Genomic DNA, 123,608 nt, shown 5'->3' with positions numbered 1-123,608 from the left:
TATCCCTTATTTATACAGAGATTTAAAAAAATATATACTCTTCAATAGGCAACTGTATCATTCATGTACATTGTCCTCTCATATTGCTTTTCATTCCTCCGACCAATGCATGGACACACTTCATATTGTATCTCTCTCTGGGTCTACTGCTGTTAAGGTGTGTGTCCCTTCTGTGGTGTCTCCTAATGTACAAAGAACCAAACCCAAACCCTCAGCGTTAGTTCATTATATCATTCCCCCCTCAGGCTTAGTGATCTGAAAATACCACACATAACTGTATTAATGTAACTGATGCGGTGGCCCTTTGAGCACCCATTCAAGCTTAAACTGGGCTGTACACTGATTGGAATTCAAGATCAAGGTGTCATATGTTTGATTTGCTGTGGAAGTCAATTAAAGCTTACAGAGTTTTACAAAGCTTAACAAACATAAGCTTTATGTTTTTTTAAATTTAATTTTTCTGTCATACCTCTATATTACCACAAGATGGAACCAAAAACAAAGATATCTATGGGTGTTTTCACACTTGGTTAATTTCAGTCGTTTTAAGTGAACAGTCCCACGTTTATGTGACAACAACTATGAACTACACACAAATTCAAAGGTCTTCCTTTGTTTTCTGTAAAACTTAAAGCTAGAGGGTTTAACCAGACCTCAATGCAGTGCCATGTGAAAGTAAATAAATTGTGACAGAAGTACAGTACTGTGCAAAAATGTTAGGCAGGTGTGAATAAATGCTGTAAAGTAAGAAGGCTTTCAAAAATAGACATGTTAATAGATTATATTTATCAATTAACTAAATGCGAAGTGAGTGAACAGAAGAAAAATCTACATCAAATCAATATTTGGTGTGACCACCCTTTGCCTTCAAAACAACATTTTTTCACACCTGCCTAAAACGTTTGCACAGTACTGTATATGACCACACTAATGCAAACATTCAAGTGGTCTGGGTTCCTAAAGAACAATAGTGTGAATGGTAAGTGGACTGAGACCCCATCACAGTTGAAGTAGACCAGAAAGAGATCTGGGACAGTGTGAATGCAAAGTGAACTGGGCTCTCTTCCTTTTGGTCCACTTTTTGAGTTTGGTTCTTTTAAAGAGGACTATATATAAAAGTCTAAAATGTTGTACAGAGCTGGACAGTCTCCCCAGTTGAACAATGGACATTTACCATGGTCCTACTTAGTGTGTAAATCATTATAATATAAAAGTATATTGTTCGTTATTGTTGTTTGTAGTTGTGTCTGATATCAAATAATGGATATTGCTTTAAAAAGAAATAGAAGGGATAGGCTTTAGGTAAGTAAATAATAAAAACCCTTTCTTTCTCATCTTCGTTAGATCACAGATAGATTCTTATTTTTGTTAAACTAATTAAAGGTGAGATCTGCCATGAATGTGTACAGACTCTGCAGTCACGTTCTTTATTTTGAGGGCAAAACACACTTAACATTTATACCAACATTTGTACTATAAGTTTGTAATATATTTACTGGGATGTTACTTGATTACTGTCACAGCCCCAGAATGAGATTATTCTTACCAACACTTTTGGAAATAAGGAAATACATTGTGTAATGTTGATTGTTTTAATCATGGAGGGAAATGTAACTGTGCCATATGATGTTACAAACATGAATGAGTAACAAATCAAGCTTTGCCATTCAGAATCCCATTCCTTCAGTACATCGCTGGGCGCGAAGAAGAGTCTCGCTTGTGGAATAGATTCTAACAGTGTTTTTGTGCAGAACCTGAATTAACTTTTCAACATGCTGTGGACTTTTTCTTGTTTCTTATCTGGGGCAAAGCATCTAGAATAATCTTGAAACTCCTGCCAAAAAGTGTATAACAATTTAGGATAAGCAAAAGGTCCAGTGAAGCACATTTCCTGGAATAAGATAAAGAGGCACATACACTCTGCCACATTCTAACAAGAAACAAAAAGTATTCCTACAAAATAATAATGGAATCAAATTTATATGACAGAATAAAAAAACAGTTGGAGAACTGGAGAATTGGAGAACAAACAAAACACACTGCAAACCTACATGCACACAAATAAATGGTTCAAGTCAGTCACCGTTGTAAACTACCACACAATAAACACAACATATACCTCTAAGTCAAATAAACATTTGGTGCTGCTTGCGCACGCCAGTCTTCTCAAAATGTATATTGCTGCCCAGGTGCTCATTCCAGAACTTGATATCTAGGGTAGTGTTTCCCAACCCTTTTCCTGAAGGACCACTGCGTCTGCTGGTTTCACTCTAGCCCTATTGTCTGATCTAAGGAACATTAGCTCCTAACCCAATCTTAAACCTAGCTCCATATAGCTTGTATAATTTAATCCTACAGATTAAGGTGAATTCACTGTCATGTTTATGGAACCATTCCTGGACAATCCTAGCCTTGTGGCATGGGGCATTATCCTGCTGAAAGAACCAATTCGCAGATGTATACACTGCTGCCATGAAGGGAAGCACCCGATCGGCAATGATGTTCAGATACACTGTGGCTTTCAAACGTTGCTGCACTTGAATCAAGTGACCCAATGTGTGCCATGGAAACACACCTCAACCATCACATAGCCACCACCAGCCTGCATTGTTGACACCCGGCAGGATGGATCCATAGACTTCTGCCATTTTCAACCTATCCTGGTCCTCCCATTAATGAGAAACAGCAGGACCTGGGATTCATCAGAGGAGGTGATGTTTTTCCAATCCTCCATTGTCCAGTGTTTGTGTTCCTTAGTCTACTGCAACCGCAGTTTTTCGCTGACAGGAGTGGAACTTGGTAAGGTTGTTGGCTGCCATAAACATCCATGACTTGTGCATACTGATACACCTCGGCCTCTTTAATCAATGAGCTGTTTTCCCACCACAGGACTGACATTTCCTGGATATTTTTTAAGTGGTGGACCATTCTCGATACACACATGACACTGTCCTGTGTGAAAACCCCATTAGGGTTGCTTTTTCTGACATACTCATACCGGCATGTCTTGTGCAAACTACCATGACCCGTTCGAAGTTGCCTAAATGTTTGTCTTGCCCATTCTTTCTGTGAATTGCACACACACTCCCTATGTACCTGCTTACCTGCTTTTAATAGCATATTCTGAACATGTGATGCTGCCACTGACTGTGCAGTCTAATTCATGGAAAGGGAGGGTAGGTGTACCTAATAAAGTGGCCACTCAGTGTACATGCATATATGATTCAATATTTCAAACATTTTTCAACACAGAGAAGAAGCCATGTGTTTGATAGCCATTTTCAGGCAACAGTTTCATCTGCTATTTGGAGATCAGTTATTTATGATTGTGAACACTTGTTTCCTTTTTTTTTATCTAGCCTATTATTTAAGTTCCTTTGAGGCTCTCTATCAAGTAAAACAATCTAATTTAATCATTTCAAAACATACACACGCCATATTCATCCCTGGATAGTACCTAATTCCCCCGAGGTGTCCAATAAACAAACAGTTTTTTCAGGCCCCAGGTCTAACACACCTGCACATCCCCTCAGAGGTTCACTCTATTCATTCTCTGGAGTTTGCTTATGTCTGTACATTATACTACTGAGGATAAATTAAACCGAAAGGAGGAAACTAATTGAAAGTCTTGCATTGGAATCACCTGGGACATGGAGAATAGAGTCACTGGAGTTTTATTAATGGAAAGCATGTCGTTTGTAGTGGGCGATGTGTATTTTAGAGCTCCTGTGTTGTTTTCATTGATTATCATCAATGTCACAACAGAGATTTATTTTCTTAATAACCATCTGTAGAAATAAAAAACGCACAGAAGAAATTGCATGCATATATATTAACTGTATATGTAAAAAAGCTTAGGTGTTAAAATCAGCAAATGCTATTAACAGCAAAAAATGTCTTCCAATGACACTGCTTAGCTGCCAAACTCTAATATCCACATACAAGTCTAAAGCCTTTCAGAAACCATGATTTTGTGTAAACTGCAGTGTATTCCATCAACCATCAGAGCACTGAGGACTGTGCCGCTGAATAGTAGGAGGGTTACTAGGACTTATCGTGTACAAAAGCCTGTGATGTCACTTCCCTAGTCTTGGATAAACATTCAAACCCAAAGGATGGGTCTCTTGAAGTGGTGGGTTTGTCATTTGTTTGGGGCTGTGCAGATCAAGTAGACACAGTGCTTCAAATGCAAAGAAGCATGACTGCACAGGCCACAATGCTGATGTGTCTTGGATCAAGGAGATTTATGCTGTTGAGCCACATAGGTTGAGAGTGTAACAACTGTCATTGTGTCAGTGATGTTACTCCCATTAATTTGCCACAGAATAGTCAAAAGATTATTTATTACCAGTAACTTTAACTGGCAGCTATTACATCTGTTTGATTTTGCTTTGAGTGAATAATGACAGGTATGGTTTAATAAAAGCTGGAGTTTAACAATATAGTAACACATATGTAGCTTTTGATTTTATAATATTTGCTAGGAATGCTGCAGAAAAAAATATACTGATAGAGTTGCAGCTAAGGTTATGGCTGAAGATAGGGTTAGGCATATTCATTGTATTATGGGTTTGGATGAAGGACTGGGAGAATATGAATGGGATTAGATGGTGGGTATTCAAAATTCCCATTGTGCTCAGCATTACATTTACATCTGAGGCATTGCCACACACAGTCTGTATTCCTCGGAATATGCTTTTTGCTCCTCTGGGCCACTGTGGATATCTAGAAGCATTAAAGAATAAAAATACATATGGCGCACATACACATACACACACATATACATACATATATGGACAGACGGGTGACAAATGAAACCAACATCAAGTGTCTCAGTAAGGTGTTGGGCCACCTTGAGATGTCAGAACAGCTTCAATGCTCTTGGCACAGATTGTACGAGTCTCTGGACTCTACTGGAGGGATGGAACACCATTCTTCCAAAAGATATTCCCTCATTTGGTGTTTTGATGATGGTGTTGGAGAGCGCTCGGTCCAGAATCTCCCATAGGTGTTCAATTGGGTTGAGATCTGGTGACTGCAAAAGTCATAGCATATGATTCACATCATTTTCATACTCATCAAACCATTCAGTGACCCCTCATGCCCTGTGGATGGGGGCACTATCATCCTGGAAGAGACCACTCCCATCAGGATAGAGAAGATTCACCATAGGAGAAAGGTGATCACTCAGAATAACTTTGTAATGATTTGCAGTGACCCTTCTCTCTAAGGGGACAAGTGGACCCAAACCATGCCAGGAAAATGCCCCCCACAGCATAACAGAGACTCCGGACCCCCTCACTGTAGGGGTCCAGCAGTCAGGCCTGTACCGTTATCTTGGTGTTGCCACACATGCACTCGGCCCCTTGTTGAGAATATGGTGAAGGATGACTTATCTGACCATATCACTTTTTTCCACATCTCTGTAGACCAGTGCCTATGGTTTTTGCACCACTGAACTCTCAGATGTGTATTTGTCTTTGTAATGAGGGGTTTATGCACTGCAGCCCTTCTATTACATCCCTCTCTGTGTCATTCTCGACGGACTGTTCTTACTGACAGAGTCTGATCACGTCCTGCATTGACATTCTCAGTCACCTGGGAAAGAGTTGCTCTTCTGTTTTTCCTTACATATCGCAGTAATGCACGAGCATCATGGTCATCGAATTTGTGCTTTCAACCACAATTTCCAACCCTATTTACCGATGTCTTTCCCATAGATCTATATGTAGATGTAACTTGAGTCACTGTTCCTATTGAAACACTAGCCAGTTGACCGTCTGTGTGACTGAAGCTCCTGCCATTCGTGCCCCAATAATGACCCCCTCTTTCAAAGTCACTTAGATCCTTTCCTCTTGCCATCTTGATCCAAAATCAAGGTCAACTGGGCCTGCTCAGCATTTGTATACATGCCACAGAGCATGATAGGATGTTAATTGCTTAATTGTATCATGTAGTACTCCTGTTTGGGGGCATCTGCATTCGTTATGTTCCTCCACTCATTTATTCAGGTTTTTCCTTTAATTTGTCACCAGCCTGTATATATGAAACCTGTAGCTGAATGTATTCACAACTTTATTTGAAACAATTTTATGTGATTACATTTGTTTAATGAATATTGTTAATTAAATTATATTTAATCATCAAGTATCTTTACAGTTTATTGAACACTGAGAAAAGACAAAAAACTGTATACATTTAGTTGATTTAATGATTAATAGAAATTACAAACATTTACAGATCTTAATCTTAATCTTAATGCAGATTGTTCAAGGTTAAAATAAATATTCAGCCAAGAAGTGATACAAAATGCTTAAATAAATACTAAACTATATTACAAATAAACACTTTGGGATCCACTGTACTTGCTAAATGCTAAATGGCAAGTCCAACTATTTTAAAATGGTCTGTGTAAAGTTTAAAACAGTAACCTCTTGTCTTGTGGAATTGTATTACTCTGAATCACCCATTATTTATTTTTTAATCTGTTGTTTATTAATTGCCCTTGACTTTTCCATTTTACAGAGCCCCAACAATGACATGAGGTGGAACATGAGATTACTTTGTGTAACATGCCTTTTTAAATTCAGGCACATGCTTTGTTTAATTTGTGTGCATACTTTTTAAATGTATGAGAGTCATTTAGTAAACTGTGTGTACACAAATAAGAAATAAGTAAGGCATAGTTTATTTAGTTGCTGGCACAGCTTACTAAACAAAGCTCACAACTAATGCTGTTATTAATATGAATGAACTTGTCTCAGCATACTCTCCATCTCCAGCATAATCCTTCAATAGGGATGTGTGCAACTATATGCAGAAAAACTCTTTCTCTCTGTGTTTTAGCTCTTTAGAAAAACAGCTTGTTTTGAATTTGTTGGGTAACAGACAGATTTGATTATACTCCCCACTGATATTATGGTTAGAAATATAAACATTTTCCTTTTTGGTTATTTGATATGTTGCTGCATTAGCAAAAGTAAATAACTTAAGTCTAAGATATTCCAAAGTTCAAGACACAATTGCAGCCCCTTTTTGTATCCTTATGATTAGAAAGAAGTCTGAAATATAGAAACACTAAAAAGGTTAGATGTAATTTCCATTTTTTTTTTTTTAATTTTGGCATTATGTTACAATATATTATTGTAAACAGTTAAGTGATTGTAAGGTATAATTTGTAGTACCACTATCAAGATTTTCTTTGTTTCAGGGAGGTACATTGGAAAATTAATAATTAAGCCACTTTTTAAATAGGGTATTTGTTGCCATGATCTAAATAATTTAATCAAACTCACAAATTAAATAAGTTATTTTCATTAAATTATGTTTATGTAAAAAAAAAAACATACAAGTAAGTTAGGGAGTGAAAAGACTGAGATTTACTTAATAAATGATTGTTTTGCTTTAGTCTCAGGAGTCTAAAATGCAACATCTTTGTTGTGGAGCCAGTTAACAAATGAAAAAGAGGGTCATTGTTTCACATTCAAGTTCTTGTCATGACTTTAATACTTCCCAAAAGACAAACCCAATCTGGAGTGATGTGTTCCCTGGAACCTCTTAAACAAGCATAATGTTATACAGTGGCCATTGTATACAGTGAAATAAAATCTGTTTTTAAAAACACACACCCTAGGCAAACAATTCTGCTTGTGATTACCAGCTGTTGCTTCATGTATACTGAAACGATTGTTTTATTGTGTCAGTAAAAGTATCTGCTAATTGCTGTCCCTGCATCATGTAAACTACATACAGTGAGGGAAAAAAGTATTTGATCCCCTGCTGATTTTATACATTTGCCCACTGACAAAGAAATGATCAGTCTATAATTTTAATGGTAGGTGTATTTTAACAGTGAGAGACAGAATAACAACCAAAAAATCCAGAAAAACGCATTTCAAAAAAGTTATACATTGATTTGCATGTTAATGAGGGAAATAAGTGTTTGATCCCCTATCAATCAGCAAGATTTCTGGCTCCCAGGTGTCTTTTATACAGGTAATGAACTGAGATTAGGAGCACTCTCTTAAAGGGAGTGCTCCTAATCTCAGCTCGTTACCTGTATAAAAGACACCTGTCCACAGAAGCAATCAATCAATCAGATTCCAAACTCTCCACCATGGCCAAGACCAAAGAGCTGTCCAAGGATGTCAGGGACAAGATTGTAGACCTACACAAGGCTGGAATGGGCTACAAGACCATCGCCAAGCAGCTTGGTGAGAAGGTGACAACAGTTGGTGCGATTATTCGCAAATGGAAGAAACACAAAATAACTGTCAGTCTCCCTCGGTCTGGGGCTCCATGCAAGATCTCGCCTCGTGGAGTTTCAATGATCATGAGAACGGTGAGGAATCAGCCCAGAACTACACGGGAAGATCTTGTTAATGATCTCAAGGCAGCTGGGACCATAGTCACCAAGAAAACAATTGGTAACACTACGCCGTGAAGGACTGAAATCCTGCAGCGCCCGCAAGGTCCCCCTGCTCAAGAAAGCACATGTACAGGCCCGTCTGAAGTTTGCCAACATCTGAATGATTCAGAGGAGAACTGGGTGAAAGTGTTGTGGTCAGATGAGACCAAAATCGAGCTCTTTGGCATCAACTCAACTCGCCGTGTTTGGAGGAGGAGGAATGACCCCAAGAACACCATCCCCACCGTCAAACATGGAGGTGGAAACATTATGCTTTGGGGGTGTTTTTCTGCTGAGGGGACAGGACAACTGCACCGCATCAAAGGGACGATGGACGGGGCCATGTACCGTCAAATCTTGGGTGAGAACCTCCTTCCCTCAGCCAGGGTATTGAAAATGGGTCGTGGATGGTATTCCAGCATGACAATGACCCAAAACACACAGCCAAGGCAACAAAGGAGTGGCTCAAGAAGAAGCACATTAAGGTCCTGGAGTGGCCTAGCCAGCCTCCAGACCTTAATCCCATAGAAAATCTGTGGAGGGAGCTGAAGGTTCGAGTTGCCAAACGCTGGCCTCGAAACCTTAATGACTTGGAGAGGATCTGCAAAGAGGAGTGGGACAAAATCCCTCCTGAGATGTGTGCAAACCTGGTGGCCAACTACAAGAAACGTCTGACCTCTGTGATTGCCAACAAGGGTTTTGCCACCAAGTACTAAGTCGAAGGGGTCAAATACTTATTTCCCTCATTAACATGCAAATCAATGTATAACTTTTTTGAAATGCGTTTTTCTGGATTTTTTGGTTGTTATTCTGTCTCTCACTGTTAAAATACATCTACCATTAAAATTATAGACTGATCATTTCTTTGTCAGTGGGCAAACGTACAAAATCAGCAGGGGATCAAATACTTTTTTCCCCCACTGTATCTATTCATTGTATTTACAGTCTCACCTATTTCTGCTCTAGGATGGTTAAATAAAATTATGTAAACCTAATGGACATTTCATTTCTTCCTAGCTGACAGCTAGGCTTTCTTTATATTCCAGTGGAATAATATAAACACAGAGAGAAAAATAATACAGTAACAAAAGTAATTATTTTTCGCCCAAAATTGTATAACATTAAAAAACACTGATAAATACAATACCCTAGATGTAGTGAAAGGCATGTAATACCCAATATTTGTCCGATTTTTATTTTTCTGACTGTGCCCCCTGCATGATACCTTTGAGTTCCCCTTAGCATTATACTGTTGAGGTAAAAATAAAACATAACTGGAACCATATAACTGGAGCCACCTATTTTAGTATTATCTGCAAATTTGACAAGTTTGCCAACTATCCCAGAGTCCAGATCATTAATATAGATTAGAAACAGCAAAGACCCTAGTACTGATCCCTGTGGAACTCCACTCCACATTGGAACCAATGACATAGGAAAAGGCAGGGCAGAGGTTCTGCAAGACAAATTTAAAGAGTTAGGAAAGAAACTAAAGAGCAGAACCTCCACGGTAGTTTTCTCCGAAATACTTCCGGTACCACGTGCCACTTTTCTGCAGTTACAACCTACTGTAACCCAGCAGTTCTGTACGCTGTCATGCTCGAAGGTCTCAACTCTCCTAGGTTTTGGCATGCACACCATCTCTCATGGGCTGAATGACTAGTTCTTCTATATCACTAATACAGTGCAGATCAACAAGCTGAGCATCAAGATCATGGACCTTGATCTCTAGGATTTCAACATGCTGACAACATTCACAAATGAAATCTTCTTGGATGAGTTAATCCAGGAAGGCAATCATTCTGCAAACCTGACACTGTAGTGGCCACATGCTTCTAAATGTTAGGTTTTTTTTTTTCAGTCTCTTGGTTCCTGTTCCCTAGCCAGCTGCTTAACTTTTTGTGACCTAGAAACAGCACAGCTCTTTTTCAACAGTTGCTTTAAGTAGCTTTAAGTCTACCTGCCACCTAACTGGCTCCACCTGGAACAGAATTCCTGCTAGTCCTTGACTGAATCAGCTTTCTACAGCCTATTTACTTTCACCAACTCAGCAGCTGATCTGAATTGACTTCAATTAAGGCAAACTACAGACAAGATTAACTTCAATTAAGGCAAAGTTAAAACAAAATGAGGAATAGTAAGACTGGTCTGAAACTAGGAAAACAAGATGGCTGCCTCTCACCTGTACTCTCCTGTGTCTGTCTGTGGCAACTTGTAAATACTTCTGTTACATGTAATCTCTTTAGTGACATACCAGTACAGTGTTTTTTGCTATGCCTTTTCATGCCTCATCAGCTTCTATTTTTGTTTGTGTTTATTTTTACATTAATATATTGCTTTTAAATTCTAAATAATAATTTAAAATATATTTTTTTGATTAATTGATAATGTCATAAATATGAATCGAAGAATATTGCATTCAAAATATGGTAGAGTCTTTATACCAGTGGTTCCCAAACCGATCCTGGGGGACCCCCTACCCTGCTGTTTTTTGTTCCAACCGAGCTCTCAATTACTTAATTGAACCCTTAATTGAACTAATAATTTCCTAAATCAGAGACTTTTAATAATTTTAAACAGTAGGGGTTTTAAGTTAAATATAGAATTATATTAAAAAACGTATTGAAGAAACAACTATTTTCTTACACAATTTAAAAAGTAAAATCTAAGCAGATTGTTACTTCAATTAAGGTTCAATTAAGTAATTGAGAGCTCGGATGGAACAAAAGCCAGCAGGGTAGGGGGTCCCCCCGAACCGGTTTGGGAACCACTGCTTTATACTTTTGTCTGAATATATAGTGCTATCTATATTGAATGTTTTCTTAATGTATTTAAAGAAAAGTCTGCATTTCCAACATGTGTCTAATTATTAAAGAATTATACAATAAATTATAGTAATATTTGAGCAACAGTATAATGTAAAACTGGAATCTTAAACACTAGGACATTTTAAAGTGTATTTCCTGTTTGGAAATGGTGTTCAAAATGGAAAAAGATAAGTTATCAACAATAAAATAAATGGTGTTTGATGAAAATGCAGTGAGTGAAGCTAGCTGGCGCTATTTCTAAAGCAAGTGTCAAGCTTAACAATGGGGGCTTCAAAAAGAAAGTAACAGACTAAATTAAATGTTTAGTTGCTGTAGCAGTAGTAAAGAAAACCCTTATTCAGTTCAGGTTATTAAAATCTGACTGTTCCATAGACTGCTGAGAAGGAACAATAAGGCAGTGTCCTGAGGAAGGCTGAGAATACAGGTCAAATACTACAGAAGAAAATGACTTAACTTCTTCGTTAGGGCTAGTCTTCAGTCTGCCTTTATAGTCCAAATGAAGTAACATAATTCAAATTGACCATACCTCATTGTTCTTCAAAGACAAAAAAGAATCCATACCACTATATCCTAAATTATTTCTAAAATCATAATCATGTTAGAGCACTATTTTGTTTGACATATTTTTACCTCATTTTAGAAGCAGTCTGTAAATGAATCAGAAGCTAACCAATAACATAGTAAAAATAAATATGACATGATTCCATAATTAGCAGAAAACCCATGTTACTGTGTGGAAAATTGCAGATTCTACAATATTACGTTTTTTGGATTAATTCCAAATAATAACATACACTATTAATATAAAATAACCCTGTTTCATACACAAATCTATTACACCAGCACCTGTCTTTATCTGTGTCTTTATTTTTCTCTATCTTAAATAGGAACTGATAGCCATTTGTCCAGTGGTCATACATTATTCAGCAAATTAGCAGCAATAACTTAATTTAAATCTAATGCCATCTATAAAGTGATGGTCTTATTTTCCAGATTCTGGCTTATCCAACATCTTTTAACAATAACAGCAATATAGCCAAAATGATCATGTGATATCAAGGCATTCACAGATAAGGTACCAAAATACCATTTGTCAGAGATTTGTCAGCAATTCAAAGTGGCATTAAGGGAGACTGAAATGGATTGTATATCAGTTAAAATCTGATTATTATTTATAATGTATTGGTATTACATTGTTTAATGTTGTGTACTCCAAATAAAATATTGCAGGTTCACACTGTAAGTAGGTAATTTCTAAAAATATATATATTTCTTAATCTGCAGCAGATGCAATTCCTAATACAACAGATATACAAATGACATTATTTGTATTACCATTGCAGTGCTACAAAGGAGACTGAACTTCACACAATGTTGTCTGGGAGTCCTTATTTGTGTCTCAAGTGAAGCAGTTTATTTTACAAACCTTTCCCCTCTGGATGCCTTGGCAAAGGTTTAGATCAATAGTGAAAGGATTTGGTTGTCTGAACACAGGCACAATTTGGCATAATTTGGCAGCATTGCCTGGAAAAGACCAAGGCCCCTGTGGGGAGGGGGTTCAGTGTGGAAATGGAAATGCACTCAGTGAGATCTATAAGAAGGAGCTCTCTACTTGCAGCAAACCTGTCTGTTGCCATGGTACAGCTTGCTGTTGTCTCTCAAATTCTCCTTTACAGAATTCAAACTGCAACTGGAAAAATAAAACAGGGAAAGTGTGCATTGTAGATAGACTGGATCATTCTCCATACTTTAAGCACACATTCAAATATTTAACCTGACATGGAAAGGAAAAAACAACTGAAAACAAGATCAGTGAAAACACAGACCCCACTGATTTGAAAGGATAAAGCTTTCAGAGAAAAACATCAGTAGTGCTCTAAAAGACATTGCAACACACATGTAGCAACTGGTTTCTCAGCTGTACCGATACACAGAAAGATTTAGGTCTGGTATTATTTTGAACTTCAGTTTCAAAGGTCATCTTAATGTCAAAGGTGAAAATGAAGATGTTTAAACTTGTTGCAAATGTCAATCGATCAGTCACCTTGATAGTATCCTTGGATCACTTAGTTATTAATGGACACCAAACGAGCACGATGGGTCGAATGGCCTCCTCTCGTGTGTAAACTTTCTTATGTTCTTATGTTCTTAATGTGAAATTGTATTTTTAGGGAGTTCCCACAACTAATTGAAATCAAAGATAAAGCAGCTATCTCCACAAAAATTGATTTTATGTCTACAGTGAAAGGTGATACATATGTTTTCTACTGTGTTAAATTATGATATGAAAACCTAATAGAAATTAAAAACTAGAATCATATTTCTCAATTAAATTCCCAGGTTTTCTACCTGTTTTAAAGGACAAACTTGTAATAGGGTTCTGAGTTGTTTTAACGTGAGAAAAGTAAGTTTAACCAAATGAAAGTACTCCTGGTTTTGAGCTTACATGTTATGCTTGGAAGGGGAGGCAGAGTCAAGAAGAAAATCAATAAAAATCAGTCATGTCTGTCTGCAGATATCTATAAAAACATAAAGGAGCCCCCTTTTTTATGTTACCTTATAATGACACACAAAGCTGACAGTTTACTTTCTACCCCAGAGGACATTTATATATGACTGCCAGTGTTCGGAAGGTAAAAGAAAGACAGCATTAACCTCTGCAAACCAAAGATGTTAGCTTGATATTGAATCACAATTAGCAATGAAGGATAAACAGTATGGGTAATAAAACAGCCTGCTTGTACCTGTTGAAGCAGAAACAGGTCCCATTTTAACTTGCAATTAAGTGCACTAGACATAACATTGCTATACATTTAAATCCTTCCTGGAAGGAGCACTGACTAAATCTTTCAGCACAATCTGCAGTGCAAATAAAAGCCAAAGCAACAACCTTGCAAGAAAACACACATCACACTTAATTACGTCAGCAGCTGAACTTTGCTCTTATTCATTTTCTCTCAAGTATATTCAGCAACAGTAGTACTTCATATTGCACTTCCATTCATGATTTGCAGCCGATACACTATTAATAAAATGTGTATGTTATGCATGTATTTATTTTACTTGTAGGCAGTGTCTTAATGTTAGATCTGCAGTAGCTGAAATTCTTCATGCTTTGATTCCTTTTTTTTCTTATGGAATTACTCGCAGCCCATGTTGTCACATTATAACCTCCTCAGGTTGGCATTGAGAGCTGTGAACAGAAAATCACTGCTCAGGGAAAGAGGCCTGACTCATGCAAGCAAGGTAACCACCAGCAATGATGCAGCCCAGCAGAGAAGGGCAAACCCCACTATGGTGGAATACCCTACTCGAGGTCCATGCACTCGCTTAACAACTGCATAAATCAGCCTCGGAATCACGCTTGGCGCTCGACCAATGGGATGCACGCTAACAGAGTCATACAGGTGCGGCAGCCAATGAGTGATAGCGTAACACTAGGAGGCGCCTGCTGATTGGGCTGAGCTGATAAGAGCGCTTTAAAGCTGCTCCAACAGCCCCATCTCTGGCAGGTGGTGTGTGTTCTTATAGTCTCATGTTTAGGAAGAGGCTGGAGGTAGTGAGAAAATATATAAAAGCAACGTACCTTGGTTAACCTTTTTTTTTTGTTTTATTTTTGTTATGTTTGGTGCCAATACATGTGTTTTACTGGGGGGGTACGGTTTCTCTTTGCCTAAGCCAGCTCTCACTTTCTGTTTCGCTCAGACTGAGACAGAAGTGCTGCATTGAGTAACTGTGTGTGAATGACGGCTGCAGAGAAAAGGACTGAATACAATGTTACTACTTTCCCAGCCCCCTGCCGCCGCCGCATCTACCGGGCATGCACTGAGCATCACCTCAAAGCCGAGCTCTGGAGGTTTTAGTTTTTAAATTGTGATTTGAAATACTTCATTTTAAGTGATTGTGCCTCTCTTGGTTTTGATTTTGTTTCGTCGCCGCGGCGCCTTTTGACTCGACCATGAAGCGCGTTTGAAAGGAGACTTTAACAGAAAGAAAGAAAAAAAAAAAAATGAGGAAGCAGTTTTTGAAAGAGATACAAAAAGAGACCGAGGCCTCTTCCTTGGTAGGCCCGGATCTGGGTTGAAAAAGGGGGGAAAAGAGGGCAAAGAAGCCCGATGAATAAAAAGCCGAATAAAATGGAGCAGTGGCAGGAGACGAGAACAGCCCTTTCATCCGCGCCCGCCGCCGGGGCCACTTCCAAGCCCTGCCGAACAGAAAGAAGTACTTTGTATCTCTAACAGAAAACGGGCTATTCTGAGGAAAAGAAGAAGAAGAAGAAGAAGAAGAGGAGGAGAGCGCCTGTATATGGGGGCTTGATATCATTATCTCTTTTGTGCCATTCTTCCGTTTTTTTTTTTAATTGTATGATTGGATTTTGATGTGGACCCAGCTCTGAATTTGTTCAATGGAAGTATGTTATCAGTTGCCGGTCTTGCCTCTGGACAGGCCGGTGCCCAAGCACGTCCTCAGCCGCAGGGGAGCCATCAGCTTCAGCTCCAGCTCTTCTCTGTTTGGGGGTCCAGATCCCAGACAGCTGTCACAGGTAAAAAAAAAAAAAACCCAATACTTTTTTTTTTTTTTTTGGTATCAGCCCCACTTTAAAGGGAAGCACGCTATCTTCCTGTGCAGTCGGTGCACATAGGTTGAAAGACAAGAATGGCATGTAAAGCTGGGGATGTTATTCTGCAACGAAATAGACGTGAGACAATACCGTGAGTGCGGTTTTCATGCTCTGCCAGCCCGTATCTGTGTGCACAGCAGACGGGTTTGCTCGCAGGATGCCGGCTGTACCGGTGAGACCTCATTCCTTCAGTGACAGCCGCTACATTGAGCCGTGCAAATGGCCAGGCTGCTCTTCATTGTCGTCTGTGCGAAAGTGCTGCAGAGTTTTGCGAGCAGGAGTTACATTGTTTCTGCCACTTGTTACTGTGGGAGTCGCGAAACAGCGAAAACGCTCTCTATGTTGCTGGCCTTTGAATAATTCCCTAATATTTGTAATGTTTCTACTGTGAATTGCATGTATGCATGATTTCAGCTGCAAGGTATATTACTATGAATAGGCCCATATACTTTCATGCATTTTCATAGACGGGGTTAAATGACTTCCAGAAGAGTACATTGACGTATTCTTCTAAAACCTAACGGGCAGAAAAAACTGCATTTATATCCTATGAATTTATCGAATAACGTTCCACGTATGTATATATATATATATATATATATATATATATATATATATATATATATGGATCTATTACTTGTTTTAATTCCCTGACTGCTGAAATATGTGATGGCTTTATTAATTTCTGCTGGGGTAAAAAAAAAAGGGTTGTAGATATTGTATTTACAAGTGGTTTCCAGGGGCAACATATGTGCATAATCTTCAGAGCCCAGGCTTCATTATGCAGTGTACAGTACAGATACTACTTCAGCTTGTTCTACAGATTCAGCAGGAAATATCTGAGGCTTTTTGAGTTCCCCACAATGCTAAACCACCCCACAAACGTTGCTACCTGAATGATAATGAAACCCTTTTATATTAATTGTATTCAGATCTTGTTGTCCAAGATTTGTGCTTGTAAAAATGATTGGCACTGGCTTTGGAGTTGAAATCAACACTGAGAGGGCGAGAGTAACATCTATTCCTGATTTATGTTGATGTTTTGTTATGATTATCCCAGAAATGAGCAGTGATCATAGTAAAAAGCTTTTTGACATGTGCCCTTATTGTATTTATTTTGAATACAAAACTAAAATAGTACTGCAGGGTGCCATGAAAATAATGTCCCTTGTCTTGTCTTGTCTGATATCATAATATGACAAGGTAACAAATGCACAGAACTAGCCTACATATTGACTGAACCATAGACTTGTAAATTTAAAGTGTACTAAGACATACTGGAATCCTGTGTTAATGTCAATAAAAACAAGAAAATAAATTCAAAATATTTCACAGTAATATACAGCTGGTTTATGTGATATGAGGAAATTGACTTGAAAGCCTATGATTATGTAATTAACATAATGAGGAATTGACTCAAAAACAAGATTGTGATGGCAGAATGTGGTCACATTTAGTCTGGAAATTCCCAAAGTATGAATGCAAATTGGTTGAGATGGCTAAATGTTTAAGATGTAGTGCATGCTCAAAGTACAGTTATTGTGTGCACAGTATAATCAAATAATGTCAAACAGTCATACTGATGCATTTTGCATATTTTACATTGTACTGTTTGAGGGATTATTGTTATTTAATTATTAAGCAGACACCCTTTTTGAGGGCAAAAACAAAACAAAATACAAAACCAGAAAAAGCCTGACATCAATTGATATAGGGATGGAAAAAAGTATTCTTATTCCATCAGTGAATGACCCCAGGTTTTACCAGTTGATGGCTCTTGCACACAATCCAGGACAAAGAGCCAGGTATATCATATTAGTGAGTGTAGGCCTATATTCATGTTTCTTTACTTAAATGTACACCAGGGCTTGCAGGTTGTAAATATGTCTATGCAAGGGGAATCTGATTTCCAGCTCTATTCTATAGCCTAAATTGAGATTTCCCTCTTAGAATCTGTTGCCTAAATCAGGGTATTCAATTCACTTTAGATCTCCACGTGCTCTGTTTATTTTTTCAAATTACTTGAATGTAGATAATGACCAGTCTTGTGCAATGTCCTTATGGGGTTATATATATATATATATATATATAATAATTTATTTTTTTATTTTTTCCCCAGAGCACAGCAAAACAAAAAACTCATAGTGGTATGTCTCCAATATTACAGAGAACAATATAGGCATTGATATACATTAAGGGTACATCTGAACTAAAACTTTCTGCTTTAAAAAGCAAAAACCCACATTCAAAGTGAATGTTCCTTTTCCACAATACTCTGTTTATGATAAATTATCTAAAAGCCAGGTAAAAAAGCACTAGGCCTGAGCTAAGATTAATCTCGGTAATGTTTAGTTTCAGTGCCATCTCTTACACCCGCCTAAAACAGTCTTCCACCATAACGATCCTACCTGAATTTAAGGGTAAAGCTTGAAAGACAGATTACAGAAGCTTAATGGTTCTATCTGGAAACAAACGCGTAGATCAGGCAACGCTGTAGATATAAATTATTTCAGGAGTTCAAGCGGTAATGAAGGATTATATGCATGCAAATGAGAGAGCATAACATGTTTGTTGCTGCTTTAAAAAAAAAAAAAGTGAGCGGTCTGTAAACTATGCTTTGAGAGATCATAACAGCCTTCTGATTGTTACCTATGGTATTTTAATTATTTAATTCTGTACAGGTATATTCAATATTCTTTTTAAGAAAGAACACACATTAGCACATTATGTACTTTTTGTCTAATGTTAAGTAACCTGCTCTGCTGTTTGGTTTCTGAAGATGAGTGATTGCACCAAGGTGGGTAGGGTTTAGCTTTGCCAGTCTTACCAGTTTTGCCAAGTTTACAACGTAATTTTGTTTTGAACCCATTACTGACAACACTGAAGTCAAAATAGAAACTTCTAGTTGAATTCACTTCATAAACAGGTGAAAGTAGATTGTGAAAGTAAAGAAAATCTAAATTAAACAACATAGGCTACTACATCTATGTCTATACATAATTGTTAAATATCTTAATCCCAATGAGTCATGACGGAATCCTTTTCAGAAGTAAACAAATACAAAGTAAGGATACAATTATACATTTATGGCTTTGGAGTTAATAATAATACCTTATATTTCTTTATACCACCATTGGATGTTACTTTCAGCATACTGGCTACATCAGAGACCAGATGAATGGTGTTTAGAGAAGTTTGTTTTTCCTCTCTCTCGTTTCAGATTTGTACATTTATGACAATTGTTATATTGTATTAAAGTTTATAGAAAGTTGTTGATGAATTGACAGTACTGTGTGCTTTTGATGTTTCAACCCTATATATTACAAATGTCTTCCTAATGCATACTAATTTGTTGATAGAATACTTATTTCTATCTCAGTTTTCTTGACTATTTTGCAAAATCCTGTACATACACCTGTGCACAAAGTATATTTCCAATATTTTTTGAGAGCAAACAAACTTGGCCTTAATAGCTGCTGCAGTCATATAAAGCTGGGGTTCCCAACCCTCGTACTGGAGGACCCCCTACCTTGCTGGTTTGTGTTCCAACTGAGCTCTCAATTACATAATTGAATGCTTAATTAAACCAATTTCCTTTTAATGATTTTAAACAGTAGGCCTTTAAGTATAAAATTGTATAAGGAACTTATCTTATCAAGGAACCAAACTTTTATCAGTTGCACAATGTAAAAAGTCAAATTAGTTCAATTAAGAAATTGAGAGCTCGGTTGGAACAGAAAACAGCAGGTTGGGGGCCCTCCATGACCAGGGTTTGAAGCCCCTGATATAAAGGATACTGTCCACCACTTTTTGATAGATGGCTAGAAGAACACTGTACTCTTCCTCCCACAGTAGTTCCAGTGAAGGAAAAAGTTGGTCTCTAGTTCTGTGGGATTGAGTATTACACTTGTCAGGACATGACATTTCTTTGTGCTATGCTCCTTGAATCCCTCTGTGACATTCTAAGCTTTATTGTGTTTGGTATTTATAAGATCCCTTGCCATAAAATTATATTAATTCTGGCAGAAGACTGCTGTCTAATGGCTCAATACATTCTGTCGGTCATGGTGCCCCTCATAAAATCAATTGAAATGGCTTAAGATGAGGTAGATACATTATAGACTTTTAAATCAATTTCATATGTAACACAAAAATCATATATTTACCAAATGGTACATACCATTTGTATTTGTTTTGGAACTGCAATGCAAACTGCACTATTGTAGGACTTATGGTGCTCTGGCTAATAGCACTAATAAAGCAGAAACACAGAGGTCCCAGGGGACCTGCAAACCACAGGGGTTGCAGTTGTGCAGCAAGCTGAATAAAGTGCACAGTGCCAAGTGGAGATCCCAGTCATAGTCAGATATGAGAGAACCCAGGTTTGAACCAGCCATCTCTGGTCTACAACAAGAGTGCATCATATGCTCACTTAGATCAAGTTTCTAGTGGGGATAGCACACAAACCTTTAGATTACTTTTACATATTTCCAGATGATAATTGTATATATGTCCTGAAGCAAATTATATCATAAAGCTGTATCAATTGTGCTTTGTTAAGGACCTTATTTCCCCCCCAGTAAGTAAGAATGTATTTGTCAGATAACCTTAAACCACACAATTCCTAGGGGTCCAAGAGTCAGTCCTGTACAATAACAAATCCTGACTCTGACAGTACCTGTTAATTAAAAAAAAAAAAAAAAAGTGTTGACAAAATGTAGCAGTGAATTTAAGCTTAAAAAGCTTATAAAGTCCTGTCTAACGTTTTTTGAAGACTGCAATATGAATGACTGAGCTGTTCGATGCAGCTTATACTACAATGGCCCACGGGGTGTGTAAATAAATTTTTGGAAATTCATAATCCTTTGCTGACGTTATTGCAGTGCAATTTGTCTTGCTGCAGGAGCTGTTCATTGTTCTGTGAGATCCTTGCATGAGGTCTAGCTCTTGGAAAGGTGAGGTTTCCCAGGTCTCTGCAGTTAGGTTCCCCTTAGGCTTCTGCTCAGCATGCAGACTTTCTCACCCTGTTTACACACAAGCTGCAGCCGAATAATTTCTGTTTAGGTTGTGTCTGAGAGTCTGCGTGTAAAGCTGCAGGTCTAAGCTGAACGTCCTGGATGTGGTCTTTTGTTTATCATTGTGGCTAGCCAATAGTGAGTGACAGTTTTTTTTTTTACTGTAGGTTTTAATCTTGTATATAACTATTTATGGTTGTAATGGGAATGTCACGAGCTGTAGCACTTTGATGATTTCAAAATCTTTACCTTTAGGGTAAAGGCTTTTGTTTTTCAGCACGACACAGATCCTAAACACAGAGTCAGACTGAACCACAGTTTCTTGCATCAGATTAACTATCAAAGTTTTACATTTGTTTGCAGTTTAAATGTCCTTTACATTCTCAGGAATCTTCAGCAATAATGTTCTGTAACACAGTCACGGTTGTTTTGGACAGGAAGATAAGGAGTTAAAATTTCAAATATGTAAAATTTTAGGAACTTAACCCATGAAGTTTAATTGTAGTTCATTTCAAACTATGAAAATCAAACTCATCCATTACAACTACTATTACAGTGAACCAATTGTTATGTTTTACTTGAGTAATTTATGTACTAGCAAATGCAGAATATGAAAATCTATAAAAAGGCAATTTGGTTTGCTGGGCAAGGCAGTAGTGGAAAGCTGTTTTGATTGTAAAATACTGTAACTAAGATTAATTTCCCTCCTTTCTAAAAAAAACACTGAGGGTCACAGCTTTTAATGCTACATTAGTAAAATCAAATGTTTTTGCAAGTTATTTTAAAAATAGCTGTCTTTGCTGTCCATATAGTGCTTTGCTCTCAAAACCACATGCTCAAGTGAGTGATTTTTCCAGATGAATCACTTATTGTACACTTGGACGTAAATCAGGACTAATCTGCTACAGATAGCTTCCCTGCTTCTATTTAAGCTAATAGAAAGTGGACTATCACACAACCTACAGCATCAAAGTGCTACCTTGCTTCCTGTTACATCATCATAAGCATAAACAAAGTAGTAAGTGGTCGTGTGTAAGCACACCCCTTCCCAGTTGAGATTTAACCTACAACACCAACCTTATAAAATGTAAATATCCTTTTTTCATAAACCTATTTAATGTTAAAATATGTTTGCCTACTGATCTTAAACTAAACTATTTTCAAATGTAAGTTTCACATGGAATTTCGTTGTTGAAGCCCCTCTTCTAAGGACACTCCATTTACCCACCAACTGCAATCTAGCCTGTGTTTTTCATCAGCTGGAATAACTGAAGACTCTGTACTTGCTTGTGTGTCTCGGCTCTGTTGCCGCTTTGGCTGCATGTGGTTGTGTGATCGAATTAGACCCTATTTAACAAATTCTTGTCCTAAAGAACCATTTGAATGCTTATTTTAAAGCATGCTACTTGATACTGCGGTGATCTAACTTTGCCGTGTTGAACTGGCACATGGGAATCCAGTTATTTTCTAATTGTGAAGAATTAATTAAAATATTAATACATTTATTGAATACACATTATTCAATGGACAGGTTAGAGCAGGCAGGATTATAATTTTTCAGAAACTGCCATGAACCCTTTTCTCTTGTCTCTTTGAAGTTCTCAAATGTATGATACCATATTTAGTGAGTAGAATAGAATAGTTTAGCCTAATTAGTTCACAGGTCTTTATAACTGTCCTCATGTGGCCTCAGCTCCCATATTGTTACTTCAAACAAATTCAATACTAATAATATCTGAAACCTATTGTATTGCTCAAGGAGAACAATTACTGTTTTCTTGATCTTAACATGATTTGTATCCTACACAAAAGAAAAAACTGAAATACTGTATTTCAGTGATGCAGTTTATCAACCATTACATTTTTATTTTTATTTTTGGGTGTAAAACCCCATTCATACTGAAACAATTGCCGGCAATTTGGTGGCATTTTGTTGTTTGCAAGGTCTGTGTGAATGCGTGAATGCCGGCAATTTTCTGGCAAGTTTCCTAGTCTAATTGGCGGCAAATAGCCGGCAACGGGTCTGTGTGAATGGAGCAGGAAAATGATTGCTGGCAAATGACGCGTCACTTTCTTGCGTGGTCGTGACGCAGTGCGTCAGCTAACTGATGTTGTTAGGTAAAACTTGTAAAATGTTGGGAAAAATGATTAGACAGAAAATAGAGAAGCATCTTAATGAAAACCATATTCTTGGAGATAGTTAACATGGGTTTAGATGAGGCAGATCATGTCTTAACAACTGCAGCTGTAGATCATGTAAAAGCATATGATATGATTTACTTAGATTGTCAAAAAGCTTTTGATAAGGTTCCACACCAAAGACTGATCCTCAAATTGGAAGCTGTAGGCATTCAGGGTAAAGTAAGTAGATGGATTATGAACTGGTTGATGTATAGGAAATGGAGGGTGTCGATTTAGAGGAGTTGTCCAGTCGTACTGAACCGAGGAATTTGCAAGACGGACCGAAACCAACTCTTTTGTTGTCTCTGTTAGATTCTTTTCAGTTTGTTTGCCAACGAAATTTGTTGTTCACACTCTGCTCCAAAAGAACCTAACAGACTGCATTACAGTGACACTGATGGTAGTTTGTTTTCGAATTATTTAATTTTATTTGAATGCAGTAATGTCAAACTTTAAAAAAGTGAAATATAAAATGTGGTTTTGAGCAAATAATCAATCGCAGCTCTGCAAACCCAGACTTTTGGAAGATATAGATATACTCACAATGTAATGTCATGCTTTGTTCCCCCTCATTTATTTCAGTTATTTCAACTTTGCTGCAATGTGTCAAGACCCCACACAATGCCTCTCCTGACGCGACCATGAACCAAGAGTCGAGTCTCCTACTGGGTTCAATGGTTCAAATGATCTGTGATTGCTGGGTCCAGTCACCACACCTGCCAAAACACACAACCATACAGCCTAATGACCTCCTCATTGCGCGAAACACACCTAGATTGACGTATCGTTTGCCATTCCCCCTATTTGTTCTTGGTAGTGAGTTCGAATCGAACCGGTGCCCTGGTTAGAACCTATAGCCCAGTAAACACAATTGAAGGAAACGGGGAGAATGATGGAACTTGTACAAGCGCATCCAGAGTATGGGTTCCGGCATTTCAGTGTGAATGGGGCTTAAGTCTGCTTGGAATGACTGATCTAGGTGGACATTTTTTTGGGGTAAAAATTTTAACCAATTTGCTTGGCAACCAAGTCCATACTTGGGCTCTGTCCTAGAGAAACATCTGAAATTCTCCAGAGGATTAATAAAATGGGACTTCAGCAGTTTTTCCATCCAGTTTTGCAAATGAACCATTAATGGCACTTTCTCTGTTGAAGAGCCTGCAAGGTCCCTGCTTTTTTTCAACTGTTCATTCTTTTCAGGTTCGGAGCCGGAATGCATTATGACCTTGGGCTGACCTAGATCTGAAAGTGTTTGTTCTGAAATGGTTTCTAGAACAGAACACTGTCATAGATGTGAGAGTTGTACCACTGTACCATCTGTTCTTGGGCATTGCAATTTGAGCAAGCTTGATAACGGAGCCAGTTAGTAATAGTATACAGGGATTAATTGGGATCTTGAACTTGCTTTTTGCATCTTGGAACTCTCGGAAAGAACAACAAAAGTACTTCAACTAAAATAAAAAAAACAAATAAATCAGTGTCCCTGATATGGAATGGTAATGATAAAATCACGGCACTATTGTGACACTTAACAATTAATAACTGAGTTGGGGGATTAGCCTGGTATTTTGTTCAGGTTGTGAGGCTACAAACGGTGGATTTGATCAGGATATTGAATCTCTATAAGAAAGTATTCATCTTCTTTGATTGATTCCTTTCATTAAGACCTTTGCTTAATCAGTCTTAATTAATTTGCCTCATTGTAACACAGAAAAAGCACTATTGAATATCCGGGCTCCTTTTATCCTGTTTCAATATCTGTCCACAGCATTAATAATCAAGAGGGAGTACTTCTCTTCAACTTCTCTTCATTCAAGGCTGTGAATAGAAATAGGTTTTAAAAAATAAAATAAAAACACCCAATGTTTTAAAATGTAGTTTTTGCATGGTTTAAATGCATTTTGGTCTATTCATTTTCTGTGAATGAGATGTGTGTAAAAGTTTAAGATGGTTGTGTTTGAAAGATATTGTCTAGCCATTTAGTTTGAGCATACTTTTGTACTCAAATGTGTTTGGAGCCTGATAAATTGTGGTTCAGACCTAGGATAATGAATATTGTGTTTTTTTTTTTTTTTTTAAAGATCTGTGAACGGACTTTCAGTCTTGATGATAATGGGAACCATCACTGGTGGGTTCTGATGTTATGGTTTGTTCATTATGAGGTGTCTTTGCAGCTGTAGTTGTAACCAAACACTGCAGTTCCTCCCATTTGGCTTGGGAAGGCCAGCCTCTTGTGCTTGATTGGTGGGCTTTTGCATTAGTTTTCTTGAAACCATCAAATGACAGTCCCTTTGAATTGTTCCTGTGCGTTTTTGATGTATCACTCAGAAGTGCCATCATGTTTGTGGGAGTTGAGAGACTGGCTACCGTTACAAAGAAAGGCAGTTGGACATGTGCCTTGGCTCCAGTGGCAGTGGTTTGGCAATTTGCCTGCATCACAGATGGCCACACTTTCAGGGTGTGTGTGTGCGCATGTGTGTGTTTCATATGATTTATACTATAGGAGATTTAAGAATATTTACTGCTGCTGGCTGGATGTTGTACTCCTAAATGCAGTTGTTGGATCCTAAGAGTGAACTTTAGAGTCAAACCACTTATACAACCAAATACTGATACATTATTGACTAAAAATAACACTGGTTTACCGACAAAATAGGAAAGTGGTATTGTGGCAACATTCCCTTTATTTCTTAAATATTTCTGGGTATCGCTTAGTAAAGAGTGCTGCTCCTGTATTTATGATCTAAACTGTTCTGTGCAGGACTTTTGAAGAATCAGTAGTACACTTATTCATTTAGCAGAACTCTACTTTTTATGCTTCATTGGTAGATTGGTAATTCATTAGGGGGACTACCGTAGCTAAAGCCTGTTCATATATGCTTTATTGTAAAGTATGGCCTTCACATTTGCATGTGTCCAAAAGTGTTCAAGGTTACCCTTGATCTCCTGCATTTTATGAGCACCCATTTTTGGAAGAACATGTGATGGCAACATGGCGGGGGTCCCTGCTTTAAATGGCCCTTTAAACATCATGTAGGCTGTAGTTAAAGACTTTCAGCATCATAATATTTAATTCCCACTGCTGTGTGATGCACCTTGTAAGTCCAGCCATTGCAGACAAGTAACACAAGGTAACTTGGCATCTGTCGAGTCTGTTCCCAGGTATGTTTATGATCAAACAATCTTGCATTAAGCTGACAAAGAGCTATTGGGTCCTTGGCTGCAGAGGAATTTGAAGCCGCCAATGACCTAGCAATGAAGGATAAATCATTTGAGCTTTAGGATAAGACATTTAATAAAAAAAAAAAGAGAATCTGTAAATTGATGTGATTGAATTTTTAGGGATGAAAACGGAGCTAAACAAAGGACTTATTTAAATGTAACATTAGGAATATGATGAGCCCTTCAGAAAACCTACAAAGCAATAAATTATAAGAAGCCTGATGTAAGCTGTATTATCCACATGTGTGGAATTGTTACTTCTAATGATTAACCCCTTTCCTCTGCATTACACCATTATCACTCCTGCCTGGAATGATATGAGAGCCAAAACATTTGATGAGCTAGGACTGCATTTCAAGATTAAGACATCTGACAGCTCCATAAAGTTAGCTTTTGATGGCTCTTTCCTGTTTTGCAAGTCTTAACGGATGTTTTTTTCCATGCAAGATGCCTGACGAATTAACAACCATCTTGTTCAACCCAAACATCAGGGCTCAAGTTCTCTGAAAAGAACAACAAGTTCCTCATCTATCTTTTGGATCCCCCCCCCCACGCCCCCTCCACAGTCCTTTTATTTTAGAGCTGCTGTACTGTAGAAACTATATTTTCTCAAGAGACCAATTAGTCTGTTCCCTTTTTACTGCCTTGTATATTAAATGTTCAAGAAGGACCAATCATGTCCATTGGGGAAATTTATGCTTTCCAGTTATGATATTTGGCAACTATGTCTGCAACAGTTTAAAGGTAGTTTCATATAAATAATCAAGAGTGAATAACTCTTCTCAGTTATACTGTAGCACACCCTATAACAGGTTTAGCATTTTCTTGTACTGCAATGGTAAAACAATTGTGCTTTAATTTAGGATAACTAAAGGTGTCCTAAAAGAACACTTAAACTTTATAATGAATGATAAAGAAGGAACTGCATTTCCGATTAACTGCATGTCTTCATTGATAAATCATGTTTGTCCTTTCTTGATTCTTGCTGTATGTTATGTAATCCTTTCAATCATTCATTTTTATTTTAACATATGGAGGCGCTTAAGAAAAAACACATTTTGTATGTAAATTAACATGGCCTTATTCTTTGAGAAATACTGTGGTAGTTTTGAAGCCTGTTTATAGTTCATGGGGACAACATTTCAGTTAAACAGTAGGCTCTTTGTTCAGAGAGTCTGTTTATCTTTAGAGCGTTGTGATAAGGTTGTTTTTTTATATACAGCATGTTGTTGAATTGACGCACTTGTGGGATGTGGTAAGAATGCTGCTTAGTGGTTCGCATTTCACAACCTGTTTGAGTAGCTCCTGCAGTGATGGTATTTTGAAATAATGTTGCATTTTAAAGAGATCGCAGCCCCTGCTACAATAAACTGTTTCTACAGGCTTGTACTGTTCAAATATCATATTGCATCCATGTACTTGTTGAGTCATTGTGGAATGTAGAAACTTAGCCCTTTCTGCACCACGGGATTATAATGTTAGTGCAGCTGTAAACACACAAAATAAAATAAACAAACACAACAACAAACAGAATCAAAGAAGCAGAGACGCATATACAGTTTTCTGTGTTGTGCATGTTCTCGTTTTTTTCAGTTTTATTTAAGGTTTATATTGTGACTGTAAAATGTACTAATCCTCCAACAGGAAACTTGATGCATATTTCAGTGCATTTGTTAGATGGTAACAATGTGTGACACAAATCGTAGAATTTTAAGTACAACAAAAGCACATTGTGGTTTTGCACAAGGTTATGGCAAGTGAAGACACAGGACCTACCTCAACAGAGTAATTGGTTTACGAGACCTTTAATTGCTTGCAGAGTTTAAGTGTCTGTCAATTTAAATGAGCAGTGCTTTGCAACCCTCTGATCTCTAGGTTTATATTAGCTACTTATCCTTCTTGCCAATAACTGGTTCATTACAGTACTGTTTTAGGAATGTGGAGTCTCTTATGCCACATTTCACACCAAAGTGGTATAATTCACAAGGATACCTTGAATTTATGAAGCAGTTTTGAACAGTATTGCTTTAATCTCTGTGAGTTTAGAAACAAGATGTGTATTGCAGGTACACAAGAGTTTGTGTGGAGTTTGATGCTGCACCCTCCCCCTGGGTGTGGTGTTACTTATTGATCTTTGACAGAATTGACAGACGTGTTCGCCATATTAGGACTGATAGTAACTGGTGATGTGAAAATATCTTCCCGGAACAACATGGGCTTTGCTTTGACAGAGTTTAGTTTTTACCCTTTAATGCACAAAACATGAATAGTGAAGTGTTTAGAAAGTGTACTCTTACATTCATGTGTAAAGATTTTAAAAACAACGATCACCTTGAAACAAGTAGTAGAATGTGAACTGCAGCAGTGACTCGTGTGGTGTTGAAAGCAGATGTACTATAAACTCCTATTTAAAATAATTATCTAATTAGATGTTTCATGTCACAAGTACAGTACACCAGGCCTTTAGCAATAGAAGTTTATACATTTTCTTAAATCTTCATATAGGTAAATTTAGAAGTTCATTGGAAGGAACCTTTCAGGTATAAGTATGGTTAATTTAATTCCTTACATTTCATAATACTATCACGTGAAGTAGGCCTGTTTGTTGTGTGTGCCTGCATTTATTTATACAAAAGTCCATGTACTATCAAAGTTCTTATCACAGTAACCTTTAAAAGTCAGGTTTTCAAGTACACGTTCCAGTGTTTTAAAGTCATTTATCGTTGTTTAATCAAAGACGCAGTGCAATTGTAAATATGCAGTACAAAATGCTGGTGAGTGTTGACAGACTGCAAGTTAAATAAACAAAGATATAGCCCTTGCAAGGATAACAATTTTTCTGAAGTACAAAACAGCCTTTGCTTTCTTGGACATGACTTGGTTTCTCCCTTGCACAATTCAGTTTGCAGTGCATAGTGCTGCAAAATAACTCCAAGAAAGTTGGCTTTCTTTTTTTTTTTTTTTTTAACCAATTAAGCAGAATTGTGCAATAACTTTGATACTATATTATTTGTATAGTAGGCCTGCATTTTAAAATCACTTTTTTTGCTTTATCTTTCAAGCATTAATAATTCACAAAATGTATTGTTAGCAATGTTTTAAAATGCTGGTGGAATGGTGAATGTTTAACGTGTGTATACATATTTTAAATTTAATAGAATTTACAAGAATTATAATTCTAAATTATAAACAAACATTCCAAGTACTTACTCTTTTGTGATCAACCTATTTAGAAGTAGAATTATTCTCAGCAAGTCATTTTCTCAGAGCCAATAAACCATTCTTTATATGCTTATAAAACCAACTTTATGTGCTGTAAAATTAATTTACTGCAAATGGATTTCGACATGAAACTCAAACATTTAAGTTTTTTGAGGAAGTACATCCATTGTGTTTCTGAAAAATCAAGTAGAATATCTGAATATCTCTTTCTACAATGAAGTTATTAACATATTAAGAATAACGTTGAAGACAATTGTAACTACTATTTTTTTAAAGGTAGTTTATCATCTGGTTTTGTTTGTTTTGCCATGTTACACACTAAAATATGATTTAAAACATGAACGATTGTCTTGAAGACATTTTTAGATACGGAAGTTCCCCTAGGCCAACCAAACATGAGGCCACCTACAACTCTGTGGGAGCAGCTGAAGCATCTGTCTTAATGAGGAACATGGATATTGATCTTTGAATTTGAAACATTTGCATTTGCGTTATGGTACAGGATATGATGGTATTAGGAAAATTACTTTAGTGCAGGAACACTGAAGTGAAACTGCAACTGTGAATAATACGTACGGATAGAACTATTAGTTGCTTTAAAAATACAGAACATTAATACTAAATTGAATGTTCTTAAAATTTGAACAGCTTGGAACTTCATGAAGATATTAAAATTAAATTTAATAATCAAATGGTTAATTTTACATAAAAATCCAGTCATTTCAAATGTCAACTTTCATCATGTGATAATACAAACAATTATATGAATCTGCAAAAATGGATCTTAACAACTGTGGTGGTCTCCACTCATAGCAGTGTGCATAAGCAGACTCTATGTGGAATAAGAAGCAAAGCAAATATTTCAGCTAACAAACTTGACACCACGCCTGGTGATCAGAGAGGTTTCTGTTTTCTGGGCATGTATTCATTATATATTAAGACAGCTTTCTACAAGGGAAGTTTGCAATGAGAGTGATGCTCTTCTGCTTAATGTTAATGTGAACTATTTATCTGTTTAAGCTGTACCTTTTGTGTCTGTGAGATTATGTATGCCAAATAAATGTGTACCCTATTGATTCTTTGGTAGATCGTAAATAATTATATAGACCTCTATTCAGGTTTGTTTACTATCCACTGCCAGGCTGTCTCCTTGCTTTGTTCAGAGAGGAGAACTTCTTTTGCGTTGCAGGTGGTGCCTGTTACAGTTTTAATAAATCATTTGCTGTGTGAATGACTTCACGGCACGCATCATGCTTTTATAGGCACCATAAAACAACATTCAACCTAAACATAACGGTAGTCTGTGTGCAGGCCGTTTTAATGTCGACATAGCTTTCCTGTATTTATTATAAACAGAAATATGGCATGATATCAAGAATTTCCTCATGTTGTGTCGTGTGCGTTAACATACAGCAAGGTCATACAAGGTCCTCGTTGTGACACCATGTTACACATTAGTCTCCGCTGGTTTCGCAGTGCCACATTGAAAAAATATAATCAATCTTGCTAATCTGTGCATATATATTATATATATTACTATCAACTGGTTTCACTGACATTGAATAGTACTAGTCATGAAGTCACTAGTCACCTGTCTGAAATCACATTGGTTAGTTAAAAACAATTGCCAACCTGGATCTGTGAAATTAGCCCTAAACAAGGCAAAGACCTGAGCCAAGCCAAAGTAAATCTAACCCAGTTAGGCTTCAATAATAATAATCTTAATCATTATCATCATCATTATTATTATGATTGATAGATTGAATAATTAGCATAATAGAGTAACCTCTGCCTGCTCCTCCATAGTGGTACTGAAAGGAGAGGGTGACTCAGACTGGTTGCAGTTTTATGTCCAGTGATTCAATATTTACAGTATATAAAAAAACAAAAAGATCAAAAAAAGATACTTTAAAAAGATGTGTGTGTGTGTAATATGTGTGTGTGTGTGTAATATATATATATATATGATGTGTGTGTGTGTGTGTGTGTGTATCTTTCACATCAAGGAAAGCCTAAGGAAGGAATGTAAATCAACTTTAAGGTTTATCCAGTGTTCCTAATCTGCACAAGAAATGTCCAACATCTGGTGGTGTCCTGCTGTATTTATTACGTCACAAGTGTTGTGACCTTTTTCTAATAAGGAGCTTAGAATGTGTAATGCTGAAGAAATCCTTAATAATTGTAGGTACTGTAAGGTCTGAGTGAAGAGTATATATATATATCTGGTTGGACTATGAATTCACATGGTTTCATCTAAATAGTTACTCACTGTGGCAGTAACCCGTAGAACAGAGTTTTCCCTGTCTTGATAATTGCATTGTTGTCAAAACCTTGCAGAAGGTAAGATCGGTACATAGAAAAGGGCAGAGAGGTACATCAGAATAGTCACTTGCAGATAGTCATAGTTGAAAGTGTTCACATCGTTCATAGCAAACAATATTATTTGTTGATTTATTTAATTGAATAAATATTGTAATATTCTTCATTGCACCTAATACTGGAGATTCCTTTCAATATATCCCTTTTCATTGTGTTTGGATGCCAGACATTATAGGCTAATTTTGAATTCATCCACCTGGCAATTTTTTTATTTTTTGTGTGTCAAGGAAATATGCATGCACAAGCAATTCCTTCCCATTTGTTAGTGGGGGATACAAACAATTTGTAAGACCTTAAGAACCTTTCTGATAAAACCTACTAAGAGGCCATCAAGAACATTGTCTGTTTCTATTATGTATCTATTATTGATTTTTGTTTTTCCTTTTAATTTATTATTATTATTATTTTAATATAACAAAATTTGAGAACTTTGTCTGCCTTTGATAGTGCTACAAAATTATATATAAAATGTTTAATTTTATCACACACACAATTATAACGTATGCTTTTGATAATGCTTTTGCTGAAAATCTGCTGTGGATTTGCATTTTTGAAATTATGTGAAAACAACTGAAGATCTGTTATTTATTAAGCTTTGCACACAAATTTGTTTACTAGAACAAGTAGTCATTTACTTCCCTATCAGGAAACCAAAACAAAAAGCAAAGTTCATTGTGTGTTTGGGATCATTATCTTATAATGTAAATTTCTTTCCCATCAGGTTTTCCCCAGATGAATGTGGGAATCTGTTGAACTGAAACACTTGAAGTTTATACCAATTAATGACAAAATTCTTTTTTTTTTATTATTACATACATTTTATCTTTTGTGACTCACTGTTCCTTTCACCTTGCAATTGATGCATGTGTAACATATTAAGGTTTTCAAGTCAACCTGGGGTCTATTCCAGTAATAGTATAAGTTGAATTTTATTACAATTACCTGGTAAATATAAATGTATTCCTTGACCAGATATAATATTAATGAATCACACTGCATAACACCGTAATTGAAATGGTATTTTCAAATACCTATGATGCTGTAATTGTACCTGAAATTCCAATTAATGCCAGATCTGGTGTTCTGTCTGAGAGATTAGGACACTACACTACCTAGATGTGCTCATGTTCAATAAGATGCTAAAGTATCTCACAGCAGCATGGGCAAGGGGATACATTCCAGATACATGGAAGAAATGAGCAAAGGGATCTGAGGTTTTAATTTGTCAGTGAGATGGTTTATTTGTAGTGGTGTGTTTTCTTTTGCTTGTACTATAAAGTATGTAGTTTTTTTGTGAATGAAGGATCTGAAGCAGCTCAGAGAATATGTTGAAATCTCGTCTAAAAGTACCTTCTTATTAATTGCACAGACAGATTGACAGCATGAGAGCACAGTTGTACACCTGTTTAAAACACTCAAATTGCCACTTTCTGGTTTGCCAAACATTCACCCTGCAATTGTCTTGTCTTTAGCTCTTTACTGTACATGATCGTATGGCAAGTTGTGGAGCTAACCTCCCCCTTTCCCAGGCTACTTGTGTAAAGCAGCACAACCTATACAAATTACCTCATTTGTACTCTTTACATTTTTTAGTTAAATTGGTGTTTTATATTCAGTAGTATATTCAGTAAAGAAATAGATTTAATAAATGTAATATATTTTGACAATCAAATCCCTGTCATATTTAACCATCAATATTTAATTTAAAAACATGCATGAAATCATTGATATTAAGTACTGTCAGAAATAACGCAGTTCATGTACTTAATGTAAAGTTGATTTTATGTATCATTTTGGTTAATTTTTAAATTTAAGTATTTTGAGTTGAAGGTCATCAAAGCTAACATATAGGTTTTAGTTTTATTCACTATCTGACATAGTTTAAGGTTCGTTCAAATGTAATGTCTTGTTTTTGAAGGTCAGCCATTGGACACAAGTTGTTATTGGTTTCTAGTGTTTGGCATTTAGTTTTTGAGCAGCTGGCCTGGCAAAAATTCAGTTACTTTGAGCAACACAATTGCAGAGTTCCCACAACAGTGCTTTGAATTTCTGTACTGCAGGCTCTTATCCTATGGCTCATAGTGCACTTGGGTAATGGGCCTTGTGATGGAGCTATTTCTGTCCATGGTTCTCCACAGTTATCTGCTGTGATGTCAGTGCAGGTTGAGACTAGGCCAAATTTGGTCAGTATGCCTTCGGGCTGGGACATACCTCCACCCTGTTTTGCAACTGGCTTGTTCAAGGCCACAAAGCCAAGACTGACAGGTGTGTCCCTAGAGGCTATCAGCCTCAAAGGGTAAAAAAAAGTCCATTAACACTAACAGTCTATATTATAATATTTGGGGTATATAGAACACAATCCTCTCTTCGAAGTATCACACTATCTATAAAATCTATTCCTGCTGGCAGTCCCTTGTCTAAACTCATCATCTTTATTGTGTATTAAAGTAATGGTTATTACAGTCGAGTAGTAAAGAAATTCCCAGTGCACACCATGTCCATCACTGCCCCTCCCCCGCACTGGCGTGTGTTTACGAGATTGTTTAGGCGTTGCTACAGAGCAGCAGGGTTGAGAGGGTGTGAGTGTCTCCTGCTAACTGTCCTGCAGCTGAGGAGGCAGGAGTGTGGCCTGGGAGCTGGGGACAGAACATTCTCATGCAGTCAGTCCCCAGAGCACGCAGTCAGGTGATAGTGCCACGGCTGAGACAGCTGCACAAGGTCCTGCATGTTCAGTATCTGTGCCTTGAGCTGGTGCACGTCTGCCTGCTGTGATTTATCAGGGCCACAACTATTCCAGCAGCTTCCAGCGCACACAGGAAAAGAGATTATGATCCTTGGCACTGGGAAGATCCAATGGGAATTGCATTGATTTGGTCCTTGATTGTAGTTCTAATCAGGTGGATTACCTCAAAGGTAGGTCATTTGTCACACTGAAGTCGGTGCTGTGGAATCCAAGTTAGCTTGAGTGCCATGTTTGGGCATGCAAGTGGTTTTTGGGGTTAAATCAATCATCATTTGTCAGAACTATTTGAAAATGATGACATTTTGTTGCAGTGTGTAAACACCTCCAAGTCTGCCCTCCTTCACTTTTTAGATTTAAATAGCTAATGCTGATGTTGTTGACAGGATTTCTTCTGATATTCTTTGCTTTACTTGCTCATTATTATTAAATTCTTGTAATGGGACTTTTTAGAGTGCAACACTCTAATTGGTCAAGAAAGTCTTCAGAGATCTAGCGTGGTCATTCATTTTGTCATCGTGTGTTTTTTTTTTTCACAATCTGTTTTCAAGGGTTAGCACATCTGACATCAAAGCCCCAGGGACTGTGTGCTTTGTACCTATTCACTCTTTTAAGTTAGCCAAATCCATGTGCTTGTGCAAATTGCACAATGTTAATTTTATGTAGCCTATTCTTTAGAGTTCAATATCTGTCTGTCTTCTATCTCAGCCATTTCCCACTGAAGGAGATGGGATGGACATTTTGTGTTCTGTTTTTTGTGGATCACAAACTTGACATGATAGTCAAGAACCTTAGCATCAGATTTCTGCTTGCTGTTGAACCCAACTGGGTGGGTGTCTGTCTTGTTACAGGCCTGCCCAGTAGGGGTTACTGAAGCACACTGAAACTAAATCCTCAGTTAAGCAGACGTTTCCCTCTCAATCGGTCGTGTTGTACATAGTGCTATGTGTCTCAGGAGGCAAAAGCTGTTTGAAATTGAAGAATTCAGAGCAGCTGTTGAAATAAAAGCTTTGGAGATTTAAATGGGCAATTTGAATTAAATTGGCTATCAGTTAAATTGGTACTTATTATTTAAGTTATTACACTTAGTATAAAGTGCAACTGAATTCTATTTAAATACTTAAATAAATGTTTTGCTTTATTAATGATTTCAATTTAAGTTTTAAAGGTCCATGTGATAGATCCCATCCTGTAAAATATAAATCAACAATTGTCATTGAGCTGTGCCTGAAGTAGTTGTATTTTATTTGTATAAATGTATAGATTAAATGTTTTTTTTACAACATTCATTACAATCCACTTTGAAGGAGAGTGAGTAGGCCTGTATGATGCAGTTTTTCAGACAGGTTACCTGCAATAACTATACATTGTCTGTTCGTGTATGTGTGTATATGTATGTATGTATATGTATGTATGTATATGTATATATGTATATATGTATATGTATATATGTGTGTGTGTGTATATGTGTATATATATATATATATATTGGAAATCAAAATGATAGGGACATTTGGAATTCTTACCAAAAACATGCTAATGAAAATTCTACATAAATACTTATGCCATGATCTAGGCTACTTCATATAATATAATATAGCCTGCAGTTCTTATTGCCATTTTTTAACTCCCTAATACCCATAAAACATTTTTTTCTTATAGGCTTGTAAGGTGACCTTCTATGGATCCAAAGAAATAGAGAATATAGTGATATTATATCCATAATATGTCCATCTTGTATCATCAAGAAGGTTGTACTATGAGGGGAAATGGCAAGAAAAGCTAATGCTCTTCCTAGTGGAGTATTGACCACAATCTACAGGCACAGGATATCAGGTAGCCATGCAAACAAGTCCCATGCAGATGGATTGTCTATATGGCCATAGATAAACCTTTCTTTAGCAATGCTCTGCTTCCTGCTAGTGTGTGTGTGTGTGTGTGTGTGTGTGTGTGTGATATATATATACCGATCAGCCATAACATTATGACCACTGACAGGTGAAGTGAATAACACTGATAATCTCGTTATCATGGCACCTGTCAGTGGGTGGGATATATTAGGCAGCAAGTGAACATTTTGTCCTCAAAGTTGATGTGTTAGAAGCAGGAAAAATGGGCAAGCGTAAGGATCTGAGCGACTTTGACAAGGGCCACATTGTGATGGCTAGACGACTGGGTCGGAGCATCTCCAAAACTGCAGCTCTTGTGGGGTGTTCCCGGTCTGCAGTGGTCAGTACCTATCAAAAGTGGTCCAAGGAAGGAAAAGCGGTGAACTGGAGACAGGGTCATGGGCAGCCAAGGCTCATTGATGCACGTGGGGAGCGAAGGCTGGCCCGTGTGGTCCGAGCCAACAGACGAGCTACTGTAGCTCAAATTGCTGAAAAAGTTCATGCTGGTTCTGATAGAAAGGTGTCAGAACACACAGTGCATCGCAGTTTGTTGCGTATGGGGCTGCGTAGCTGCAGACCAGTCAGGGTGCCCATGCTGACCCCTGTCCACTGCAAAAAGCACCTACAATGGGCACTAGAGCATCAGAACTGGACCACGGAGCAATGGAAGAAGGTGGCCTGGTCTGATGAATCACGAGTTCAAGGTGTTGACTTGGCCTCCAAATTCCCCAGACCTCAACCCAGTCATCTAGTCATCACAATCTGGCCCTTGTCAAAGTCGCTCAGATCCTTACGCTTGCCCATTTTTCCTGCTTCTAACACATCAACTTTGAGGACAAAATGTTCACTTGCTGCCTAATATATCCCACCCACTGACAGGTGCCATGATAACGAGATTATCAGTGTTATTCACTTCACCTGTCGGTGGTCATAATGTTATGGCTGATTGGTGTATATCAATAAATTAAAAATACATACATATACACACACACACAGTGCCTTGAAAAAGTATTCAGCATCCAAAATTTTCCCCACATTTAAGAGTCTCAGCCAGGGATTTTGATGCATTAGATTGTGAAGAAAAATGTGTGACTCACAAATAAAAATTCCCAGAGACCCCCCCCATCTCTCCCCCCGCCCCCATAAATAAAAATAAAAAATAAACTGAAATACCATTATTTTTTAAGAATTCATCCCAAGGGCCAATACTTGGTTGAACCACCTCTGGCAACTATTAGTCTTTTTGGATAAATCTATATTAACTTTGCACACCATGATGGAGCAATATTGGACCATTCCTCCTTGCAAAATTGCTCAAGCTGTGTCAAGTTATTTGGGGAACAATGATGGATAGCAATTTTGAGGTCTTGCCACATATTTTCGATGGGATTAAGGTCAGGACTCTGACTAGGCCACTAAAGGACATGTATTTTATTCATTTTAAGCCACTCCAGTGCACTGGCCTTGTGCTTTGGATCAATGTCCTCTTGAAAGACAAACTTCCTTCACAGTTTGAGTTTTTGGCAGAGAGGTGCAGGTTTGTATCCAGGATTTCTTAGTATTGTGTGCCATTCATCCTCCCTTCAATCCTGACAATATTACCAGTCTCTGCTGCTGAAAAGCATCCCCATAACATGATGCTACCACTGCCCTACTGTACAGTGGGGATAGTGTTACCCGGCCGGTGTGCAGTGTTTGATTTTTGCCCCACATACTGCTTAGTGTTCTGGACAATAAATTCTACTTTAGTCTCATCAGACCACTGACTTATGTAACTCATTCAGAGTCACAGCTGGCCTCACAGTAGCTTCCCTAAAAAGTGTTTTTGTTGTCAGGCAACTAAGTTTAGAGGGGCAGTCTGATCTAGGCAGTGTTGTTAGTTTCATATTTCCCACTTCTGTACGATGGACTGCACTGCACTGTCCCAATGCCTTTTAAATGGTTTTGTACCCTTACGCAGATTTGTGCTTCTCTATAATCACATCCCTGACTTGTTTAGAATGCTGTTTTGCCTCCTTTTTAATTCTTTCTTTTGAATGTCTCTACCATACTGTGGGACCATACAGAGAGCTGTATTTATCCTCACAGATTATTTTAAAGGTGGAGTCCATCAACAAATTGAGACCTGAGCAAATTTAGGCTTGCAGGTACAGAGGGTATGAATATCCTTTTTAACTGATAATTCCTGTTTTAAATGTTTAGTAAATTGTTGAAAGCTTTTGAATTTTGTCATTTGATTTGATATGGTGCTCAAGGCTTTGTAGATCACTGGGGAGAAAATCCTGATTTTAATATATTTCAATTTCTGAATATGAGATAAAATGTGCACAAAGTGCGGGGGGCTGAATACTTTTTCAAGACACTGTATATAGGAGATGCATGAAAGACACTTATTCTCTAAAGAATATTCAACAGATTATTATTATTAATTTCTTGGCAGATGCCCTTATGCAGGGCGAATTACAAAATATAAGCACAATACAAAGTGCAAAAATACAGTGCAGTTCAAAGCATAATACATTTTGCACATTCCAATTTACACAATTGTGTACAATATGAGGTCTTGCATCCTGGATTGTAAAAGCCGAGTGCAGACAAGATGTTAGGTCACAGTCAAGGGCCAAGGGACAGGGAGTATAGGGGAAATCAAAATAATGAGTACTATGAGTACTAGTAACACAAGGCCAGTAGTATGATACAATGTTGTAAAGTGCCATCTTTACAACGTTGTATCTTTTATCTTTTGCTGGCACTGTATATATAATGTAGTATTTTCATGTATCTGCAGTCGAATACTGGCAGATTGTAGCACAGCTGTTGTAAGAGGCCATCTTCTCTTCCTTTAGGGAAATATGTATAAAGGTATACTTGTATGCATTAAACTAAAAGTATTTGTTCTGCTTTTTTCTTTAGAGAGAAATAGAGGAAGCCAAAGCATTTGTTTTGCATTCTAGATCTCGGGAGGGATAAAGGCAGAGGGGATGGGTTGCGCTGGTAATGGATAAAAATCAAGTATGCAAATTGGTTCAGCCAATTGACGTCATAAAATGAATTTGATGCCATCTGGGGACACCCCAGCCAGCTATCTTAATGTAGCCCTGGAGCAATGCCAGGTTTTGCTGTTTGTGGTGAGCTGAGAATGTGCAAGCTCTTTTCTCTGAAGGCTGTGGGGTGCTGCGGCAGAGCTGAGGGGAGCAGGACCCCCTCAGAGGGCACTTTCAGTGTCTTTTAATGTCTATGTCAATGAGCTGTGCAAAAAACAAAAACAAGTGGGTACGAGTAAAATGGTTCCCTTGAGAAAACGAAGCCCCTTTGCAGATAAAATAATAGAATACATTAATTATTACCTGCTTTAAAATCCTTATGGCTCAGGGTTACAGGATTGCCAGAGGAAACCGTAATGTTTGATTTAAAAAAATGTATGGGAAGAATGAAACGAAAAATAGAACATGCATTTTATAGTGCGATATTTTTTTTTCTCCTTCTTTGTGACCTTGCAGCTACTTGCACTTGCACACACACCCACACTTACACATGCAGCCATACACTGCACACTCCCACAAGAATCTTCACTGATTCTGCAACAAAATGGCAGCCATCTTGGTTTATCTTTCATAACCTTTAGAAATATTTTTACCGCTTTTTAGGAAGTTAAATACAGTGAAAATCATGGTTCTTAATTTGAAATGTCCAGACAGATGCACAGCAAAATGCAACCTTCCTGCTGCTTATAAATTCAGACTGGGGAATCAGAGTACTAGAAATGCAACTGAAATTGCATATAAATGTTGGACCTGATTGAGTAAGAGGTTTTGTTCATATAGACTGCTGTAATTGAAAGGAATACTTGCATTCTTCAATTGTTTTTCTTTTCAATTCTGTTTTTTGATTTTGCTTAGATTTTCATTAGCCTAGCTATCAACCCTTTAATATAATTAATAATAATAATATTAATAAATAAATATTAATAAGAGCTTGCTAAAAATGGAAGCAGAGGAGTTGTGAAGTCATTGTCCCATAATGTCTCTTCAAGGTGATTTTCAGGATGGCATAATGCTAGTAATGCAGAATTATTTTCAGACACTTTTCTTAGAAAAGGCAATTTTACACAAACTCTAGAGGATCATTTAGAAATGTATATCTCGGGGTATGTAACAGGTATTGAGTGGTGATAAAACTGAAAAGAGAAGCCTATATCGTATGAATTACTTTAAAAAGGTCAACAGAGATCTTTTACTAGCTATGTGTAATATTATCTGGAAATTATTAGCAGATGTACAATTTAAAATGCGTAGCTGGGAATTAAGTAATTATTAACCTACTGTAAAAGACATGTATGAATGTTCATAAGAATATTGTCCTTTCACAAATGTTTTTCCCAGTATTCTAGTAACAGCTGTCATTTTCTTTCCAAATGTAATAACCTGCCACTTTACAGTAAAAGGTTGACCTTCAATGCATCTTTAAGATATCCTCTCTGCTTTTGATACACATTTGCCATTTAACCATTCAAAGACATTTTCCTGTCACATTATAATTTACAGCAATTTCAGGAATGTTATTTGTAGTATTTAGGATTAGGGTTAGTTTGTATTTGGCCTATGGAAATAATATGGATTAATCTAGCTTTGAGCTGCTGCTGGGATGCTTGCATGAAATATAAATACTGAAGAAGTGTTCACTAGAAATTAGGATTTTTTTTTTAAATATTATATCTAAAGAAATTGTGTATTTTGCAGTTTTTTTTTATATATGTATATTATTTTTAACCACATATTACAAAATTAGTTTAAGAAACTAAAGATTCGCATTTATTTTAAAATGTTTAATATGAACACATCATTGAAACATTTGTATGTCTAATTGGAAAGGATGGAAAGATAAGAAAACATAATGCAATACAGCAAAGTATTCAGTATCAATATGTTTGAACTGTAGACTTTTATTTGCTTTTTTTCAATGCATTGTTTAAAAGTGATCATTTCAAAACCATGACATCCTGTACAGTTATAAATCGCTTTTATGACTTCACTGATGGCTAGTGTAATGCCCCAAATAACCACTGTGTTCACTAAGCTAGTAAGCCTATACACTTCATTCTGGTTTGCATTTTCACCATTTTAGATTTTCTAGCTCAAAATGAAATCAGCTTGCAGAAGACCATCTGTGATTTAAGTATATAAATACAAAATAAAATGCTTTACTTTTTTTTTTTTTACAAATCCATTAAAAAAAAAAAACTAAAAAATGTTGAATCTAAAGCAAAACATGCAATTTATGATTTTCTGTCCAGCAAACTGCTTTTAGCAGATAGTTAAATTGGACACACTGTTAAGCCTTGAGTTCTACATATTGTGGTGTCCAAATGGAGAAGGAAAAAAATGAATTGTTTGGAAAATGTCTGCTTCCTAAAATGTATAGAATGTTACCTAATTTCATAGATACATTTTCAGTATGTTTTCTTACCATCAAAAATGTTCATTTTCTTTTTCTTCCACAGAGACGTGGGGCAATCTCCTATGACAGTTCAGACCAAACAGCTTTGTATATTCGTATGCTAGGTAAGTAGTGTTTACACCCCTCTGCTGAATCTACTTCATGTACAAAGAATGCATCAAAACATAGTTGACTGCATACACAAATGCAGTACTTTTTAAGGCTTTAATAGTTTATTTGAGTTGAGTGAAATGTATGAACTAATGTCACCTAGCATGGTGAAAGCAGAAAATGGTTGTCAATAAAAACCTAATCAAAATAACCTCTGGATGAAGGAATGGCATTGAATAAAGCCAGGAGTGAAATAGTAAATTAGACTCCATGCTGAAGGGTGTATTACTTGACCGTTATCGGTGCATTAACTGAATATTTAAAAGCCCAAAATTTGATCTGGGGGCACTGCCACTAGGACACGGCAATCTAATAGTTTTATTTTCTCTTCAGTTAAGTCTAATGTAATACAAAAATTATTTGTAATATTAAATCAGAGCGAGACCAATTTTTATATCTTTACTTGTATTCCCAAATGTTGCCCATCCTCAACTGAATCATTAGAGGTAACTATTTTCTGCATTCAATTTGTTGCAGAGATCTTTACATTAGGAAAGGGAAGATGTATATTGAATCGAGCAGGAATGTAAACGATCTCAACTTGAGTCCCCAGTTTCATTAGTAGTATGTATATACTAAGTATGTTCATAAAGGTTTTCAAGCTGAAGAGGGAAAGTTGGTTTTGCTTCATCATTAATCATTCCTAATTAGGGAATCATGAAATTAAATTATAGTTAAGAAATAATTAAAATGTTCTGTATATTCTATTGTAAGCTTTGTCTGAAAGTTCTCATGAATTATCCTTTTGATCACTTTCATTATAATTATCAACCGCTTGTGATTTTGGCCTGAAAAGCCAGGTCATTCTGATGTACCCATTAGAGGCAGATACAGAGTCTTGTATGAACTATGGGAAATTTAATTTGTGCTGATGAGTGCACTGGACTCATCAGTCTACTGGACGTCCCATTCTCTGTCTTGTCTACTTTTATGATAGGGCAGCTTCCAATATGCCAATCACATCTTTAAAATAATTAAAGTAAGATGATTGCTTTATTGTAGGATCTACTCCCTGCAAAAGTCAGTTTTATTATTTTATAATTCGAGTCTTTAGTATCTCAGACATTGTTTTTAATTACAGGCCTACAATTTAATATTGTTTGCTAATTAAGATCAATATTTTTACAAAACAAATAAAATTGTTAGTACTCTTTTCTAGATTATCCACTATGTGTTAAGATATATAGGCTACAATAGGAGTAATCAATATTAGGAATCCAAAGGCAGGTCTGTTTAGCTCCATGCTAAAAAGCATTTGAACAAGGGAGCCAATTCAAGATTCTCTCCTGCACACGATTGATATACTTTATACAATTTGAACTTGATTTTTATTTTTTTGTTGCATGTTCTAATGATCTCAGCTGGTCACTATCTATTTCACTCACATCATGATCACCATCCTTTGTTTGTTTAGCTATGCACTATGCATAGGTCGATACGTTTCATTCTTGCACTTCACAGGTTTAGTTTTATCAATCTCATTTTGTTCTATTAAATTTTAATACACAGTTTTGGTATTTTGATAGGGGCTTGTGTAATATTCAAACAGCTGTTTTCAAGTAAGTAATTGCTAGTGGGATAGTTTCTACTTTCTAATCCACAGTAACTGAATTGCTGAAAGCTGCCATTATTTTGTATTACAGTATGTGCAAATATAACTGAAAGCCTTTGAAAGATGAAGTATTGAATGAGTATTAACAGATGTCATTGTAGGTTGCATTGACTAGCATCATTAAAGAGTCTGTGTTTACTTTTGGTATTTGTCTGAATGCAAAGCAAAAGCTTACTGATTTATTTTGCCTTCTCTGCTGACATTTACTTGAATAATAATCATGACTCTTCGCACGACGTTGCATGCTCATCTATTATCAGTTATAAACTATATACTGTCATTCACTGCCAGACAAATGCTTTGCTAAATGGAATAGCTGTCATCATTTAAAGTCTCTTGAGGGTCCTTTTGTTGATACCTTCCAGGAGATGTGAGAGTTAGGAGCCGAGTAGGCTTTGAACAGGAACGAAGAGGCTCTCATCCATATCTATACATTGATTTCCGAATTTTGCACTGTAAGTATAAAGGACATTTTATTCACCTTTTATAATATGATATAATATTGAGTGTAAACAAAGCTATCATAAACCTTGCACTAATGCCAGGGCTGGCTGAGTGAAAGCAAAAATAATGGTTTGGAAACTTAAACTGTACATGTGACATGTATGTTGACATGGTATTACATAACATGATTGTGCATGGTTACTTTTGTATCTATTAAGATTCTTGATTAAAAAGCTACCTTTTTTTGTGTTAACTATTTTAACAATTTACCCATTTCCATGTTTTAATTGTGGCTTTTCATTAAAGGTTTGACATGGGTGGGAAACCAAATATTCTGCATTGACTCCAGCCTCAATAAGTCTGGACTTATTTTCTTTCACCCAGAATGCTGTAACATTAGTTTTTCCCAGTACCCAATAACACATCCTCTACAAGTTTTGTAAATTAATAGTATTTCATGACAGCAATGCACAAGTGCAATTTGTGTGTCTGCTACTTATTTTTGTTCCCTGATAATTTGAAATAGAAATACAAGACTGGCTGTCAAACTGTCCCTTTAATGTACAATGTCTGCTGATGGCATTTCCAAAATGGTGAGGCAGTGAAAGGGAGCAGCAGTGGCTCTTATGGTCTGACGTGGTATGTGGCCACTGAATGGGCTGGACTCGGCCCTCTGTCTGCTCTCACTATGCCTTACTGCAGGGCTAGAGGAGGGGGTGCTGTGTCAGCAGTGCCTCTCTGGGCTGCTTGTCCTTTGGATCCAGTCAGTGCACATAGCCAGAGCAGTTGCCAGCTGCTGTCAGTCTAGTTATAGTGTGCTGTTCTCATGCAGGCCTGATCTTACACCAACCCACTCCCTCACTGACAGAGTAACCCCTTCCCTCCGAGCCACACTCTCCACTCTCCACTCTCCACTCTGCACTCTGAATCTGGTATATGTAAAAACAACAGTGGTTGCTTTTAAAACTCTGGGATGAAAATGTAGAAAGGCACAGATCAAGGGTAGGGTATGAAAATATTTCAAAGGCATGGAGTATCCCTTGGAGCACAGTCAAAAGGATCATGAAGAATTAACTAAGAGCAGGCCATAGTCTCAAACTGAGCAGCTGGGTAAGAAGGGCATTGGTCTTGGAAACCACCAAGAGGCCAATGACAAAGACTTTCAGCTTTCCATGGCTGACATGGGAGAAACTGTCCATGTAGCTTAAGTATTCCACAAATCTGGCCTGTATGGATGATTGGCAAGAAGGAAGCCATTTCTGAAAAATGCCCATGTAAAATCACACTTGGAATTTGCAAAAAGATGTAGCAAAAGATCCTGTGGTCTGATGAAACAAATTGAACTATTTGTCCTAAATACAAAGCATTATATCTGGTGCAAACCCAACACAGCACATACCCCAGGTAACACTATCCCTTCTGTGAAGCCTGGCGGTGGCCACATCATTCTATAGAGTGTTGAATGGGCAGGGACTGGGAAGCTTGTCAGAGCTAAATACAAGCAAATCTTTGGGGAAAACCTGCATCAGTCTACAAAATTTCTCTAAGAAGAGTGGACAAATATTGCACAATGCAAACATGTTAGAGAATTACCCCAAAAGACTCATGGCTCTAATTAATCTAATTAATAAGCCCTAATCAGGGGGGTGGGGGAGGTAAATACTTTAAGACATTTTTTTTTTTTTCAATTTTTCTTTTCTTTTCATTAACTGTTGTTTCACAGTAAAACTTCTCTTACCTTTTCAGTGTTGAGTAGGTTGTTTAAAACCCATGTAAATACAAAAATGTAAAAGTCCAAGGGTGGTGAATATTTTCTATAGCTGTATGTTCAGGGTAGTAGAACCACAGTCTACCACAAAGTAGAATTAGCAGCTGACTAGTTATGCAATTTAAAGACTTGCAAAGCCCTCTTGTTTCATAATTGAATTAGTTATCTGAATAAGATAAGAAAAAAAAATGAAAGTGGTGCAATGAGTGAGCAGAGATGTGGGGGAAAATAGGAAATAAACACCAGTCAGTAGAGAATCATGACACTGAAGTAAGCACATTATTTGTGCTGATCTGTCTTTCAAGGATGTCCTGTCCCTTTCATGCAGAAATTTTTAGAAAACCACAAGGAAAATACAACTGCAATGTCAAAGGAATGTGTACCTTTTATTAAACTGCATCCAGATTTGCAAGGATCTGGGATAATTCATGACCTGGTTCAGAATGAAGAACATCTAAGTGGACCAAGATTTACTATTACACTGAACCTGGAAGAAAATGGTTAGGATGCAGTGCTCTGCCTTTGTCAAAGATGATGCACAGGTCATATAGCACAAAACTGTGCATCTTATGTCCAGTACTATGAGTATAAGTTCTACATTGAAGGGATGGAGTTTTAATTTAGTTCAATACTAAAGTTTACAAGTTCATATTTCAGTGACATCAGTTTATTCTCGAATACAAGGATCTATATGATCTAATCCATCATCTTAAGGTTTGTTTACCTCCTAATTGTAACTTGGCAGTGATGTTACAACCCAATTGTAAGACTTTTGACAGTCCTGCACTGGAATAAAGTTAGAAGAGCTGTAACTTGTGGAATCTTAAAAACACCATTAATCTTTAAAACTGAATTTCATTAGCCACCTGCTAATCACACCTGGTCCCATGGCACGTCACCTCCATGGGAATGGAAAGGGCAGGCATTCATTGCTGGGGAGTGGTGTAAGACCATACCCGTGTAAATAATTAACCAAAATGTATATTTGAAGTGGATTGTTGGCTTGAACTGATATCTTGATAATGCCACTAAAACAATAGAATTTGTGTGAAATCGAGTGAATGACAAGGACTGACTTAAAAAACAAACTGTTAAAAATAATGATTTAGAGGATCCTTGTATGAAATGTCATTGTAATGCACCACAAAGTTCTTTTAGCAAAGTCTCCTTTATTTTTTGGTGCCTTGACCACCCAGTCCTGTCTCCCCAGCCCGTCCCGAGTCCGCCGGGCCTGTTTCTGCCAGGAAGATCCGCAGGCTATTAAGTTTCCAGAGGTACCTGCACTCCTCGCGTTTCTTCCGTGGCATCCCTTGCCAGAACCCTCTGTATATACTGGATGATGACTACAATGGCCAAGCAAAGGTGTGGGGCACACTTTTCAGCATTAAAAACATAATGAATAAATGCAAGTAATTCTCAAGACAGGTTAAACTGTGACAATACATGTTAGTTAGAATTTGGTTGCGTGCTCTACATGTCTACAATTTTAAGAGGGTTTGCCACACTAGTGATTAAAATTGTATTTGATCTCTGGAGCTCATATTTTCTGGCAATGCATGCTGTATACTTTATCCATTTTTGTCCCAGCAGAAATGTTTGTTCCCAGAGTATAGTTGTTAATTGTTAAGACAATTTCTGATGTATATGAATTATATAGTATGTATTTTCACTCATCTTGATTTTAAAATCTACTTCTACCTCAATTGTACTGGATATCTCTGTAGAGTGAGGGGAAAAAAGTATTTGATCCCCTGCTGATTTTGTACATTTGCCCACTGACAAAGAAATGATCAGTCTATAATTTTAATGGTAGGTGTATTTTAACAGTGAGAGACAGAATAACAACCAAAAAATCCAGAAAAACACATTTCAAAAAAGTTATGAATTGATTTGCATGTTAATGAGGGAAATAAGTATTTGACCCCTTCAACTTAGTACTTCGTGGCAAAACCCTTGTTGGCAATCACAGAGGTCAGACGTTTCTTGTAGTTGGCCACCAGGTTTGCACACATCTCAGGAGGGATTTTGTCCCCCTCCTCTTTGCAGATCCTCTCCAAGTCATTAAGGTTTCGAGGCTGACGTTTGGCAACTCGAACCTTCAGCTCCCTCCACAGATTTTCTATGGGATTAAGGTCTGGAGACTGGCTAGGCCACTCCAGGACCTTAATGTGCATCTTCTTGAGCCACTCCTTTATTGCCTTGGCTGTGTGTTTTGGGTCATTGTCATGCTGGAATACCCATCCACGACCCATTTTCAATGCCCTGGCTGAGGGAAGGAGGTTCTCACCCAAGATTTGACGGTACATGGCCCCGTCCATCGTCCCTTTGATGCGGCGCAGTTGTCCTGTCCCCTTAGCAGAAAAACACCCCCAAAGCATAATGTTTCCACCTCCATGTTTGACGGTGGGGATGGTGTTCTTGGGGTCATTCCTCCTCCTCCAATTACGGCGAGTTGAGTTGATGCCAAAGAGCTCGATTTTGGTCTCATCTGACCACAACACTTTCACCCAGTTCTCCTCCGAATCATTCAGATGTTCATTGGCAAACTTCAGACGGGCCTGTACATGTGCTTTCTTGAGCAGGGGGACCTTGCGGGCGCTGCAGGATTTCAGTCCTTCACTGCGTAGTGTGTTACCAATTGTTTTCTTGGTGACTATGGTCCCAGCTGCCTTGAGATCATTAACAAGATCCTCCCGTGTAGTTCTGGGCTGATTCCTCACCGTTCTCATGATCATTGAAACTCCACGAGGTGAGATCTTGCATGGAGCCCCAGACCGAGGGAGACTGACAGTTATTTTGTGTTTTTTCCATTTGCGAATAATCACACCAACTGTTGTCACCTTCTCACCAAGCTGCTTGGCGATGGTCTTGTAGCCCATTCCAGCCTTGTGTAGGTCTACAATCTTGTCCCTGACATCCTTGGACAGCTCTTTGGTCTTGGCCATGGTGGAGAGTTTGGAATCTGATTGATTGATTGCTTCTGTGGACAGGTGTCTTTTATACAGGTAACGAGCTGAGATTAGGAGCACTCCCTTTAAGAGAGTGCTCCTAATCTCAGCTCGTTACCTGTATAAAAGACACCTGGGAGCCAGAAATCTTGCTGATTGATAGGGGATCAAATACTTATTTCCCTCATTAACATGCAAATCAATTTATAACTTTTTTGAAATGCGTTTTTCTCTTTTTTTTTTTTTTGTTGTTATTCTGTGTCTCACTGTTAAAATACACCTACCATTAAAATTATAGACTGATAATTTCTTTGTCAGTGGGCAAACGTACAAAATCAGCAGGGGATCAAATACTTTTTTCCCTCACTGTATATATACTAAGGTTTTCTTTCCTTTTTTTTTTTAGTGTATGCTGGAGAAAGTCGGAAGCTGGAATTTTGATATATTTCTGTTTGACAGATTAACAAATGGTACGTTTGCATGTTCCTGAAGTAACAAGTTATTGTTGTAGCCCTCCCCTTGACGTATTTAGTAGCAGAATCAAGCTAAAGTGTTCAATACGAGTGAGCTATGTAATCTAGAGCAGGTGCATTTAAACCCTACCATTAGAACGGAGTCATTCATATCCGCTCCCTCTAGTATATGCCAAAACACACTACTGTTTATCTTTTAAAGATTTGAATATGTACGAAACTTTAAGTAGATCTAATCAGATGCTTCCCTGGCACATTATGTTCCAGACATAGTCCTGCAAGCCCCGTGCTGGATCCTGTTCATGTTAAATCATTCACAACTAAAAAGAGCTTGCTTGCTTGTTGTTCTTAGTGGTTTGCTTCCTAATTCATTTATACCAACAAAAATGGTTCTCTTCTGCCTGATTCACTCATGTTGAGAGGTATAAATGCAGCAATGCAAGGTCCATTCTGAAGACGTTGTAAATATTTTCTTTGTTTATCTGTGTCATTCCTATACACTGAAATGAGGGATTTACACGATGTGTACAGTATGCTGCAGTATCTACCAAATGCTACACAATGTAATTATCCTTCTCTCGTTTCAGGAAACAGTCTGGTCACCTTGACATTTCATTTGTTTAAACAATATGGATTGATTGAGCTCTTCCAATTAGACATGGTAAAACTTCGTAGATTTTTAGGTAATAATTTCTAATATCTTAATAATAATGTGCTTGTGATAATGTGTTTTAGCCGTGAAGCAAATGTTTTTGAGAAGCAAATGTCTTGATGGGAAATATATATATATATGGCGATCTGATCTGACCTGTGGCATTTTGTGATTGTTATAATTAACTTTAAATCACTGGTACACACCATACATAGTTTCACTTCTACTGTTAGACATTGTAATAGTGCAATAGATTGCTTTACTTATTTTTTTACCTTTAACACCTTCAATGTGGGTTCTGTTAAGTCTGACATTAAAAAGACCATTAGTGTGGGGTGATGAGAGTATGCACAGACGTGCTCTCTCAGAAAAGTGCAGTGTGTGTAGTCCTGGTTTGTCCTGACGTCATTTGGTTGATCTGTGTTGTTATTAGTGATGGTTCAAGAAGACTACCACAGCCAGAACCCATACCACAATGCTGTTCATGCTGCTGACGTGACTCAGGCCATGCACTGTTACTTAAAGGAGCCTAAGGTGAGTGAGCCGGATTAATCCTCTGGCTGGCAACAGCGTGCAAGTTAAAGTGAACTGCTAAATCAGGGGTGGTCTGAGGGGGAGCGTGTGGTCTTTGATCAGCATTGGTCATTCTGGCATTAATCCTGTACGGGGTGGGTTTGTCATTGTAGGATCATTTAGAAATTAAGGCACTGAAAATGAGTGCTTTTATAAATATGTGCTAGAATATATTTGTCTTCTGTATAGTTACTTTTTATCTTGATCTCATGTTGGAAAGGAAGTAATAAAACAATATAAAAGAGTATGCACAACAGTAGTGTAGGTGCAGGTTAGCAGGAATGAGACGCTTCAAAAAGGATGGAGAGTTAAGTGAAGATGCATCAATCATGCATTTAATGTGTCAAGCACCAAAAACAATAACATTGACTTAAGAAGGTGATTGGTTTATTACTGATAAATCAAAGAACAAAAAGTCAAAGGGAGAGCTTGATTGGAGGTACTGAAATTGTTAAAATGAAATCTTAAAAAATAAATATTGCAATACTCCTTTATGGTTTTTAACACGTGGTTTGGTCCCGTTCTGTCTTTGAAGCTTTCCAAAGACCTCACCTCGTGGGATATTCTCCTGGGTCTGCTGGCAGCTGCGACACATGATTTGGACCACCCAGGTGTCAATCAGCCTTTTCTCATAAAAACAAACCATTACTTAGCAGCTTTGTACAAGGTAAGACTGGTTACTGTCATTGAGAGAACAATTACTGATTATTTTAATGAAATGTAAAACACAAGGAATTCCATTGCATAATGATGTGGTTACAGTGTAGCAGTGTTCAAAGCAGTCACCTGTGTTTGTGTTCATTTGCAGAATACCTCAGTTTTAGAGAATCACCACTGGAGGTCAGCGGTGGGCTTGCTACGAGAGTCGGGTTTATTTGCTCACCTTCCTACTGAAGACAGGTAGGGAAACTCAGCTTGTGGAAGTTGCACCTCTGCTATGAGCTGATCCCAAACCACACACAAGATCTGGACATAAAAAATAGCTGCTACTGTTGCACTTCAGGCAGGAACATACGTCTGAGAATTGAACCTCTTGTACAATGAGCTCCTGAATGGTGGAGCACTGCAATCTTTTGCCCATTTTTGTATTGAGTTTTCTCGGATGCATTTAGAGGTTTAACTAAAGATTTTAAAGTAATTCTTTCCACAAGTCTTTCTCATGTCTCACCACTAAGTGGCACTGTTTCTCCATCAGTGCTTTAGATTATTGAGATAGAGAGGTTGGGTGTTTGAAATTATTATATTGTTGTAAATTGCCCTGGATAAGGGTGTCTGCCAAGAAATAATTATACATATTTATAGAGCGCCATTATAATACATGTGTGGTTTTCAGGCTGAAGATGGAGAGTCAGCTGGGATCTCTGATTCTGTCCACTGACATCAGCAGACAAAATGATTACCTGTCACAGTTTAGGACACACTTGGAAAAAGAGGACCTCTGCTTAGAAAATGCATGTCATCGCCACTTTATTCTCCAGGTAAAGCCATTATCATTTTTCTCCTCTTTCTCTAAGCACTTCCAAGGTATAGTACATGCCTATTTGGCACATAACTTGCTACCTGTAGTTTATTTATTTGTTTGTTTTGCATTTTCAGATGGCTCTGAAGTGTGCAGATATCTGTAACCCATGCAGACCATGGGAGCTGAGCAAGCAGTGGAGTGAAAAAGTCACAGAGGAATTTTTTCACCAAGGCAAGTGATCTTTTGGCTTTGTATTTCTCAATCTCTCCATCTGGTTGGTTAATGTGACGTATCATCTGTAGGTTTACTTCTACATTTTAATAAATATTACTTATCTAAAAATGAATGCTACAAAAAATATGGATAAATGATTACTTTTAGAAGTATATACTAAATCTGTTCTGTGTGTTTTTGTTTCTACCCCCAGGGGAAATTGAGAAGAAACATAAACTTGATGTCAGCCCACTTTGTGACAACCAAACAAACACCATTGCAAACATCCAGATAGGTAAGGACTTGATTCCCTTATACAGATGGTTACATAAAATAATACAATGAATCTGTAGTGATGGTGAAAGAGATTATGCGATTTAGTCTTAAACAATGAAACTCATAAACTACTTCTCTGTTTAAAAGTCCGATAAGGCATGCCCTGTTTGAAGAAAGGTGTGAGTCTCCCCTTTGTGCTTGCAGGTTTCATGACCTACGTGGTGGAGCCTCTGTTTGTGGAGTGGGCTCGCTTCTCAGACACCCGGCTGTCTCAGACCATGCTGGGGTACCTGGGACTGAACAAAGCTGGCTGGAGGGGCATGCTGCAGGAGCAGGCCAGCAGCGGGGACGACACGGACCCGGCTTTGGAGGAAACGGACTCTGAAGTATTACCTCAGGGAAGCAAAACATTATGACACTCCACACAGAGCTGACTGAACACACTGGGGAGAGGAGCCGAGGAGTGGAGAATCGGACTGAACTGCGACTGCCACCACTTAACGGAGCACCTTTGCCAGAATGAAGTTGCATACCTCCCATCTCGAAAACCACTGATTTTTACCTTATTTAATTTGACCCATTTCCCTGGACATAGAGCAATACATAGATACCTCATTTTGCTGTTGCTGTTTTTATTTTTTAATTTTATTCCTCATTTTCTTTACGGCATTATTCATTGAATGCGACGCCCTTTTACTGGATAACTAAAGGGAACAGAATATGAAGCTTACATTGTTCTGCTGAAGTGCCATTCACAAACATTTGGTTGTTTTTAAATGGAAACCTTGAAAGTATTTAGAGTATTGGCTCTGTAGGACTGCACAACGAGCCGCACGAAGTGTGTCGATGCATTTTAAAACGTATCTTCCTCCTTATGTATAAATGTGAAGAGCCCGCTCTTTTTGCTGCCTCTATTGAAGACTGTTTACAAGTGTCTTTTTTGTTTTGTTGTGTTTTATAAATTAAAAATATTGGTTCTGAAATTTGCCTTTAAGCACAGGTGTGAAGAACCACTTTCATGGGAAGTTTTGTCTGATCAATGACATACAGAACAGCCTTCAGACTGCAGCTCTGACAAACACACCAGATGCCATACAAGCCTGCGATGCTCCATTGTGTTTCTCTCGCACTGTGAAACCATTTCTATTTGGACACAGCTCATGCGTCGGTCCAGAAGGTACTGGGAACATGGCCTTTTCCCTGGATTTCAAAACTGTCTGAGAACACTGGCCGGCGCTAAAACATCATCGCTCCTTCAGTGATGGCAAAGCATGAAGCCATCGCTGCTCCTAACACTTGAACAACCACTCTTTCATCCGAGAAAGCAGAACTGGATTAACACAAAATTAGCTCAGGGTATTTGCCAGTTTATCTGGAAGGAAGTGAGGGTGCCTATGAAACGAGCAGGCCCTGTCCCCTTTCAAGGCAAAACAACTTTCACTGAAACCCTCTGTCAGAATGTGACCATTTCAAAGAGCAACCAACCATATTCAAATGCAACCTGGAAGACTGCTACAGATGCCTTAAAACTATGCACAAAGCTAAGTGACCAAACCAGTTTTATTTTCATGAAGTGCATTGTTTTGTTCTCTTAACGCATTGTCCCAACTGTAGGCCTTTGATTTCCTTTTTATTTTTTTTATTTTAGACAACTGAAGAATGATTTGATTCTCAGATATGAAACATTCCCTGTTTTTGTTTGTTTTTTGATATTTTAAATTAATTTGATTCTGTACAGATAGCACAATTGTGTTTTTGGTTTTGTGTTTGGATGATGACAGGTGCTTTTCTTATTTTAACAACTTTCTTTTTTGTTATAACTGTTTAAGACTGTTTGATAAACCTGTTTACAATTTGTTGTAACAGCCATTTTGGGGAGAAGACTTCAGCGTCAAGCCATTTTGTAAAGGCTTTGCCGTATCGACCTTTTTATATGTGCCTGTTGCAGTTACATTTTGATTAATAAAACAAGTTGACATAAGTTTGCACATTTTGCTTTTATTTTAGTATGCATCATGAAGACATATCGTGGTTTGGAACCATTTGAAGTAGAAAAGTTAATTATAGATGCATATGATAAACTTATGGCTGTATAGGTATTTGTCCAGGTTTCCCTTAAAAGATCAAATGCTTAACTCTAATTGATAATACTTTTGTCTGTATGTGACTGTACATATTAGAATTCTATTTTATTTATATATAGATATATCTATACACTGTACATACACTGCATAGCAGACCTACTGCATAGGGAATTTGTGTCATTCATCTTATGGGGGATGGGCAGCTGTAATTGGTCAAGCTGGTCTTTAGGGAAATTGAAGTTGGAAACGTGTCGGTTTAAAACAGGCAAGCCTTGTAAAGTGTCCAGTACAGCACCTTGACTGTCTTTTACACAAACACTACTCAAATGAGTAAATGTGCTTAATTAGACTTGAACTACTTTCACTGGAAGATTCTCAGTTCTGATAAGAGTATTTCTTCTAGTTCACTTTTTAAAAATGAATTTATTGGAAATCAGTGATGGAAGGAAAACACTTGCTTGTGCTTGTCTTCAGACTGATCCCATAGAAGCAATATAACATGGTCTTCTCTTTGACCCTGTGCTACACATTACTAGAATTATACCATGGTACCTACATTTTTACCAAGGCACACTGCACTTTACTGTTGAAGGTACAAACATTTTACAGCCTCGTCTGTCAGCCTCTATTACACCTGCTTATTTAATTTTTCCACTACAGAGCTGGTGTGTGTCAGTCAGTTTTGTGTCAGCTGCTTACCGTGAATGGCATTTGAACTTTTAATTGTTTTTTGGGGGGGGATGAGATCAGGTAAAGGTAAATATTGTGCATGAGGCAGAATCACTGTACAAAGTTTTGTTTAGTGCCAAAGCTGTTGTGCTTTTGTGACTGCCATGGTAGTAATGCTAGAAAACCCTCAGCCAAGAGAATGGGCTTGATAATCCTGCAAGAGTGCTCTGCATGTTTAAATGCAGATCCTACAAGAGAATATTGTTTTGCATGTTTATAGAAGACAAATCCAGTGTTTCAGAGCAGTTTATATACAATTTTTTTATATACAACCACTTTAGTGAGCATTTACAAGTGTATTTATGTATTGCAGCTTGCTTAAATTTCAGCTTGGTTAACTGAACAATTAGGGTTCATTCACACAAAACCATGTATTAGCTTTGAAGTAAAATTTATTTTGGATCAACTAAACATTAAGCATAAAGTGACTTGGCATTCCCTGTGAGTCAAACTGTGAAGCATGGAGGGAAAATCTACTAATCCATTACTTCCATCACGATATTTTGCATGGTTTTCTCCCCCACCCATTCCTGGAGAGCGGCCGGTCAATAAGCACCTTTGATGTTTATTTTGCAGTTCACAAAACATTTGTGGGCAGAATTTGTGACTTCACCATACTCGTTCATGGGAGTGAACCCTTTACATTAGCAGTTAAATTATGATACTGGTGAGTAACAGTCACGTGGAATGCATCCCAATAGGAGAATGTCGGGTTTTGGTATGAGGGGCATCTCTTGCAATGTTCTAACACATTTGCACTTTTAAAACTTGAGTAAATCAATTCCAAAACAGTACCCTATATGCCAATATCTTGGATTGTTAAGTACTCACTACATCAGGCAGAAACACATTAGAAGACTTGCATCTATAATTGTAAGGTCTATATTATTTATGGTCTTCTGTTCTTCAGACCTAAACTACAACATGAGTAAATCATTCAAAAATAGAACGTTATATTAATAAGTGCCCTTGGCTTCAGAAATGCTTCGGCCCATTTGTTCAGGGTGCCCAACAAGAGAGAACACCACCAAGAGCGTGAGATGTCACCATTTCTCAAAATGCCCTAGCAAATGATTATATTCAAAATGAAGCCTTGAAAATACCCATTGGTTGTGTTAAGCAGGTACAAGGATGGGCAGAAACTAATGATTCTTTCATTTACAATTCAAGGTCACCCATCAAAATATTTGATTAATTCCTTAAAAGGAACATTAGTATACATTTAAAAAAAGCAGTTTTCACTAAAAAACTATCACATTGTGCAAAAGAGAAAGGAGATGGAGCAAAACACATACAGTACAGCCGTCCTTACTGTTCTGATCAGGATCAATGAACTCCTTCAATAAGAATACAACATGGAAAACACACCTCAATTGTCTATTTCAGACACAAATACTGACGATAAAGTATTTAATTCTGTTCTTTCTTTCCACTTCTGTTGTAGGTAAATGTGAAGAGAGAACAAGATCTCTGAATGCTACAGCACATTTTACATGGCTGATGCATCTGGATTTGTTCTGCATATAAACATCAACAATACTTGTGGAAACAAGCTTATACCACAGTTTAAAGGCATGATTTGCTCTATTAAAAAATTTGCCTAAAACATATTTAAAACAAATACATCTGTATTTTTAAAATGAACCATTTACAACATTTTCAAACAAGAACAAAGCTAAGAGAAACAGTCCAGCAAATATGTTCCAAGTGATTTTCTACAGCTGAAAGCCTCGAGTCTTGCTTGTAAAGAGTAACAGCTTTAATGTGTATATATACGTCTCTTGACAATCATTCATTTTAGAAAAGGTTTCCAAATTAAAAATGCACACATGTATTCAATTTTAATTTGGAAACTAGCCTAAATAAATAATATACTATTAATAAATCAATTAAAGTATCTATTTCCCAGTAACTAAGTAAATGATATAGCCTAATGTTACTTTCCAAAACCACTTCTATGATGTAATTCAGCTTCTTCAGTAGCCTTCCTACTCCTCCTCCTCCTCCTCATCTTCCATTAACCTGTTTCTCTAGCATTTTCTTCCTCACATCCAGTTATTTTCAGTTTCATAGCCACTGGACATAACTACTCTCCCACAGTTGTCCAAAAACATCCAGGGTATCTCTTAGGAAGCCTATGACCCTGGTCCTGTTGAACGGAACCCCACCCAGATATTGAATCGGTTCATTTACGTCACTGATGAACTGATTGAAATTAAGACCTGAAGACTCTAGCTCTGTGACAAATGAATATTTGTATTCTGCCACGTTTTAAAACCATAAACACGATGTTTTGGTAATAGTAAAGTGATAATGCACCGCAAATATACTGCAGCTCTTTAACACTGCACTGTGTTTGTAAATCTATATACACACATCTTTGTGGTTCTGGTTGAACTTCAATCAGGTCACACAATGTGGCTCTCTCTCACTTGACAAGCTTCATTCTGTTGTAGCAAAGGCCATCTATAGACAGACGTTGGTAGTACTTTTACAGAGTCCATCCCTTTAGTGTTCAATCAGATCAACATTAACCTTCAAATTCAAGTTATGCATTTTTAAATAAGCTTCAACAATACAACTCCAGACAGAATGAGATACAAAATAAATTAAAACTTCAAGATTAAAATAAAGTTCAACATTTTCCATATAACAATAAAAAGTGCCAGAGTATCAATGTCTTTAAGATAAGAAACATTTGTAGTGTGAGGTGGCAAACAAAATAGAGTACAAATGGAGTACAAATCAGACCGATTTAGACATTCAACTCTTCATTGAGGAGAATGAAAACTGGCAACCAAGACCTTGATGAGCTTAACATACAACATGCTTAATAAACAGGCTTGCTCAAGGTCAACATTTAATATTTTACAATTGTAACAAAACCCTTGCTGCCAACAATTAAATATTGAAATAACTGTTCAGGTATACTTCCAAAATGTTGCAATTATGCGATCATTTTAGGGTTTATAACGTTTTATTTAAATTGGGGGAGAGATGTGTCCTGTAATTGAAATGCATCTAATCTGACAGCAGTCTTTACCTATTGATAGTGCTGCTGATTTTCAGCTGGTGCAAAACAAATTGCAGAACACTGGAGAGGTACAAATGAATAACCTAAACGAAGAGCCTTATTTGTAAAGGTCTATGGTATATAACAGTAAAAATGTTGAAAATTAGCAAGCCTGTTTAAAAACTTTTTAAGGAAGTTATGATTTTCAGAAAATTGAGCATCCTGTATACTTAACCTGGATTTTGACTTTGATGTCCTTATGCTGTACACAGCAGATATGTTAAGTCTGTTGCCTAGGCTGAGGTCAAAACTGTCTCCTCCTATTGCTACCCCAGTATGTGTGGGGAGGTTATGGTTTGGTTGGTCTGCTGACTGAAATATTCCTTTTTCCACCGGGCTTGAGCAGGTGTTGTCCGAACTAAAAACAGACAAACAGAAGTCAAACAGTTTTCAAATACTTATACTGGTTTAAGGAAATCCCATTGAATTTCCAATTTGAAAGCAAGGTTAGTTAATTTCGCTTTGTGCTGGTAAGCTGTTACAAAGCCCCCAAAATGTATTCCTTACAGAAAAAAACTGTTCCAGTACAAGGAAATTTACAACAATAATTAAAACATTCTTGAAATTTGTCATTAGCCCAAGTTAAGATTGTGTGCTCTCAGGAGAAAAAAATCACTATTGTTAATCGATTCAGATTCCAATAGTGTAAAACCTCCGTTTTCCACTTCAAGCAAATGACAACACACAGAATGCTGGTTTCGGCTGTTAACTTACTAGTGGAGTTTCAGTTTTGGTCTGTTTTTTGTCTGGAATGTTAAAATCCGATTCGCTTTGACTGTCACTCCTGTACCGATGAGCAAACTTCCGTTTTAACGCCTCGGCTATGAGGCTGGCTGCGTCCATGGGGTCACTAGACGTCACTTTGGCTGCTCCGTGCTCCGGCCTGTTAAACACATGGCAATGAAGACCTCCATTATGCACTGTGACTCTGACACCATGAGTGATAAAGGTCATTACGCTCACAGGGTTCAAAATATGACCAAATTAACAGGAATAAGGAATGAGGTCATTCTGAACAGTAGGAGGAAGACCCTTAACCTGCAGTGATACCTAAGCGTGCCTTTACTCACTTCTTGACAGAGCGCAGTTTGACTTTGGTCATGTCCTTCAGCACGTCTAACATGTTGGGGACCTCTGGCTGCTTGGGCCCCGAGTCCAGCAGGCTCTGGCTGGAGGCGGTCCGGCCGCGACGCTCTTTAATGAGGTCCAGGGCGCTGGGCTGCTGGCTGGGGGGGGGTGGGGGCAGCGGTGGGGGGGGAGGGGGAGGAGGAGGGGGGGGGGCACCTGCAGCTGGTATGGGAGCCAGACCTGACCCTGTCATGTGACACCAGAAAGAAAGTTCAGAGTTAACTGGAGATCACTTCAAAATTTTTGAGAAACGTGTGGCTTATCAGTCTTTTCTGTGCAGAATTATTTTAAAAATCAGCTACATAATCAACGATTATACAGGTGGGTCAAACTGTAGTGTCAAAGGGCAGTTTAACATTCATTGTTTGACCTAGACTGAATGGTCTGTTCGCTGGGTGCAGCAGTGTGAATTACACAACGGTAGAAGCGCACCATCTACTGGTGGGAACTGAGTACTGCACACATGACTGCAATATGACAAAGGACTTGGAATTCAAATAATAAAAATTACAGAAATATGATCTTCTTAACAATATAAATAATCCTACCAGCTATCTGGGTGTTCTGCTCCTGGATCAACACGATCTGTGCGATCTGTGCTCGGAGTTTGGCCAGTTCATTTTCAAGAACAGTGATCTTCTGTATGGCTTCATTGTTCTCCAGTGACGGGCTCTTTGGCTCGGGGTCTTCTGTGGTTAAGGCTGCTAAAGATGTCTGCCTTGTGAGAGGTTGACAGAAACGCCGTCGCTGGTGAGATGTAAAGATGAAGCCTGGCTGGAGTTCTGACCTGTTCAAAAAGCAGAACAAAGAGGAGCGTGGGGATGAGGGCTGAAAGCCGGGGACGAGCCTGGTTCTTGTAGCAGGTGGCTGGTCGCCCAGTGTGGGAACAGACCCTTTCCAACACTTTCCAGCTTACCATGTAAGACACTGATCATGAGGAAATTATATAGATGGGCTCTCGTGGTCATAGTGTAAGCAGTGGGGTTCAATAAAGGTATTCGTCATGGGTGGCCAGTCCTAGGTCCAAGTCCAATTTGGTTTCCCCAAACAAAGCAAGGTCACAGCCAAATCCACCTCTCTCTCCTCTTGCAGGAGGACATTAGGAGTGCTTCAGAGCATTTCCCCTCTGGTACAGTGAATTAGGTAGAGCAGGGTTTTTCTTTTATTAGGGCTGTCTTGCATGATTGTCAGCAGGTGTCTGAGGGAAGGATCCACATGCTGGGGTCTGTGGCTGCGTGATTGTTCCACCACGGGGATCCACTCCCTTCTGAAAGAGCAGTCACTGTGTATAAGAGTGTGTGTGTGTGTGTGTGTGTGTGTGTGTGTGTATGTATATAAATATAAAATCTCTTCATTATGAACAATGTAACTATTGTAAAGTTACACACATTTAATACGGTTTGTTACAGGTCATACCAACAAAAAACTAAAAAAGACAGAAGCTAACTACTGTAATAAACTGAATGAGCCTTTAGGCTTGAAAGTCATTCATTGGCAGCTAATTGTGTTTAGTTGGCTATATTCACTCAGCTTAAGTGTTGTAATCAAATACTTCGTGGCAGACACTTGACAGCCTGAAATATTAAAATCACTACTAAAAAGGTTAACTATTTTAGTGGGAAACTGAAAAGGAAAATAACCAAACCAGAAACAACAAAGCAACTGAAATTTATGCAAAGAGTGAATAAGAGCAATCTGTCCGTGCAAAAGAATTAACTGTATGAAGAATCATGGTAGAGGAAAAAATGAATAAAACTGCTAGGCTCTACTAAAAGCATTTCCAAGTATAATGCTATACTTCCCAAATGCTTTAGTCTGCCACCTGGCAAAACAACCCTGCGCAGAATAACCTTATCAGTTTAGCATGCACTCACTGGTGGCATTAGGATTTCAGGAGTGAACTTGTACCTCGTGAAAGATTCATCATCCTCATCAATCCAGGCCACATCCGCAAGTGAAGCTACAATGCCGTTGTCTTTAGGCGTGTTCACAGAGCTGTCAGCATAAGGATGGATCTTAAAAACAAACGTTGAGTGTTAAACACGAGCACACTGCCTATTTCATCATGTTGCATGTCTTCGAGATTCCCTCTTTTCTTACTTCTCAGACATCTAAACACATTGAGACTCAATATATGAACACCAATAAACCTTAAAGCACTCTTTTTCAGAAATACTTAAACAATAGTTCAGGACAACTGGGAAGGCATGCAGCTTACACAAAAGCACAGTCAAAAACCAAAAGTATAGGAGACAGAAATGAAAGTGGAAAACATTATCTAATCAGCTCTTAACTATGTTCAGAAGAATAAAACTAAACATCACAAATAGGAGTAAGGTCTGGGTGACATTAGTTTGACCAGAGGCACAGTCCGCATTAGTTCATGTGGGAAAGACAACGTTGGACTACAAGACAACAAGATGTGATGAACATATTTCAAATACATACTACTACTACATTTTTTAAGTCATTAATGACAATGCATTGTATATTTGAATACAAAATATACAAGTCTGGAACTCTTTAAACACTCAGATCGGTCAGCTCTTTAAGTGAAGCACAGTCACTTTTTCAACACATGCGAACACTATCTGCAAAAGACAAATAAAAAAAACTGACCTAGAGCAGGTTTATTGCATTCTTCATGTAAAGGACAGCTACAGAAGAAAGGAGGAAAAGAGACAGAGACTGTTGGCCACCAGAAAGGGAAGTATGCCAAATATTTTCCAGCCAGTTATTAAATGTCAGCTCGTATTCTCACAGGAGACATCATGGAAAGGACCCAAATAGAATATGATTTTCTCTCCGGGGATCATTTTTTTCAGGGATGTAAAATGACCTGACAAACTATAAAATAACTGTTTACATGAAGTACACCAATTAAATCATTGGGAAATCATGATGGGCCATCTGGTCCAGGTAAGAGTATACAAATAGGAAATGTGTCCAACAATTTAAAAGCTATAAATGAGACTGTGTGAATGACCTTACAAGAAGCAAGACATAAGGCGCCCTTCCTGGCACAGAAGTTATATTCCCTAAAGTAAAGCTGACAGATGTCAATCAAGAAAAGAACAGAAAAGAGAAAGTAGCAAGAAATACATCCAATACCAAACTCAAGGGTTATCTTATGAATAACATTCTACATTCAAAACAAAAATGACAAGATCTCATTTGTATTGCTGTGTATGTCTTTAAACGCACATACCTTCTGGAATGTATGAATGTTTCAGAACTTAAGACAAGTGCCTTCAATTAATAAAGTAATAATTTAATATTCAAAATGTTACAAGACGAAGTAAAGCGATTAAACTATAACATTTTTTAGACTGTTCGGTTTCAACAATCGTTTAAGATATACAAATTAATCTCAGCATTTGGATTTTAAAAAGCTTCAAATATTTGAATATCAAGCTTAATCATGTAGAAACCTCCTGCAGAATTAGTGCATTATTGTGCTTGAGTTCTGGATTCTATGCACCCGGAAAGACACACCCAGGATGACTATCATACCTGAACATGCACACGGGGACAGGGCTTTAAAGGGAGGCTGGTCGCTATTCTCCGCACGATGCTTCGAGAGGACCCATAGGGCTTGTCTGCCTGCAAAACAAGGAGTACACAAATAAACATATCATTCTATAATATTCAATTCTTATTACACAACAGAAATGTACACCTTAATGGTTATAGTGGGATTAGCGATCGCTCTTACTTTCCAGTGCTTTCTATGGTCAGGTGGATGTGGGATATGCAGAGATATGCATTCCGTGTTCCAACACAGCGGTTTTAGGTAAGATTTGAAAAGTAACAGTTGTTCCTTATGAAAATCATGCACACTGTCTTAACAGTGTATCCCAGATAGGACCACCCACAACCGAGTGGTTCTGATCACACTAAAACACCTTTCAAAAATATCTAACTTGTAAATTAAAGGAGAAAGGTTGGCTGGCTATTCAAATTGCCCAGAATCCATAAATGGAGATCAACTGAGACAAGATATTATAATTGATTGTGTAGTCTAATAATCTCTATAGAGGAAGCACTCCACCTCCTCCTCCTCCTCTGAATGACCCAAAGGGTGTTTCCAATCATAGCTTTCTCAATTGTTTTCCTCATTTGGGTTGACAAGCCACTGTGGTTTTTACATATCAGGCATTCACTTCACATACTGAGAGGTCCACACATGCATTCTTGGAGAAACCAAGTGATGCTTAGTTATTTTCCCTTAAAGTGTACAATTTCCTAGGAAACAAAAGAAGATAAATGAAGAGTACTTGGGTAAGACTACTTACCAAGTCCATGTCTATATAGTGTAATGATTTGAATCAGATGGACACTCATCTGGGGAGCCACACAAAGACATCTTCAACATCTGCATCCAGGGATCAACAGTCCTACAGCTTCAGGCCTGACTGCATACTGGGGCTCCATGTCTCCCACCTTCTGAAAAAGGTCAAAACCATTTGCTGTGAGACATTATAAACCTGAGGAGTGAAGATATCCAGACCATAAAGCAAAGTGAGAAAACTTCTGATACTCAAGGCTGTGAAGGATATCTGAAACTAAAGTCAAATTCAGGCTATGGAAAACATGTATTCACAGCAACACATCACACATGTAGAGGAGCAGCATATAGGACATCACTGAAGACAGGGTTTTACAACAATCGTTTCCTAAAAACATGGCGAGTAAATCTTGAATGAAAATGTTTTTTTTGTTTTTTTTTAATTAAAATGTATATTAAATGCTGCAGATCAAAATGTATTCTTCAAAGCAATATTGATGCAATACTGTTAACTAACAGAGGTCTCAACAGTACATAATGAAAAGGTACTGCAAGATTCAATGTTTAAGCCTTCTAGTTTTCAGGGAATTATAACAAAGATGTGCTGAGCATTTCAGTTTCCATATTATGTACAGTACATAATGGCCATCTTATTTTTTCCATTTTGATGGTCTGTACTCTGTACTTGTATTGCACAATCTTTGTCAAACCACAGTTTTCTGTTTGTTTTTCATTTAATTCTACAGTCCTGACCACAATGACTAACACGGCTGGCGAAACCAATCAAGAAGTCTAACGCCATAAATTAACCAACAGCACACTTCACACTCATTTATTGTTAAGAAGTATTTCTTTAAGGTTTTCAGACTTACCACAATGGCTGTATACCCTGCATTTTACTTACAAAGCAATGGGTGTAAATTTAATCATAGAAAAGGGATTTGGAGTGGAGTAGCTTATACTGCTCGAACGTACAAAGTTACAAAAAAAACTAGGCCTAATCGCCCCCCACCTCCCCATGTCAGAAAAACATATTCAAGGTCACTTGATTTGTTGGTAGCCATGCATGTCTAAAACACAAAGGACACTCTGACACTTCATATGGCATTTGACAATCATGTGCATACACTAATTTAGCTCCATGAGCACCGTGATACCTGAACATAACAATTTAGCCAACTTAATCTATACTATAAAGAAACTGCGGTTTAAAACTTTACATTTATTTTTAAAATAATATAATTTGTATTAATTCCAAAAAGTGTCACTGATATTTAGGATATTTCACAATCTTTACGTTTTACAACGATCTCCCGCATGACTATACACACAAGGTGACATGGAAACACTGAGGGGATTAATGTTAAAAAAAAGGGTTATTTTGTATTTTTCCCCAAGCACTAGATCTAATAAGGGCTGCTCACCTGCCGCTCACTGATCATGCCAACTTTCACTCTCCAGATTCTTTTAACTTATTTATGTATATTCTAGTTATTTGTCCAAGGCTAATGTGCAACTATTTTGTGGACATAAGGCAAATGATCACCAAGAGTTAAAGCATCTAGTGCAACATAAGTCACAGCATCCCCCCCACCCATACAAGAATAAGGCAATACTAATAAAACACTGGGAGACAGGTGAAAATGCTACCCTTCATCTCAAAATGCAGACTGAAAGCAACTGATTTTACATTGTTTAATCGACACAATGTATTAGAGACATCTATTGTTAAAAGACTGAATCATGGCTAATAGCTCTAATACCGGTCTACAAAGTGCAAACATAATAGCAATTTCTTCTCTTGTTTTACTTTATTTCCACAGAATGAAAAAAATGTTAAAAGAATTACATGTTACATTTGTGGTTTTCTTTTGTCCTCCAGGGTGGATTAACTTGTGCAATGTAAAAGGTCGAGCAGGTCTTATTAGACAGTTAAGTGCTGCACCATATTACAGGTAGATACAGAAAATACACCTGGAGCCAACAACCACCCAGTTCCAACGAGTTGCAGATTTAGCCCAAACTTCAAGCAAATAATGACCAATCTTCACATAGTGACACATTACACTGCGATATGAAGCCATCTTTGAGGACACAATGTTCATCAGTTTTGTATGTGAATAGTCACAATAGATTGAAAATAGTAAGTTTATAATGAGGACACAGACATACCATTATTATTATTATTACTACTACTACTACTACTACTACTACTACTACTACTACTACTACTACTACTACTACTACTACTACTAATCTGAAGCACGGCCTTATCCATGATGCACTTCTTATGATAAATATATATTTTTCAGCAATAAAAGTGAATAACAATTTCTTATTTTTATTTCTATTTCTAAATCCATTCATTTTCAAAAACCGTCTCAGCCACTAAAGGCTTGCTCTAAATCTCTCAGCATCAACATGAATTTGAAAGGAGTGCCTTGGGAAAAGCGCACAGATATTACAAAGTGTAAAGGTGTCAGCACTGCAATCTCCTACAATCTGCTGATCTCCTGTTTTCAACGTGTTCGTGTGGAAACTCTGTGACTGATATTTTTACCAATCCAGTCATGCTCTCCTCTCAGTGGGATTAATAATCAAAAGCACCCATAGCCAGGTCCTGCCTAAACAGCATTCACACTTCTGCCCTAAGAAGTTCAAATCATATCACAGATTCGCACACCGTCAATCAAGTGTCCAACTTCATGTATTATTCATGATAAAACATACACAGTATTACCATCATCAAGGCAACACATGAAACTTTACAAAACAGAAACTCGCTTAAAAGTCAATAACTTCGGCTGATCCATGGGCATGCCCGCGGGGTGATTAATTCCCAACAAAGCGTAATTTTTTCCATTCAAGAATGAACATTTGTAAAGGATTATCCAATCTTATTCAAAAGTTGTTTGGTATACAGAATACAAATACAGTAAGTGTAAAATTAAATAACGTGGCACTGTGTCCACTAAACACTATCCTATGTGAAAGTACAAACAACCGAAACTCACTCACCTCTAAGGCCGCAGAATGGCTTTCCCACTATCGCCCGATTCCCGGTTTGTACATTTCAGCCGCGGCGGAGAAGCTTGCTAGCGATCACATTTGTTTATCTTGTCTCCAGCCAATCAGCGGCGACCCTCGGAAAATATCAGCCAATGGGTATTTGAGAAAGGCGGGCGCGTACACACCCTTATGGGAATAAACCGAGTTGTGATTGGTTGAACGAAGTTATGGACGCTGCCTAGTATGACCAACCGAAATAAAGCATTTGGCAAGTCACATTTCTACTAATATGACAACTGCACAACAAGAGTGACAGTGTCCGGCTTAGCATTACACATGTATATTTAATGTCAATTAAAAATACGATTTCAAAAATATATCACGTAAATGATAAAAAGGCTAATATTTGTGGTGTGACGAAACGGGAAACGGAGAAACCGTGACCTTTCAACTCTAAAAAGAATGTCCGTGATTGGTCATTGTTGGATTCCAGTCGTGTGTTCGTTTGTCCAATGAGAGGCGTCGAAACCAGGATGTGGCGGCTGAAGCATTGGATGTAGGAAAATATAATGAAGATTTGACTAGCCTTTTTATCGTTTTTTTAAATAATCGTTTACATGTGAGTTGAGCGATAATAAAACTCATCTCTCAACTATATTTAACCCACCACCCCTTTTCCCTTCACACCGAGCAGTGCCGCTGCTCACAGCACAGAGACATCTCCGATAAGGTAGGTAGGGTGTGTTTTTCCAAAAGGTTATGAGGAACAGTCAGCAGCACAACAATGAAGACATGGAAATGAATTGGCCTTGATTGCACTCGGCAGTGAGATAGTCAAAGCATCTGTCACTCATGTCAGTATTGAAGGGGTTTTGCCAATAGCAGTGCTGCAGTGGACGTTTTTACTCACTTAAGTTATTTATTTTTATATTTGAGTTGTACTTTTGTAGGCTCTAGTGTTACCGTAATGGAGCTCTTGTTTTAAAACGTTCGTCAGCCACGATTGTGCTAGCATCTACGAAATATGTAGTACTATTTATTATTAATTACATTAGCTTGATGGTGCCTGTACTTTTAACCTTTTACCTTTGTATGGTTATATTACATTGCTGAAAATGCACTGTACCAACTAATGTAAACCAAAGATCTTCTTTCCATCCTGTGAATAATCCAGTGGGGACAGTCAGTATAGTTTTCATCCAGCATGGGGTTGTTAAAGGGAGCTTTCACTGTAATAAGAGCAGAACAGCTGATGTTGCAGAACTCAAGAGCAATGTGACACCTGTCTGCAAATAAAGTCGCCCAAGTCAAGGTTACACTGATTAACGGTTTCGTGATTTTGTTAAACAAAGTAAATGTAGTGAATGGTTTTACTTGTACTAGATTCAAATATGTATTAATTAATGCGTTTTGATAGTGTGTGTATGCATTGTTCAACACGTCTGTTTCTGAAGTTATAGTTTCTGAATCTACTGTTTCCCACAGCAGTCTCTGGGTGCTATAAGTAATAGGAACAGGTTCAGAATGTTAATTTAAAACCACAACAAAAAGATTCGCAATGACTCATCTTTTTTTATTATATTTTAATTCCCGGAATGTGTTAGTGTTTGATTTGCATATTTTTTGACACACCATCATGAGACTCTTGATTCAGTGAATATCTCGGGACAAGTCAAGAGTTTCTTGTCCCACACCTAAACACTCAGACCCTCTTTCAGTGGCAGCAGATGACATTGCAACCAATGCCTAAGTTTCTCCCAGTAAATTCAATCTGTAAATTTAATCTTAATGTACCTGTAGGTTTAGATACTGTAAGCACTGTAGGTGCACTCTAGCTAAAATAATACATGTATGATCAAGATGGAAGCTGTACAGAGCAGAAGTACTTCTAGCATACACTACGGATTCTCAATCCTGTCTAAACCCTTAGTGAGACATGTCCTCTTGTCGGGTTGAATGGGACTCATGCTTTGTCCCTTTTTCTTTTTTAAATACTGTGGTTTGTAGGTGTTTGCCATTGACCTGTCTTCCATATCGCCTGTCCTAATTCACATTCATTCCTACAGTGCAACCTTCCTGGTCTGATGTGCATGGCACAATAAGTGGCGACACCATGAGTGTGGAGCCAGATGCCTTGGCTGTAGTCAACCAGCTCCGGGACCTTGCAGCTGACCCCCTCAACAGACGAGCTATTGTCCAGGATCAAGGCTGCTTACCGGGCCTGATACTGTTTCTGGATCATCCAAACCCACAAGTCGTCTACTCTGCACTTCTGGTAAGGCACAGACATTACAAAATATTGCTTGGGGTTTTGATTCGAAGCTGACCATTCTTTTCTCTAGAGAAGTGTCGGTTGTCTCTCTTCTTTTTCTTCTGAAACTCCTGCAATGTTCAATGCAATTACAAAGCACCATGCAGAAATCTTCATAATTAGTAGCTGGAAGGTCAAAGGGATATGTCCTATGATACAATACATTTTATAATATGATTACTGGAAGGACATTGAACATTTTCTTGAATTGAACTGGGAGGAAAATCATGCATAGGACAAAAAAAATAATTATTTGCATGAGACAGACTTGAAATATCCTTTGATGTAGATTCTCTAGGACACTGGTTATAATGTCCCTGACAGAAAGTTCTTTTAATGCATTTAGATTAAAATAAGTAGCTTGGGACTCATACTAATTACATTGCCTCTTAGGAATTAACCACTCTGTAAACTAAGCTGGTTCCCTGAACACAGGTAAAACAGTATAGCATGTAATCTCTCTCTTTCACTTAAAGTTTCAATTTCAACAAGAAATGAAACCACAGTTCCCCTTTGGCCTATAAACCACATCTTTCTTATTTCCTTTCTGTATCCCAATTGCTTGTCATCACAAAATGTAGATCAACTATGAAAAATGGATTTTGGTACACTAGTGCAGTTTCCTTGATGTAAATGATAACATTATCAGTAAACACAAATCCACAATATAAATAATAATAATAACAAATCTGTGTTTTTGTTGGGTTAATAAAATGGTGATTCATATGATGACCACATCTACATTCTTGGGAGTTCTTGATATTTCAGGTCTAGTATGTTTTTATTGTTCTCTGTATTTCATTCTCTTTATGGTTTTTATTCTCTATTCTTAATTGAATGTTTTTAATCTCTCTTAATTGTGTTTTGAATATTCCATTAACAATATTGTCTTGTAAAGTGCTTCGAGCTGCTTTTAATATGAAAGGCAGTATATAAATAGTTTTATTATACTCCCGGACAAAAACACGATGTAAATGTTTTGTATCCAATATAACTTATTTTTTGACCTTGTACAAAATTAAAAAATATAAATAGTTAATTAGAGTTACTATATATGGTGAATGAAAACTTTATATATATATTTGTGTATATTTTACTTTCTATGCCTTTGTTATTGTTCAAACTGAATATTTAAGGCTTTAATTTTATTTTCTTGTTTAAGAATCATTCTCCAGTGTGATTCATTTGAATATAAATTGAAATTATGCAATGATAATTTTAAGAAAAGGGAAATAATAAGCTGTTTTTTTGTTTAGCTTTTAATATTCAGTTGTGTGATCAGCACTCAGATTATTTCAATATATTTAGTAAAAATTACCAGCCAAGAAATTACCTTTTACTAACTTTTAATTAAATTATTCTTATGGAGATGCATTATGATATTGATCTGATGGACAGTAGCTTCTACGTACGTTTGTATATTAATAAGGTCTAATGCATGACATATAGCCACTTTGTACAGAGTTTCATAATACACAATGACAACACTTGTAATTTGATGTTTTGTTTTCCTCTTGCGGAGAATTAAAGGCCCACAGAGTTAATTGAACAGGCAGCATGTACTAATGATGTCTTAGCAAATGGCATTGGAAATGTTCTGTACAAGGCTAACATAATAAGCTTCCACTGGAGAGCAGCCTTGAGTCGGCTATACTTCCACAGTGACATTGCGTCCGGAGCTTTGACTAGACAGTAATGTACTGTGATTAGGATGACTCGAAGCAAAGTGGGATTCAGCAACATGAAATTAGTTGGTAGAATTAAGGGAAGTCACGTTAAACAAAGTGTGTTTGATTTTCAAGGGAAGGGAAGGAAAAGTGCAACTGCTTCTTACAGGGTTTTTGTGATGATAGAGAGAAAATAAATTGAAGTTCTATGCTTAGTTTAATTTTACCAGGGTGTTTTAATTAGCACTGTTCTCTTTCCTTAACTGTCCCCCCTGAAAGTATGCATGCACACTGCTGAACAGGCCCTTTTGTTTTCTTTCTGTGACAGTGACGTATCATGCAGTGCAATTTGCATTGTTAGGGTTCTGACTACTGCCCTATACTGGTAGATCAGTCTATTCTTCTCATGCCTTAATTGTATATACTGTCATGTACAGGGGTATTTTTATAGTGATCCTCTTACCCTTGTTACCATGAATGTCGTCTTGGAATAAAGTGTCTGCTAAATAAAAAAATGTTATTATAAACACAGACTGCATACGTTGTAGGCTATAACTTGTGGCCTCTTGCTTTCTCTGTTTTTAAACTACTTTTGAAAGTAACAATTAACTGCATCACTCACTGTACAAATGCATACATAAATATTACTACATATGCATACATTTAGATGAATGTCCAGTACTGAAAATTAACAGGTAGCAGCTGTGCTTTTTTCTGTTTTCTTGTCTAGTATAATATGTAATAGATTATTGTTATGGAAAAACTTGCGTGGTCAAACTGAGTAGTTTTTATATGAAGCCTTATGTTCACAGCATATCGCTTATTCTGTGTAATGCTAGGGATCTCTACAGATGATCTCTGTCTGAATGTGACTCGACCTGCATGTGTATCTTTCACAGGCAGTGCGTTATCTAGCAGAATGCCGTGCCAACAGGGAGAAAATGAAGAGCGAGTTGGGGATGATGCTGAGCTTGCAAAATGTGATGCAGAAGTAAGTCATTAGCACTTCAATTTCACGTCATACATAACACCAAAATATAATGCCTAATTAAATGTACTATGCTGCAAATCCTTGATCACAGAGATACGAAAGATGTAGAGATTGACTTAACTTGGAGAATGTTTAAAATGGTATCCTTCAGAAAAACAAGCATCTTTAGGCATTGGATCTAGATGTTCGATTTTCTTGTAATATTGTGCTTCAAGTTCTTTGTGTAATGAAGAATCCCCCTATACATGTTTTCTCCTAACAATTGCACTTAAATTCGGTCAAACACTTATTTTAAATTCTGCAGTAAGTAGTTCGTAGGACAGCTACCACATTTAAATCATGGGTTATATGATTATACACATTTGCGTTTATTTAGTAGTTAGACAGTCATCTAAGGGAAGCAGGACGATTCTTCAATCTGCAGTTAATATGGGCCGGGCATTGTGGTTGTTTTGCAAAAAAGCCTTCTGTTGATGTATGGTTGCTGCTAATCATTATGCTTAGAGACTGATCTGCCAGTAGTTGGCAATCCATTGTATGATTCTTATTTCTGCAGGCACTTATCTGACCAACCCAGTCACTTCATTTAGAATCATACTCGTCACAGTTTGCCTTGAAGTATGAACAACTCCATCATCTTATTATTCCAAGGATTAACTTTGGTAAAGGTCATTTATCGCTGGAATCTGTGTTAGATTAAAGAACGTTGTGTAACATTGGCAGTACACACATGAAGTGTTTTGAAGTCATTTTCTTTCAAGATACCCAACCCACACTTTTGTGTAAACTTATTTCCTCAAATGCAATATGTTTTATGTTTAATTGTTAAGACAAACACTTTGCATAGAAATGCGTGATGCTGAGATCTTAGGTTTGCATATCTTAGAAGAGTCTGAAAAGTCTAAGATTAGCTGCTGAATATTTCCCAAACAAACAGCTTAATAATGAAAAAAGTGTTGGCCCTGAATGCACAGATGAGGCAAACAGTTTGAAATATGCTAGTAAGCATACTGTGTATGGAGTTGGAGGATTCTTGTAACAAAATGTAATTCTGATGGTTGTGCCTGTGTGTTTGCACAATCAGAAAACTTTACCAACTATGATATCTTTATCTGTTTAAAGTTATAAGCTATAATGCAACAGAAACAAAATAATTATCACCTTAAAATAGCTGTTGATACTCACTGTAAGTGTTTTAAGTACTCTAAATGTCAGCCTCGTATATGTCAAGATTAGCTGATATTAGTTGACTACTGAGGACAAAGTAAATGCCAGACCTTGCTTTAGCAGAGTGTTACTGGAATAGAGAATCCCAGGTCGTGCTTATCTATAATGTCAGGGCCTACACCATAAATGTTACTGCCTACAGCACAAACATCTGGGTGACACATTAAATATAGTAATTATGGTCCATTTGGTGATCATTTAATTCTATAGGCTTTTAACTGTATCACTGTGTTCTCCAAATTATATACAAAATGCCTATAGAAAGTCTACACCCCCTTGACCTTTTTCACATTTTGCCATGTCAGTGCCTCAGTTTCATGCATGTAAATGAAGATTATAATTTTTTTACTTATCTACACACTGTTTAGGAGAAAAATGTTTTTTTTGTGTGGATAAAAATGATGTACAGATATTCAGATATATTGGAAAAGTATCCACCCCCCCGATTTAATACTTGGTGGCCACAATTACAGCTGTGAGTCTGTTGGGATAGGTCTTTACCAACTTGACACACCTACATTTGGTTGTATTTGACCATTCTTCTTTACAAAACGGATCAAGCTCTGTGATGTTCCTTGGGTGGAATTGATGCACAGCAATCTTCAAGTCATGCCACAAATTTCCAAATTGATTTAGGTGGGAGCTCTGACTGAGCCACTCAAGAACATTTACCTTTTTGTTATTTTGTTGTGTGCTTTGGGTTGTTGTCATGCTGAAAGGAGAACTTTCCTCCATGTTTTTTTTTTTTTTTTTTTTTTTTTTTTAAATACTTTGCTTAGTTAATTTTCCCTTCTGTTCTGACAACTGCCCCAGTCCCTACTAATGAGAAACATCCCCATAACATGATGCTGCCACAACCATGCATCACATTAGGGATGGTGGTCTTTGGGTGATGTGCTGTTTTGGGAATGCGCCAAACATAATGCTTCACGTTTAGTTCAAAAAGGTCAATTTTAGTTTGGTCAGACCACAAAACAATTTGCCACATGTAGGGATGTGCGATATGACGATATATATCGTATCATTTCATATTATGCTATATTGTTTATATCGCAGTGTCGCAAATTCCACTCTTTACGGCAGTATTTTTCGTCATTAGGACGGTTTGCGTTCTTCCCGGTTCTTCCACACGTGTCGGATGCGGCAGGAAATGAGCGTCAGAAACACAGACAGACATGAGGAGAGAGACCCGACACACAATAACCAGCACAACCAAGAGATGCTTTAATGCGCAAGCGCACACGCTGCGCCCCGCTCTCGTCGCCGGGCTGAACTCGATCTGCAAGCACCCCCCACTCCCGCTAATTTAGATGTATATAATTTGTATAAAAATAATAATAATGTTTGTTTGCATTTTAATAAATTGGAAAGCAATGCAAACAAATGCAGAAAGTATCATTTTCTTGGTGAAGTGGTTCAACAGTTGTATTATTATTATTATTATTATTATTATTATTATTATTATTACTATTACTATTATTACTATTTTGTATGAACAACGTGCTGTATTTGTAAGTAGAATCGAGACGCGACAGTCAGAGGAGAAATGTCTCTGTCCAGCAATCACTATTATCACTATTACTGGTGTTACTGTTGTTATGTGACAGTAAATCATAATGTGTATATTTGTGCTCTGAGGAAGAGAAGTCGAAACGCATAAGCATTATGATGTTCACTTTTTCTCTAATAAATAATTTTTGAGACATCGTTGAATATGGACTGTTTTTAGACGGGAGCTGCTGTACCATCCTAATATAATACGGATAATTGTTCTATATAAAATCCCTGGGATAAGGCATTTAAGATTTATTAAAAGTATTGTAACGCCAGCTATTTTTAAACTTGTGTGTGTGTGTGTGTGTGTGTGTGTGTGTGTATATATACACTCACCTAAAGGATTATTAGGAACACCTGTTCAATTTCTCATTAATGCAATTATCTAACCAACCAATCACATGGCAGTTGCTTCAAGGCATTTAGGGGTGTGGTCCTGGTCAAGACAATCTCCTGAACTCCAAACTGAATGTCTGAATGGGAAAGAAAGGTGATTTAAGCAATTTTGAGCGTGGCATGGTTGTTGGTGCCAGACGGGCCGGTCTGAGTATTTCACAATCTGCTCAGTTACTGGGATTTTCACACACAACCATTTCTAGGGTTTACAAAGAATGGTGTGAAAAGGGAAAAACATCCAGTATGCGGCAGTCCTGTGGGCGAAAATGCCTTGTTGATGCTAGAGGTCAGAGGAGAAGGGGCCGACTGATTCAAGCTGATAGAAGAGCAACTTTGACTGAAATAACCACTCGTTACAACCGAGGTATGCAGCAAAGCATTTGTGAAGCCACAACACGTACAACCTTGAGGCGGATGGGCTACAACAGCAGAAGACCCCACTGGGTACCACTCATCTCCACTACAAATAGGAAAAAGAGGCTACAATTTGCACAAGCTCAGCAAAATTAGACAGTTGAAGACTGGAAAAATGTTGCCTGGTCTGATGAGTCTCGATTTCTGTTGAGACATTCAGATGGTAGAGTCAGAATTTGGCGTAAACAGAATGAGAACATGGATCCATCATGCCTTGTTACCACTGTGCAGGCTGGTGGTGGTGGTATAATGGTGTGGGGGATGTTTTCTTGGCACACTTTAGGCCCCTTAGTGCCAATTGGGCATCGTTTAAATGCCACGGCCACCTGAGCATTGTTTCTGACCATGTCCATCCCTTTATGACCACCATGTACCCATCCTCTGATGGCTACTTCCAGCAGGATAATGCACCATGTCACAAAGGTCGAATCATTTCAAATTGGTTTCTTGAACATGACAATGAGTTCACTGTACTAAACTGACCCCCACAGTCACCAGATCTCAACCCAATAGAGCATCTTTGGGATGTGGTGGAACGGGAGCTTCGTGCCCTGGATGTGCATCCCACAAATCTCCATCAACTGCAAGATGCTATCCTATCAATATGGGCCAACATTTCTAAAGAATGCTTTCAGCACCTTGTTGAATCAATGCCACGTAGAATTAAGGCAGTTCTGAAGGCGAAAGGGGGTCAAACACAGTATTAGTATGGTGTTCCTAATAATCCTTTAGGTGAGTGTGTATATATATATATATATATATATATATACATCCCATAACAACATAACACAGGTAATAGAAATCACACAACACTTGCCCTGTAATGTGTTGCATTCTGCATATATTTACCATGACAGCCTGCATGTAATATTTGTTAGTTTTGCTTATTGAAGGATTAACGAAATACTTGTAGTTTGAATGTTTTTTGGTTTGATTGGATAAAAACAAGAAATATCGAGATATATATCGTGTATCGCCCAAACTTCTAAAAACATCGAGATATTATTTTTAAGTCATATCGCCCAGCCCTAGCCACATGGCTAGTAAATGTTTATTGCATACTTCAACAAGGATTCAAGATGGGCTTTCTTCAGTAATGGCTTCCTTCTTGCCACCCTACCGTGCAAGACAGAGTTTTTGGAGTGCTTTGATATTGTTGTCACGTGCACACTTTGACCAGTCTTGGCCATAAAAGCCTTTAGATCTTGCAAAGTTGCCAAATTTGCACTTCTAAACAATCATCTTGACCATTCTCCAAGGGATATTCAAGGCCTTCAAAAGTTTGTTTTTATATTCATCCCCTGATCTGTGTCTTTCAGCAGCTTTGTCCTGGAGTTATTTTGAAAGCTCCTTGGTGCTCATGGTTGAGTCTTTGTTTTAAAATGCACTACCCAGCAGAGGGAACCTACAGGAACTGCTGAATTTATACTGAAATCATGTGAATCACTGCAGTTTAACAGAGGTGGAGGCCAGTTAACTTGGTGTGTGATTTTGAAGGGGATTGCTTACACCTGAGTTAATTTAAGATTGCTATTACATGGGGGTGTACACCTATCCATCCAAGCTATTTCAATTTTTATTTTTAATAAATTGTACAACTTTCTAGAATATTTTTATCGCTTGGAAGTTGTGTAGTAGGATGTGTAGAAACATGGTGAACATTTTGTATTAGGCACTGTGTATCAACAACAGGTTCACAAACCATACACATTGCTTTAATAATTGTCAAATAAGGACAATATTAATAAAAATAAATACTAGTTTACATATTTTAGCCATTTTTGTTATGTGGTTGTTTACATGTATTATGAAAACACTTGGGTAATTTTCATAATCTGTCGACAAATACAACCGTATTAGGACTTTCAGCCATGTTTTATGTTTCGTTGTCATCTAAAATCACAATGCTATGTGCTGATTCATTAGGTATGTTGCTGTGCCACAGAAAACATCAAAACATTGATTAAAACTTAATTGTGCTTATCTTTTACACGGGTGAACATGCTTATTGTCTCCTCCATTAGAACAACGACCCCTGGGGAGACAAAGCTGCTGGCCTCGGAGATCTACGAGATCCTGCAGTCTTCCAGTAGCGCGGAGGGAGGCCAGGCTGAAGAGGCCACCTCTTGCAGGCGCAAAGCCCAGTTCTTCCTGGGAACTACAAATAAGCGTGCCAAAACAGTGGTTTTACACATAGATGGCCTTGATGACGCCGTAAGTGGCAATCTTTCTATTAATAGATTTAGCCAGCAAGCATGATTGTGGATAATTCCCCCACCCCCTTACTGCATATGATGACCTCGTAGCCCAGACTCCCTTGAAAAGACGTTCGTATAATAAAACAACTAATGATCGGCTGTCAACATTCAGCAGTTTCTGCAATGAATTAAAAAATGCTTTTTGTTTCATTTTGTCCAGAGCCGGAGGAATCTCTGTGAGGAGGCGCTGCTGAAGATTCGAGGCGTCATCAGCTTCACCTTCCAGATGGCTGTCAAGAGGTGCATCGTCAGGATCAGGTCAGATCTGAAGGCAGAGGTGAGTAACATTTGCAGTTGAGTATGTACACTGCTCTCGGATGGTTTATTTGCAAATTTGGTTCTTTATAGAATTCTCTGTTTTAACAGCCTATTTATTTTATCACTTCTTTTTTGTTTTGTTTGTTTAGGCTCTGGGCACGGCAATCGCTTCTACCAAAGTCATGAAGGCACAGCAAGTAGTGAAGAGTGAAGACGGAGATGAGGTAAATACATTTTGAATATACAGGTTTACCCAGTTCAGCGTGGATTCATTATAATGCTGTTTCCCTGGAGAGAGAGAAATAAATAAAAAATACACTCACAGCTCACAGCCACTAGCTTTGTCTAAACTTGCTCAGCCAAAGAGAACTACTCCTTTTGTTCAGCCAATCAGCACGTTTCCCTGTAAGGGCTGAAGTCTGGAGTTGAGATGCTGTGAGACGGCCTGCAAACGAGCAGGAACAAGTGAAAGTTTAGGAAAACGTTGCACTTTATTGCTAATGTCCATTATTTGTTGTTTGGTCGCTTTCTTATTTTAGTTTGTTTTCTTTACATTATAATGATTAGATTGCATTGAAGTTCATAAAGCTTTCTTTGACCACAATCACTGACTATTAAGGGTATTCTGCTTTTTTAAATATTTAAGTATTTGTTCAGGTTGATTATCAAGAGTGGCCAGTAGCTGCAGGTTGATTTAAGTCGAGTCTTTAGTCTGTCTCTTATCCTAACATATACAGCGTCAAGTTATTTTTTACTGTAGATCACTCAAAAGAGCACTGTAAATTCTAGAACTTAATCTAAATTACAAATCTCCTTGTTATAGTAGTGAATACTGTACATTTCATTTTTCTTTTCTGTGCTCTTGATTCTACTTTCATTCTTGCTACGTTAACTAACCATCCCAGCAAATACAAGTTGTAAAGGAAACCGTCTTGGCTAGTTGATTGCCATGAACTTTATTGGGAAATGTATGTAGTATCAAAGAATGATCTGATGAATAACCAAACCTTTTAAGAGTTATGGAATATATACAGCTCTGGAAACAATTAAGAGACCATGCAAAATTATCAGTTCCTCTGGTTTTACTATTTATAGACAAAGTATAGACTATTCCCATGCAGATATTAAGGTAGCGATTCGTTGTGTTGCTGTTCGTAGCTTCAGGAGCTAAATGAGCCTCATGCAGTTTGACATGCAGACTTTGTAGTGCTTGTCTGTGCCTGTGGCATTTTCAGTCATTTTTAGTATGAATATTAGTTGCCCTACATCTTTATCAATTCCTACCCTCTCCGATATCCCATGGGAGTGTACTGAAGCAGTTCTGCTCTCACTTTGCCCTAAACCATGAGGCCTACCCTTTAATGTTTTAGAAAACCCTGAGTTTCAAGGGTGTGCTATGCTTTGGTGAGATTATATAGGTTCTGTTAAGTGACCATTGGTAAAACAGGAGTGTGCCACCTGCCAGCTGCTTAGAGCACACGTGCACGTCTGGTGTTCGAGTTAGATGTGTTTAAGTAATAGTAACTCAAGATGTAATTAATAAAACAAAATAAATGCTTGTTTTTGTTAATGGTTGATTCTCCTTAGGACAGGGGTGGTTTACAGGGCCCACAGGTTTTTGTTTTATTCAGATCGTTAACTGCTTAATTGAGCCAATTGTGGTTCTTAATTAGTCAAAATGTCCCTTTGCTCAAGGTATCCAGTGATTGGTGATTTAGAGAGATCTGTAAAACCTGCAGCATTGCGTCTCTCCACAAACAGGATTGGCCACCCCTGCTCCAGGAAAACTATAGCATTTTTTGGGGATTAACTTTTACATTTGTTTTTACAACAATGCATGTCCACTTTGTGTTTTCTGTGTTACACTATCAATGCACCATACTATTTTAAAAATTAACTCTCTTCTGTCTCTGATTTGTAGGTCATGATTCCATTCCAGGAAGATGCCCCGGTAGAGGTAGAACAGATTACTGATCTTCCAGATTACTTGCCCGAGGAGGAGAGCCCATCTAAGGAGCAGGACAAGGCCGTGTCCCGGGTCGGGTCCAAGACTGATGGAAGCGGGTGGCTCAATACGGCAGCAAACTTTTTATCACGCTCCTTTTACTGGTGACCCCTCAGCCGCCGCAGGCTGTCGGAACGACTGTAAATAATTGGGGAACGGCTGGGTTCCGGCAGAGCAGTGGACTGCCAAGTGCAATTTGCAATAATATACCCGTGTAAAAACAAAACAGGTTGTACACAAACATATGCTGCATTTGTTTCTTCACTATTACCAATCTAAGCCTTCAGAAGATGAGGACTTAACTGAATTGGCCTTTTTTCTTTTTCGTTTTTTGTTGACTGTTTATTTTCACTTTTTTCTGGTCTATTAAAACAAAAACAAAAAATTATATTTTTCATTTTGGTTATTATTGGGTCCATGTTTTTAGAACCAAATGTCTTGTGACATGAAGCTTTACTAATGGATCTCTGCTGAGGTGTGGGTTCATTGTCTACGGCACTGAGTGTGGTCCTTACAAACAGGCCCTTTTGGCATTATGGAGTTTTAAGTACCTTAATGTGTGTGGTTTCAAAGGTATTATTTTATCTGCCTTTCCTTTATACGGTGATACTCCTTTTGGATTTCCTGATTGTTTTCATGATCCCAAGAGTATTCACCTCATTTTTTTATGGGCTTTACCGAACATGCATTAATTCTTGTTGCGTTCAAACTGCCTTTTGGTTTTCTTTGCATTGATATTCCTTATTTTGTTGTGCCTTTTATTTACTGCTTTAATTACTATTTATGTTTTCATGTTTCCCCCTATAATACTGATTTTTTTTTTTTGTCTTTTAAATTCTTAAGATCCTAATACCTTCATTTGACTGCTACCATTGCCCCCAGCTTTTTAATGTCCAGTCGCTAATTCCCCTGGGCTTTGTGGAATTAAATGAGACTCGTCCACTTTTGAATAATTTATCTGAACATTCATAATTTGTTTGTCAAAGTATACTGAAAGATTAAGTTTGGTGTTCCTTTTCAATATTTTATTGACCCTTTTCTTAACACTGCTGTCAATAAATTAATACATTTACAATTACATAGCAATATGATGTAAAATGCCTTTTAAATAATGTACCCCCCTAACTGGGTTTGCAGCTTGTGTATAGTGTACGTGCACCTAACAGCCCAGTACTGTATAAGGGTTTTTGTACCTAAACCATAGTGCAACAAAACAAGGCCTGACCAATTAGTTTGGTTACTGCATATCCACTACACATGGGCAAACAAAATTACAGAAACGTTTCAGAATTGTAACTGTAAACAATCTAACCATGTTCTTGTACAGCTTTTGGTTTTCATCCTCATTCCAAATCAAATCCCTTAATAGTACCAAAAATATTTTTAATTTTTAAAGAATAGATTTCAGTCTGCACATTGCCATTTTCTGAAAGTCTGTAAGATTAACGGGATGGCAGAATTCAATTAGCTAGACAAATGTGTTTTTGTACTTGTGGCCTCTAGCACACCTAAATATAATCTTATTTACAGTTCAAAAGCCTCATCAGTTCAGGTTTTGCAGCCAGTAGTGTCCTTAAAATTGAGCAAATGAAATGAGCGTACATTTCTGTGCTACCTTCATAAACACTGTCTGAGCACTTTTTATCGGGGCTATTTATATTTTTCAAAATAATTTCGGGTCTCTAAGCAGGTGCCTGATCATCAAAACACTCTCGCAACATGATCAAATCTAATATTGAACTTCTGCTAGGATTTGTGTATGTTGCCAGCCATTTATTAGCATATGTAAATAATTGGCCCTAATCAGCAAGTCATTCAAAAGTATACATTGTTGTGCAGAGTGCTTTTGGATTTGGAGACGTTTCTGGAGGTTTTGTTTTAGGGCACAGCAGGATTCTTAAGATCCTTGGTCTTTTGTTGCAGGTGATCTTGAGCTATGATTTATATAAACCTACTTGCCAAACATATTTGAACATTGCTTATAATTTGTAGTACATTGCTGTAGAGCTACAAACTTAGTGTTTTGGGGAGCATGTAGCATTCTGTTTAGAGGTCATAAAAAGGAAGTGCTGTAAGCTTTGTTCTTGTATAGGTTTCTGTGTGTGATCTTCATTTCTCCCCAGCTTACAGTTGGACTTCTCGCAGGTCTTTTAGTTTAGTTTTGCTTTTTGCTTTTAAGGAGTGGGTTTGTCATACCGGTCCTTTAACAAGGATTCCTAGAATAGATAACCACTGTTTATTGTCATAACTCAACAAGTACTGTAGATCTGTACTTAACTTGAGTGCTTCATGTTAAAGTTCGAAATGCTTTTTTTAAGAGTGCAGGTCAGCAACACAGACATTAAGGTACAGTGGCAGATGTTTCTGAGGACTAACTAGAACTAGGAAAAGAAGCATAACTGGTCAACACAACTGTGTATCTATCAGGACAACTATTTAAGTTTAAGTTAAAACAGTGTTAAGACATTTGGGTGCTTTTTCTTTTTGCATGCTGCCTCTTACGCACAAAACAATTCTTTATTTTGCCGTATTTGTACAACAAAATCTTGTTCAAGAATGTACAATGTCTGCTTAATTTGATCAACAATATTGCACTGTATAGCCGTTATTTTGATAAAGCTTACATGAGGTCTTCATACATTATTCATATTTCTAGCTGTTAACACTTCTATTATCATGTAACTGTATAATATATTTTTGTGCTTTGGAGCATGTTTATATGTTTTTTTGGGGGGGGGGTTTCCCCTCACCTTTGAAAAAGAAAATATCTATAATTACCCACAATTAATTCTATATCCATTACATTGGTTTTACTGAAACATTGTCAACCTCAACATAATAGCTTCACATCTGCTAAGTGTACGTGCTGTTTTATGTCAAGTGTTTAAAGATGTCAAACAAATTAAGATTCTCATTTATAATTACCACAAAGAATATGAAATAATAAAATTAAAATTAAGCTGCATGTTTCACTCTTCCTCATTATTCTGTTGTCTTTATTATAATGTCATTGCTTTTGACACTCCGTGCTGTTACCAGAAATTAATTTAAAATACTAACAGAAACTACTAGCGGTTAAGTCAAAGGCCAGAGTATTTTGTAAATGCAGTGTTTTTCATAATTATGTGCACTAATGTATTCTGTCTATGCTACATGTTAAACGGAGAACCTGTTAACAGTTTAAATGTAATTCAATTTTTGACCAGAAAAATGTGCAAAGCTTTTTTTCTGTTATCTGATTGCAAATTCTTGTCACATCTATTAATACTGCACTTGTGTATCCCAGCATTAGGCACCTTTACATTTTTTTTTTTTTATGTAATTTCATATAACGACTTTGTTTTAGGCAGGCTAACAAATAATCACAGTATATCAGTGGGCATCTTTATCAAATATTAGTATATAACAGTGACATTTAACATTTCCAAAACCCCTACAAAAACCTGTACTTTTTATTTCTTGATAAGTGTTTGTCCCTATTAAAATCAGAGACAATTTATTAAATGTAGGCCTTTCATGTATCCCAGCACTTTGATGTTTCTTTCAACACTATTCAACATGATTGATCCCGCTGCATTGAACTTGAATCGCTCTAGTATCACTAATTCTCATTTGTAGCGTATAGGGATTTATATAGAGAGAAAAACTGTCAAGACGCTTGTGAGCAAAGATCTGACTTATTGCTGGTTGAGCGGCCATGTGAGACCCTTTGAGTTGTTCGGAAAAGTGATGCGTTCGATGTCCCTTGACCTTTGAGAGCTCCTTTCCCTTCATTCGGTCTCGGTTCACACAGTTCCTTTACAGTAGTGCTGAAATGTGCACCACTCTGGACCCTGATTTTATTAGGCAGGGTGTCTTCCCTCCTGCTAATGAGAATAATAGCTACAGCCTCTGGGGCATCATGGAAGAATTCCAGCGAGCACATGACTGGTATGCCAATTCATCCCAGGCTTTTACAATTGACCCAGGCCCTGGTGTTGACAGGCCTTGGCTGTTGGGGGAACCTAAAGCTCCAGCAGTCCTGGCCTCTCACATCAGGAGCCACGCAGCTGGCCGAGGGACGTGGGCATCTGCTTCAGGGAACTGGAGAGCAACGTGGGGTGAGTACAGACTGCGCTGCTGTAGAGATCAAAGTGCTGAGGACAGCATCTGTAAAAGCGGAAATCTGTTTTCCCTACGAGTGCCACAGTAAATACCCCTAGGTTACTCTCCAGCACTGGTGAATATGCAAAGCAGGCGAATCCCAGCTGGAGGCATCGTGTCACATCAGCGCTGACAGATCAATACAAGTCACTGTGGGAATGTTCCAGTAGGCATTGGGAAGGTAAATCTGTTACACTAAGTGGCAGCAATGAACTGCATTCTCAGCTCCCTGTAGAATCTTTGACCAAATCAACTCCTAAGCACACATGCGATTCAGCCATCATGTTTGGTTTCATAACGATCAAGACAGGATGTCTAGCGTTACGCGTAAGTCTCTTTTAACTGATTATACCCATTTCTGAGCCCTAAGAAAAACCTCACTGACTTTTTGACTGACTTAACTGCATTATTCAAATGCAACACTTACCAGAGGTTATACTTATTTGTGTTCTTGGTATTAAAGGCATTCAGTATCTTTACTTACTTGTCAGGATCCCCTTGTGTTTTCCAAAAATGTGCATTCTGATGTATTCAGATTTCCACAAATTTGCATCAATAATGTTTATTTTCCTAAAGCATTGCATAATTACAATGGTTGTATTTATGCTAGGAGTCACCTATGACGCTTTCTGTACTTTTAGGAAGAGTACGTTTTGATGGGCTCTGAAATGACAGGTGCATGTTCACATTTATGAATCATGAGTCTGCCCTGCGAAATGTGTTTTTTTCTGAAAACAATCAAATTATATTTCATAATTTGGGGAACTGGACAAATACACAGAAGTTTTAAATATCGTATTCATAGATTTATATCAACCCTTTAAAATAGGTTAGATGAAAATTTTGCTGAATATTCCAGTGTGATTCTTATAAAACAAAGATTAAAAAGTAATCTAAAGACTACACATGCATTCTACCATATCTGACTTTCACTATCACTAGCAGAGATCTCAAACAGTTGCTCACCTATTACTGTGTGATGGTGAATGGTTCACGAAACTTGTAGAATTTAAAAATGTTTTTCTTTCCTGATCAAGATTTGTTCCAGATTGCTAATATTATTATTTATTTTATTTTCATGTGACAGACATGGTACATTTTTCTGCTCAGGACTGCTAGACAACTTCAGACTGGAGAAAGAGCCAAACATATCACACACAACTAAACTAGGCAAAAACCACAGACCACTTGATTTGGTTCATGTTATAACAAACTCACCAGAAGATGTCACTGTTTGATTCTGTACATCAGTGTTGATTTGTTGAGACTGCAGTAACCCTTTACAAGTATTTGCTGTACGTGAGCATTTTCTGTTTCCTTTTAACCTTATGTATACTCCCTTGGGTAGTCTAGACACTTTAGTCATAGGGTATCAAGCATTTTTTGGATTAATTGTTGTTTATTTTGATCTCCCCTATGCTCCCTTTCCCTTGGCCCTTGACTGTGACCTAACATCTTGTCTGCACTCAGCTTTTACAATACAGGATGTAAGACCCCATATATTGTATACACTTGTGTAAATTTGAATTTGTAATGTTTTATGCCTTTATGCATTGTATGTTTGCACTTTTTATTGCGCTTATATTTTGTAAGTCGCCCTGGATATAAGGGCTTCTGCGAAGAAATAAATAATTATAATAATAATAATATTTTCTTCTGATTAACATTAGCTCAGTTTTGCTATTAGCTAGTGTTGATCTGTGACTATTAATTCTGCCCCATTAGTGAATGCAAAATCTGCAGATTGAAAGTCAGACTTCTTCAGAATCAGCATTTCTAGAACAACGAGAAACAAAATCAAATGAAGCATCACATTTCATAAAGTGACAGCCAGGTTCAGCACTCTTGTTTATTCTTAATGACAGACAATGATTTTCTTTAAATACACATACAGTACTGTGCAAAGGTTTTACTCAGGTGTGAAAAAATGCTGTCAAAAATAGACGTTAATAGATTATATTTATCAATTAACTAAATGCAAAGTGAGTGAACAGAAGAAGAATCTACATTAAATCCATATTTGGTGTGACCACCCTTTGCCTTCAAAACAGCATCAATTCTTCTACAGTGAGGGAAAAAAGTATTTGATCCCCTGCTGATTTTGTACGTTTGCCCACTGACAAAGAAATCATCAGTCTATAATTTTAATGGTAGGTGTATTTTAACAGTGAGAGAGAGAATAACAACAAAAAAATCCAGAAAAACGCATTTCAAAAAAGTTATAAATTGATTTGCATGTTAATGAGGGAAATAAGTATTTGACCCCTTCGACTTAGTACTTGGTGGCAAAACCCTTGTTGGCAATCACAGAGGTCAGACGTTTCTTGTAGTTGTCCACCAGGTTGGCACACATCTCAGGAGGGATTTTGTCCCCCTCCTCTTTGCAGATCCTCTCCAAGTCATTAAGGTTTCGAGGCTGACGTTTGGCAACTCGAACCTTCAGCTCCCTCCACAGATTTTCTATGGGATTAAGGTCTGGAGACTGGCTAGGCCACTCCAGGACCTTAATGTGCTTCTTCTTGAGCCACTCCTTTGTTGCCTTGGCTGTGTGTTTTGGCTCATTGTCATGCTGGAATACCCATCCACGACCCATTTTCAATGCCCTGGCTGAGGGAAGGAGGTTCTCACCCAAGATTTGACGGTACATGGCCCCGTCCATCGTCCCTTTGATGTGGTGCAGTTGTCCTGTCCCCTTAGCAGAAAAACACCCCCAAAGCATAATGTTTCCACCTCCATGTTTGACGGTGGGGATGGTGTTCTTGGGGTCATTCCTCCTCCTCCAAACACGGCGAGTTGAGTTGATGCCAAAGAGCTCGATTTTGGTCTCATCTGACCACAACACTTTCACCCAGTTCTCCTCTGAATCATTCAGATGTTCATTGGCAAACTTCAGACGGGCCTGTACATGTGCTTTCTTGAGCAGGAAGACCTTGCGGGCGCTGCAGGATTTCAGTCCTTCACTGCATAGTGTGTTACCAATTGTTTTCTTGGTGACTATGGTCCCAGCTGCCTTGAGATCATTAACAAGATCCTCCCGTGTAGTTCTGGGCTGATTCCTCACCGTTCTCATGATCATTGAAACTCCACGAGGTGAGATCTTGCATGGAGCCCCAGACCGAGGGAGACTGACAGTTATTTTGTGTTTCTTCCATTTGCGAATAATCGCACCAACTGTTGTCACCTTCTCATCAAGCTGCTTGGCGATGGTCTTGTAGCCCATTCCAGCCTTGTGTAGGTCTACAATCTTGTCCCTGACATCCTTGGACAGCTCTTTGGTCTTGGCCATGGTGGAGAGTTTGGAATCTGATTGATTGATTGCTTCTGTGGACAGGTGTCTTTTATACAGGTAACGAGCTGAGATTAGGAGCACTCCCTTTAAGAGAGTGCCCCTAATCTCAGCTCGTTACCTGTATAAAAGACACCTGGGAGCCAGAAATCTTGCTGATTGATAGGGGATCAAATACTTATTTCCCTCATTAACATGCAAATCAATTTATAACTCTTTTTAAATGCGTTTTTCTGGATTTTTTGGTTGTTATTCTGTCTCTCACTGTTAAAATACACCTACCATTAAAATGATAGACTGATCATTTCTTTGTCAGTGGGCAAACGTACAAAATCAGCAGGGGATCAAATACTTTTTTCCCTCACTGTAGAAGAATTTATGCTGTTTTGAAGGCAAAGGGTGGTCACACCAAATATGGATTTGATTTAGATTTTTCTTCTGTTGACTCACTTTGCATTTAGTTAATTGATAAATACAATCTATTAACATGTCTATTTTTGAAAGCATTCTTACTTTACAGCATTTTTTCTCACCTGCCTAAAACTTTTGCTCAGTACTGTATGTCATTAAATATTTTGTAATGATTTACTATATAATTTGCAAATGAATAATAATAGGCAAAAAAGAAAGAAAGGAACCTAATTTCATACAAAACCTGACTTGCATATGAAGAGTATTAATGTCAGCATAATTGCTATAAGTACGGACTTTCTAGGCACTGATTTCTCTGTTTCTTTACCAGCAGAGGGAGAACACGGGGATAGAAAACTGTGCCTGCAATTTGAAAGCTTGGTTGCTTAGTTACTTAGACAGTACAGCTGGGGGCTTTTGGAGCAAAAAATCTACAGGGACTGACAATACGAAACCCCAGGAGGCTGGAAAAAATGCTGTATAAAGAGGTGTATTAACATTAAACCTGCTATTATATTTGTAGAATTGTGTAACCAACTAAATCATAAAGAAACTATAAATATAAGCTGCTCCTATGTTACAGAATTAAAGTCCACTGATGGAAGCATATGACACGCACACACTTTTCTGACGAGGTTATGGAAGGACAATTAATTAATCTTAACATGTCTTCAGACTGTTTGCTCCAAATTGAAATACTCCCCCATGTGTAAATATTGCACCTCAAAACTCACTACAAATTGTAATAAACAGAGTTCCTTGCAACTGCAGTTTTTAGAAGTGTGTAATGGGTATTGAATCACACCAAGTTTGATGGTTCAGTTCTGTTTACTCTCTGAAGAATCTTGACTCATAATGACGGTGTTAACAATTAAGGAAATTTGAGAGTACTAACTACTAACTACCAGCTGCCTAAATGTTTGGCTGTGGGATGATTTATTATTGCTCTGGTAACACTTTATAAAACAATAACTGCTTGTATACAAAAAATAAATCTCCATAATTTGTGTTTATTTATTTTTTAAATGTGATCATTGGATGTAGTGGAGCTTTTTTTTTTTTAGAACAACATAATATAACTGAAAGTCATATAAACTTTTATAAACCATTCACTGGAAAAAAACTAAATAAACAAAAAAAATAACCTGGGAAGAATGCTGTAACAATAATTTGCACTAGAGGGTGACAGATAGCTTGGAAATATTAGTTGCTTGCCCATTACTTTTTAAAATGTATTTTTATCCACCATATAAATAGTACAATCTCATATAGTAAAAAGGAAAACACAACCTGAAACTCCACTGGGATTCAAAACATAATGAGTTCTAAATGATCAGTTTATATCTAGAGTTACATCTTATCTAATCTTTCCGATAGCACAATTATAAATAGAAATGTTATATAGAAATTCTCTAAACACTATCTGAATAGTATACAATATACTTCAATATAATTTCAAAATTTTTACCTAAATTTTGCACTGGAAGTTTTGTAAATGAACTTAACACTTTATTTTCTGCATCCAATCTATATATCAGAAAGACAGAAAGCAATTCTAGATCCGTAAATCAAATTAAAGCAATATCTGGACACTACAACCATTACAAAGTACTTTATTAAGTGAATTAGAAAATAACCAATCTGAATTTAAAATACCTTTCTGCACATTCAGGTGAAGGTATTCAGGTCAAACTCCAGACATGCGAAAAAAAAAAATAATAATAATACAATTTTTTTTTTATATATATATATATATATAGATATATATATATATATATATATATATATATATATATATATATATATATATATATGTATGCATGTAACAACAAAAATAATGTGCACTGACTTTACACAAGGTCTGTTCCTCTGAGATATCTGCCTAGTTACATATTTGCGTATGAATGCATTATCCACATCAGTAAAAATCTTTACATTGTTAATAAAAACCCTCCGAAAAAAAAAAGATAAAAAATGTACATCTCCAAGCTGAGACAATCTGACAATTTTATTTGAAGTTCAACTCCCAGTCAATGGGAGCAGCAGTAAATTGCCTACTCCATGCTGGGAATGATGTGACACCTATAATTTATGTCAAATGATTTCCTAAGATGCAAGTGTAAAGATCACCATTTTGTAGATGTAATAACTCTTCGGAGGAAGCTGGTGTTGTGATTTAATTTAAATGTGATACTTCTTCATCTTAAATATTGAAAGAGTAGGATAACACTGGGTTCAGTGTGTAGGGATTATGTAAATGTAATGTAAAGTACCATTGCAGGTGCTGAGGTCAACATCCTGTGTCATGTAATAGGAGAGGCTTCAAGGTTTTCAGTATGGATGTAGACTTTTGGAAAAGTAAACCTGAGGAGGATATTAAAATATTCCTAGCTGCCTACTTATTAAGCTAAGAACAACTTTTTAAAATCTGCTTTGCCAGATTCCTGTTTGCACTATGAACTTGCCTGGTGAAAATAAGCAGATGGAGTGACTGAACAGTTTTCAAGACTTGTATGTTGTGTTCAACTTAAACGAAAAAAAGGTGTTTCAAACAAAACCAATACATATTATAAGGGACCTGTAATCAGTGTAGCAGATTGATAAAGTGCATGAAGAGAAGATCCTGTTTTTAATCAAAGCTGCCATCATTGTGTAGAAGGCTTTGTCTTCTTTGTTTTGATTTCCATGCCCTGTGTTGATGCATTATAAAGTGTTATGTCAATAAAGTCACAATTCGGCTGATAAAATGTAATCCATACTGCAGGGAGAATGTGACTTTGTGTCCAAAACAAACAAAGGTTTCCTGAGGTCAGGAGCGGCCCTTTCCTCACACATTTCTGTATCGGCAGAAGCAAGGAGGTGTTGTAGCTGCATTCATTTCTATATCATTAGCGCAGCACATTCAAGTACTTGTAGCATCTGAAATATATATAAATATTTCATTTTATTTTTATAACCATGAGCTGCTTTTAATGACTCTAGAAATTCTTTGACTTTTTAAACCTTAATCTGTTGGGAACATCGAAGCTAATTGCAAGTACAGACTGAATGTTTGGATGCAGATGGGATATAAATCAAAGGCATGATCCTCAACAGTCCTCCAGATTACATGCCTAAATTCCACTGTTTGTAAAATCCATGTGATCTTCTTTTGTCCTAATTTTAGTCAACCAATCACTAGTAGAGATAACATTCTGCATCAAACAAAACTGATGTTTCTTAGTTTATAAAGGTCTATAAGAAATGAAAATCTTTCTCTCTCTCTCTCTCTCTCTCTCTCTCTCTCTCTCTCTCTCTCTCTCACTCACTCTCATACAAACACAAACGTTTTCCAAAAGGGGATTTGAGAGGTAAATATTGGACACATATTCAACATAATTATTAGAAATATAATTTGAGAAGTATGTTGCACTATAGTGAGAATAACTACTACACTACAGTAATATGTATCCCTTGTTAAATTGAATGATGTCACAATAACTTGATAGCTCTCTACAACTTGTGACTTACAAGCAGACTTCCAAGTCGAATAGAAAATAACTGGCTTGCCTCCTAGTGCCCAGGAAGCTAGATAGGGGTCTGGCTTAAAGTGTGGCTGGTCTCTGTGTGTGTGTGTGGGAGCCAAGCAGTTTCTTCTGATTTCAGGGTGAAAGAGATTTTGATTTTGATCTCCTAATGTATAGCATCTCTAAAATCCCTCAAACAATCCCTTTGATTCTGTTTTAATGGTCTTTGAATCCTTGTCTGTGATTTATTCACTCTTTGGCTTGTTTTTGGGGAGTGTTTCTTTCCTCTTTTGTTGATTATATTCCTGGATTTCCTTTGTCTGCTATTGTCTTCTATTTCACTTGGGCATTTTCTTCTCATTAAGTAAATTCTATATTGGACATAACAGCAGATCCTGGAAATATGGCAACAGAGTGGGTGAGATCAGTCCATAGCTGAACCTTTTGTGTTTCTTTGGATTAAATAATTGCACAAAGACTAAAAACTGGTCCTAATAATATTCCAAGGACTGTACCTATCGTTCAATAAGTAAATGGAATTGAATTGCCAATAGCTGGTTGATGGGCTATATATATATATGTGTGTGTGTGTGTGTGTATGTCTTGCTAATGTTCCATGTATTAGTCATTGTAGGGTTGTATTTTTTATTTTATTTTTGTATTTTTATCCTTTTTGAGAGGTGCTATTTCATAATAAACACTGATTTATAGCTGTTAACTGTATGTGTTTGATTATTTAAGTCTCTGTCTATTCCCTAGTTCAAAAGGTGAAATGGTAACAGAATTTAATGCATGAACAGGGACCTGAGTATTAGAGAATTCAACATCCATTGTGTATTGTGGACAAAATTACCTCTGGAACTAGTTTCAAGGAAGCAGATGCAGATAATACATTTGCTGGTAGCTTACCACTTTATTTTCTTTTTTCTTTTTAATATAGTGATTAAACTGTAACAATATGGTATGTACTATGCACATTATTTTTATGTATAGTAAAATCATATCACTGGAAGCATGAATACACCAAATCATTGTTATACTATTACATTTATATTTCATTATATCTCTAATAGTAATGTTGACATATTTTTACAGGTAAGTGGAAGTTATGAGTTGCAATGATAAACCTATTGTAGTACTGTCTACCGGCACTGCCCAGTGCCTAAGACTGCAACACACCATCAGCAGAGTGCAAGGGATCATGGGAGTGGCCCAGAGGTGAACTAGGTGAACTACGCAGCCAGGACAGCAGCCAGCGACCACTTTATATAGTTGTTGTGTTCACTTTGATATATCGACTTGCTGTTCTGTGTGCTCCTATCCCTGTGTGTGTATGTGTGTGTGTGCCTTTGTCTGCCCACCCTGGCTCCGTTAATGAGTTCCTGTCACAGCCTTCCTTCCTTTCGTCTCTCTCAACATCTCAGTGTTCAGCCTATTGTTCTTATAAGGACTCTTATAATTCAGGGCAATTCCTTTTTGAAATATAGCAAACATAGAGCTGTTTTCCATTGCTTAAACAAACCCTGAAGTTTTAAACTGTTACACTGCAACAAAGATGCATTCACCAATAATCAATATTATCACATATATACTGACATTGTTCTAATATGTAAAGTATAACCAAGGTTAAGTACATTTTAAAAACTGTTAATAAGATCAAGGTACAGTTTTTGATGCACTGGTAATATTTCAGAAAAAACATCACAGGTATATTTTTGTATATGTGCTAGTATTCTTGTGTTGCTTGTATGGTATTTTCCATTAGCATCAAATGTGTTTATTTCTAGAATTTTTGCATGATATCAGCATACCATAAGAACAACACAACTTATAGTCCTATCAAAGGTACCCAGCTCTGTTTAAACTAATTCCTACTTAAAGAAGCCCCGTGAATCCAGGGGTAAATAAATCCGTACCCATTGTTTTCAAGTAACAGCTGCTAAGACTATTCTACTGGAAAGCACCCTACAGCAAACAAATATATGCATTATGCACCACAAACAATCACATAATTGAACGACTGGTGAACATCATTTAATCGCCTGCTTTGTTTCATTAGGTTTTGCCAACAGCACAGAAAAATAACACCTAAAAAGAGGCATCCTCACACCCAACACATGGTTTTGTAATAGAAAGTAACATAACTATTCATCTAAGGAAGTCACATTCTGCCATTAGTTTTAATAAGAGAAACAGCATACATAAATACACAGTGCAAGTCCAATTAGTTGGATTTCAGTCTCTCTTTTTAAAGGGAACTATATCCAATAATCTTGAAGGAAAATATTAACCTTTGACCTTAAACCAAGATATGTCTGCTGTGTGTCTCAGTTCCGCTTTGCCCAGTCTCTACCCTTGGTGTAAAATGACAGGGTAGTGTCAGCTGGACTGATGCCCCATGGCTTTCCAGCAGAGAGGATGGCTCTTGCGATTCGTGGGTTATGGTAGCGCCAAGAATTATTAAATTTGATAATTTAATATTCGTTCCTCTGCATGTCTGAACTTTTATCAACAGTTGATTGCATGAGTTATTCTGCATAAAATTACATATTTGTGATTTAATCTGTGTGGGAAATTTCAAGAAATGTGTTTTTTTTATCTGTGCTTTCCATAGCATGTGAAATAAGACTTTCCAGATTCCTTAAACAGTAGGAGTATGGAATTGACAGAACATTCTTTGTTTATTGATTTCAGAAAATGCTGGAACCGTCTCATCAGACACGTGACCATGGCCGTGATTAAATTCCTGGATCCTTCCTAATAGCTACTGCTGAAGCTATAAAAGGAGCTTGTTCAATCAGAGTTTAGTTCAGTTCCAAGTTCGGCTTTAGCGGAGCTGTGAGCTGTGTTATTGAGTGGAGTTGCTCAGCTGTGTGCTAGCTATCTTTAGAAAGGAGTCGTACTATAGAGTTACTGCTCAGAGAGTGTTAGATGTTGTAATTCAGTGAAGATAAAGAGTGAAGACAGTGAGGGAGACAGGACAGCGGGGGAGAAGGACGCAGGCTGTTGAAGAGTGCACCACATGTCTGGAAAGACTCAGAATCACAGGAGCACTCTGATTTAAAGACACAGGGTTTAATTAATTTATTTTATAAATTAGATAATGAGTCAACAAAGGGTTGTTTTATGTTACTTCAGATTTATTCTTATTGTTGATAGGAAATCAGGTTGGAACCATTATAAACCCTAAAAATGACCATGCAAAAATCTGTATAGTAGCCTGCGATTGTTTTTCTGTCACCTTCTATATTCTTAATTGGTTGTGTGTATGAGATCTATGAAAGCAAGCAAAACATTGTAAGATGATAATTGAGGGACACTTATTATCCATTATTGATGAATGATGTTTTACATATATTAAGAGTTTTAAGTTGGGATTTTGTTGGCCATCTTTTCAAATTGAAAAGAATCTCATATTATCCATCATGCTCTTCCTTCTGAGAAACTGATTGAGCAGAACTGCATATACCCTAAACACACATCCAACAAATGTTAATATATGAAACATGTAAATATAATTTTTACATATCATAAGTTGGCAAAACATACACACTAATTTCTAATTTTCTAATTTTCTAAATACACCGTTGAAATGTATTCATAGTCCAGCAATATTGCTTTGTCAAGCCTTTTTGGCTTTGATAACATGAAGGAGGCACCTCCTGTCTCCTTTTTATAGGTTTATCAATTTCCCAGGAGGAATATCTGACCAGTGCTCCGCACAGACTCTCTCTAGCAAATCCAGATTGTGCAGTTTGGGCTTGTGGGCTGCTTTTTTAATTTCATTACACACATTTTGTTTTAGATTGAGATCTGTTGATTGTGATGTTCAATCAAGAATATTTATTTTGTCCTCCCTTAAGCATTGTGTAGACTTGGATGTGTGCTTTGGATTGTTATAGTGCTGAAAAGTCCATTTGCCAGCAAGCCTTAGCTTCTTCATGGTGCCACGTTATTGGCCAAAGTGTCCAGGTATATTTTGAAATCCATCCATCTCTCAGGAGAATGAAAAACAGATCCAAAGCAAAAGAGATCAGCCTCAATTTTTCATGTCATTCTTCGTGAGAAAATAAACCTCCAATGTTTATTTTATTTTATGTAATACACCCACAAATGCTGCTTGTCCTGAAGAGAGGGTTCTTCTATTGAACTCTACAAATGACTCAAAATTTCTGGGACCAATGTTGTGTATCTCAATGATGTCTCTTGATGTTTCTTGAAGATGTTTCACTGCTATTTGAAGTCACCTGTTTTTTTTTTCTTACTGCTTCCAGAAGCTTCTGTTACCTCCCTAATGCTTGATGTGTAAAATGCATTACATTTAATTTAAGAATTAAATTTAAATATTTTAAAATTTTTTTAGAAGGATTTGAATAAAACTGAACACAATGTATATCAATAGATGACAAAAGACCTAGAAGACAACTACCTAAAAGATGGGAAGATGAAATCATATAATTTGCAGGTGTGACATGGAAAAGAGAAGCTGTTGGTCGAAGCAACAGGAAACATCTTGGGGAGCCTTCATCCAGCAGTGGATCAATATGGGCTGATGGTGAGGTGAGGTTTAACAATGTTTGTGATGCAATTGCTAAATAAAATGTTGATAGTTACAAAATTATGTATTTTTCTATTTATTTGTATTGAGGACACATTTCATTTTCTTGCTAAATTAACTTTAGGTTATGCTTCATCAAGGGTATGAATGCTTTTGGAGGCTTATTTATACATGTATATATATTTGTGTGTCCTCGTGTGTGTGTGTGTGTGTGTGTGTGTGTGTGTGTATTTCAAAATGGAAAACCATGCAATCAGTATTGTTTCATTTCTTTCTGGTAAAGCTACACTTATCTAGATTGTTCCTGAAAAAGCAACATATAAATAGATGCGCTGATTTATCTTGTGTCTATGTGCCATGTATATAAAATGCTGGGCGATGTTTAAAATGCATCCTGCAGCCTGGTTTAGCCTGTCCTGAAGCTTACGCTGTCTGCACCCTGATGAAATGCATGAACACAGGAGATAATAATAATTGCAGCAATAGCTCATTACAGCTCCCAGATGATTTGGAGCTGTCAGGAGAGCCCTGTCCTCTGACATCGCTGCAGCCGTGCGGCATCACTGACTTCAGGCACTGATTGGTGGGATGAAATATTGCCGGCGAAAATTAAAAGGTCCCAGTGTCAAAATAATTCATGATATGCATATCTTCCACCCTGATGAAATAGCTGATATCTGGATTAGTAAGATAATAAAACTGATCAGGCTACAGTTAAACAATTTCAGCAGGAGAACTGTTCATTTTGTCAAGTCAACTGTACTGGATTAAGGGGTCAGGACTATAAAAAGAAATGGAAGGGAAAAAAACATCACCTTGTCATCACCTCATGGAGATGTGAATCAGGAATATTTGTCGGAAACGGCCCAAAACTTTCCATCAGCGGGTCTGCCGGCTACCATTAATGCACAGCAATATGGTGTGACATTCAAATTCCCGCGAATGACAGGTTATTAGGAGAGGAGAACAGGCTGTACATAATTAAGCACCATATCTTTGACCTGTAATGTGAACTGATAGCGATATTGTAATGAAGTGAGTAAAATAAATACTTTATTAAAACACCAGGAGATGAGAAGGACTTTCACATCATAACAGAAGAATTTCAGTAGCAGGTTGTCATCATGAAATTAATATTTTACAGCTGACAGTTTTTCATGGGTCGATGACAGGTAATGGTGCAGAAAAAGTCAATCTTAAAATGTATTACTATTCGAAATGGTAGCCTTTACCACATTTAAAACAAAGATATTGTACTTAGGTAATCAAAAGCAAAATAACTCACCCACTTATATTAATAATGTTAAATAAAGAGTATGCAGTGAGATAAAGGTCATTACATTTTTATATTAATTTTAAGAGAAATACAGCAATTAAGCAGAAATACATTGAATGTATAACTCGAAATGATGTTTCTCAAACCAATACTATACATAGGCCTGCTGTTCACACATTCAAAGTGAGCATGTTCTCCTTTGGCTATTAAAGTGTGTAAATGTTTTTTTCACAGCTTTGGATGAGTTGTCAGCATCTGTCCTGTGAATTCTTTCTCCTATATGCAAAGAAATTCTGGGTTTGTTGGCTATTTTTTGGCAGGCAAATCGTCCTTCAGATCCAAGAAAGAACATTTCTATAGGATTCGGGTTAAATTATTTTGAGGGACAATCCATCAATTATGTTCTTTACTTGGTGGTTTCCTTGGATCATTGTTGTACTGAAATGTGCTCCAATGAGCCTACAACCTCAATGAATGATTTAATTCACTCTCATATCTGAGTACTAATGCTCCATTTATGTGTCCTTTAATCGGAGTAAAAAGCCCCCACTATGTGAAGGAGGCCACAGAAGGTCATAACCATGCTGGGAGTGCCACGATGCTTGAAAATCAATCATATGAATGTTCTGTGTAGACCCCTTTCTTTTCTCCATGTGATATTAAGTCAACCTCCTTACACTTTTAACACATCTTTAGTAACACAATTATCTTCACACACACAGACAGCTAGCAACATGTAAACTGCTGTCCCCTCAGCTTAAGGCATCTTGTCTTCTGTGTTAAAGGTCTGGAACACTATACTCTGTATAGTATACTCTGTTCCACAACACAACTCTCTGTCAGTGAAAGAATGTATGTAACTCATCACTTTTGTTTTTCCACAATAAACCAATGGAGTCTGAATTATATGTCCTGTTTTCCTTACTTTTTTGTGCAATTCAGGTTGGAATCATAACAGATGTAACTACAGAGGGTTTTGACAAGGGTTTTTTAACTCAAAGGGATCTGAAAAAATCTAGCAGATGCAATAGGAAATGGATCCAGTGACATGTTACCTTCTCATTTATCTTTTGTAACCATTGTGACAAGATTTGATAACCAGGAAATGTAAAGTGCATTACACAAATTTAAACATGTTGGCTGAAGCTTCTGCTTGCTCTTTTAACAGCTACTGGACCTTGTGATGAGCAGTGAAACCCATCTGCTCTACACACAACTCCAACTGTTGTGTGAATACGACAGATATTACATTTTTGCATCTCAACTACCTGAACAAGAATGTGGCGGATAGCTTTTTCTAAGGTATGTGACAAGAACATAACTCCACTTACACAACCGACATACAAACACAAAATGGATGCTTTTGACCAGAACAGCTCTCCCATTTGCACTGAAAAGTGAAATGAAATTAAAAGTGTGACGGCTTCTCTCATACGGTATGTTCTGGTTCTCTGCTTTTTCTGTATTGCAGGTCTGTTGCACAGAAGGTCTGCTTTCTCCGCTAGCTCTCTTTGCTAACCCATCCTTACCCACTTTCGTAACTATGGCAGATGGCTCTTGATGAATCCTTCATAATCATGTCAGGAAGGCAAGCTCGGACCAGAATTCATCTTTAAAAAAACATTTAATCGGACAGAAAATTAAATGAAAGATGCAAGCAGTCGCAAGTAAATAAAGCATTTCCTATTCTATTCCCTATTTTTTGTTGTTTTTATTCTAAATACTTCCCAAGCATGTGTAGTTTGAGAATGGAAAAAATATATGTATTTTATTAAGCTCTAAAAATCTTTTCATTGCATCTCTGCTGATTTCACCCTTTAATTGTTCCCTGTATTCAGTTCATTGTTTCTCCTTTTTTGCAACTCTCAGTCTCGCTCCTCCCCCTCACTGCCTTCATTAGGGCCTGATAATTGTGGATCAGGTGAAGTTTGTTTCACCTCATTTCAAGGTCATGCACCACTAGGACCATTTTCCTGACTCAAAGGGCACGTAATTTCACAGCCGTGTACTCCTCATTAATCCACCCTGAGTGGGTGCTCAGGAAGTTCCAGATCACAGATTTGTTTTTGTCTTGTTTTCTGACTCACTGCTTCTCTATGGCATTAGATTAACCCTTGTGCCGTGTTTCATATTCCCCGTATCCAACAAGTAACAAAAACTGTCTTTCTGTAATCTCTTGTATTTATAGACGAATTAGCTGCTCTTTAGAGGTCAAAGTAAATCACAATGTAGACCTAATAAATGTAAGTCAGAGCCACCCCCCGCTTCTGTAATAATAGTGGCCACTAACTTGCAGTGGCACAGTGTTACAAATGCTTGGAGGAAGTGGGTTAAGACCTCTTGTTGAACCCTTAACATGTTTATCTGCAATTAGGAGATTCACAGAAGAATAAGCAAAAGAAAAGCTGTGCAGTTAGATTATGCTTGGCATCTCTTTTGAAAAAAGACAAAACAATAATTATACCCTGCAAAATAAAACAGACCTTGTTGTCCCTGCTTTCAAAATCTGATCATCAATAGCAGCTTGACTTCAAAACTCTGATACATAATATATAATATATATATTTTACTGTTTCAATAGTGGATACATTTGTTTCAGGTTCAGGAAGTTGGAAAAGGTTTAGAAAATCAAGTGTTTCACCAATGTTTCTATTGCGGTCACATGGTCTAAAAAATCTTAACCATGGCTTTTAATAATACATTCTAATTGTATTTGATTGTTTCATATTTGTCTCATTGCACATTTTAAAGACACAGCATTTACTGCCTTTAAAAACCTTTAATATTACCCAGAAATATCTCAGACACAAGCCATCTGTAAATCCATCCCTTGCTACCATAATGGAGAAAGCATACCGTGCACAATACAAACGAGAATTACCAAAGATAAACAATCATGTGGAAGTGATTTTAACTCCTACGTTTTGCCAAATGTGGGAATCTATAATAGATATACACAGCATATAACATTTACAAAAGGGCGCAGTTTAAATATTTTTATGTTTACGAGTTTCCTTCAGCTTGCCGTTCAATTATGAATAATTCATAAACAAAAAGGCTAGAACTTACATTAACATAAAATAACAATTTGCAAATTTATGGTAAGCACTAATTACTCGCCTTATTTGCCATGACTATAATATTAAATATTCATCTGTGATTATTTCTTTGATTTGACTGGGATTTAAATGTATCCAGTATTTTTTGTATTAAATGTGTTTGGAAAGCAGCAGAATACTGCATGGGATAGGGAAATGATAAAAAAAGGAAAATAAAAAATATAATATAATATAATGATTTCATCACACTTGTCAAAATGGTCCCCTTGTTTATATACAAAAAGACATCTCAATTTTTATTTTGAATGTTTCGTTTTTTTTCCAAGGTATATATTTTGTTGTTGTTGTTGTTCAAACTTCTGAGTATTAATTAACAAAATGTGCCCCCAGCGCACAATAAAGACTTAAAGAGTCTATGTAAGAAATTGCATATATAGTGGATTCATAATCACTTTTGTTTGAATCAAGTCCCTTTTCATGTAATGTAAGCTACTCTCACAAGTTCTTGATTTATGTCAACACGAATTAACCACCTCAAAAGGAAAAGAGTCATGTTATGTTTTGCTGCCATTGTTTACCCATCACAATAGCCCATCTTATTAGTGATAAGGGCAGCACATACTCTAAGCAGTGTGTCACACTGCTGAAAGAGAGTATCAGTGCGTACTTGTTCCCATTCACTTCAAATCATTTCCTACAGCACACTTATTCACGTGGGAGTAAGTAAGATAAAACATCAATAAAACATAGCTAGTGTTATAAACCAAATGTGTATGTTCAATTTCTGTTCTTAGTAACATTTAAGAAAAACCTTCTCAAGATTATTCCACAGATTTTGGTCTTTTGCGTATTCATAGATATAATAATAATACATCAAATAATAATAATCAAATAATGTGATTATATGCCTCCAGCCCTTGATAACTTCTCCCAATCCCCCAATTCTGTCACAATAACAGTAATTTTGGATGATGGACCCATTCACATTCTAAAAATGTATCTAGTAGAGTCTATTTAAACCTGCTCTTCAAGATCTGGATTTACTCAGCAGTAGCCTGTTTCTCTCTCTATTAACACTTGGGTCTTTTGTGCTCTGAACAGAAGAGTAGCTCAGCACCTGGCCAAGTACCTCTTAATTCTGAGGAAATGTCATAAAAGTAATACATCTTCCTGGTTTGTCAATACGAAATGAAGTTTTCCAATACAAGTCACATTAGAAAAAGGTTTTAACTGAAGTTACCTTGAGTCATTAAAAATGTTGTGCAGTTTATCAAACCCCTGCAGACTTGGAGGGGAAAAACTTCAATCTAAAGAGCACATTTTTTTTCACAGGGGGGCACATTCTTGAGTGGGCTAGATTTGGTGTCTGCATTTTAACCTACAATGTATTACTTTGTTATATCAAAATAAATTAAAAATATTTTCTCTGTATTGAATGACGTTGACTAAAACACTAAGTACAGGCAATTTACTTCTATTTGCACATTAATTTGTGCCCACCTGTGTTGCTGAGCGTGCTAAGTAGGTACATCAGTTTTAATTACAGCCTTCGCTGAGTGGATTTAGTTAAATTACAGTATTAATTAAAAAATTTACTAGGTATCAAAGTGACTAACTGCTCTGTAAAAAGCCATCTCTAAACCTTCTGTTTCTCTGAGAATACTTTTACTTTGGTCTTTCATATGATCTTCAGATAGGGCTGCAAAATATTGGAGCATCTACTTAACTTAAATTGCATTATGGAGACTTTAAAGCAGTTGAAAACTAATACAAAACAGATGGCCTTAACTAAAATTTAAACCATTTAGACCCATCTCATTGTATAATAAAGGGAGAAAATTCTCTCAATATATATAGTAACTGTAACGTACCGTGGGCATGGGAACAGGGGAACCCAGTTATGGTGCTGGTCGATCACCAGAAAGCGTGGTGCTTCAGAGTGCAGCAGACCGATGGACATTGTGATGGGGCTTGTCTTTTGGGACACCAGGCCGGAACCAATGTGCTGGTTGTTGACAGCCCAGGCGTGGAGAGGAGGCACACATGATGAGAGAGGGATGTGATATTTCATCACTGTTGCCCTGTTTATGAAATTCCCCGCAGAACCGGAGTCCAGCAGCGCATAAACAAGGACATGGCACTGAGCTGGAGTGGTGAGTGAGCACAGTGTGGCACTCACAAGGTCGGCAGAGGAAGTGACGGGGAGCCAGGACGAGTCAGACACGCAACCCAGAAATGCCCTGACTCTCCACAATACAAACAGAAGCGTTGCTGAACTCTCCTCTGTCTCTCATTGGGGGACAGGCATGTTCTACCCAGTGGGATGACCTCCGTCTCACACACAAGGTTGGGTACGTGGCTGAGGCTGGCCGGCGGACGAGACACAGCAGAAGTGGATGGGGTTCTCCTGGTCTTCATTAGGTGTCCAGCCTGACCGCCAGCTGGATGAGTTGCTTCAGGGTGAGTGCCTTGTCTTGGCACATGAGCTTGGCTGTCAGGTCCTGGTCCAGTCCCCAAAGGAACACAGCAAGCAGAGCCTCATCTCCCCATCCGCTGAGCGCTGTCAGAGTCCAGAACCTCAGGGTGTAATCCGTAGCAGACGAGGAGCCCTGGCGCAGCATGAGGAGCTGTTCCCCAGCGTCTTTCCCTTCACCTGGGTGGTGAAAGACCTCCAGGAAGTAAGTGAGGAAGGTAGTCAGGGACCTTGTCATCTCACTCTGTTGCTCCCAGACAGCAGAAGCCAATCTGATCGCTTTCCTGGTCAGGAGGGTGACAATCTCGGTGGGGTAGGATGTGGGCAGATGGGCAAAGTACAGCTGGCACTGCTGTAGGAATACCAGATACCGGGCAAGGCAAATACGTGGTCATGGTCACGGGCAAGGGTCGGGCGATCAGGCAAACAGGCAATCGGGGGAAGAGCAAAGTTGTGGTTGGGAAGTGAAGCGGGAGGTCAAGATACACGATAGAATCAAGGCTAAATAAGGCACAGGGAAACAGCTCGGAAATGTAGTTTGCACTAACAAAACATTGCGACTAGTGACAGACAGTGAGGGGTTTATATGGGGACCAGAGCGAAGCAAGGAACCAGGTTTGGGAGGTGCATGGCAAATGGGTCCAGAGGGTGATTGAACAAGTGCACGTGGTGTTCAGGAATGTTGATTGACTGATTGAATGAAGGGAGCTGGGAGAAATGACTGGTAAGGAAGGTTGATGGTGACATCTAGTAGGGAAAAGTGGAAGTGCTTGGACTAGAAGAAGAGTGCTGGTCTGTGGCCGTGACAGTAACCAACAATACCTGATTGTGACATCACCTTTCAATGCTTTATTATCAATAGAGCACTGTGAATCCAGTAATTAATCTAACCCCAGGTCTTAAACAGGAGGAGGTCCATAGCAAAGATGAGTAGTCATTGTTGGTCAAGAGTCCACATAGTAGAGCTGCATGATGGGACTTTTCTGCATGGAGTGAAGATCTCAACTCCTAAGAGACCCCAAAGTCACTCTCGACCCCAAACCCTTTCATCCTCAATGAACTCTGTACTCATGTGGCCAGGTTCAGGATTCCCTGCTTTATGTGAATGTTTATAAGCCTGTCCCAACATACCATCTGGCTCCTCCATCTATTAGGGATCTAGCACAGGCTAATCACTCTTACTATATTCTACTCAAAGCAGTCCAAACATAGTACACACACATATACACACATGCGTACACAAGCTTCTCATGGTACCACACTAAGACAGATCAATATATCCCTTCAAATGGGTCTCTTAACCCCCAAAACACTGCAATATGCATTAGGCCTTTCAAATTGCCTGAAAGTATTTTAATTTGCCGTCCCTGTCATTTAATGATAATAATTGAAGGTGCAATGAGAGAGAGATACCATTTGATACCATTACCACTAATCAGGAAAGAGATGAATCACACATTCATCCTGACATTACCTAGGGCTGAGAGAAGGGAGATGTGACCAAAGAAAACCAACTGACCAACACCTGATACATCTCCCGTGAGGCTACAGTATGTCAGTGCTCATAAAATCAGCTCAGGAGGGAGACGGCTAGCTCAGTCCCACCACCCCTTTGCAAAACATGACCAAAGGGTCACAAGAATAGGTCAAAGACTGTAGATTTTGAATCATAGCAGACAGTATCAACAGTCACAATATGAGTGATCTAACCTTTGCCTTTAAGTCTTCCATTTTGCCAGGGGAAATAAGTGTCTTTGTAGATGATTGTTGTCATTGTGAGTTAGTTCTGAAAGGGATGCATGGTTGTTGATGTGATATGTAGACGGTGACTTCATACAATATGACTTCCTCCCATTGTTAGTACTTATTTTATGAGTCACTCATTATATAGAAGAAAATGCTGCATTGCTGTCACTGGCTCTTTTAATCCAAATATTACAAATCCATGGTACAAAGATGACAACATGTTTATACATCAATCAGATTTCTATTCTAGGTTAAAAATGCACATAGGAGTACACAGTAAATCAAACACATTGATTGGTTACAGCAATGTATTGGATGTGAGATGTGAGTGTGTGTCTTTTGCTGTATTGATAAGTAGTCTTGTTAAACCTTTTAAGGAAAGAACATGAAAAAAACACATTCATTTTCTTCTCATCAACCATGCAATAAATTAATCAATAAATCCAGTATTTAATTTTCATGAATGTCTTTGGAAAAATTATTAAATACTTGGTAGTATAGTATTTATTTTTCTTAATTTGTATTAAACATGTATATGTGTTTATAATATTGTTATTATAACCGTTATTACACAAGCATATGATGCCAGTGGAGTTCGGAGACATAGAAACAGCAACAAATCTGACAATGAGAAAAAGCTTTAAAAGAGATCCAAAAGAAGGGAAGTAACCAGAAGTTGACTAGACGTTACAAGAAAAAGTGAATAAAGCATATTTCAATTAAATGTCAACTTTCAGAGACCTATTATTATTTTATATTATTCCCAGACAGTACAAATATATTGGCCCACAATTGACCCAATTCTAGATGCAAGACTGGTCCAGATCTAAATGTCTTTTGTCATCTCGGACACGTAGTATGACTTGTCAGTTACCTCAAAGATGTAAGTGAAATATCCTGATACAACGAAGAGGAAGACAGAACCAAAACACTGTCACACTGGGGGGACTCACAGTTGGTGCTGGGTATCAAACCCTAATTTCCCACACCCAGGCTCACTTACAAAAACACTTTGCCAAAATCCAGAGAGAGCGAGATATTTTCAATGAAAGGTTTTTATTACAAGGAGCTGCAAAGAAGAGGTTCAAGAGACAATCTCAAGAACGGTAGGTTACCTGCTTCATTTTAAGGCCAAGCAACAGGCTGTACCCCAACATCAATATAGCAAGGTAGGCTGATATAAATCCACACCAAATTCAATAAGCTCAGTAGAAAATCATCTCTAACCTTAATGAAATCAAAAGTTTACTGGGGACTGTAACCCTAACCCTAGTACGGACCAATAAGTAACCATAATTGTATGCCTACATTTAATTTTACTGCACAATTTAGCTAACTTTTGAAAAATATTGCACTCTAAACAACCTATACAGTGGTGAAGAGTCTCAGAAATCCAGAGAGAGATGCACCTCCAGTCAAAGGTTTTTATTACATGTAGCTGCAAGGAAGAGGTTCAAGAGGCGATCTCAAGAACAGTCTTAGAAAAGTTACAAACTACAGGCACTTTTATGCAGACCAGACAGGAGAGAAAGATAACAGGACCCACATGTCTGTCCCGTGATGAGTGCAAGTTCGGTTTCTGACTGACATCTCGTTAGGAAAACCCATATATGTTAAACTGGGGAAAATGTAAGGCATATGTAATGTTTAATATAAGGGGGGTTTGTACGATGTATCAAGCCCAAATGTCTGGAGAAAACTGGTTCTTATCAGACTCTGTTCCTCTGGGTATCAGGGTTGCACTATGGCACAGTACCATAGCACAGCAAGGCCGCGAGACAGTGACCTTGTTTACACAGACACACAGGGAAAGAAATACAGTTCATCATGCTGCTTGAACCCACTTCCAATTGCTGTGGGTGATCCCATGCTGCCTCATGCCTCTCACATATCCAACATTCCTACAACCACTATATTCAGGTACTGACTGATGTTTATATCAGCATTTAAGCCACTGTGCAATACCAGATGACTTCATCTTTCTGAGACAATCACATTTTATTATAGAGTTTTATATGTTTATACAGTCCAACTCAAAGCACTTCATCACCAGCAACAAGACACAACTACAGTTCAGTAGAAGAGTAATGTAAAAATAATATAGAGAGTCCTGTCATGTGATCATTGTAAAATAGTGAGCTGTGGATCAATACAGGCTGATGGTGTTATATAGGTATAGTTTAAAAACAAATAAAACCAGAAGTTTTATATTATATAAATTCAAAATATTTAGGGATTAACAGATATTGAATAAAATAAAAGCTTACACTTTGATACATAATGATTTGTTACATAAGACTGGTCACAGAAGTACTTTCAATTCTAATTTAATTAACATTTTTTCCTATAGTGCTGAAAGGAATTTCTGTTTGGCATGGACTTAACATTATAAGGTAAATTAATCCACAATTTATTAGGCAAATAATTAGACTTGATTCTTGAGTGAGTGCCCATTTTGGCAATGGGTTTTTTGATTTAAAGTGAAGTAGGCGGTCAAGAAAAGGGAGAAGAGGGGAGTTTAACCTCAGAGTAAATTTCACTTTAAATTGGTTCACATGGGAATAAAAGCAGTCAGGAATCTACCATAACATAGATAAGATAAATAGCTTCATAAAAACAAATCTTAAAATGCATTCTGGACAGGATCCACTGTCCACAGTAAGCCTCATGCTTTCTGGACAGCCTGACTAAGGGCAAGCCCTGAGCATGGGAAATGAATTTGTCTGCTCTGGAATGTCATTGACAGGTCAGTTTTGAGGGGAATGATATAAACTAGGTTTTTCATTTATAGACTGTTACCAGGGGGGCCTGTTGAATGAATCTGTAGCCCTGGTGCTGAAAAGTTTCACATTAGACAATTACAAAAGAAAAATCCTTAGTATTTTTCTTCAGTCGGGATTGTTGTATAATAAATAATTTTATTTGCCACACAGATGCAGACTTTATATGTTAATGTGTTTATTTATGTATTACAATCAACAGACAGATAACATACAGTCTAGTCTGGTATATTAAAGACTTTTTGTCTATCATGTTGTTTGATGTTTTAAAACATACTTTGATTTGAATTGGCACACTAACAGTTTGTCTGATACATAAGAGGTCCTTAGGTTATAAGCTAAATTATACTTTGAATAGCATTAACAGACAGAAAGACAGACAAACAAACAAAAACTCAATTGTAAATATTTCTGATTACATTTTGGAGCTATGTATGAGAGTCCATAGTGCGTGACAGAGGCAGCAGACAGACTCATATTTGAATTGCCTGTCAAGAATCTGGGCTCAGCTGAAATTTGTCAAGGGCTGGATTTAAAGAGTGGAGGGCCTAATTTAGCCCTTGGCCTGGGTTTTCATGTTGTAAAGCACGAGATTAATCTTAATCGAACAACAGCATTAGACTGTATGTCATTCTATTAAAGAAATCACATTATCATACATTTCATTAATTAAGTTCTAACCCAGCCAGTCCAGCCTGCAAAGCATCACATCTAGAGGGGTAGAAAAGGGAACAGGAGGAACAAAGGGCACGCACACTTGACTGCCAGTTTCTCAGAGGTAAAATAAAAGAGACATATTTGCATGTCACAAGCCTTTTGGGGCTTCGTGAGATGACACCGTCTGTTTAGTTTAGAGGCAGATTTCTCTTGACAAGGGTGCTCGTAATGGTGCAAATGACAGTGTAACACTTTTGAACCTCTTGAAAAGGTGAAAATACAATTACATTGGTGGTCAGGTGTGTCGGAGGCTACCAGCATCAAGGCAACTTAGCTGATAATCCCTTGCAATACAAACAAAAATTAAATTCCTCCAAAGAGCTTCAAATGTCATAGATACCAGCATGATGAATCTTAAAAGCCTATTTCTGTGGGGAATGGAGAACTCTTAACGGCTCCACTTATCTCCGCGAGCCTTGCATATTGGTTTGCATATTACGGTATCAAGTTGCAATCTCCCAAGTGCATAGAGCCATAATTATTATACACAAATGACACTTCAGGTGGGCATTAAAGGTTCCCAATAGACACTGTGAGACATTTGCCTGGGGAAATTGAAAAAATTGAATTTAAAAGTTAATGAATGCCAGGAGAGGGGTAGTAAAGCCGTTCACAAAAGGGTCAATGTGCAGAGAGGCTATTTACATAATTGCTCAAACAGTCAAGTGGGTATACGTGTCAATAAGGGTCTCCCGCTGATTCTTACATGGGAGTGGTGTTCTATCGAGACTGAGAAAGATGCACATGACGATGATATACCTGGGCAATGGCATGCATGGGTCTGGATAAACTGACACATCACTCACGACACAGTACATATAAAGCCGAAAGTGTGCACAATATACACTGAACATGCAGAATAATCGCAGGGATTTCCCAGTAATCTCCTAATAGACTGCTATTTCGCTATATGATTCAACTTTTCCTATTTACATTCTATTTCATTCAAACATTACCATCGCCTACATATATATTTAGACATATATTCATAGTTCTGTTTCAACCAATGCTGTAAATTGTATTTCAAGTGCAGTTAAACGGTGCCAATTGCTGTGGGTGTCTACTAGTGATAGGCATTGTTTTACTAAGGCAGGCCAATCATCCTCCAGCTAATTATACCTCACCAGATTTCAATGACACTTGGCCAATTTCACACTATTAATTGGAAGCCAGGGATATGGCTTGCAAACTGCCCTCCCTCTATCTGAACCTGTGATATGCACAGGTTAATGCTTTTATTTTATTTTTAGTACATACCTTATTATCTTCAGTATTTTTATTTGAGATTCTATTCAGAGGTTAAAAATACATGTGTCTGTGTGAGTTTGTATGAACGTTATTATTATTGCTGTGTAGACTGACCTGTCTTACTTTGTCATGTTTTTAAAGTAGATAAATGAAGTAAAACTTGAGTGAGTGCTGTCCTAATCTCCAATTATTATGTTTTCATTTCCTCTATATTTTGTTCTGGCTGCACTTTGATTTTAAGATTTAAGACTTTTTTCCTTGGTAAAAACTTTTACATCATTTATTTCATTCAATGAGTGTTAAGTAATTAATTGTGAGTTTAAAACCTCATGTAAACCTGTAGTTATTTTTAAATGTTCTTTATAATAAAACAGATAATAGAAAACGAATAGCACCCTGACCATATGGTGACTGTTTGCATGGTAAAAGGTATGCTGTTTTGGTATGACCTTGGAAATCCCTTAAAACCAAATTTAAATCTGCTCCATTATCCCATGTTACACTAATTCCCTTGCCTGGAGGAGTGATTAAATACAGGAAGCTGATAAACATGGTGGCTCTCCTATCTCCTCCTTGATTTGCATGTATACTGTATGTTCAGCGACGCTGCAGTGTTGACCTGCGTTGTCATTTCCCTGATTACCTCCCTGATTCACTTTCCTTGTTTAGTAATGTGCAATCAATCATAATCAATTAGCCAAAATGTTGAATCATTAAAACCATTATCATTAATTAAAATAATTATCACTTTCTGCCAATGCTTCATTACCAGCATAGTGTAATGTGTCTGCTGCAGAAAATACTTTAATTTTTTCTCACTTAGTAAAAGATGTGAACAGGTTTAAGATTTGGGTATTTTCTTGGGATTATTATTATTACTATTTATTTTCAGACGCCCTTGTCCAGGGTGATGTATATGAGTTTGACCTCTTGGTAAGCACATTTGTTTTTGCTGAAGCAAGTATTTTATAAGATTGTAGGTGTTTTACTTTTTGATATTAGAGTTCCTGGTATGTCTATGATTATCAATAACAATGACTGACTGTCAGGAGAAAACTTTTTTCTAATGCAGGGCCAAGTTTGAAGATTTTCTTGTTTTTTTTCTGTTTTCATATACCCCTACTTTTCAATGTTATTAAGGTTTTTCTTCACCATAATTTAAATGGCTTATTTCACATATCCCATGAAAATGAAAGATGAGAGTCTTCAGTCCTCCTGTACCTGCTCTTTCTATATGACAGGACAGCGTTTGTTGCCTGGCCAGGATTCATGGTCTATCTGTCCCAGCTGGCCACTTCAACTGAGTGAGCTATTGAAACGTTGTTCAGCAAGGAAAGAAGAATCACAACAGGTGATTTAATCCTCATGTGCTGTGTGTATTCAAGAGAAATAAAATCCATTATCAAAAACACAAGCAGGAAACAGCAGACCCTGCACAATAAAGATTTCAAGTTGAATGCCAGTGGTTCATGTGGTAGAGTAACGGCGAAAGCAGGTGCAAACATGGCATACTGACTGGGAAGTGGGGTGCAGAGGCTGCTACAGCGCCCCCTTCTGGGGCTTAACGCACTGATGAAGATCGCAGTATGTACGATTTTTATCAATAACCCTGAGCCTGACGTGATTGGTTGAAAGGGGCGGGCACAATAATAGCTTATCGTGATTTGTTGAGGGAAGACAATACGTAGCCTATCCAGTGTAACAACAGCCAATCAGCGCCGTGCTTGCCGGCAAGAACAAAGCCAGCGCTCAAAGTCACGCACAGTTGGGCCGCAAAAAGAAAAAAAGGCGGGATCGACAGTCAGACTTTTGTCCTAATGGTTCTACAAAAACCGCAACTAATTGTGAGGACAACATCGACAACAACACAAATAACATCGCAGGAGCAATTGCTGAGCCTTAAGCTGTGAGCAGTGCTAGCACAGCAGGTAAGACGTTTTCACTTCAGCGGTGCTGATTTTTTAGACTTTGCTCTGTGAAGCTGGTAAGTCAAGTGTAGCCATCGTCAACACGTTAATAGTAATATCCATCGTCAACAGGTTAATAGTAATATCCATCGTCAACACGTAATAGTAATATCCATCGTCAACACGTTAATAGTAATATCCATCGTCAACACGTTAATAGTAATATCCATCGTCAACACGTAATAGTAATATCCATCGTCAACACGTTAATAGTAATATCCATCGTCAACACGTTAATAGTAATATCCATCGTCAACACGTAATAGTAATATCCATCGTCAACACGTTAATAGTAATATCCATCGTCAACACGTAATAGTAATATCCATCGTCAACAGGTTAATAGTAATATCCATCGTCAACACGTTAATAGTAATATCCATCGTCAACACGTAATAGTAATATCCATCGTCAACACGTTAATAGTAATATCCATCGTCAACACGTTAATAGTAATATCCATCGTCAACACGTAATAGTAATATCCATCGTCAACACGTAATAGTAATATCCATCGTCAACACGTTAATAGTAATATCCATCGTCAACACGTAATAGTAATATCCATCGTCAACACGTTAATAGTAATATCCATCGTCAACACGTAATAGTAATATCCATCGTCAACACGTTAATAGTAATATCCATCGTCAACACGTTAATAGTAATATCCATCTGTATTGTTGTGTTTGCAAGCAAGCTAGTCAGTTACACGTTGGTGTCAAGGTGGAAAGTTGGGATTGGCTGTATTTGAGTGCATATGGAGATGTGGGTTAGCGTAGTGTTGTGTTATGGATCAAGAGACCTGGTTTGTGTCGTGTCCAGTGCCGTGATTTCTCCTGCACTTATATCCCTTTCATGATTCGTGTGTGTGGTTGTATGTTTATTATACGACTATCTATATCTTAAGCCCTTCCCTGCAATATACAAACAAACAAATTGATAAAGCAACTAATTAACAATGGCTATGATGTCATGATCTTCCTTTCGGTTGGCAGCGCCCCCCTGCTCAAAACATCTTGTGCCGTTGCATTATCTTTTATAAACTTCAAAAGCACTACATATAGTTATGCAAAACTATGATTCAGTGGTGATTTATTTTCCTTTAAACTTGTACAACTACTAAGAAAACTGGAAGTCTGGAGCAAGAAGAGGTCAGCAACAGAATCCAAAATAGATAACGAACTAAATATTATTATTATTATTATTATTATTATTATTATTATTATTATTATTATTATTTTACAAATCTACTACCACTACTACTAATAGGTAGATATATTGCTTAGAATTAGTATGAACTGAAGTATGAATAACCAAACAAAACTAACCGTGTAACTATATTAAAACCTGAGGGGACATGCTGTGTACATATAGGTATTCAGGAGTGTTTCTAACTTTATGTTAGTAGCCGCATTCCAAATGAAACTCAGATAACTCTAAATACTGCAACCTATTGTTATCTTTTGAGTTAAGGGTACTGCCCAAAGAGGAATGAGGTACAGTATACCCACACCAGGAGCAACCAGCAAGGGAGGCAGACACTGGACAGTTCAGGAAGCCAGCCCCAAGGCAGGGAATCAACAGAGACCCGCACACCAATAATCAGTGAAACAGGAGCAGGGCCCACAGGGCCAGGCTCTACTGAATAAAAAAAAAAAAAAACAGAGGCCTGCACACCACCACGATATAAGCTTGTAGTGGGTCAAAGATCACGCTCTACTGGAAAAAAAACAATCAGCGCCTGCACATCACAAGTCACTAACATCAGGAGCTGGTCTGGAAAATACAGTAAACAAACTGAAAAAGGAGGTGCAGGGAGCTGAGGCTGCACACCATCCAGACAGGAATCCAAGGGCAGGGTCAAAGGCCGAGCTCCACTGGGATGTAACATATAACCTGAGCGAGGCATAGGGGGCCATAGGCTCCCACGTATCACCATCTGACGAGAGCAGGAGCGAGGGCAGAATCCAGGCTCCACTGCTCATTGCATACAGTTTTAAAACAAATCTTATTTTTATTTCATTTATATTCGGGGAGCGCATCAGCTCTCCTGGGTCGTGGTCTGGGGGGAGATCTTGAGCCAGAAGAGAAGAGGCTGTGCAGAGGGAATCGTCTGAGATGTAGGCGGTAGCGGAGGGAGAGCTGAAGGTGCTGGACAAGGGTGCTTTTCAGTTGCCCTGACTAGGCAGTGCAGATATATATAACAAATATGTCTAGTAATAATAGTCACAGTAATAATAATAATGAAAACAAAATAATAATATTAAATAGTCCGAATGCTAGAGTTTTGAGAACACTGAATAACATATAAATATATTAGACTCACGAATATATATGCTCATGAGTCAGGATATTGAAGTCCTGTGAACGGCAAAAGAGGCATAGCGCTCTGTGTTGTCTCTAATTAAACCAGGCAGAGGGGGGGGGTCTGCACACAGCAGCCTATAAGCAGCTTCGTTAAAGAAATGCATTCACTTAGTTCCCATGGTAATGGTAATGTCCCATCCCCCTTTGGCTAGTATCCTCGACTCGAAAGATGACCTACCACACAAACTGACAATTACTGCTGCTTGTTGTCTTATAAACATAGACTTGACGGCACATGTGGGATTCTTTCTACTCAATTATCTTTAACTTAATAACATTATAAAAACAAATCCATATGAAAATAAGTGCCCCCCAGACAGACGTTAAAATGGTGCAATGATGCCTTTTAGCACCTGTGACATTGAAAGCCCTGTAGTCTCTACTCTGTTGTACTCTTATCCTTTTAAAATAATCAAATGCTACAGCACTAGTTCTCGATCCATCATGCTTGGCTAGGACTGTCTATTTTTCTTAAAGATGCACATCCATATTCTTTAAAGAATAGGTTGGAGAAGACCATTAATGAAATGTAAAAGTCCTAGAAGCAAGCATGTGAAAAACCCCCCCAGGGGATCATGCAATGCCAGCTCCTGCCATCATGCTTACTCACGATAGTAATTTCATCTTTCCAGGCAATTGTCAGCCTGCTCTTCTTCAAGACATGTCTTTTAACCTGGAATAGACCTGTCATTTTAGGACTCTTAATAATTGCTCATGTCAAATCTCCCTTGAAATCAGATAAAGCTTCTGGCTCTGTATATGCTTGCCTGAGTTAAGTTTGTAGTTTTCAGGTACAGATACATTTGAAATGCCTAACCCCTTGAGCTCTCTGATCAACTTAAATCTGCTCATCTAACTCACATTTCTAAATATATATAGAATATAGAATATAGAATATATGTATAAACTTGTGATGGATATTTCAGAAAATGGCAATGCAATTCATACAAACATACACGTACATGCAATATGTGACACCTTTGAGCTGGTCTTTTAACTCTACACTCATTGAAAATATATTATGATAGCAAATTATGCCAATAACTGCATTTTTCCAATGAACAACATAAGGGGCAAATTTGATTTACGCAATATATTTTCCTCTGGTAGTTATCCGTGGTTGACCTAACAGAGGTAGTGAGTTTTCATTTTTAAACAATATTTTAAAAACTGTACCACGGCTAGTGTTTTCTATAATGTATAAAAACTCAGCAATGATCTAGAAATCTAGAAAAGCCCCCTCATGCAAACTTAGAAATATAAAGCTATCTATCTAATAACAGTTATTCTTCAATTACTTAAACTATAGGCCTATATAATCTAATCTAATCTATATAATCTTTCTAAAATAAATGTGTAAAATATGGAGCAAATAGTTTATGAAAGGTTCATATTGGTGGTAACTGACAATACAAATAAATAAATCTAGCCTATGTATTTAAAAAAGTAAAAAACAAATTGTGTTATTGTGGTGCAATCATATTCACTGAACAAGTAAGGTTTTTATTTTATTATTACAGATGTTCACCAGTCTCAGTGTTTGCAATCTAATTATCTTATAAACTTAAAGGATGTGTACATAGCTGGCAGAGAATCTGACAATTCTTATCATGCATCCTGTTATAGTGTGGTAAAGTACTGTGTTCAGCTGAAAAGCATTCATTGACAGATGTACAAACATTACTTGTTTTGGGCCGGGCTAGCAATATGGCACATTGGAATTTTCAAATCAGTGGAGCTCTTTAGAAAAGTGACAGTTGCTCAATCACAGATGCCTCTGTAATATTCAAAAGCCACAAGCCTTGAACTAATTTCACAACATTCAAGATACATTAATCACAAATTAGTCCATAGAACTAACAAATGTTCCTCTTTATAATACCTATATTTAACACATAGAAAAAAATATAATTGATATGTGATATATTGCTTACTTCATTGGTATTTGGTTGTGAGTTGCATATTACACTTTCCTATCATCTTCCTCTTGCAGAATTCTGATATTCCCACCCTGGGATACTGAAAAGAGAGAATTAGGAATTCAAAGGCTAGTATGATTAACCCCCATATAAGCCTGTATCTCATGACAGGGATCCTTCCAGAAACGTCTAAAGCAAACAAACACAGACAACAGAGGAATATCAGAACGTTTGGCATACGTGCACAGCTGAGCCACTTGGATGAAATTTGAAAGTTGTCAGAGTTGTGCATTGATCACATTGCTGGAAACCCATGTTTTGGGATAACTGTAAGTGCTGCTTGTTATTTAAGGAAAATACTGCTCAGGGTACATAGCTCACGCTGGACTGGGGGGAACAGAGGACGACCCAGCGGACATTATGCATTATGGATTCAAGTGTATGCGAATCACTTCCATCTTAACACATCCCCATGATCCCAGAGAAATTCATTAAAGATGCACATTTAATGACAGAATAATATTAACTTCCACATATAATGTAGAACACAATTAACGTTCCTTTGGGGGAACTGACATTTCCAAATTAAAACAAAAACATTCTTGAAGCACCACATTATATCATTGCGGAGCTCATTTACATTGTGGTTGAAAAGCACCGGAATTGGAGCAACCAAATTTTGATGATTTTCACCTGAAATTGAGTCCAGTTTTAAAACACTACAATTATCTCTTTATTATATTATTTTCTAACTCATCTGCATAATCTCAACATTTTTTGGATCTGTTACATATAATGTTGCAAATGTCTTTTTATTTTTACCTAATGGAGCTGTAATACGATATAAGTTTCCACATCCAAAACCATCTGCTTGTACAGAGATTTTTTTTTTATTGAAATAAGAATATAAGAACATAAGGAAAGATAAAATTAAAAGAGGTCATCAGACGCATTTTCAAAGGTTCCAATAAGAGTGGTCAAGACAGAGGTGCAGATTGTGACATTATATATTTTATCTTTCAAATTTAATTATAATGCTTGTTTTCTCTGCTCTCTTCTAATATACCAGAACTATTTAATGTGTAAGAATGGACTGAAAACAAACCAGAACATTGTCTGTATGTATAATGGATTGACTTACAGAAGTACAAAAGCAGACTTAACTGGTACACTGTTTCAGCTAGGAGGGTGAAGTGTAAGAATGCAACATTACTGTAGACAGAATATTTATGATAAAAGAATGTATTGGTGTTAAAATGAAAGGCAGGCCTTGTTCCCTGTCTTGTCATGAATGATGCAGTCAGAAAATGCAGACACGATTTCATGGCTAATGATTCACACACTAATATCAATGTGGGCTGGAGTGAGGATAACCAAGTTGAGCTGTCTTAGCTCAAATGATTCAATTAGGCCAGCTGTCCCTATTTGTCATGGCTCAACTCGCTTTTAAATTACCTTTCCAAAGTGCATACGTGCTTCTGCATTGAACTTACCAGCTCAACAGTTTCAGAAAAAAAAGAGCACTGCAAAAATCAAGCAAAAGAACGTAATAACCACATTATCCACTTAACCGCTGAGTTCAATTACTGAAATAAATTTGACTTTTGTTTCTTATCAGCTCCATTTTCTTGAGGATCTTCATGTAGAATAACATGCAATTCTCAGAGCATGCAACAATGAATAGTGAAATGGAAACTGTCCTGTTGTGCATGAAAATCTTATTTCCGTGAGTTTAAACTCCTTCGTGGCAGTGAAGACGGAGGGAATGTGTGCAGTCAGTATCAGTGTGAAGGTCAAAGGAAAAAGGAAAATATTGTGTTATGGTAATATACTGCAGAATAATTTGATACTGTAATATGTTTGCCTGTTTAACAATCCCTGTGCTTAAAAGTGTACCATTCCTAGCAATATGGTACTTAAATTCTTTACACTATTAACTCTTAAAGCACACTAAAATCATGTATGTTTACAGAACTCCTTTAAAATCAGATTAACATTTTTTTATCTATTTAAAATATTGAAATATGGTATGGTTTAAATTAAATGTACAGGTTCTAAGTGAATGTATGTAAACTAACCTAATCAAATTTAATTTAACATAATTGTCAGTTTGGGGTCATGGCACTGCCTGCTTGAAGTGAGACAAGGATAGGGCTTGACATGCAACTGCAAAGGAAAGGAAAGGCTTTTGAATTATCATAGTTTTAATGTGTGAAACAACTCACTTGCAAATAAAATGAAAATCCTGTTTATATGAAGTGTTACTGCAAATACAGAGGGTTAATTGTTAGATTGGACTGATAGCTCCTCACAATGTTGCATAAAATATATCTGGTTATTATTTACTTCAGATTTTAGAATTACCGTGGTTACTTTCAGTTTTTCTTTCTAATCAAGGCTGATGCATATTTAAATCATCGACAACTAACAGTAATAGGTAATTAAAACCTGGCCAAATAATGTGATTCTGTAAATGTTATATACAAACTAATTTCTATCAAATCTGTCCATCAGCCACAGCAAAACTGCTTATTATTTAGATTGCAAAGGAATAATTAGTCTTTATTAGAGATAATAAAATTAAACATCATATAAAACATTGCAAATTGTAAATACACCAATAGTTTATATAAAAAAACAGCTTTTCAATGCATTGGAGTCATAATCAGGTTTAATGTTTTCATGTGTGACTACGAAGAGGCGTCTAAGGTCACTTAGAGGCTATTAGTATCAAAGATGAGGTGACATAATATCCGTAAGGAATAATGCTGTGACAGTTCAGTGATTTTTTTTATTATTCAATTCATTCCATAGATTGTAAGCAAAGGGGAGAAAAGTATTATTATTATTATTATTATTAGTAGTAGTAGTAGTAGTAGTAGTAGTAGTATTATTATTATTATTATTATTATTATTATTATTATTATTATTATTATTATTATTATAAACATATAGGACAAATTTACATGAATGTCTAAATAAAAATGAATGTGATTTAATGATTTAAAAACAAAAATTTAATATGTTGAAGCGACTGAAGCTCCATTAAAAATAGACTTTTCTACACATTGAATTATACTACGCAGGCCAAAGTAATGATAGAATTAGACATCAAATGAAATGTGCTAAGGACAACTATAACAAAAACATCCTGTGATAGATTCTTTACAGAGAATAAATAAGAGCAATACAAATACATGCAGCAGTAATATCAACCACACAAGAATAAGACTTGCTTGTTGGTTAAAAAAAGACTCAATATAAAACTATAATCGTTTTACAACCGAAAAAAATGCATTTTATAAATATATGTATATGTGTGTTCATAAATATAAATGTATATAATATATACATATAAATAATCATCCAACATTAACTAACTGAAATTATATACAAATAGTATATAAATATACAGGTTTTTATTGTTTAATTATATTTTTGATGCATTTTAATAACCTTCATTTCCAAGAAAACAAGACAAGGATGAAACAACAGTATTTTAGTGAGACAGTTCTACTGTAAATAATTTTGTACATTTCCCTCAATAAACACCATAGCATCTATAGATATAACACGATATGCTCCATGAAAATTGTGCACATGCTTATGGGTCCATGTAAATACAACCAATATTTCATTTTTTCACTTGACTTCAAGGCTTAGCTTCATTTACTCTCATATGATACAGAGTACATAACCGTTGAAATATTTTAACGTTAATAAGGATTATCTGTCCACAGAAAAACTAAGCAGATTAACAAGGAATAGTGGTATTGCAGGGCTATGTTTAGTAATTATAATTTTCTATTCTGGAACTGCTTATGGTCAAATATGACACTGCACTGTGAAAGATAAAGAGATAACAGTAAATGTACACCCTTCATCATTTCCTTTTTTAAATTGGAAGTGGCTTTGAATTTTGCCCTGCAGAAAAATCATATTCTCACCAGTGGAGCTCTGCATGAATAAAACAAAGACAGCTTACAAATAGAAACTTCACCATTAGCCTCTGAAATCTGAAATACAGAGTGAGCATTAAGGAGTCATGAGGCCAAACTGTCCTGACTATTTCCAAGATGCACTGTAAAAGTTTTATATTATTAATTATTTAAATTGCAACATAGTGTGGAATTTAATGTTTTAATATATTTAACGTGCATTCATTTGATTGCAATGTAGGTATAATTGTATATTTTATTGTTTGTCCTGAAAACAATAGCAAATTCCCTTTGTGTTTTATTCCGATATGCTTGTTTTTGTTTTGTTGTCACGAGCAGATACCAATGAATCAATTGTATGTAAGTGAGTTCAAACTTCATTTCAGTGTTGGCTTTCATTTACTCTAAGCATAATTATCATAATGCATTTAAGTTCTTACACTAAGATAAATAATTGCCTGGTCTTCCCATTTAAAAAAAACAAACAAACATCAACAAAAACAAACAAAACAAAAAAATCAACAACATGAAGTAGGCAAGAAGGCAAAGACATAATCAACACAGAGCAGCAACATTGCTCCAGATGTGTGATTTGTATAAAAACATATTCAAATGAGTAAATGAACAGAGAAAATTGTATTTTTAGCTCAAAGATTTTATTCATAGAGCGACAGAATCCAGTTTACACATTCTTAAGTTATGTGCCCAAGTGCAAGTTACATACCTAAGGCAACAGATTCAAATGCACTTATATAAAAGAGGACACACAGCATCTGGCCAGGATTTTAATCTGCTCCGAAGTTAACAGCAGTATAAACATATTGTGGTAAATCTTTGTTCAGCAACCAGTTTTCTCCCCACTTGATTTGGATAAATTTTGCTCTAGGCCCTAACAGCTGCTGAAAGGAGAATATTCTGTGGTTTCTTCACTAAGACGTTAGAGCTGTTTCCTAATTAGCATCTCCTATTCCATAATTTTAAACAGGAATAACAGGTAAACAGCTATAGCCTGTTTCTTGGTGCTATGGATGAATGTCCTTACATCTTGTTTCTTTTGGAAAGATTGTATTGTCTTTATAAGTTTAGGTGGGTCATCTAACTTCTTATGTGTGACTGTTATGAGTTTCTTTTAAAGCTTTGAACATGCTGCTGATGAAAGACATTTTCAGTTCTTTCAGGAGTTTTGTGTACCTTTGTTTTATTTAATTTAAAATCGTATTTCTGTTTCTTCTATTTTATTTCACTGAAGAGATTGCTTGGGTTTGAAAAAAAAATATTAATTAAATGCTCTAACAGTTGTAGGTGAATTTATAGTGAAAAAACTAAATTGCAATGTTAAACACAATTATCTGTACATATACATACACAATATACAGTCTTAGAAGCATCAACTGTCAGTAAGTTTTTGTTGTTTTTATTTCAGTCATTTGAAAAGCTCTTAATCCAATATCTAGCACTAGATGTGTTAAATAAAGTGTTACCAAAACGTATTCAATAATCCTATCAGATTACACAGACTCGGTGTTCTAGGAAGTGAATGTGGCTTTGGACAACGGCGCGCCGGATCTTTTGTCAAAGCCAGCACACCTTACCGCCATTATTGACAGACCAGTAAAAGAGGAGGCAGTAAGAATGTAAAAATCATGTCGGGGTCATGGCAATGATTTATCTGATTCATACGGCGTCCTGGGGAAAATGTATGAATAATAAGAAAAATTTGATGTCAGTTATGGATTATATAAAAATATTGCTATGAAATATCTGATCATCAATACTACTTCTATGAAGGACCATATTATTTTCTTGTTTCTGGAAAAATGAAAACATTATTATCAGGAGGGGATTCAGGATCATAAATGATGACTGTCCTAAAGTTCATATGAAAGCTTCAGCTGTCATCCACATTGCATGAGTTCAGGGTTTATTTAGACAAACAGGGGAACTGATTTTTTTTCCCAATGCATAACCATTTAGAATGTATAGTTCTTACTTCAGAAGAACTTAAAACTGCAACTGTCTTTGTAGGGTATATTACAATTTCTTGTCCTAGCTGGTTTAAAAGGTTGAAACTTAGTGTTCCCTTTTGTGCAGTGTTATATAAAAGATTATAAAAAGTCCATTCTAATCAGTCAAAGAAGAAAAGGGCTACACTATTGTTTTTCATTTAAAGATATTTAATTCTGAAGTATATAGCAGTTGGCCATGCAAGGGCCTGAAGCAAAAACATTCCTCTCACTCAGAAGTGGTTGAGCTGTCAATGTCTCTGAGTGGACTTGTGGTTATTATAGTGATTGGGATACTAGACCATTTCCACAAGATGGCAACTAAAGGGAAAAAAGGTCAGACTCATGCAACTGAATTAACACGTTATGGGGGCTAGTCATTCATTAATTCAATTCACATCTATTGTGTCAGCTTTCTAACAAACCATAAAACTGGAAAAAAGAAGCCAGTAAACACTAGAAAAGCACATAATCAAACACATACACACACGACCACATGAATACACATGCTCACAAACAGGATCAAATCAATATTTAAAACATTGCTTTGCATGATTTCTGTTAATTGTACAAAACAGTTTATATATTCCCTGTAGCAGTATGAACATATACTTTCTTGATTTCAGCACAAAGAAAGCTTCTGGGAATTTGTATACTTTTAAAATTAATAAACAAACAAATAAATAAACCCAGAACAGACAGATCATGTTTTTTGTTTTTTTATCTTATTTCTTCTTGAAAGTGATAATTACGCAGCTTTCACTGTGGCTTATGTGGACTGTATGCAGCAGCAGCCTGCCGATGGTAGGGGAGCTATTTCTCCCCAGCAGAAGCTATTTTAAAAACAGGTCCGTCTCTCCTGTGGGCACAAGGTGCTTGGGGATTTGAGCAGAGCTGCCTGGCTCCAGTTAAGGTGGTTTTAACAAGACTGAGAAAGCAACTGACAAAGCAGCAATGCAACAGCTTGTATAAATACACTGAACCAATCAAAGCACTCTCTTATAATATCTCAGCCCCACTGTTTTCTAGTTTACCTCATCTGTTGTTGTTTTTTTTTATATAAATATCTTTAAGATTTGAGTGCAACCTACGACAACCAGCTGTTTAGTGTTAAAAATAAAAAATAAACCAATTTGCATATATTGACAGGGTTATTTTATTTTTATCCAAATAAGATGTTCCCACCTAATAACTGCATTGTCTTTATTTGAACATTGTTGCCCCTTTCTAAAGTGCAGGATTCACTATAAAATGACATGACCGTTGAAGCATTTTAAAATGAAATACTTAAATTCATCATCATCATCATCATCATCATCTTAGTTTTTATTTTGTTCTTTATTGTATTTGTCAATGTGGCATTTCATCCAACTGGAAAACCATATTTGTGAGTGAAAAAGTAATATTTAAAAATATTGTAATTCAACTATTAAAGCACTCAACATTCACTAACCCCATAAATGATGATACATTTATTGATGAAAATCAGTTATAATAAATATGCATGATTGTCATAATTTCAAACTAATTTTATATACCGTACACTGAAGTTATGTCTAAGTAGTATACAATCTAATGTATTTTAATGTGAGGCATTGTTTCTTTATATTATTCTGTTAAGGCAGAGTATTATAAATATTATATTAGAGTGGAGACAGATTTTAGAGTTTAAAAAGCAGAACTTTATTCCTCAACTAACTGCAATAAAAGCAACACAAAGCAAACATACCAATATAGGCAGTACATCCCTATGGGCCTTGAACCCAGAGCTCTTCTCATTTCCTGTTCTCCAGACAGCACAAACAAACAAGCACACTAAAACACTGTGCAAAAACTTGAGCGCTACATAGTAGGAATACCACTAATCCCATCTGTCTCAATAGCTGGTGACAGTACTTATATCAATGCACTTGTGCCTTCTGTTACACAATACAAATATTCATTTTCTATCAAAATACTCCACAGAAAGTCAGCATCACCTTACACATAAGAGGGACAGCTGGCCCTGTCGGTTTGTAATGATCTCTCTGGCAGTTGAGTAATATATTTAAGTGTATTCGTCGCCTGGTTAATGGAGCTTCAGCGCTTCTCACAGCACAGCGAGGCAGTGCTGGATTCATACCCACTCGCTGGCTTCAATATGAACTGAACAGTGTTTTCATTCCACCGCTTCTTTACATAGCGTGACGTATCCTGTAACTCATTGTGGAAAGAGCACTACCCAGATAAAGAGCTGTTTAGGTATCATTAGCTCTGTTTATTTGAACACCAGGATATATTAAGT

At 37.3% G+C, this 123,608-nt stretch overlaps 3 protein-coding genes across 9 annotated transcripts; 2 read left to right on the top strand and 1 right to left on the bottom strand.

Annotated features, from left to right (window-relative positions):
• The first annotated feature begins 14,755 nt into the window (after positions 1-14,755).
• On the top strand, positions 14,756-54,513 carry pde7a (phosphodiesterase 7A). 6 transcript variants are annotated; one of them, XM_066720432.1, is made up of 14 exons: positions 14,756-15,778; positions 42,005-42,065; positions 43,638-43,670; positions 44,089-44,178; positions 47,146-47,297; positions 49,290-49,353; positions 49,944-50,039; positions 50,442-50,542; positions 51,117-51,248; positions 51,390-51,481; positions 51,915-52,059; positions 52,178-52,274; positions 52,471-52,551; positions 52,737-54,513. In XM_066720432.1, the coding sequence occupies exons 1-14, from the start codon at positions 15,641-15,643 to the stop codon at positions 52,946-52,948; spliced, it is 1,494 nt and encodes a 497-aa protein (XP_066576529.1). In that variant the 5' UTR covers positions 14,756-15,640; the 3' UTR covers positions 52,949-54,513. The 6 variants fall into 6 exon arrangements, with proteins under 6 accessions (XP_066576529.1, XP_066576548.1, XP_066576538.1 ...); XM_066720459.1 differs by lacking the exon at positions 14,756-15,778 and adding an exon at positions 34,511-34,788; XM_066720451.1 differs by lacking the exon at positions 43,638-43,670 and having other exon boundaries at positions 44,092-44,178.
• Positions 54,514-55,575: 1,062 nt separating this feature from the next.
• On the bottom strand, positions 55,576-66,946 carry mtfr1 (mitochondrial fission regulator 1). The gene is made up of 8 exons (XM_066720491.1): positions 66,853-66,946; positions 63,842-63,992; positions 63,060-63,149; positions 61,455-61,561; positions 60,095-60,333; positions 59,489-59,732; positions 59,133-59,301; positions 55,576-58,776 (listed from the first exon to the last, which is right to left on the bottom strand). Exons 2-8 carry the CDS (start codon positions 63,848-63,850, stop codon positions 58,708-58,710), a joined length of 927 nt encoding a protein of 308 aa, XP_066576588.1. The 5' UTR covers positions 63,851-63,992; positions 66,853-66,946; the 3' UTR covers positions 55,576-58,707.
• A 409-nt stretch (positions 66,947-67,355) lies between these two features.
• On the top strand, positions 67,356-82,901 carry armc1 (armadillo repeat containing 1). Of its 2 annotated transcripts, none has more exons than XM_066720411.1 (7): positions 67,356-67,573; positions 68,910-69,118; positions 71,721-71,812; positions 77,428-77,617; positions 77,822-77,938; positions 78,069-78,143; positions 79,841-82,901. In XM_066720411.1, exons 2-7 carry the CDS (start codon positions 68,957-68,959, stop codon positions 80,030-80,032), a joined length of 828 nt encoding a protein of 275 aa, XP_066576508.1. In that variant the 5' UTR covers positions 67,356-67,573; positions 68,910-68,956; the 3' UTR covers positions 80,033-82,901. The 2 variants fall into 2 exon arrangements, with proteins under 2 accessions (XP_066576508.1, XP_066576517.1); XM_066720420.1 differs by lacking the exon at positions 67,356-67,573 and adding an exon at positions 67,607-67,697.
• Positions 82,902-123,608: the final 40,707 nt, after the last annotated feature.

This window comes from Amia ocellicauda, chromosome 2, assembly GCF_036373705.1.
Source record: "Amia ocellicauda isolate fAmiCal2 chromosome 2, fAmiCal2.hap1, whole genome shotgun sequence".
Classification (NCBI taxonomy): domain Eukaryota; kingdom Metazoa; phylum Chordata; class Actinopteri; order Amiiformes; family Amiidae; genus Amia; species Amia ocellicauda.
Note: the sequence above shows the minus strand (reverse complement) of the source record. Positions and strands in the feature narration are given on the sequence as shown.

Coding starts and splice junctions, on each gene's coding strand:
- mtfr1 (XM_066720491.1), bottom strand. Junction 59,302..59,488: donor AAACTGCGCTCTGTCAAGAA/GTGAGTAAAGGC, acceptor TGTGTTTAACAG/GCCGGAGCACGGAGCAGCCA. Junction 58,777..59,132: donor CCAAAACTGAAACTCCACTA/GTAAGTTAACAG, acceptor GTCTGTTTTTAG/TTCGGACAACACCTGCTCAA.
- pde7a (XM_066720432.1), top strand. CDS start 15,641: ATGGAAGTATGTTATCAGTTGCCGGTCTTGCCTCTGGACAGGCCGGTG. Junction 42,066..43,637: donor TTTGTATATTCGTATGCTAG/GTAAGTAGTGTT, acceptor GTATTTTGATAG/GGGCTTGTGTAATATTCAAA. Junction 47,298..49,289: donor ACTACAATGGCCAAGCAAAG/GTGTGGGGCACA, acceptor TTTTTTTTTTAG/TGTATGCTGGAGAAAGTCGG.
- armc1 (XM_066720411.1), top strand. CDS start 68,957: ATGAGTGTGGAGCCAGATGCCTTGGCTGTAGTCAACCAGCTCCGGGAC. Junction 77,618..77,821: donor TAGATGGCCTTGATGACGCC/GTAAGTGGCAAT, acceptor CATTTTGTCCAG/AGCCGGAGGAATCTCTGTGA. Junction 77,939..78,068: donor GGTCAGATCTGAAGGCAGAG/GTGAGTAACATT, acceptor TTGTTTGTTTAG/GCTCTGGGCACGGCAATCGC.